The 141,447-nt window shown below is 33.7% G+C and overlaps 16 protein-coding genes, 1 long non-coding RNA gene and 3 pseudogenes across 19 annotated transcripts in view; 11 read left to right on the top strand and 9 right to left on the bottom strand.

Annotated features, from left to right (window-relative positions):
• The window catches only part of ARC3 (GTP binding protein), a 15,348-nt gene extending 4,490 nt beyond the window's left edge, over positions 1-10,858 (top strand). The window contains exons 6-16 of the mRNA XM_023694694.2: positions 883-995; positions 1,081-1,152; positions 3,959-4,069; positions 4,738-4,919; positions 6,678-6,956; positions 7,044-7,135; positions 7,267-7,649; positions 9,450-9,554; positions 9,637-9,774; positions 10,278-10,444; positions 10,535-10,858. Of these exons, the coding sequence (XP_023550462.2) occupies positions 883-995; positions 1,081-1,152; positions 3,959-4,069; positions 4,738-4,919; positions 6,678-6,956; positions 7,044-7,135; positions 7,267-7,649; positions 9,450-9,554; positions 9,637-9,774; positions 10,278-10,444; positions 10,535-10,607 (1,715 nt within the window). The 3' untranslated portion in view covers positions 10,608-10,858. The remainder of the gene's footprint in view (positions 1-882; positions 996-1,080; positions 1,153-3,958; positions 4,070-4,737; positions 4,920-6,677; positions 6,957-7,043; positions 7,136-7,266; positions 7,650-9,449; positions 9,555-9,636; positions 9,775-10,277; positions 10,445-10,534) is intronic.
• Positions 10,859-11,261: 403 nt separating this feature from the next.
• Positions 11,262-14,816, bottom strand: LOC111809289 (uncharacterized protein At4g15970). The gene is made up of 4 exons (XM_023695733.2): positions 14,213-14,816; positions 13,555-13,920; positions 11,775-12,256; positions 11,262-11,675 (listed from the first exon to the last, which is right to left on the bottom strand). The coding sequence occupies exons 1-4, from the start codon at positions 14,459-14,461 to the stop codon at positions 11,669-11,671; spliced, it is 1,104 nt and encodes a 367-aa protein (XP_023551501.2). The 5' UTR covers positions 14,462-14,816; the 3' UTR covers positions 11,262-11,668.
• A 262-nt stretch (positions 14,817-15,078) lies between these two features.
• LOC111809362 (protein NRT1/ PTR FAMILY 8.3) lies at positions 15,079-19,988 on the bottom strand. The gene is made up of 5 exons (XM_023695808.2): positions 19,830-19,988; positions 18,264-18,369; positions 17,910-18,127; positions 16,909-17,465; positions 15,079-16,206 (listed from the first exon to the last, which is right to left on the bottom strand). Exons 1-5 carry the CDS (start codon positions 19,878-19,880, stop codon positions 15,384-15,386), a joined length of 1,755 nt encoding a protein of 584 aa, XP_023551576.2. The 5' UTR covers positions 19,881-19,988; the 3' UTR covers positions 15,079-15,383.
• A 3,272-nt stretch (positions 19,989-23,260) lies between these two features.
• Positions 23,261-26,067, bottom strand: LOC111809457 (glutamate decarboxylase). Its single transcript, XM_023695922.2, has 3 exons — positions 25,037-26,067; positions 24,908-24,960; positions 23,261-23,862 (listed from the first exon to the last, which is right to left on the bottom strand). Exons 1-3 carry the CDS (start codon positions 25,998-26,000, stop codon positions 23,380-23,382), a joined length of 1,500 nt encoding a protein of 499 aa, XP_023551690.2. The 5' UTR covers positions 26,001-26,067; the 3' UTR covers positions 23,261-23,379.
• Positions 26,068-33,095: 7,028 nt separating this feature from the next.
• On the top strand, positions 33,096-35,325 carry LOC147789749 (glutamate decarboxylase 4 pseudogene; annotated as a pseudogene). Its single transcript, XR_015411518.1, has 2 exons — positions 33,096-34,669; positions 34,878-35,325. The product of XR_015411518.1 is annotated as a glutamate decarboxylase 4 pseudogene (transcript).
• On the top strand, positions 34,127-35,243 carry LOC111808730 (glutamate decarboxylase 3 pseudogene; annotated as a pseudogene).
• Positions 35,326-37,650: 2,325 nt separating the features above from the next.
• LOC111809001 (uncharacterized) lies at positions 37,651-38,838 on the top strand. Its single transcript, XM_023695290.2, has 3 exons — positions 37,651-38,037; positions 38,131-38,217; positions 38,470-38,838. Exons 1-3 carry the CDS (start codon positions 37,731-37,733, stop codon positions 38,751-38,753), a joined length of 678 nt encoding a protein of 225 aa, XP_023551058.2. The 5' UTR covers positions 37,651-37,730; the 3' UTR covers positions 38,754-38,838.
• A 2,524-nt stretch (positions 38,839-41,362) lies between these two features.
• LOC111808963 (uncharacterized) lies at positions 41,363-45,052 on the bottom strand. Its single transcript, XR_002817163.2, has 2 exons — positions 43,463-45,052; positions 41,363-43,366 (listed from the first exon to the last, which is right to left on the bottom strand). It is a non-coding gene; the product is annotated as an uncharacterized LOC111808963 (long non-coding RNA).
• A 2,359-nt stretch (positions 45,053-47,411) lies between these two features.
• LOC111809184 (transmembrane 9 superfamily member 2) lies at positions 47,412-51,285 on the top strand. Its single transcript, XM_023695566.2, has 7 exons — positions 47,412-47,628; positions 48,247-48,287; positions 48,851-49,436; positions 49,512-49,649; positions 49,739-49,895; positions 50,001-50,485; positions 50,659-51,285. The coding sequence occupies exons 1-7, from the start codon at positions 47,486-47,488 to the stop codon at positions 50,876-50,878; spliced, it is 1,770 nt and encodes a 589-aa protein (XP_023551334.1). The 5' UTR covers positions 47,412-47,485; the 3' UTR covers positions 50,879-51,285.
• A 3,592-nt stretch (positions 51,286-54,877) lies between these two features.
• On the top strand, positions 54,878-59,046 carry LOC111808035 (serine/threonine-protein kinase BRI1-like 2). Its single transcript, XM_023693808.2, has one exon. The coding sequence runs from the start codon at positions 55,548-55,550 to the stop codon at positions 58,953-58,955; it is 3,408 nt and encodes a 1,135-aa protein (XP_023549576.2). The 5' UTR covers positions 54,878-55,547; the 3' UTR covers positions 58,956-59,046.
• A 3,354-nt stretch (positions 59,047-62,400) lies between these two features.
• Positions 62,401-64,335, bottom strand: LOC111809168 (zinc finger protein SHOOT GRAVITROPISM 5). The gene is made up of 3 exons (XM_023695546.2): positions 63,947-64,335; positions 63,388-63,793; positions 62,401-63,296 (listed from the first exon to the last, which is right to left on the bottom strand). The coding sequence occupies exons 1-3, from the start codon at positions 64,113-64,115 to the stop codon at positions 62,756-62,758; spliced, it is 1,116 nt and encodes a 371-aa protein (XP_023551314.2). The 5' UTR covers positions 64,116-64,335; the 3' UTR covers positions 62,401-62,755.
• A 7,366-nt stretch (positions 64,336-71,701) lies between these two features.
• Positions 71,702-73,789, top strand: LOC111808950 (protein BASIC PENTACYSTEINE2 pseudogene; annotated as a pseudogene). Its single transcript, XR_015411445.1, has 2 exons — positions 71,702-71,841; positions 72,680-73,789. The product of XR_015411445.1 is annotated as a protein BASIC PENTACYSTEINE2 pseudogene (transcript).
• A 1,753-nt stretch (positions 73,790-75,542) lies between these two features.
• LOC111808379 (protein BASIC PENTACYSTEINE1-like) lies at positions 75,543-77,619 on the top strand. Its single transcript, XM_023694311.2, has 2 exons — positions 75,543-75,718; positions 76,547-77,619. The coding sequence occupies exon 2, from the start codon at positions 76,552-76,554 to the stop codon at positions 77,395-77,397; it is 846 nt and encodes a 281-aa protein (XP_023550079.1). The 5' UTR covers positions 75,543-75,718; positions 76,547-76,551; the 3' UTR covers positions 77,398-77,619.
• A 522-nt stretch (positions 77,620-78,141) lies between these two features.
• On the bottom strand, positions 78,142-82,146 carry LOC111808378 (65-kDa microtubule-associated protein 6). Its single transcript, XM_023694310.2, has 12 exons — positions 81,641-82,146; positions 81,097-81,294; positions 80,733-81,005; positions 80,428-80,643; positions 80,192-80,347; positions 79,959-80,118; positions 79,712-79,863; positions 79,477-79,564; positions 79,286-79,359; positions 79,131-79,205; positions 78,685-79,039; positions 78,142-78,547 (listed from the first exon to the last, which is right to left on the bottom strand). Exons 1-11 carry the CDS (start codon positions 81,713-81,715, stop codon positions 78,701-78,703), a joined length of 1,806 nt encoding a protein of 601 aa, XP_023550078.2. The 5' UTR covers positions 81,716-82,146; the 3' UTR covers positions 78,142-78,547; positions 78,685-78,700.
• Positions 82,147-89,087: 6,941 nt separating this feature from the next.
• Positions 89,088-92,275, bottom strand: LOC111809462 (DNAse I-like superfamily protein). Its single transcript, XM_023695927.2, has 8 exons — positions 92,156-92,275; positions 91,883-92,058; positions 91,700-91,798; positions 90,952-91,204; positions 90,698-90,882; positions 90,079-90,187; positions 89,640-89,791; positions 89,088-89,553 (listed from the first exon to the last, which is right to left on the bottom strand). Exons 1-8 carry the CDS (start codon positions 92,174-92,176, stop codon positions 89,265-89,267), a joined length of 1,284 nt encoding a protein of 427 aa, XP_023551695.2. The 5' UTR covers positions 92,177-92,275; the 3' UTR covers positions 89,088-89,264.
• Positions 92,276-102,793: 10,518 nt separating this feature from the next.
• Positions 102,794-106,405, top strand: LOC111808699 (purple acid phosphatase 17). Its single transcript, XM_023694842.2, has 7 exons — positions 102,794-103,157; positions 104,105-104,261; positions 104,339-104,446; positions 104,758-104,885; positions 105,677-105,805; positions 105,899-105,966; positions 106,037-106,405. Exons 1-7 carry the CDS (start codon positions 102,873-102,875, stop codon positions 106,254-106,256), a joined length of 1,095 nt encoding a protein of 364 aa, XP_023550610.2. The 5' UTR covers positions 102,794-102,872; the 3' UTR covers positions 106,257-106,405.
• A 210-nt stretch (positions 106,406-106,615) lies between these two features.
• LOC111808700 (putative xyloglucan endotransglucosylase/hydrolase protein 28) lies at positions 106,616-108,646 on the bottom strand. Its single transcript, XM_023694843.2, has 4 exons — positions 108,298-108,646; positions 108,101-108,201; positions 107,713-107,921; positions 106,616-107,466 (listed from the first exon to the last, which is right to left on the bottom strand). The coding sequence occupies exons 1-4, from the start codon at positions 108,494-108,496 to the stop codon at positions 106,974-106,976; spliced, it is 1,002 nt and encodes a 333-aa protein (XP_023550611.2). The 5' UTR covers positions 108,497-108,646; the 3' UTR covers positions 106,616-106,973.
• Positions 108,647-117,851: 9,205 nt separating this feature from the next.
• Positions 117,852-121,415, bottom strand: LOC111808802 (protein OBERON 3-like). The gene is made up of 2 exons (XM_023694988.2): positions 119,320-121,415; positions 117,852-118,532 (listed from the first exon to the last, which is right to left on the bottom strand). The coding sequence occupies exons 1-2, from the start codon at positions 121,034-121,036 to the stop codon at positions 117,946-117,948; spliced, it is 2,304 nt and encodes a 767-aa protein (XP_023550756.2). The 5' UTR covers positions 121,037-121,415; the 3' UTR covers positions 117,852-117,945.
• Positions 121,416-129,680: 8,265 nt separating this feature from the next.
• Positions 129,681-136,431, top strand: LOC111808606 (histidine kinase CRE1). The gene is made up of 12 exons (XM_023694695.2): positions 129,681-130,293; positions 130,906-131,347; positions 131,520-131,753; positions 131,875-132,044; positions 132,237-132,455; positions 132,544-132,730; positions 133,644-133,695; positions 133,794-134,023; positions 134,162-134,260; positions 134,426-135,135; positions 135,206-135,694; positions 135,837-136,431. Exons 2-12 carry the CDS (start codon positions 131,018-131,020, stop codon positions 136,060-136,062), a joined length of 2,946 nt encoding a protein of 981 aa, XP_023550463.2. The 5' UTR covers positions 129,681-130,293; positions 130,906-131,017; the 3' UTR covers positions 136,063-136,431.
• A 4,155-nt stretch (positions 136,432-140,586) lies between these two features.
• Positions 140,587-141,447, top strand: part of LOC111808793 (receptor protein kinase TMK1) — a 3,781-nt gene continuing 2,920 nt past the window's right edge. Inside the window, exon 1 of the mRNA XM_023694977.2 lies at positions 140,587-141,447. This exon is cut by the window's right edge and continues 1,942 nt beyond it. Coding sequence (XP_023550745.1) covers positions 141,070-141,447 — 378 coding nt within the window. The 5' untranslated portion in view covers positions 140,587-141,069.

Genomic DNA, 141,447 nt, shown 5'->3' with positions numbered 1-141,447 from the left:
TCCTGGCATTGTTTGCCAGGACACCACACTTTGAGACTAGTATGTGAATCTTAGTTGAAGGGATGTTAGGATTTCGTCTCCCGATCTTTCTAGGTTATTCTCTTACTGTTCCTTCTTTCATATCTTATCTACTACTCCTCTGTTGTCTTTGCTTTTTCCTCAATCTGGAAGGTTAAAATTCTAAAGAAAATTAAGGTGTTTGCATGGCTTGTTTTACATGGAAGAGCTAATACCATAGAACATGTTTTAAGACATTCTTCCTGTGTTCACATGGGAGAGCTAATACCATAGGCATTTGCGTGGCAGATTTTACAATGGTGCATTCTTCGCAGGAGGCACGAGGAGGATCTTAATAATTTGTTTTGGGATTGTTAGTTTGCTCAATTCCTTTAGAGTCGTTTGTTAAGATTGTTCGGTGTTTGTTGGGTTTGGAATAGAAAAGATAGGGTTTTGTTGGGGAGGTGCATACGAATCCTTCCTTTAAGCAGAATCAAAGTTTTATGGCAAATTAGTTTCTTTGCTATTTTGTGGAACATTTGCCTTGAGAGATAATATTTTTTTTTTAGAGAGATTGAGAGATTGAGTGAGGAAGTTTGGGAGGTGTTTAGGTTTAACGCCTCTTCGTGGACGTCAGTCTCAAGGTCTTTTTGTTATTAGGAGCTTGATCTTATACTCTTGGATTGGAGTCCTTTGTTGTAGTTTGGGTCGAACTTCATTTTTTCAGGACATTTTTTTGTATGCCCTCGTATATTCTTTCATTTCTCTCGTAGAAAGCTCGATTTCTTTCTTATATATATCCTTTTGAGAAGAGTGATCTACAAGAAATATTAATTTCAATTAGGTAAGATCTGTGACCACTTTATCCTTTCTTTTCATGCACAGATATTGACACCGATAGACTACTTGAAAAGGACTTGGTGACTCTTGATGAGGCTGTGAGATCTGCTAATAATGCTGTCTTGATGGCTATAAATTCAATATCCATTATCAAGTCTGTAAGTTCACCTTCTCTGCCATCCATTTGGTTTTTAAATTTCAACTGCTTTATTTTTACATGTTTTTTTATCTTGAATATATCAGGAAATGTTGACCAAGTTCATAGATGAGCCTCAGAATAGTGTGAAAGAGCTTGGTGTTATAGACGTCATGGAAGTAAGTTTCCTCAATTTTGTTTTGAGTTGGAAATTGGTTGCTTCTGGTGTCTCGTTTGTTACTTGGTTGTGTTCATCATTATATTTCTTAGATCAGACTATTTATGAAGATTATTGGCTAAAAAGTAAAAATAAAAGATTCTGGGAGAGGATACTTATCTTGTTCCTTTGCTTATATTTATCTCATGTACATATATAAATAAAAGATTCTTGTGTATAGGCATAAAAGATAGAATTTTTATTGTGTAATCCAACAGGAAGCAAGATGTCTAGATTGAAATGGCACTTGTCTTAGTGAAAGAGGGAGGAGCTATTCTCCTCTCCTTCGCATGGTATACCCTCTCGAGAGTGGGTATAGTATAATACCGAAATAAGATAAATTTTATTAGAAGGATTCTATCTTGTTTACAAAAACAATGAGTATTTATACATATCAGAAAACTGGTTTTTTTTTTAAAGGATGCAATATCTTTTATTGAAGAGATGAAAGGAGACTAACGCTCAAAAGATAAAAGCTCCTTTGAAAAGGAGAAAACAATAAATGAAACATAAAAAATAAGAGCAAAAAAGAAAGGGAATTATGAAGAAATGAAGGCAGCCCAATTCAAGTCAATATCTTGGAGAGAAAACCCCTAAAAATGATTGGAATGTGAACATCAAAGAGAGGCCTTCAAATGAGCCTTCTCAAAGTGATCAAACCATCAACGATGCCTTTTCAAAAACTCTTTGTTTTCTTTCGAACCATAACTCTGAGATAATTGCTTTAACAGTATTGATCCATAAGAGACGAGGCTGAGAAGGAAACTAAAATTAACTCAACTAATGATTAACCAACCAACTAGTATTTGCGAACCTCCTTGTGGAGATTGGTAACTCTTTTGCCATCACCTTGTCTTCTAAGCTTAAATCAACACAAGTGGGAAGGTTAATCAAATCCACCTTAAATCCAGGCAATTTAGTATACCCCATATCAAATGAGGACTTCCCATGATTGCACATTTAATTGTAAGTGAATTTCGTTTGTGCTCTAGAGATCCCATTGCCTTGGTTTATCTTCATAAGGCACCTAATCTGGTAGCCCAATGTGCGCTTTATCTTCCATCTCTATGTCTGGTTTGGTTTATTCTACCATTGAACCTTGTGAGGTCAATTTTTAACCAAATGTAACTGGTGGCTCAAAGCTTATGGAGAGTGGGGTGCTTCTGCATTTAAATTGGATTGAACCCCAATGTTTTTAAAAAAAAAAAAAAAACAAGAAACGATACTTTTCATTCAATAAATGAAAAGAGACTAATGCTCAAGGGATACAAGCTCCAAAAAGAAGCAAAATGTAGAACGGAATGTAGGAAAAATACTATGCCTTGTAAACAGAAAACAAATAAAAGCTAAAACATAAAACACCAACAGGAAATTATGAGAGCTGCTGGAGCAACTGAAAGCAGCCAAGAGAGCAAGGCTTCAAAAGTTATCTGAAAATGGAGCACTGGCTCAAAGCTCCAAGAAGCAAAAAGATCCATCCAACAGGCAAGCTATATAAATGCTACGTAAGGAACTGCTTAGAGAGGGAGAAAGACTTCCAACAGAGGGTCAAACTTGCAGCTCAGAAAGTTTTGATGCCTTAAATGCAATGGAAACTTTCTTCCTACCATCTGGCCTTTCACGATAAGCTTTGATGCCATCTTGATGTTTGGTCTTTCCTAATCAAACCTTCAACGGCTATTTCAAATCCAGCTAGCCACAAACTGCTAGTTTAGTCACTGAGAAGTTGATTTACGAAGGCAGTCCTGCAATAAGTGTTTTAGAGATATTTTAGCCTTTCCAGTAATCAATGGATTCTTTTGACAGACTCATTAGCGGTGTCAGTAACCGTCTTTTGGATTCAAACTTCCTCATATTCACTTATGGAACTTCCTCATATTCACTTATGGAACTTCCTCATTATCAGAGGTCTTTCAAGGAATCTAGAATCTTATGACTGGGTTTAATTTCTCTTTCAAGTGTCTGTTTCTAAATTGTTTTTATTTTTTATTTTTGTAAACTCTAATTTCAATTCCAGTTTTTTGTATAGATTTCTACAATGGACTCTTCCTCCTTTATTATCTATTTGTTTCCTTCTTTTATCTTGAACGAAAGCTTTGTTTTCATTAAAAATGATGGAATTTCTACTATCTATTGTTTATGTAAAATTAGTTAAATATTTGGTGTCCTAATTCTTATCCATATTGGTACTAGGTCTTTCTTATAAGAAGACCTAAATTGCACATATTTCACAATCAATACGTTGTTAATCCTCTCAAAATTAAGATAGTATTAGAGCAAAAGATCCTGTATTTGAACGCTAGTAATGTCATTTCCTCTCCTATTAATATTGATTTTCACTTGTGCAAATTTCCAAATTTCACCTTAATCCTAGTAATCTCACCTTCTACAAATTTCCAAGCCCAAAAGTTTAAGAGGAGTGTTAAAATATTGATGTAATTAAATTTACCCTAACCAATCAACTTAAACTTTTGGGTTCAGTGACGATTTAACAAAAAATAAGAAAATATTTCTTTTGACGGATTGATTTGGAAAATAAGAGCCCTTTTACGTCCCATATTTTTATTTTCCCAATTAATCTTTTGCTTGCAGAATCAAATCCTCTAATTTTGATGAAATTGTTTTATATCATGTGAAAGAAGTTCTCAACTGCTTTTTTTTTTTTTGTAAGTGTAGGCAAATTTAAATGTTCAATTACTATTTCCTTTCGTCTTGTGAGTTCAAAAGTTGCATTTTTTCCTTAGTAAAGTTATTGCAAAAATGTTCAGATTTTGGAGAACCTTAAAGAAGGAAAGATTGGATTTGGAGCCGGTCACAACTTTCGGACCTCAGTCTTAAAGTCAATTTATGACTGCCCTTTCCTCAGTGTGCATTTAAAGGTATGGCTGGGAAGCTTGCAAGTGAAATTGGATACTATACACTATACAAAAGGAAAAGCATGGTCATCTTAATATTACTTTTTTACTCTTTTAATTATATGTTCTGAATCTTCGTTATTTAGTAGATTGAACTTTCATGCTTATCTGTATATTATTAAATCTATTAGATGTATAGCTCAAATAATGCTGTTATTTATCCGTATAAATTGACTTCTTAAAATTAGATATTAATCATTTATAAACTCAAAGGTTGCAGTGCGTTACATGTTTCCCTAGGACTATTTTCTCTTCAATGTATGCACTATATCACTTTTACCCATCATCGTATGTATGTCACTATTTTATTGGATCCAAAGTTTCTGTTACCAAATGTCATAGACTTCAATGATGTCTTCAGTTGAAACCCAATGAATATATGAGTATGGTCAAGGGTTTTTAGGTACAAAAAGTGAGAGTATGCATACTTCATATTCTTAATACACTTAAAAGTCTCGTCTTTTCTATTTCCCAAATGAAGATTTCATAATAGGAATTCATGAATTTTTTGCTTTCATGATTTTTCAGCATTAGTATTCTTAACTTCTGAAAGCTTTTGTAAGGCATGATAAATCCTTCTCTTCATGGGTGCTATCATACCATTTCATTCATACTGTTCAATTTTTCACTAGGATTTGAAAGGTGCGGTTTTATGCATCGTGGCAAGCTCAAGTATTATTGATGACGATGATAAAAGTACCCTGTTGAAAACTTTTCGTGAAGTTACAGCATATACAGGAAAAGTTATATTATCCATAATTCAAGATCTAAATCTGGAGCCCAACATTCTCATGACAACCATCCTTATTGTTGGGTAATATATTTTTTCGTCAAGTTCTTTTCCTTTTTTTTTTTAAAAAAATTTCTTATCACTTGTCAGAATTTGTCGATGTTTTTTGTATTGGTGAAGTCATATATAATAAATGTACATTATTGGGACAGTTGGAGTTCAAGGGATTGCTTGGAGCAATTGGCCTCCCTCATAAACTTCGTATATTTTTCTTTTTGAAGGAAATGAGATGGTTTTTATCAATAAAATACAAACATACCAGACAATTATATAGAGAAGAGGGTTAGGTGTCCTCTTTTCCTTTTCCTAGCTTGGACATGTATCTGACGTAAGACTGTTATTCTTTCCTCACTTTTCCATCTTAAGATTTTCTATATGAATAAAACCCAAGCAAAAGAAGCTTGAACCAAACAGGGAGTCACTCGTGCCTAACCTAGGTATGAAGTTAAAATCTTAGGAGTCCACCCCAGCCTAGTTAAAAAGTTAAAGAAAAAAAAAAAAAAATAGAACAAAAGGAATTCTTAGAACAAGTGGTTGGATTGTTAACCTAAAATAAGAGGGGAAAGTTTACCACTTGTATTTCTCTAACGTTGAGTTCTCTAGTCTTTTTATATAAGGTTTTGTTCTCAAAGGTAAGGTAATCAATCTTTCGACTTGGAGGTTGGAAGCCTTTCCTTCCTTTTCCCATTAAACAGACACATGGTCAGGAAGTTGAAAGTTCATCTTGGTTAATCCAATTTCTAGCGAAGTCTAACAATAGAAGATTGCAGTAGGAAAAAAAAAAAAAAAAAGAAAGAAGAAGAAAAAGATGAAGTCTTGCTAGGAACAAAAAAATTAGGGGATCAATCATAGGAAAAGTTTGCCTTTCAAGGGGGTATGGCAAAATGTCTCAGGGAGAATGATTTCTACCTCACGCCAATAGGCAACAAGTTCCAAAGGAAATGTAGATCAAACCAGGAACACAGGAAGGGAATTAAACAACTTGAAAAGTTTAGTTCAATTTTAGTTATGATGATTGGTCTAGATACTGTACTGAAGGTTAGACTTGTTCTAGATAAATGTTCTTACTTGGTACATTCATGGTAGAACCATACTGAAAAGCCTTATTGCTATTAATAGCTTTCGTTTGGCCAACCTTATAAAAATTAAGCTTAAGTGCACTGATTGGTTATTGATCAAGTTTGTTTGAAGTTCATGAGATTGCTTGACACTCCCTTCAATGCACCGTGTTCTTCAGGTACCCCTACTGTCCTGAAAGATGATCTTTGATTTTAAATTGAACTCTCAATCAACTTAGTTCTGAGTGTTTGGCTTGAGAGATTCTTCATGGAAGATGTTAGATGAGCTGAAAATTTATTTGAGCTACTCTTGTTTATCCTTAGGCTTTCTTTCAGGGGTTCTCCTTCCATTTGATTTGCTTAATGTTATAGCTATAGTGATAGTACATCTTCACTGTTGCTTTAGTACATTAGGATTTAAGACATAATTAATTGACTCAACTATAACTTTGACTCCCAATTTGAGCACATACTCCAATTTTGTTTATAAACTTTTTGTAGTGTCAAATTGATTGTCGTTAATTTATTTATAGTTGAATCATTTCTCCATACTTCTTCCTGCTCCATTGTTGACATTGCCCATTCTAACGGTACCATGTTGCTAGCTCATTTATATTTTTTTATTGTTGCAAAAAGGACATCATTACAACTGAGAGGAAGGTTGAATTAAAACCTACTTATAGTTTATGGATCAAATTTTGTGTTACTTTCATATGAATTCCAGCTCAACAAAGCAGCAATCTTCCAAAAGTAGTAGCATTTTATCAAGATTGGCCCAGCGTTTCCCTTCGGTTTTCAAGCTTTTATGGAAACCTCAAGAACCATTAGAGGAAGCTGAAGAAAGTGATATGCCTGAAGATGCAAATCCTTCCAATGTAAGAGAGTCATCAGACTCTGATATGGTCATAACTCAAATTGCTTCAGGGGGCTTGGATAAAGATTTTTATCCAGATCCTGAAAATCTCCAGACAACATTCAACTACAGTGATTTATTAAGTTCAAGGTAAAATTCATTTCTTCTGAGCTGGCTCAGTTTCTACGTCTCCTCCTTTACTTGTTTGTTGGTTCCTGACAATTTTGTTACATTTAGGGGAACAAATGACAGTGATTTTGAACAACCTGAGGCTGGAATAGTAGAAACTGATGTGAATTCTTTGCCTTTCAGCAATGCAGTTAGTAGAGGTTAGCATTATGAAATTTCCTGTTTAAATCTTGCTTTATGCACAGATAGGTGGTAACACTTGGGACACGAAACATTATCTAGAGCGCTGCTTATATTACTCATAACTATCGAATTTAAATGCATTTTGTAGGAGCTTCTTTTCGCAGAGACCCCCTCCACAGATGGAATTTGGGTCCAGCACATCAGATTGCACAGCAGTGGGCTAGGGAAAGAGCTGCTGATGCTGAATTGGCTTCTGCATTTGACAGTATAAGCATATTTGACCTCCCAGTTGGGGTGAGACCTTCAGAAGAGTTGAAAGATAAATCCACTCCAAATCCAGAGATGAAATATGAGAAGAAATCTAAAGCTTCAATTACTACTTCCAGATTTTCGTCTCAGACTTCGTTAACTGATACTAGTTTAGAAGTGATTAAGGAATTTTACGATACCTCATCTGCATTTTTAAGAGGGAAATCTCCTGACCTTCCTAAGAAGCAAGGACTTCTGTCTGCTCGTGCTGCATCAATGCTGGTGATGTGTTTCTTATAGATTTTCCACTCATCATTCATATTTTGAATTAATGTGACATCTGTGACTGTGGCCACGTGTTGTTTTGTGTGCATCCTTTTTGTTTTCCTCTTTTGATGCCTAGCTTTTTTTAAAGGTCAAATCATGCTTCATTTTGCATATTTATCTTTCCTCCCATAGATTTATCTTCTGTTTCAACTGATCGTGTTTTGTAGGGGTCAATATTGACGGACAAGAGCTATGTAGGATTTAGGAAGCCAAAAGACTTGCGTGCTTAGCCAGGGTCTCACATTTGAGTTGTCTGGGTGTTCATTCATTAGTAAAGTTTACACGTTATTGGGATTAAATAAATGAAAAAAAGTTGTTTTCTCTGGAGGAGGAAGATTGATGTTACTAGATACTGTTTTGTCTGTCTGTACGCAATTTTTTCTGATCCCTTTTTCAGATGCATATAAGGTTGCTAATCTGTTGGAGAAAAAAATGGAAATTTTCCTTTGGGCTTGAGAGGGAATTCAAGTGTGGGAGTCATCTTGTTAATCGAAAGGAAGCTTCTAACCCTTAGAAAGGGCACAGTGTTGGAGCGGGAAATCTAAAAGATACAGGTTGCTCATAAAATTTCGGGATGCACTTGGAGATGCTCTCTTGAAAGACCTTAAGATGAATAGAGAAGGTTGGTTTACTTGTGACCATCAGATTCTTAAAGGGAAGCCCCTGGAACTCCGTAGTTTTGTTTAAAGCCCTTTCCATTAACTTCTTGAACTTCAAAGTGGGTTTGAGGAAGGTAAACTTCTGACATCACTCATCTAGCTTTGGTTAATCCATTTCGTTGAAAACTGTCTTCCCAAGGCTTTTCCAGATTTCTAGCTCCCAAAATTCTTCGTTGAAGTGTATGAACTACGAGAGAGGCTTGGCTTATAGCTTTTCAGTATTATTATAGACCTGTCTCAGGTAGAAAGATCGGATTACTCTGATATGCAACATTTGTGTACGCTTGGACTCCACTGGCCTTTTCTCCCCTGGTTCTCTTATGCATGATCACACAAACATGAGTGCCATTTAGAAAAAAAAAGAAAACAAAACAAGGAATACTCAAAAATATCATTTTTTTTGTTTGTTTGTTTTTGGAATCTTGCTTTAGAGGGCATAAACACGATGGACATTATCCAAAAGAAATCCCCCCTTTGCCACACTTGATCAAGAGGGCACAAACACAATGGACATTATCCAAAAGATGAATTCCCCCTCTGCTACACTTGATCTAACCGCTGCTCTCGCTGTTAGAGGGTCAAACTCTCAAGATCATGTATTCTTGCAATGTTCTTGTACTAAATATTTATAGTGGTGTCTTTTTGGATACCTCCGATGTCTAGTGGTTTGAACTCCCCCCTTCATCCTAGAATTCTCGACTTAACTTTTGCTTGGAGGTCTCGGAAGTCATTCATTTTTGGACTTCCTTTTGGTGTTCCCTTGATAAATTATTTTGTAATCATATTTCATTCTTGATTGTTGCCAATTGTTAGAATTATTTCTACCCAATTGGTTTGGATGAGTTTGAGCTCGTCACATTTTCTATATGCAATTTATTTGAGTGAAGTCCAATCAATTGACATGGTTCTACTTGCTGCAATTGATCGTTCCATGGAGCCCATAAAAGTTAAAGAATCTACTCCGAAATCCTTCCTAAAATATGTTAACCTGTTCATAAACAGTTCTCAGCTAATAGAAGTTTATTATTACCAAAATTTTCCTGTTAGAGTTTTCTGAATCTGAAAATTTGAAGTACAATGATCACTTTACATTCAGGAAGCCGAGCGAGATTCACCTAAAAAGTGGAGTCCTGTTATGGAGTTGCAGTACAGAGGCGGCGTTTACAGGGGACGATGCCAAGGAGGGCTTCCCGAAGGGAAGGTATTGTCCCTGACATAGAAGACAAGTGCAAACTTATTTTATACCAATCTTTATGACATGCAGCTTTTGACTATATGTACAGGGCCGTCTAGTACTTCAAGATGGGAGCATATATGATGGTATGTGGCGCTATGGTATGAGATCAGGTCAAGGTACAGTCTACTTCAACAATGGAGATATGTTTCAAGGATCATGGAGAGATGATGTCATGCATGGAAAGGTTTGTCCTCGCATTTTTGTTTGTTTCACTCCAAGTGACCATCTCTAAAAAGCTTTGTTGTGCACAAAATAAAAATTAATTTTATAATAATTATATGAGAAGGATACACCTTTGAAAGAAAATGATTCTCAGTTCCTAAAAGGTTAAAGAAACTCCGTTCTTAGTTGGCTCCTTGGAACATTGTTCCATTATTGATATCAAGGAATATGTCAAGTGATGTCATGCAAAGAGTCAATGACATGACGAGCTTATCAATTATCTATAATGAAATCTAAAGGTCATTACCACACGACTTGTTCAATCCTATTTTGGTTAGTGTCATTAATACAACGATGATTCTGTACCAAAATCTATTCCCCAGACCTTTTAGACTAAAACTGTTTCCTCTTTCCCAAATTTTTATCGTTTTTTTAACCTGAAATACACTTCGAATTATGTGTTGGCAGTGATTTTGCTGTACAGGAGCCTTTCATTGAACTGACACAAGTCCCATGTGTTATCAGGGCTGGTTTTATTTTCACACAGGGGATCGATGGTTTGCAAACTTCTGGAAGGGAAAGGCTTATGGAGAAGGTCGCTTCTACTCAAAGTCAGGTGATGTTCTATTTGGTCATTTCCAAGATGGTTGGCGTCATGGCGACTTTCTTTGCATTAATGTTGACGGTTCAAGGTTGGTACTCGCTATTCAGTGCATATACAATAAATTTCCTGTTCTTTCTTGTTTTTTGTTTCCCCTTAATCCTTTGTACGTACATATCAGATACATAGAAGTTTGGAGTGAAGGTTATCTTATGGGACGTGAGAATTTGGAGTCCGGTGCTGATACAGCATAAATAACAAATATTGTCTCTCTTTTTCGGTCACTGGGAAGTGTTTCACATTGGCAATCGTCCCAGAAACTGTACATCCTTTATCTTTTGAATTATTTCACTTTGTAGGTTTTGAATTCTTTGGCAGTATCATAGGAATGATGTATAATGTGTATATATTCCTTTCCACTTCGCCAAGATTTAAGGATATTATGTAGCCATGAACAAAAGAACTCCTGAAGCTGGGTTTTTATGGAAGATGAGACTTTTATTCTTGGATGGTTGTATACTTAATGAGGAACTTGCCATTAGTTGATGCCCTTTGAGCCCATTTTGGCAAGTCTTCTTGGTGCATTCCAACCGTATAGAACCTCTTTCTCCACGAGATCTTCCTAGTTTGGACTATTGATAACATCAATTGATTGGATTTGGGCTTGATCGACCTTGGACCCAACCAATCGAACTCGGACTTGGTTGGCCTTGGATCAGCTCTTTTTGGAGCTCAATTGAACGTAATGACCAAATAACATGGCCCAATTTGACCAGATTACCTTATTCGATTGAACGATCAGAATGTGTCAATTTGTGATTAACCAAAAATTTTCATTCAACTATTTTCTTGTTTTATATTTAGTCAATTAGTTTTGATTTCATTTGCAAAATCAACGAAATAAAACATTTGTTTACGGACATCAATTATATTTCATATCCAAACACATTTATTCCAGGACATTCAACATTCGAAATCATGAGCCATATATGTGATCCAAACAGACCCCTAATGTAATCGAATTAAAATTCTACCAAGGGAGAATATGCAGTCTAGTTTATCTAATTGTGGTTACAGGGTTCTGATGTAATCGAATTAAAATTCTACCAAGCGAGCTTCCTAATGATGGTTAGGCTGTGTTCTTCACGTTTTCCAGTTTGGCGATGTACAATGGAACGGCTGGACCTCGAACTATCTTTAAGAAGAAGGTCCACAGAACTCGAAATGTGCAGTGCAAAAATGATGGCTCATACTGCACCACTCTGAGTTTGGTGGGATTCAAAAATTCTTTGGAGAATCGCCGATTAAACAGTGATCAGATGCTGGAACAAGAGGAAAAAAAAAAAAAAGAATAAAGTATATATTAAAAAACGAAATTCAAGAATGGTAAATTTGTTTATGAGCTAGAAATGGAGCCATACCTGCAATTCTGTGGAACTCTCCAAGACGAATTTGATGATGCCTTAAGATATGGCGGCATAGACATGTAATGCTTCCAATCCTCGAGCATAATTCTAAGATCATGAAGCTTGTTGTTCATTCCAATACAGCAGTTTGCATGCATGGTTAGTACACGATTCAAGTCTTTGCTGGGTTCACAGAACCCACCAAAATAAGCAGTATCCAGAAAGATAATCTTTAGTCCAATTTCATAGATGAAAAAATCGTATTTGATCTTATTAAGAACATCCTGATCATGGTATCCCAGATATGTGTCTCGAGATGAGTACCAGTACTTGTAAAACTCAATTGACCGATTATTGGATTTCACATAGTTAAACCCTCCATTGGGTCTGTTATCTAAATCATCAGGGATGCCCAGGTAGTGATCACAAGCAATCTGGAAATCTGCATCCATGTCAAAGAAAGGGAACGGATCCCTGAACCACATAACATCAGCATCCTGAAGGAAGAAACACGAGTAGGGAATTAAAAGAAATACAAAAGGAATACTTTATAAAGTTATATCTTGATCTGAGTGCTCGATACAGACATGAGAGGAGCATGTGAATTGACATCCTTCAACATACATCAAAATAAGAACTGATATGTCCTTAAGGATGATAATCTAATTCTTCAATTTTCTCCATCATACATGAAACAGCTAAATAACAGATCTCAAGCGACAAGAGTTAAAGCAGGCATGTATAGATACTGTATACAGAAGCTTGACTATTGAGACAAAAGGTAAGGGAGACCTAATATGGGAGTTACTGCTGATAGTGGAGGAGGAGAACCACAACTAAGTGGGCAATGGATTGACCCTAATTCCTTATCTTAAATCAACCTAGGGAGCAGAGGTGACACTTGATTGATAAAGGAATTTTCCACTTCAAAAAATCTTCCCCAGCAGGAACCACCCAAGAATGCTCTAATAGTGAAGGAGAGAAAAGACATCCAAACCCAAAAACGATTCATCGGCATCCAGTTTGATACCTGTTCTCCATGTCAAATAGTTATGAAGCACAAACATTTGGTATATGAAATTGTGTATGCTCTCCATGTACTTTAGACTGAAACACCCTAACATATGTTGGATACCCATAATAAGATTGAAGATCCATACAGGTTGGATATACAAATCAGAGTATCACCTGGAAAGACACCTCGATACACGTGTGTAACGCGTGTTATAGAGAGAAATGATTGACACCTTCAAGTTCCTCACAAGTAATGTTCGTCTTATCACTTATTTCATTTATATTTCAAATGTAAATAACAGAATTCTCTAGAAAATCTTGCAAACAAAAAGATTTAGGACATCTTTGAAAGTGATTAAAATCACTTTTGTTGTCAGGTTTAAGATCACTCCCAAACATTCTCTTCAGGGTTCTCTTAGTATGATGTTAAGTGTACAACTTTCAAAAGAGGTGACCTACCACAGTCTCGACATATCGCTTATCAATGTTGTTCTTTACGATATACCATATATATCGATAAATTATAAAGTACAAAAAAGAAATCTACACAAGGCAAACTGTAAATTGCTTCACTAGTAATATCAAAATAAGACTGAACATAGATCGATTGTCGACCCATTATCGATTTACTAGCATGCTGTTTATCCAACCTACCCGGGCATTGGATTAAGATATATTACTTATCACAATCTTCCAGAGGAAATTTAAAAAAAATGAACCATTGATATAAATAAAAACTAAGGAAGGTTGCATCACAAAGGAAAAGGAGAGAGTATGATACCGTGAACACAAAATTGTACCCCATCTCAAGAACAGTTCGCAGAAAATCAATCCTTCTCCACATCATCTTCAAGTAGTCGGGTGACATAAAATATGCCTCTGAATGAAAATCAACTCCTTCAGTAACAAGAGAAAAACAATGGACATGGATAGCCAAGCAACGAATGAATGCCTTTCTGTCAAATGCAATAATAACCAAATGGTTCAATAGTTGGCGAGTTTGATTTCCAATTCTGAAGCTCTCGAGAAAGAGATCAATTACTGAGTTTGGAGATGCCCATGCTTCATTCAAAGTAGTTAAAATAACAGTTCTGCCTTCTGTTGCAGCATCCTTCAAGACCTTGCCCAGTTCATACTCATCAGCATCCTATAATCAGCCAAACGAGGCAAAATCAGAGGCAAGGAAGAGTATAATCAGAAGCATAAAACATCCAATCCAGAGCAGATCAATACTTCAGCATTAGAAAAACACACTACCAAAGCACATCCCTCATTATCAAGGCCAATTCATCGATGACATTCAAACTCACAATTCGGAAGAACGACGATTACGGAAACTAGATTAATCAACACAAACCAAAAGAACAAAAAGTAAGAAAATAATCAACCAAAATGGCAAAACGTGAACAGAAGACGAACAAGGAAACGAGATAACTCACAGCAGAAAGCTCGTCGTCATCAGCGAGGGAGGGGAAGAAGGGCAAAGCAGGAGGAGGAGAAGCGGAGAAAGTGGAGAAGGAGAAGAGAGGAAAGTAGCGAAAGGAGTCGAGTTCTCTGAAAATAACAAGACAAGAGAGAGAAATGGCAGTGAAGAGGAGAAGAATCTGAAGGGTACGACGGAAGGAGATGGAGGAATGGTAACTAAACATGGCGGAAACGTAAGAATCAGAAGCAGCGATCACAAACATTACAGTGGCGCATCTCCTCCAGAAAACGAACCGACACAAGAGCGCATAGGGATGAAGATTCCATCCCAATTCCCATTATAATCAAACCAGAGAGCAAGCAACAGCACCATCAACAGTTCATACGAGTACTAGAGAGAGAGAGAGAGAGATAGAGACAGAGTTGCGTGTGGGAGCCACAGCCAGAGGCACCATTAATGGAAGAAGATCCCCTGCTCTAAAACATTTGCAAATTCATTACCATAAACAAACCCACTTTCTGTAATTATATCTCTCTCCATTTGTCTTCTCTCAACTCCGTGTCACGATCGATCAGATCAAAATGAGAACGTGAGGAGCCATAGCTATCACCTTTCAAATTCTCTCACCAACAGAAAATATATTGTTTGAAACAATTTCAAAGTTTAAGGCTATCGTTTCGAACGAATTTTAAAATTCAAACGCAAAAAACGAAAATCAGGAATATTTTTTGTATAATTCTTTATAAATTTATACACCCATATCAATCATGTTCTAAAATTCATTGAGTTCAATGAATTTTCATTGGCCTTAATGATGAAGATCATGCACTATTTCATTAATATTTCCTTTCCTCGAAGTGCTGATGGGAAAATAAAGAATTTCTGGAACATAGAGCCTTAAAATAATAACAATTATGAACAAACAAACCACCAAAGATGGTTAAGATCGTTACTAATCCATGCTCTTTTAAGCACATGACACCAAATTTAAGCCAAATTGCAATATCAAAATGAATTTGAAGTTAAAAAAAGAAGAGGGAAATGGGGGCCGTTTGTAATCTATATATATATACAGCAGACCAGAATAATGACCCAAATATGGTTTCTGGAAATGGCCTTTTGTGGCTTACAGTTACAGCAGTCAGCAGCAGCAGCAGCAGCAGCAGCATGTTCTTCCTTCACCTTTAAGAAGCCTTCTTTGGGCGGTAGCGTTTGGCACAGACAATATAGAGCAACAAGTTGAAGAAGCTTAGTGCAGCCAAGAGCCAGAAGAAGAAATCCAGATGGCCCTCATTCAAGTTATCTGGTATCCACCCGGGCTGTCCATTTCTCGTTGTCAAGTAGGTTACAATGGTTAGAATGAAGGAACTGAGGTAGTTCCCCAACGCAGTGGTCAACAGAGACAATGCACTGCACAAACTCCTCATGGCATCTGGAGATTGATCATAGAAGAACTCGAGCTGTCCAATGAATGTGAATACTTCTGCTGCACCCAGCAAGAAATATTGTGGTATCTGCCATAGTATGCTCAGCGGTACAGCCTCTGGTTTATGCACCAAATCAAGTTCTCTGGCAAGTTCCAGTCGTTTGATCTCTACCAAGGCTGCAGCTGACATGCATAAAATCGATATGAACAGGCCGATTCCCATTCGCTGTATTTCTGTAAATCCCCTCCCGTTTCCTGTGACTTTTCTTGCCATTGGAACTATGAATCTATCATACACAGGCACCCAGAAAATAACACTTACAACGTCGAAGGTCGAGAGAGAGGCTGGAGGAATGCGGAAAGAACCAATAGTTGTGTCTAGCATTGTCCCTTGCTCTACGAACAATGTCGACATTTGGGCGTACACGGCAGAAAAGACGATTCCAGTAGCCCATATTGGGAACATTCGGATAAGAATCTTGAATTCTTCGACTTGAGTTACTGTGCAGAGCCTCCAGGGATTGGAAAAGTCTCCGCTTTTCAACTCAGCATCAGAGATGACAGCCGCTTTATCAAGGCATCTGCAGCACAAATAAAGTTTACGGTTAATTTCTCCACCAAAAATCGGATTGAAATGACTTTTTAAATGCGTAAAATCCTTTTTTAAGTACTTAAAAAGTCATCTCCGACAAGCAATAAGTCGTGAATTTTCTCAGTATTCAATCATGATCAGGTTTTCACATCATATGTCAAAGTAAAACATCGTTTAATTGCAATGTTTAGTACAGACAAAATGATGTTGTTCATTGCGAAGAAAGGTCTGCACAGACAGTAACATAATTAGTAAGGTTGCTAATTATCCTACCAGATATTCGTATGACCAGGACAGATTCAAAATATGCATAAAATCTACCATGAATCTGTCTAGTATATACATACCATACACATATAACTAATGCATGTAATAGCTACGCACCCGATTGTTTCAAGCAGCAAATCTACGAAACGAACTAATGGCGATTACTGCTATCAAAAATATCATTTGAAAGATCCCACTAACAAGTTGCTTGGGAACTGGAAAGAGAATGAAGATTTGGTACTCCCCTAGACATGCTAATATATAAATGTTGAAAGAATAACTGGGTTTTACTGTGTCACCTAATCCATCATTAGCAAATCAAAATTTGACATGAAAAATAAGGAGTTTGCCTTATAAAGGAATAACAATAGATATTTTGGAATGCAGCTACAAGATTATATCTCAGCTAGTGAAAGAAAGTTACTTCAGTTCATTGCTGTGTTCCAGCTTGCGACTTCCTTCAATGGCAGAAATTTTGTCTTGCACCTCATATAGAAGATTACTGTCACCAGGAATCTTTACATTTCGTTTATGAAAGGAAGCAACCAAAACCTGGCACATTCTCGTAATTGGGCTTCCTCCCGGTTTCTGAAATCTGTAGAGCTTTGTGCCAGAGAAGAAACTTACAATAGCAAGGCCCATAAATAATGCAGGGATGCCAAACCCCAGACCCCACCCAGCATTGTCTTGTATCCAAACCAGGAAACTACTTGATATAAGAGCTCCAATGTTGATAGAAAAGTAAAACCAGTTGAAAAACGAGCCCTTTTTAACCCTTTCAGCAGGATCAGTATCATCAAACTGATCTGCTCCAAAGGATGAAACACATGGTTTAATTCCACCTGTCCCAAGGGCAATCAAATAGAGCCCAAGGAAAAATACAATATACTGAGCAGCAGAAGCTGGGGGGCACATAAACCCAACACATTCAGCTGGCTTTAAAGCAGGAACCGATGCAGAGAGAGTTAATGTACACATTCCCTGTAAAGAAAAACCTGCATCTTTAGTCGCACTCTGAAAATATAATAATGAGACTGGCATGCAGGTTTGAAAAGGGTGCATCCTAAGCAACAAAGGAGTGTATTTGATCCACAAATGATATCCCTAAAGTAATTTCCACCAGTCATATTACTTCATACATTGTTTATTGCGCTATGTAAGGCAACCATCTTGTCCACCAATATTCTTAGAATTTAAGCTTAACGTTGCAGGATTTGGCAAGACAGAGAAAGAAGAGAATAAGTTCGTACTTAAAAATACTTTTTGAGGAAAATGTTAACCAGTTCATCTAAAGGGGCTTAAAGTTCCATAGGAATCTATCTACAAAGAACATCATGACAAAAATCACTATAATATGCAAATAAAACAAAACTACAGAAATGCCAGGGAAGGGAGGAAGGCATATCCACTTCAGATGAAACATACAATGAAGTAAATTGTTGAAAAAGTAGCAATTGTCCAATATCTTCCCCAGTATGCATCTGCCAATATAGCTCCAATAAGGGGTGTAAGATAACAAGTTCCTTGCCAAGTAGTGACGTTTCTAGCAGCTGATACATTTCCTTGATGTAGTTTATTTGTAAGATACGTAACAAGGTTAGTTGAAATCCCATAGTAGGCCAATCGCTCACAGCCTTCATTCCCTGTATGAATAAAGGGATTCAAATGTCAAGTAAAGAATAAAAAAGAAAAGACAGTTTAAAGTTTTGAAGTTTAAATTGTTAAGTCCAAGTTGAGTTACTAATTTATGCTAACCATACCAAAGCTAAAAAAAGATACCTAGAATGAATGGGCATGCTTTCCAGTTTCCTGTATTTTGCTTGAGAACAGGATTACCATGGAAGTCAACTGAGCCATCGCCTGTATAAAGTCCATTGCTTTCATTCTAAAAGAAGGAAATCAAAATTTAAGCATTTGTAGGTGTTGACCCCGCAGTGTCGCATAGTAATACCATGACCACCCCTAGATATATATATATATTCCTTTAAAAAGAACTTATGAAGTACAGACTTAAAAAATGAAGAATACAAGGAGATACAAAAAACTAGCCTCAAACAAAAGGAGTCAAACTAAAACAACAGCAGAATCCAGTGAAGCAAAATGATACTTAAAAGGGTAATTACAAAAAGACATAACAACTAAAGCCCAAAGAGAGACATGGAACCTACCAAGAGCCCACATATCCTTCTTGGTTCTCCCTCTCCAACACTCTAAACACTTAATTATTCCTCTTCAACCAAATACCTCATAAGACCGCCCAAACCCCGAACCCTTGTATTTTTCTTGTATGAAAAATATTAACATGACATATGTAATATGACGGGTTAAGAGAAAAATACAAATAAACATCTTTAGAATACATATGTAATTATAATGTCCATATATTATACATTTATGTATGTCAATCATGCGGTGGAATAGAAACTTGTTAGCATACTCATTCCTTCAGTCCTGGAATACGCAATTCAAAAACAGTTGATGCTTGTGCCAACATATGAGGAAGTTGACAAGTGTTGTATGTTGTTGAGTTGTACATTCCTTATCCCAAAATCTGAACATCAATATCTACTTATCCCAATCCCTTCCCTTTAACCTAACAATGGCCAATCGGCCACACAAATGGAGACAGCCCTCCTACTTAACCAAGAACATCATGTTTTAAAACAAAACATCCAGCCTGCTTCGAAGGTACCATCACAAGATAAAACTCAAAGGTCTTTTCGTTAGAGTTTCAATAAACTCAAGGAAAGGGTGTGCCTATACTAGCACAATTCGCATGTCATGTGTTCATATGGATCTCACAAATGAGTAGCCACCCAAATTATGTATGGCAAATCAATCACAGGGAAAAGAAGCCTTCATCCGAGAGGGAAGAAGAAAGAAGCAGGAGAAAAACAAATGGTCATCAGCCTTCACATACCCAATTCCAAATAAATTAAACACTTCAATATTATGAAGACTTGGCTGTATATGACGAAATAAATGGCTTCAACAATGCTCTTCGTTTAGGAAGAAGATTAATCCAAAAACTATGAACATCAATTTCAGACCCATTGAGCTAACCAGAATTAATTGTTAGACTTTTTCTTAGCAAGCATCACGAAGGACATCAAGTGCTCAAATTGTGTAATTACGTAAACGATTAATTCGCTAACAGGTTATCCATGTTCATTTCATATATCTTCAAGATCTTCGTCTTAAGAATCTAACGAACAGGGGAAAAGAAAGATGAAATCACGAATGCAAAGTATATATGGGTTCGAGATTCAAGTGATTCACACCCTTTGACCATTCCACTAGCGGAAACAGTCCTATTCCGAATATTCCGAGGCAGAGAGATCAAACCTGTAAAAGACCCTCCTCCAAGATTGCTCGGTCGTTCTCCTGAGAACCCATTGCGCTATTTCTCCGATCGGAAAATTTTCAGTTACAATAAGGATAATTTGGACACGCAAAGCGACTCGTATAAATTGCACATGGGCTACTAGTCAAACAATCATATAAGAAATGAAAAACCATGGATCATTTGATATGTCGTTAAGGTCGGGGCCCGCACGACCTACCCAATTAGAACTAAGAATCCAAGGAGTGGAGAGGAATTTTTTTCGTTAATTAAACTCAGTGTTCATTAATTAAAAAGTGTTGATAATCAATTATATTCTTCATTCTAAGTTCCTCTTAAAGGGAGTAATTTGTCTTGTATGCTCTGTTTCTCCACTACTCGGATCACGTTAAAATTCTGCTTAATCTTTGGCCAATTCAAGATAGAACTCATATACACGGCTAGACGCTGTCTCGAGGCCTCCACTTGATGGCGGGTCAAGCATCGTCTTATGAAATCCTCTATGTTCTTCATTCCTAGCCACCAATAGCATCCTTTCAGATTATAATACATCTTCGTACTTTCTGAGTGGTATATATATTACTAAGCTAACTTATTTTATAACACTTATTTACTTGTAAATAAATATATATGTTCTAATATTGAATTTGAGTCTTTAAAAATTAGGTGGATTGTATTTCTGTTTAAATATTATTGAATTTATATGATGTGTTATATTTTTTTTAATAGAATCTATGTCGAAAAAATTGATATTATCTGTTATCCATTTTTATAAATTTTCTACGAAAAATCCAATTATCTATAGACAATCTCAAATTTGTGCCGTTATAAAAATTAAAATAAAAGGCTGAACCATAGAAAAAAAAAATCATTATTATATAAGTTAAAAATGAAAAATTAAAATTAAATTAAAAAATGAAAAAGAAAATGATACTCTCTTTTCTTTTTCTTCAAATTTTAAAAAGGATTTTCATTTTAATTATTTATTTTCCTAAATTTTTGTAATTAATCTTATTCTTTTTTAAGAATATTTAGTGAATATATATATATATATAGTCAATACATATATTCTCTAATTTATTCATTAAAAATTAAAAGGTTGTCAACTTCCACGTATTAAGAAAAATACCCTTTCCAAAAAGTGTGAAATTCTTATGCCACATATTTTTTAACTTAATATATATATAAAATTTAAAAGTTACCACAAAGTAAAAGTAGAGTAAACTAGTAAGATTGAAAAATAATTGTAATTTGAAAATAATTTTGTCAAATAAATAATAAAAAAAAAAAAAAAAAAGAGAATTAATTAACACCATCAACTATTTTTGCATGCTCATAACAAATTTAAAAATAAAATACAAAAAAAATATATATATTGATAATTAATAATATAATACGATCTAATAACGTAGTATACCACTTTATCTTATCGATATAATAAATAATAGTAATAATCATAAATGTATGTTTAATGTCCTTCAACAATAATAAAATAAAAAATGATGTTAATGTCAAACAAATTTAATTTAATATTAAATAGTTTAACAGTACGATTTTACTTTCAGTGAATGTTTCAATGGTTTGACTAACGTCCACAGGTGAGAACAAATAACTATTTATTGGTAAAAAGCAAGATTAGCATTTTGGACGTAGAAAAGGAAGGATAGTAAGTGGATGACATGTTCTCCTTATTATTTAGAGAGGTCCATTAAAGTCATTTTTATTGGGTCGTGCCCGACAACTAATCTAGATGAATAAAAGCGGACTGGTTCAACAGAATTTATTCTCTAAATATATATTTTCAAATCGATAAAAAAATCGAACAAACCCTCTATGTCGCATCCAGAAAAATAAATATTTGATAATTGTTCGAATTTTTGTTTCGGTTTCTCTCCTTTTAAAAAAAATATTTAAAAAATTTAGTGTACAGATTTAGAAAGAAAAAAAGTGAACTTTATTGTTTATTTTATTCTCATTTCTGTTTTTCCAAAAACATATATAAAGTATATTCAATTAATTAATAATTTATATTTTACAAATATTAAATAAATAAATAAAAAGACATATAATATTTTATATAAATATTTTTTTTATTTAAAAATTGTTAACATATTATATTTGAGAAAAATCTAAGTTTTAAAGCATAATATTTATAATATTAATGAATGAAAATTAAACTAAAACTTAATTAGTTAAAATTATTTATTATTATTTATATAAAATTTTGATATTATTTAATATCTTATTTCTAAAGTTTCTTTTTTAAGACATGGTTGACCTTATACGTATGATATATATATTTGAATTTTGCGGCATATTGTTTTGGTTTGGAGCATAAGGTGAAATTGGAATAAAAAATTAGAAAAAAAAAAAAAAACCATTTTAATTCCGACCAACAGCTGGACTCTTTCATAATCATATTTTTTTAGTATGTTGCAAATATTTTGTGATCGAAATTTATTATTTTAATATTCGTAAATTTGACAACCTGTCCTTTCATATTCGAATAAAAGGAACGAATTAATGAATAAAGATAAAAGTTTACTAAATATATCTGGAAATGCTAAAAAAGTTAAAACCATTCGAATCTATCACAAGACACAATTCTATCACTGATCTATCATCATGTGTCACCATCACGATCATATACATGTAAGAAATGACTCTCAATGTGGGTTCATGTCACACAATCTTGATAGATCATTTCATATACATGTAAGTAATGACCTCGTCGAGTGATCTCATATCGTGTAGAGTATGACCCTGATAGACCACATCAAATACATGGAAGAAGACCCCGCCATAAATACTTAGGGCACAACTTTGTGGTTACCAACTCTAGTACATATATTGTAACAACTCAAGCCGAGCTAGTTGGTATTATCCAGTTAGGCTTCTTCTCAAAGTTTTTAAAACGTGTTTTCTAAGAGAGAGGTTTTCACACCCTTATAAAAAAATGTTTTGTTTCCCTCTCCAACCGAGGTAGGATCTGACAATCCACCTCATTTGGAACCCAACATCTTCGTTGGCACTCGTTTCTCGCTCTAATCAATGTGCGATCTCATAATCCACTCCGTTTAGGGCCCAGCATCCTCGTTAGCACTCGTTCCCCTCTCCAATCGATGTGGGATTTCGCAATACACCCCCTTTGTGGCCCAGCATCCTCGTTAGCACTCGTTCTCCTCTCCAATCAATGTGGGATGTCGCAATACACCCCCTTTGTGGCTCAACATCCTTGCTAGCTCTCGTCCCCTCTCTAGTGATGGTGCTCGATTCAATTCTAAGGAACTTCACCATTTTAAAGTACTCTTATCGGTCGTTATCGATCCTCGACAATCAATCAGTGATTAGTGCCAAAAAAAATTTATGCGCCAAAAAGTAGTACTTATGCTTGGAAAACTAATGAATAGAGCATACTAGAATTGAACGACGATGAGACTTTGACAGCATACAGTGTATATATTTCGCTATTGCTTTTTAATAGTAACGTATTACAATTTTTATGAGATAGTCACCGAACTCGTAGAATTATTTATGTTCGAAAAAAAAAAATCAGCAACAAGTGATTTTGGTAGCCTTTGTTATCATGTCGATCCAAGCATTCACAATTTCCATTTCTGTCTCCTCTGCTGTCTTCTTCACTGCGCTATCATTCGCTGCATCCTCGTCCTTCGCCAAGGCGATGGCTTTCGCAGCACTTTTGGGTGGAAGAGTATCAAGCTCCGCCAACACCTTAATGATATCAACCAAAAGCCGCTCTGCAAGGGCGCGAGAGAAATCTTCTCTAACCACAACACGAAGAACGGATACATGCTTGGCTCCCTTAGGCATTCGATAAGCCGGCACAATCCACCCGAACCGCCGCAACATCTCCGACACCTTGAACTCGTCGTGGGTACTTCGATCTTTGAGGGAAAATGCCACCACTGGCACGCCGATGTCCTTCGACACTATCGTGAATTGCCCCGTGTTTTGTAGTCCTTCCTTCAATGCCATGGCGTTGTCGCGACAGTTTTGCATCACCTTGCGGTATCCCTTGTTCATCATCATAAACGATAAGATATTATATAATAATTTGTTGAGGATGGTCGGGAGAAAATCCCACGTTAGCTAATGATTATGGACTTATAAATAAGAAATACATCTCTATTGCTACGAGTCCTTTCGGAGAAACAAAAAAGCAAAGCTACGAGAGCTTATACTCATAGTGGACAATATCATACCATTGTGAAGAGTCCTAACTCCAAACATGGTATCAGAGGCATATCCTTAACTTAGTCATGTCAATAGAATCTTCAAATGTCGAACAAAGAAGTTAGAACCTTCGAAAGTGTAGTCAAAAGTGACTAAGTGTTGAACAAAGGGTGTACTTTGTTTGAGGGCTCCACAAAAGAGTCGAGTCTCGATTAAAGGGAACAAAGAAGTTGGGACCCTCGACTTTGTTCAAGGACTCCACATTAAGAAGTTGAACCTCAATTAAGGGGAGGTTGTTCAAGGGCTCCATAGACTTCTTTAGAGGGAAATTGTAGTGTACTTTGTTCATTGGGAGGATAGCTGGGAGGGGATACACGTGGGCTAATTTAGAAAATTACCATGAGTTTATATATATATATATATAGTGCCAATCACTATTAATCCGTTAATAGTTAAGGGATCCTTCAAAATTATTAATATTTTCATAAAAAACTTTTTTCTTACAAAATTTAATCCTTTACCTCTTGATGAAAGATTCGAGAAAAAAATATAATTCAAAAAAAATCCGTTCGAAATTGTAAAAAGTAATCATGAAATTATAAAACATAATTTTATTAAATTGGAGCAATAGAATAAGGGATTTATGGATAAAAGTGGAATTTTTTCAAATAATAACTAAATCTTCAATTTTTTCATTGCATAAGGAGATGGAAGCAAAACAAAATAGTAAACAGTGTCTTTGGTTTACTAGAGACGTCACATGCGGAAACAAACAACTTTTCTTAATGATTATATTAAATAGAAATAAGAACTAAATAAATAATTAGAAAGATTGTTATAGTATCGTACCATTCTTAACATAATTTGTGCAAAAACTAAACCTTACCTCAAAACCGAGACGGATTAATTGATAATACTGAGCAATCACCTGGCTTGACCCTGAAAATGAATCGTTCATACGAAAATAATTGAATCAAGGGTATTATTAAAACCGAAAAAAGTGGAGGAATTTTACCTTTGGAGAAGTTGAGAGTGAAGGTAGACTGATCAGCTCCAAGATAATCAATATGAAAAATGAGTTGTTGAGGCAAGTCTTGTGTAGTTCTCCAAATGACCCACCCAATCCCAGCATACACAAGCCCATACTTATGCCCACTCACATTGATACTCTTCACCAAAGGAAGCCGGAAGTCCCATTCCAGCTCTGGATACAAAAACGGCGCTATGAACCCACCACTAGCCGCATCCACATGAATAGGCGTATCCCATCCACTTTCCTTATTCTTCTTCATCAACAAATCATTCAACGCCTTCACATCTTCAAATTCCCCATTATAAGTGGAACCAAAAATTGAAGCAACACAAATAGTGTTCTCATCCACCATCTCAACAGCCTCAAAAGGGTCCATAACATAATACCCTTCTCTAACTTTAACTTCCCTCAACTCCACTTCAAAATACCTACAAAATTTCTCCCAACAAACATGAAAATTAGCACCCGTCACAAGATTAGGCTTATCAAAAGCCTTCCCTTCCGCCTTCCGCTTACTCTGCCACTTCCTCTTGAAGGCAAGCCCTGCCAACATGATGGCTTCTGACGACCCCACCGTCCCAGCTCCCACCACTACATCGGAATCTCCCAATGGTGCGTTGAATAAATGGGCAATCATGTTGATACACCGATTTTGAATCTCGGTGGTAACAGGGTACTCGTCCATATTGACGTAGTTTTTATTGATCGAGTCCATGATTAGCTTGTCGCATTCGGGCTCCATCCATGTGGTGACGAAGGATGCCAAATTGAGACGTGGGTTGCCATCTAGCATGAGCTCGTCGTTGATGATCTGAGCTGCTGCCTCCTTGGACATGGAGTTTTCAGGCATTACAAATTTTGGGGTTGGGTTTTGAACATAGCGAGAAGCAAATGGTGAGGAATGTACTGACTCAGGGGATTTTGAACAAGGGTTAGACGACGCCATTGTTAAAATTAAGGGAAATTTGAAGCGTTTTTTGGTTAGATGTGTATGAATGGATTGAAGAGAAGGATGTGGAAGGTATTTATGGTAAGTTAATACGGAAATTGATTATTGAAACATACTTGAGTGCATCGTGTTCTATGTCTACTTCATTCCATAGTCCAATCACAAAATTGTTTTTTTGACCAAACTTTTTTTTTTAATTATTTTATTCTTTTGTTTTTAAATTCCCAAGCTTATCTAATTTGGTACTACTCATCTCATAATTCGACTAATTTAGATAAACTTATCCTACCCAACTCATAAAGGTTGAGTTGAGTTAATTTTTTTCGACTTTAATTGGGTTGAATTTTTAGAAATTAAAAAGTTTAAGTTGATTGGAAGCTTCATTTTTTTTTTATTGGGTTAATTATTGAACCAAGAGACATCAATCATACAATATATTTCACTGAATAAATGAAAAAAATATTGTTGAAATTATCAAAATATATTTCAATTCATGCCAAGTTGAAGAAGAATGAAGAATGAAGTTTTATGTCATACAATTTAGAGTTATTGAATTTCATTAATGTATTTTAAGACTTTTTATTTACTTTAGGTTACAATTACATAATGGTTAGTTATGGCCATTAAATACAATGTATGTTATATTTGTAAGTAGACTAGTAAAATATAGTAAAAGAAGTATTTGTGCTCTTCTTTAGTCAATGACTAAGTTTCTTTGCAATTCTATATAGTTTAGGTTGCATGTAAAATCATTCAAGCTCGACATGATCAATCTTGCTTGTGGAGTGATTCGAATCTCAATCAAGTGTTCTTGCTTAAGATATTTGATCAACAAGAATCATTCAAGCTAGACATGATCGATCTTACTTGTGGAGTGATTCAAATCTCAAACAATGTTCTTACCTTGAGATACTCGATCAACAAGGTAATCCGAATCTTACTCTCCTTAGAGTAATTGCAACATATCACTTACTCTACCTTGCTTTTAAAATTATTACAAATATAAAGAATATTTGACGTTTGTAACGGATGCTAGTGGTGTATTGTAACCTGTAAATATTTTATATTTGAGTTTTATAATATTTTAATTATTAGTGTAATATATATTTGAATTTTTTTAAATAATTAAAAAAAAAAACAATTGCAACTGCCTAACCCAATCGAAAAATAGAGGTAATTTATACCTAGTTTCTACTTTAGAGAAGGGTAATTTATTAATTTACATTTACGTCACCAACTCACATATCTTCGATGGTAATATTTTTTTTCTAATAAAAAATATATATATTTATTTTTTTAATAATTTTTTATAATTAAAACTTCCTAATTAATTTATTCATATTAATTAACAAAAAAAAATGCTATTTTAGTAAATATAAGATATATGATCCTTTTTGGATTGGTGACAGTAAACAACTTTAATTAGGTTTTGATTCGGATTTGAAACAGCTTCTAGAATCCATTTAATTATTATAAATATAATATTTTCCATTTCTAATTTGAAAGAGTAAAAAAAAAGTACCATAAATATATTTCTTTTGAACCAAAATATACATTTGATATTATTCCCCTTGAAAAAAAATTATTTTGATAATAACTACTAAATATTGGTTTAAAATATATATTTAAATTATTTTCTATAATCAACTGCTTAAAATCGTCCATCAAATTATTCTCCTACTTTTTAATATATTCTTGAAAATGATAGATGAAGTTTATCTAAAAAAACATAAGTAAATAAATAATAAAAATATATAGTAGATTTTTTTCCTCAAAAAATGTTTATGTTCGACAAATTATTTTATTAAGTTGAAATTAAACCTCTACCCGTTCCTTAATTTTTTTTTTAATTATAAATAAATTAATCAAAATTAAATATAAAAACTAAATAATCAATTACTCGGCTCTAAACGTCAATACCAAACGCCCTCAATTTATAATTCACCTTTTTGGGGAATTTTTATACAAAAATCACATGTTTAAACCCTTAATTTCCCATCGAAATATTCAAAACAAAAAGATTATTTATGGGTGTTTAGTCGAATTAAGCTAAATTATTCAAATAATTTAATGTTAGGATTGCACAACAATACATACACTCGATCGAGATGAATACAAAGAAGAGAGAAAATGCAAGGAGAATATTGGCTGAAGGTTTTATATTGACGACTACAAAGATGTACGAGAGAATACTAGAGAATATAGAAAGTATCGTTTCAAAAGTGAGGGTATATATATGGTTCACCTTACTATATATAGTTTTACCAGATATGATCACCAATTATATATAACTATCTACCATATATATAGCTTTTTACTATACATAGCTATTTACGAGAATTTACTTTATATGTCATTTATCATATATATATATATATATATATATATATATATATATATATATATATATATATATATATATAGTTTTACTATGTATAACGACTAAACTATAAATAAGCAGCAAGCTCCATAACCTAACAATTCTTCCACTTGGAAACTGATCTAGTGAACCAAGAATTTCATTCTCAGGCGACCATGAGCATCTTCCGTGCACCATACCCATTGAGGCTTTGCACAACCTTGTCAACATGTTTGCTGGATTCTTTGCACCTCTATCTTCTCAAAACACATCACCATCTTCCACTAACCTGCAAGTGAAATGGTATCGCCTTCCGTGTCTTATCTTTAAATGATAGACCGGGTTCTTCACTAACTGTATGACACTCTAACTATCTCTATAAAGAATCTTTTTATGTTGTTTCTTGCCCAATTCTTCCAAATAGTTAGTCATCCATATCCTCTCCTTTCCAACTTCAGCTATTGCCACGTACTTAGCCTCAGTACAACGCATTTTTTGAAGCCTAGACATTCTATCATCCATGGCTTGCTCCCACTTGGTTGTATCTCCAACTGTAGGGCCTCATCAAAGGGCTCTGGTTTCTTTCATCAGCAATAGATAGTGTAATGAAGATACATACTATCTGGTACTCTGATAGTATTGGATGATCTTCTCAACACCGGTTCAGGTGTCACTTGCTCTACCGCTGGTTCCTCTGCAACAATCTCAGGAGTTTCTTAAGTATCTGTTACAACATCACTAGGTGAGTTTCCCTGCAACTCAAGCTCAACTCCCACTTGCTTCGTTGTCTTGGAACCTTGCTCCACATTTGTATGGATCATTTTCAACCGCACTTTCTTCAATTCTCTGGCAGTCCTTGTGAAGCTAACTCGTTTCTGCTTGCTCATAACGCAGTTCTCACAACGACCCACATCAACAGATTTCAGACCTTCTAAAACTCCTTTAGCAGCCAGCTTCTTCATTCCTTTCACGCTCATATGTCCAAGTCTATTGTGCCATAGACTTGAATTTGAAGCACTCTCAGCAAGAGTAGCCATGTTCATACACCCTGCAGTGGTGTATAAAGTTTCAAATTTTATGCCACGTGCTACCACCATAGCACCCTTCATAATCTTCTACGAACTCTTCCCTAACTCTACTGCATAACCTGTGCTGTCCAACTGACCAATAAAGACCAGGTTCTTCCTGAGACTAGGAATATATCTGACATCATTTGATGTCCACTGATTTCCTACCGGAGTTTTTATGCAGACATCTTCTTTTCCTTTAATCTCCAAATCTTTGTTGTCGGCAAGATACAACTTCTCGAAATTTTCAGACTTAAAATTCCGGAACAACTCTTTATTTGGAGACGAATGAAAAGATGCACCTGAATCCAAAATCCAGGATTCAATCAAACTGTCCACGCTAAGGATTAGAGCATCCCCAATCTAGGATTCAATTGATGATGTTGAACGCCACGTTTCTAGATAGCATCAACCGAATCAACCCTAACGCTTTTCGATCCTTGAGCTTCCACTAATCTATGGTCATGGTATCCGGCTTCACCCCCAACAGGGGTTCGAAAGATCTTTCTAGTACATATAATCTTCAATCTGCATCTTCCAGAAACCGAACTCGGATCCATCGAACTTCTCAATTCCAATCTTTAAGATTTCCATCTTCACAGATCGTGGTAAATTTCGTCAAGACTCTGATATCAGTTGTTAGGATCGCACAACAACGCACACACTCGATCTAGATGAACATAAAGAACAGGATAGAAAAAATGAAAGGAAAATATTGACTAAAGATTTTGTATTGATGACTATAGATATGTACAGTAACCGAGAATATAGAAAGTACCTTTTTTTTTTTTTCAAAGCTCTGCGTCCTAAGGGGATATATATATGGTTCAGGTTACTATATATAGTTTTCCCAGATATAACCATCTACTATATATAACTATCCATCATATATAGTTTTACCCGGATATAGCTTTTTACTCTAATGGCTATTTATTTTATATGTCATCTACGATATATATAATTTTATGTATAACAGTTCATCAAACTATAAATAAGCACCAGACTCTATAACCTAACCTTTATAACTAATTTGATTTCATTCACAAATAAGAATATGCTTAAATTTTAGGGTTTTTTTATTTATTTAGCAATCAAAAATGTAAAATAAACTCGTGAATGATTAGCCATGACCCAAGGAACCATCATCCTAAACTAAATTACATAACCTCAACTACATGTTTAAGCTAAAGCTAAGGCTTGGCAAAATAATGAAATTAGGTTGGTGCCCGATGTTGTTTCTTTTTTTAACTTTTTCTTTCGGTCTTCCTCTCAAGGTTTTAAAACGCATCTGCTAATAGGGAGAGGTTTTCACACAATACGTCATTCCCCTCTCCAACCGATGTGGGATCTCACAATCCACCCTCGTTCAGGGCTCAACGTCCTTATTGGCACATTGCTCAGTGTCCACCCCTTTCGGGACCCAGCATCCTTTTTGGCACACTGTTCGGTGTTCACCTTCCTTTGGAGCTTAGCGCCCTCGTTGACACACCAAGCTAGACAAGAAGAAGTCCGAAAGGGAAAGCTCAAAAACGATAATATATATTAATGGTGGGTATCAAATACAAAGGAAAACTAAGTTTGATTTGAAAAAAAAAAAAAAAAAAAAACATTTCTTAGGTCAAAATTTGAATTCATAAGCATTTGAGTTCATTCTGATTCTGATGCGGTTAACCACTTGGTCTGTTCCACGCTTAGGGATTAAAAGATTCATTTGAAATGTTTACTGAATTTGGGCATTGTTCTTCCTTTTATCGTAGCCATTTTTCTTTTGGTTTATACCCATCTCGGAACGACTACAAAAGTCGTATATGACCATTGAACCCAAAAGCTTAAACGGACTAAAACTTTAAATTTAATTATATTAATATTTCAACACTCCTGTATAGAGTTTCTTTGATACCATGTTAAATCAACCATCTAACTTAAAAATTTAAGCTAATGAATTATGATTGAGTTCGAAGGTAACTACAAATGTATCTCATTTCAAGAATGAATTTATATAAATATCAACTTCATCAATAATTCAACTACTGGATCGAGCAACGACCGATGGCAATATGGTAATGAGTCTTATCAAACAATCTAAGAAGCTCGAGTTATGAGTAGTTGCATAGTCGATTGCTGCTACAAATCAGAGCTTATGTAGAAAATATTTTTCATAAAACTTTTGAAAAAATATATATGCATATATTAATTATATATTTAGAAGGGACATGGTATTAACGAACAAATATATCGACTATATTATCAGCAAATAAGTACACGTATCGAGTCTATATAAATCTATAATGAGTGGAATACATATCTCATATTTTGAATTATATCATACTTTTAGTGTATGCATAATTAAATTATATCGATAAAAAAATGATTTGTTTATTTAGTTAGATTTAACTAATATTTTAAATATCTTAAAGTTTTATTAGTTATAAAAGTTGATGACATCCCTCAAAATCATACTTCATAGTAATAAATAAATTAAATAAAGTATAAAGATTTAAACATTTAATATAAAAAAAAAATAGATATCAATTATTTAATTTGAATTTGGATCACGTTGATATTTTTCATTATTTAAATGATGATATTAGTTGAAAAAGTAAAGAAAAAGATGCGGGCAGGCGGGCAGAGCATAAAGGAATCTCAAATTAGGACGCGGCGAATCTAATTCGGTTAATTATTTTAGAAAAAAATAATTTTGAATTGTTATTATTCAGATCTTCCCTTTAACTTTAACTTTAACTTTACTTGTGGTAAGGAATATTTACCTATTTAAATTTAAATTATAAAATTTTGGATATGAATTTCATAAACTTACCTTCAATTTTTATGTTTTTTTTAAAACCCTATCCATTGTCTCTCAACTATTTATGCAAAACAAAATTATATATATATATATATATATATATATATATGTATATATATATAAGGCAGTGGCAACAGCTATGCTCACAGCTATGAACCATGGACGCACATGAAGAGGGAGAAATATAAAAAGAATAAACCAAATAAAAAATAAGCGTATCAACTTTTACGGTAACTTTTAAATTTTATACTAAAAAAGCTAAAACAAAAAGACTTGTTTTGAGTTTTTTGAAAAGACTTCGTACTAATGGAGATATATTTTTGGCTTATAAATTTATGATCATTCTCTAAATTATTTTATATGGGGCTCCTCCCAGCCATCTCCTACACATCCTACACATTTGTTAGTTAGAATAGGATGAGATTAATGTTTTGTTTTAAAAATTATATATATATATGAAAAGTGAGAATTGATGGGTCTGAATAAAACTTGGACCAGAAAAGCTTTGAAGTCTTTTTTTTTTTTTTTTTTTTTTTTTTTTTTAATTAGGATCCGAAGGAGCATGCTCCAAGAAAACTGGAAGTCTTCCAGCTGTAGGTCAATCTGGGGGACTTTTTGAAGTCAGAATTTTCAATTTGTTATAATCTCAAACTTAGCTTATTTTAGTAATCTATTTTCATTTTATTTGATAAAAAAAAAATAATAAAATGGTGTGATATGAGGAAATTAAAACCAATACATATTTTTATAATTAAATCTTCTCCATCGGAAGAATGCCAGAACTCGATGCTCCACAGTTTTTGTACTATAAATACCGTCCTCTGTTTTCATCTTCTCCATCGATTTCAAACCAAAACCCCAAGTTTTGTGTTTGAAATCGATACTCAAAATGGTGATGTCCAAAACATTCTCTGAATCTGATGTTTCCATACATTCCACATTCGCCTCCCGCTATGTCCGGGACTCTGCTCCTCGGTTCACCATCCCCCAAAGCTCCATGTCCAAGGAGGCCGCCTTTCAGATCATCAACGACGAGCTCATGCTGGATGGCAACCCACGTCTCAATTTGGCATCCTTCGTCACCACGTGGATGGAGCCCGAATGCGACAAGCTCATCATGGACTCCATCAATAAAAACTACGTCAACATGGACGAGTACCCTGTTACCACCGAGATTCAAAATCGGTGTATCAACATGATCGCCCATTTATTCAACGCACCATTGGGAGATTCCGATGTAGCGGTGGGAGCTGGGACAGTGGGGTCGTCAGAGGCCATCATGTTGGCAGGGCTTGCCTTCAAGAGGAAGTGGCAGAGCAAGCGGAAGGGTGAAGGGAGCCTTATGACAAGCCTAACAAGATTTGCCGGAAGAACTGATTTTCCACATCGATTACCTTGGAGCTGATCAGCCCACCTTCACTCTCAATTTCTCCAAGGGTAACATCGATTACCTTGGAGCTGATCAGCCCACCTTAACACTCTTCGACTCCACCCTTTTGGCCTCCAAATCATCCTTCACAGGCCCACTCTTCGCCACACTCTATACATGCAACCTCACCTTCTCTAACACAATTGGTTTCCCCTAGCCTATTTCATTTTCTTCCTGAGATCCTTCATCGTTCACAAAAACCCTAACCTCAGGATCCTCATCAGCATTTTCATTGGAAATATATGGAATCTCAACAACTCCATCGACCTTCTGCAGACATTTACCTTTAGAATTCGCGGGCCGCACTGGTCTCTTCAACAACCAAGTCGCCATTGGTTTTCTCGCCAAAATCGACTCTTTCGCCCACAGTGGCAACTCTTCTGGCTTCAACACTATCTCCGTCCCTTGCTCTGGGAGGAGGTGGTGGCTCCCTCTCTGTCCATTGGAACTTCACCACCTACTATGGCGCCGACAACTTCTCCACCGGCTCCGCCTACTGCTTCGTCGTCGGCCTCCACTCCTGGCAATGGTGGTGCTGTGAACAGAATCGTTGTCTCTAGATCTATCATTCATTTATTCCTGATGATCTCTTTATTTGTCAGTTAAAATATACTCTAGATATTCTTACTCGTGTTCATTTGCTCGATAGCAAACTAGTCCACAAGGCGCTCCTCTCTACCCCTCTCTTTGTTTCTTCGTCTAAAATACACCCCAGAGTTCTCATTCTCAGTTTCTGCCATGTTCTTCCTCTCTTGCTCTGCTTGCCACCATGTCCATCCTTCCTTCTTCATAGCCACCATCGAACCCTCCCTCTTTGTCTCTTTCCATTTTCTCATAATAGAGTCATCACCCTAATTCTGAAGTCTTTACCTTACATCTCAATTCATTATCGTTTCTCAACATCTGACTGCTGATGGTTCTCTTCTACTCTCTATCGACCTCTCTTTGAATCTTTCGGATCCAAGTTTCACGTTCGTTCAAATCTATATTTAGCCTTCAATTAAGGTTTACATTCCTATCACATTTGATCTTTTATTATAGATAAATATCTTAGTATCCCTTTATTTCTCTTACTTTTATTGTTCTTTCCATTTTCTTTATAATTTATGTGATGATTATAAATAGAGAATTCCATACTAAGGAATAGTTTTAGCAAATATTTTTGGAGATATGAAGCGATAATACTATTGTAATGGGTATATATAATTCATAGGGATACCGCAATGTGATGCAAAATTGTCACGACAATGCAATGGTGTTGAAGGAAGGGTTGGAGAACACAGGGAGATTCAGCATAGCATCGAAGGACATGGGAGTCCCCGTGGTGGCGTTCAGTCTCAAAGACAGAAGTCGCCACGACGAATTCGAGGTGTCAAAAATGTTACGACGGTTCGGGTGGATGGTGCCGGTGTATCCAATGCCAGAGGGGGCCAAGCATGTGTCAGTTCTTCGTGTGGTGATTAGAGAAGATTTCTCTCGCACCCTTGCGGGGCGTCTTGTGCAGGACATCGTAAAGGTTCTGGGAGAGCTCGATAGTCTTCACCAAATAAAAACGGTTGGGTTTAGTTATTTGAATTAGATTTGATTGAGTTATTTGAATTAGATTTGATTTAGTCCTACGATATTTTAATCCATGCATTCTGTAACCCTATATGAGAGCCAATTTCATTCTTCAATAGAACCGTGAGATTTCTCCCCCATTCTTTTGGTATTTCCAGTTTTCTGTCCATTTTGAACGTGCGTGCATTGCACGTTTGATGGGATTATAACTTAAATTTTTACTCTTCCACATATTATATATTGTCCTCTTTCACCTTTCGAGCGCTTTCAGACTTACTCTCAAGGTTTTTAAAACGTGTCTGCTATGTAAAGGTTTCCCTCTTCAATTGAAGTGCGATCTCACAATCCACCCCTTTAGGGCTCGGTGTCTGGCTCTGATACCATTTGTAACAATCCAACCTCACCGCTAGAAGATATTGTTCTCTTTGAGCTTTCCCTTTCGAGCTTTCTCTCAGATTTTTAAAACATGTCTGCTTGAGTTGAATTTGTAACTTAAAAGTTCCCCTCTCAAACCAGGTAGAATCTCATAAAATTGTTTAATCTAACCTAAAATTTCAAATTGGTTGGAATATTGATTCGAATAACCCGAATAAGTTTACAATTCAATTCAACCATCTTCTCATTGAATTGAGTTATCAAGTTGTTTATATTTTCTTCTAAATTATTTTAAAAAATCATACTTATCTATAATATATGTTATATTAATAAATGAAATTCATAAAACTTAACTACCAAATATATAAACGTACCAAACTACTGTGAAAAAAATGAGATTAAAACATTTTTAAAATCAGTAGAAATCAAATACAAATTAAAAAAAATAAACAATTTAAGTTTTAATAAAAATTTTAAATGATACATTATTGAACATAATTTACCTATTAAAATGTTATATCTTCAACTAAAAATAATTTAGTTAGTAAATTACTCTCTTTTGTAATTTGTAAATCACTCATTAACTAAATTGAACTTAAATAAAAGTTAAAAGACAATATCATAACTATTTTTTTAAAAAATTATGATTATTAATGCAAAATAACAGTGAGGTAATGAATTATAATTGCAAAAAATGTACGTTCTTAATAATTGATTTACTTAATCTAATATATTATTAACTATTTAATTTTGTTAAATCTAAAGTTTTTAGTAATCATCAAGTTAAATCAAACAAATTTTCAATAATTATTATCCTCGAGTATGTTTTTATTTGTCCTTTTTTTTTAAATAATAACTATTCATCTCGTGAATATTGAGAATGTGACCAAAATTACACGTTTGTTACATCAAAATAACAATATCATATTATTGTAGAATATTTTAAAATTGTTATCATTATCCAGCATTTATCGTCCCAATATTTTTTAACAGAAAAAAAAAAAATATATATATATATATATATATATATAATTTTTTTTTTTTTATAAAAAGAATATTAGCGTAAATGATGCAAATTATTTATTTATTTATTGGTTAAGAAATGATTATTCCAGCTGTACATGGGTCTGGGATTTCAAAAAGCTTGTGATTGGAGTCCTTTTTCTAAAAAAATATGTTATTATTATTATTTTAATATTTAATTTTGGAGGTTGTGGGCCAGGCCAGAAAGCCCATTATGGGATTAGGCAGTCTCCCCACCGTGTGATTGATCCATGAAGGGCACAAAACACCACAAATCCCATGCCTCCTCTGCCGTCTGATTCTGCATCATTCATTCATTCAATCAATCAATCAATCAATTAATGTTCTCCCGAAATACAATGCTCTTTTTTGTCCTCAAATCAAACACAAATTATTCTCCACCGTTCAAACTCCCCCCATCATCATCATCATCATCACCAACAAAAACAAAATATAAATTAAATATATAATATTTTATTGGGTCCCACAAACAACCATCCATATGCAAAATCTTCTTCCTCCATTCCCACCCCTCGTGGACCCCACACACACATGTCACACCACACCACACCATGGGCCCCACTCAAAACACACACAACACACACACACAACAACGTTACAATACATAATACCCATTTGATGACATAACAAACAACAAAATTCAAACTTTGGTGCTTCCTCATTTATAGCATTCTAAGTATGTTCATTAATTAAACCTATGTTTTCTTTTTCTTTTTTTAATTTTGTATTATTGGGTCGGGTAAGTTTTGTCTTTGAATGTGTAAGATCTCATATTAGTAGATGCGTTTTAAAACTGTGACATCGATGACAATATGTAATGGATCAAAGCAAACGGGGGTATTCGAGGAAAAAGAAAAAGGTGAAATTTGAACGAGGCTTTAAATTACTTTACATGCAACAAACCAAACATAAAATCATCACATTTGCAATTATTTAGTCTCCCACAAATTTTGGTTTCAAATTTAAAGAACCATCCTCACTTTTTTTTTTTTTTTTTCTTCTTTCTTGCCGTTGACCGACCACTTCTTTTGAATAATTTATAAAGACCCATTTTTTAAAAACCCAAATCAGTTTTAGTAATTACAAAATGAGTGGTGGTAGTGAACTTCACTCTCTATCTCTCTTCAATTCCTCGCCCTTGGGTTTTGCAGTTATGGATGCCACCGCCGCCGCCGCCGCCGCCCTGGACTCATCTTTCATGCCGGCGATTTCCACCGGATATTTGGAAGATGCGTTGGTTGACTACAATTCCAAACGACGGCGTTTGGGTCATCATCTTGTTGAATTCGAATTCCCACAGAGGTACTGGAGTTCATTTTGCACATGGGGTGGAGATGCCCTTGCGAGTTTCGATTGGAACAACAACCAAATTGATGATATGAATAATTTTACAGGTGGGTTTTTCTTTTTTTTAAACAATTCAATTTATAATTAAACAATTGAATTGGAACTGAATTGGGGTTTTGGTGTTCATTGGTTGAAAGCAGAGGAAGGAATAAGCACTTCGCCCAAAAACAGAGTCCTCAAAACGCCGCCGGAAATGGAACCATTTTCCACTCCAAATTCCTCCGCAGGTCTTTACCTTTTCCTTTCGAACTTTCTAAAACACGTCTAATAGAGACAGATTTACAGACCCTTAATTAGTTTTCCTCAAAAAACGATGAGATTTACAGACCCTTAATTAGTTTTCCTCCAAAAACGATGTGGGATCTCACAATTTACCATTTCCGGACCTAGAGTCCTTGCCAACACTCTGGGATCTTACAAGAATTTGAAAGTTATTGGGTGTTTTGAGTTAATTTGGGGGTATTGTTGAAATTGAGCAGGGAGTGGAAGTGAAAGGAAGAAGAGGAAGAAGAGGAAGGTGGTGTATCCATTTGCATTAGTGAAGCCAGGAGGAGTAGAAGGGGATATAACCTTAAACGACATAAACAAGAAGATGTTAATGCCTCCGACACGGGCGGTCCGACACCCGGTAGGGGATTTTGCGTGCCGGCCGTACGTAACGGCGGAGGGACGGGGTCTATCCGGCAAAGCGGTGGTGGCGTTGACGAAAATCCATACTCAAGGAAGGAGAGGGAGCATCACCATTATCAGAACAAAGGGTTAACAATGGATTGAATATCATTACTTTTGGTTGAATTGTACAGAGACAAAGAAGAGAGAGTTTCGTTAATGAAGAGACTTTTTGCTCATTCCCAAACCCATAAAGAAAAAGTGTCTTTTTTAGGAATTTATATTTTTACGCCTTAGTTCTGTTTGATGATAAGGTAACAAGTTAAAGTTGACAATATCTACTAGTATTGTTACAAATGGTATCAGAGTCAGACTCACGAATCAATTTTACAACATGAAACTCATAACCCACTCCCCATTATATTATTGCACAATAAAAACACTGATTATCAAATTAAATTCTGTTTTATATAAATATATGTGTAAAATAATTGGATTGGTGTTCTTGAAACGTGAAAACCCATTTATTTGAAAAGCTTGGGGACAATATCCAACACATGGGCCCTTCCCCTCTGCTCCACTCTATGAAGTTGCTGCAAATTCCTTTGCTTTGACTTGACCTAACCTAATGGCATCGAGTTCGAGATACATAAAATTATGATATCTTGTAAGAATAACAACTACCAACGTTAAAACTTAATATAAGATGAAATTTATGTACACAATATAGTATTGAAAAAGAATGTTCGTATTCAACCATAAATATATGAATTTCATAATAATTCATACACGATTTCGAGATATAAACTTGTTCTATATCAATGATCTCAATTTTGATTTATTTATTTATTTATTTTGATACTTTCTAACAAAATTTCAAATTTTCAAAATTCATAAAACATATTTTTCTTTTTGAAATTTGGATATGAATAATTTAAATGGTGAAAGAAAGAAACAAACACAATTTTCAAAAACTAAATAGTTAGGAAAGAAATAAGATAAAGCTTTTAATCTTAATCTTGTCTTTTTATTGAATATAATAAATATTTGGATTAAAGTGACAAATCTTTAAATTTTTAATATTTAAAAAATGTAAATTAATGGACTAAAAAAAATATAATCTAAATCAACCAATATAATTTGGATGGAATAATTTGAATTCCAAATATTTCTATAAGCCTCATGATTGTTATATATTTGAAAACCGGATTCTGTTGTGTCACATGCCAACCATTAATTTCTTTTTTTTCATTAATTTAATTCAGCAGCCAAAAAAAAATTATTTACAAAAATAAAGGAAATCCTAGATATGCGTGAGAGAATGTCGGCTTCTTTTGCTTTATTTATTTTTTATTTTTTTAAGGTTGAAAATTTTAATCGTAAAAAAAAAAAAAAAAAAAAAAAAGTTATGAATGACGTCATATAGGTATCTATGACGTTGGATAACACTATGAGAATGGACGACATTAGCGGATATGATGGGCCAAGGCCTTGTTAGCTTGGGCCCAACCCAACAATGAGTGCGTTTAGCCTTGACTTACAAATATGGGCTTTAATGGCCCAAAAATCAACTCATTAAGGTTTGATGGGTGATTCCATGTATAAACTTAGGACTACCTTCAAGCTTTTTTATTGGGATTTATGTTAATTATTCGATTGCAATTTCATAGTACAAAATTTTCAAAATTATTAGTTTTATTTTGAAGAATATATTATGACAAACTGTTTAAGTAATAATTTAAAGGATTTTTGTAATTTATGTTTAGAGCTCATAATTAATTATTTGATTTTTATAATAACTGCCATTCAATGAAAAATCTAAAGTTATTGACGTAATCTTAGACAGTATATTTAAGAAATAGCTTAAGGGTCTATTGTATATGCATAAAAGGATGTGATATAATTTACTAGGTAATTATTACCTGTGGAGATACGTGAATAGGTATCCTATATAATTAATTTGTATAAGATTGTACCATGAAATATTTAATTAATATTTATAAATTCATTAATCGAGAAAATTAATGTTTCACTAATTATATGCGACTCAGTGTGTCATGAACTCTTACATGTGAGAGTTTTTTTTTTTTTTTTCTTCGAAATTTGCTGATTAAGTCTACCATTTGAAGGAGTTGACCAAATAAGGAGCTAAAACATAATTTCACGAGATAGAATTCGCTCACTTTTATATAGAGGTAAGTAGATGAGTAGTTACTTGAAGTGTTAATTTCGAGACTTGAACAATGAGATCTTTTACTCTTGCTAGTTCGAGAATGACTTAGTTTATGATTGGATCATAAACCAACCTTGACTTTGTGGATGAAATTTTAAATAAATATTAAAAAAAATTGAAGGGACAAATAAAATAAATATATAATTGTTTAGAACAAAATAATATATATTGTTAAAAGCAAGAGGGGAATCTCTTGGACTTTGTTGACCGAAGTGATGGAGTTAATTGCAAATGAAGTTTGAATGGTTCAAACATCATCGAACATACGAGTGAGTTTAAGTTGACTGACCATTTTAAATTAAATTTGATTTCATTTTTACTTTGAAATTTATTCTAAAAATAACACTTTTAAATTTTATAATTGTCAAAATATATATATCTATATATATATGCACTCCCCAGAATTTCGACCCATCGAAGTTATCTGGAGTGACTCAACCGACAATGCAATGCATGAAAGTAGAAGAAAGCAAGGTACAAAAAAAATTAAGTATAAAATTTCCTCGCGAGTTTCAAACCGTTCAAGTAAGAAAAGGAAAACAAAGTATATAATGGAGAAAAGGGATTAGGGTACATGATGTAATGAATGTCAACTACACAAAAATAAACTAGACAGACGCTCCGAGTCGACATTTCCTCTGTGACTTTCAAACTCCCGAACACCCCATCATCACAAAGTATAAATTCACGGACGTGAAAAAAAAGAGGGAAACGGAGTGAGTATAAAAATATACTCAGTAAGCAATCTACTTGTAGACTTTTAATCGCCTCCAAATTTAGGAGAGAATAACCAACTATGCTCTAGACCCTAGAGACTCAGTACTCTCAATACACAATTCAGGGTGGAAGGACTCAACCTTTGAAGCGGTATGCAGCGTTTGAGGATGAGGTGCTCCTTCGTAACTACATGTACCCCTCGTACAACCCAACAAGAATTAGTCACTGCATGGTCAACATCCTTCTATAGGACGGACTCATCATGCAGGCAACCTTAACTCGCCCGCGTGATCAACATCTTACCATAAGACGGATCCCCATGCAGAGTAGTCGATCTACCACTGAGTAACACTTCTCTAACAGGTGTAGTCGATCTACCACTGAGTAACACTTCCCTAACAGGTGTAGTTGATCTACCACTGAGTAACACTTTCCTAACAGGTGTCTCACCAAGCTCAATAGTACCACACCAGAGTAGGAAGGGAAGAGTAACACCTCCCTAACTGGCGTCTCACCTAGCTCAACAGTACCACACTAGAGTAGGAAGGGAAGTGGAGTATACCCGAACGCTATACCAACTACTGTCGACTAAGAGGTCATCTCTCTACCCCCTCGGGGTCCTAACGTGGTTCTCTATGTCTCAAGGGTAGTTTAGACTATTGAGTTAGGGTCTAGCTTCGAAATTCACTCATTCAAGACTTCCAAGTCCATAACAGTCTAGGGTTAAACGGTCTCTCCCTCTATGCATCCCTCACGACACCACTGACCATAACATCAGGAGGGTCCCCTATCTAACCCTTCTCAATCCCTGCAAGAGTACAACCTAGGCATGACACAACACTACAATTTATCATTCATATCATATGTTCACACAATCATTCAACATGAGTTTATGTATGGTTAACAATGCATACAGTCATACAAACTCAACGGGGCGATAACATCCATCAACACCCAGAGTGCAGATACACAATTTCCCCTGTCCGCCAACATATTATGAACAAATAAAAACAGTAATAAGATAGCTCAGCAAGCATACAAACATCAGGTTTGAAATCTCATTAGGGCAGCAAGTCCAACAGATATATATTAAATTTCGTAAGTACAGAAGATTATCAAATCTAGCCACCTAGGAGTAATTTGCTCTACCATGCATGCAAAACCAAGTGCACCCTACAAGTATTACTTCCTAATTCCGTGTGGTTACTTACAAGTGTCGCGTGCCTTCCTAAGCTTGATTTACAGTCATACGAAGTTCGAAAATTATGAATTTTCTATGCAATGACCTAGTTCACAGTAAAGTAGGATTAGCACTAGAATCGGGACGAAAAATGGGTGAAAACAGGGCACTCACGCGCCTGCACACGCTTGCAGGGGAACTCCCACGCGCCGGCACACTCCCCTACGCGCGGGCTTCATGCGCAGGGCGTAGGCGCGATCGCAGACAACGCGCGAGCTAGACTTACCCATAGAATTTTTTAGGCATGACACGTATCGTACAAGGGCTGGCGGTTGGTTTCAAGTTGGACCACAGGTCGTTGGTTTGCTTCACAGAGCACGGTTTGGGTTCTATATCAACCTATTTATTTTGGATTTTCCTATTTTCCAATTCGTAACTCGAATTAAATCGATTCCTTCACGAGAATTCAAGATCTAAAGTCCACCTATCCAAATATATTTTTATTGCATTTTTTTATATTCACAACGCTTAATAAATGAAGTCGAAAATCGAGAAAAATTCAATTTCTTACCGAAGTTGGACGATTCTCGATTTTGTTTTCCGACGCGATTCCTTCGAAAACTTCAAGACTCCTCACCTAAGGTATTACAACTAGATTATTATTAAGATCTAAGTCATCTAAAACTCCCGAATCTATGGTGAAATCTCGAAACAAAAGAAGCCGCGGACTTACCTCGCGTTCTTGCCGGAAACGAACGATCCAACGTTCAGACCACCCCTCTTGATACTCTGAGTAGCTCTAGTAGGAGATCTAAGATTGAGAGTTCTCCAGTTCGGGTTTGGGTGTTTCTCCCTCTTTCTTCTTCTTCTTAAAAACCTTAACTCCTCCTTTCTCTTTCTCTCTTTTTTTGTCTTCTCTTTTTCTTTTCTTGCAAGTTCGTTTGGACCCCAAGGTGGTGTGTGGGGGGCAAAATTACCTTTTTGCCCCCAGTTGACTTTGACCCAAATTTCTATTAACTTACCATTTGAAAAAAAAAAATTTGTTAAGTTCCTTATACATTTCGAACATTTCTTTCTTGTGCACCGATTTGAAAATCACACTCTAAGACCTCTTGTACAATCTAGAAATTCACAATAATTAAAAAGGTGTTAGTTAGAGTGCAAATTGTACCTGTTGAGCTGGGGACGTTACAATATATGCGGGGATGAAAATGAATATAAGAGGTGATATATAAAAATTAAATAAAGATTGGAGGAGAGAGGTTAGTAAGAAAGCAAGTTGTGAGTCAAACATGTATTAGTCTCCAATTCCATCACGTTTACTCCCTTTGATTTCCCTCTTATTTTCTCGGGAATTCTTCACATTTTCCCGGAATCTTTTTTTATTTTTATTTTAAGGATTTGGATTAAAAGGGAAAAAATAACTAAATTTGTAATAATGTGAAGGCCACATGTAGATAAGTTCAAATAATTTTCTTAATTTTTTTTTTTCTAGTTTACAACAAAAGAAGTAAATAATGTGAATTGAAAAATTATGAAATTAGGATGAATTTAAGAAGCAGAGAAGCGCCAAGAACAACAACAACAACAACCTCGTCTCCTTTCTCAATTCTCGTCAATCCGCTTCAAAATCCAACGCAGAGACGAAGATTTTTTTGTGGCACTTCCTTTTAAAAATTTTAATTTCGAGGAAAAACGCGGGAAGAGGAGGAGAATTGCGGCGGCGGTGGTGGTGGAGGTGGTGGAGGTGGTGGAGGAGCTTTCGGATTGGCGGCGGAGCAGATGCAGAACAAGAAGAGCTTTTTAAGAACACGGCGGAGAACTGCGCCACGTTTCGGGATCAAGCGAGGAGTAGTGACAGCGACGGCGGTGGCGGTGGCCATTTGGAGGGTGTTTTTTTTTTTTTTTTTTTTTGTAAAATGAACGGCTTGTTTACTGCAGTTGAGAAGACAGGGGAAGGTATGAGGAAGGTGGGTGGGTTCAATGTGCGGTTTAACTAGTTAGGTATATATAGAACCGACGTTGGACCTCAAAACGGTGTCGTTCAGGGAGAAACCATTAACCAAGCGCGTTACTGACGCGTTTCGGGAGCACTTTTTTTTTTGTTGCAAGGACTTGTTCTGCAATCTCAACACTGGCCGCCACTCGACCGGGTCTATTTTCTGTCTTTCCTTTTCCCCATTTTACCCCTACACCCTACACCCTACACCCTACACACTACAGCCTACACGCCTTTTCCTTATTATCACACCATCCTTTATATTTAATGTTAATTTTTATAATATGCCTCAAGAAATTTAGTATAAATAAAGGAGTGGTGCCATTTTAGTCTCTTAAATTATTTTTTTTTTAATTATTATTTTACTTTCCACGTGTGTGTGTGAGACAATCTTAGTTATAGTCGTCTACGTTCAAAAATCGATCACAAAATCAAGACAGGATAATCACATTTGACCTTGACATACCTCTGTTAAATAACACAACTCTTTACAATGGTATGATATTATCCACTTTGAGCATAACTCTCATGACTTTGCTTTAGGATTCTCAAAAGGTCCCCTGTAGATGAAGATGGAGAGAGTATTATTTATTTATAAATTTATGATCATTCCCTAAAATGATGTGAGACTTTCATCCTACAACAACCTCAACAGTAAATTTTTAGTTTATAAAAATGGAATAACTTATAAATTTGTCTAATCTCGTGTCCTTTCTAAATTTGTCTGATCTCAGTTACTAATTTCATCTGTTTTTTTTTTTAATAAAAAAAACTTAAAGAAAATAATTTATCATCCACGCAAGAAAACTGTAAGCAGGTACCAGTTTATTTAAAAAATAAAAAAATAAAAATAAATAGAGAAAAAGCCAAAAGTGGGTTCTGCTATAAGGATCTTCAAAGTACCTTTTTATAATGATATTGACAAATAATAGTATGTCGTAATTGTCATTTTTTAAATCAATTAATAGATTTTGAGATTTAAAATTTGGGCTCTATTATATATAGCTATATGATTTTCAAATATGGATAATCTTTTTTATTTTTAATATTTATATTTGTTACTATGATTTGTACCTTATTAAAAAAAACCTCTTGAATTCTTAATGAAGTTTCAAAAATAAAAATTGCTTTTTAAAAACTTTTAAAAAATTTTAAAATTTAATATGAGTAAGATAACAAAATGTGTATGGACTTAATTTTAAAAATAAAAAATAAAATAATTATCAAGGAGTATTAATTATTTAAATTTTGTATTTATTATTCCCATACCACTTACATGTAACGAAAAAAAAAGAATTAATTACCTATTTGTTGCCCGGGTTTAATTAGAAAACGCCATAACATAATTAATTACTTTAATATTTTTAAATTAAATTCTATTTTCATATTTTCTAAACCTAAATTTCAACATTTTAAACTTATTTTCTTAAATTTTCAAATATGGATCCATTTAAAATGTCTGATAACAAAATGCTTGTAAAAAAAAAAAAACGGTTGATATTGCATGAAAATATTATAGAAATTTTTTATAAATAAATAATATTTATATTTGGTTATACCCAAAAAAAAAAAAAAAAAAAAAATACAACGTTAATTAATTTATTTTTATTAAGTCATCTGTTGCTGATGATTTTTTTTGTTAAATAATATTAGTAAAATAATTTTAATTTATTTTCATTCCTTATTAAATATATTAGGAATAATATAAGTTTATTAAACAATAATCTTAAATTTAATAAAATTATATAAACTTTTACTATAAATATTAGTACAATAATCAAATTGAAATTAAATATCATTTATTAAATAAGACAAAATGAACATTTATACTATATAATAAATATTATAAAGCCAGGCACAAAACTCAATAACATGCCAACTCAAAATAAGAATATTGCATCACTTAATAAAAAAAATGGCAGATTCACAAAAATATATTTTTATTAATAAATATATGATTATTATTTGTTATAAAAGGATGCCTAATTTTAATTAATTATAGTTTAGTATTATATATATAAAGAAGTATATTTTAATAAAAAGAAAATAAAGTAAGAAAAATAGAAGAAAATATGATAGGTTATTAACAAATATTGGGAAAATGTTTTAAAATTATGTTATGTTATAATGAATGATCTAATCCCAATTAATCCCAAAAAAACAATTATTTCATTATAAATAAATCAATAAATAAATAGTTATAATTATTTAAAAAATAAAAATTTATACTTAATTAAAGTGATCTTGATCCTAATTAATTAACTAAATATCAGATATTGGTAGTTAATTGATTAATATTTTCAGTAAATATTATTGATTTATTAAATTAAAGAAATAGTTATATTAATTCTGTTAAATTAACTTGGCATTAATTAATTAATTAACTATACTCAAAATAGAATTATGTATAAATTAATTTGAATTGAACCACTTATTAAAAAAAGATAAAAAAAAAAAAAAAGGAAAATAATAAATCCAAAAAATGTGGGTTTTTTTTGGAGCGCAATGGATGGCAAAGAAAAAAAAAGGAAAGAAAATAATATGGAAGATCCAATTGGGAACGTGAGCGACAAAAGTGACCTTAAAGGAGTGCCACGTGGGCGTTATACGTTGCAGTGGTCCCCACCACATAGAATCTCTTCAAACCGAAACTCAAACAAGACGGTGAAATCAAACCCCTTCCTATCTATTTATCCCAATTTGTTTATTCTCTTGCGCCTTCTCTTCCCCCTCTCCCATTTCCCTCCGTATCGGAGCATGAAGATTTCTCTGCTCTTCACCCTTTTCTGGATCGCCATCTCTCCCACCCTGGTGGCCTCTGATGCCTCCGATCACCGCTACAGCGAAGGCGACCCTGTTCCTCTTTACGCCAACAAGGTTGGCCCATTTCACAATCCCAGGTATTATTTATTCCGTCACGCTCTTCTTCCATTTTCGATCTCTAATTCAATCTGACCCTATCTAATTTCTCTAATCTATCTTCTATTCTTGTTGTGGATTTTGGTTGTTTCTCTCCATTTCGTTTCTTGTTTCACTATCCCATGCATTCGTTCACGTGCTTTGATTTGATTTTGATTGCACTAGGGCCTGTCCTGTCTCTCTATTTCGATTTCTTTTTGTTGAATTCAAATGATTTTCTTTAATGTCACACCTGAAATTGTTGAGGTTATACGAATTTGGATTTGGGAAATTGAAATACGCCCAATTGCGGTCGAGGATTCAGTTTCGGTGTTGTGAGTCTTACGAGTCTCCACACTGATTAGATTAGATTAGATTGTTTATTATGGTTGTTTTATTCTGATTAGATTATTTGTGTTTGAGACGTTTATTTTATTCTGATTAGATTATTTGTGTTTGAGATGTTTATTTTATTCTGATTAGATTATTTGTGTTTGAGATGTTTATTTTATTCTGATTAGATTATTTGTGTTTGAGATGTTTATTTTATTCTGATTAGATTATTTGTGTTTGAGATGTTCATTTTGCTGATCTTCTTTTGGTTTTCTGTGTCATTCCAGTGAAACCTACCGGTACTTTGATCTGCCCTTCTGCTCACCAGGTTTTCTCCTTTCCTTGCGTGATATTACATGCTCGAATCTTGATCCAATGCTAACGTGTGGTTATCTTGTAATTTACTACAACCTGTTTGTGTGGGGAAGCCTTTGTTTTAGATACTATATATATATATATATATATATATATATATATATGTTCTCTAAGTCGCTATAATGCGGTGGTGCCCAAAAACTGTGTGTTTTCCACCATCTACCGAATGTTGGAACAGTTGGATGATTTTCCAGTTGCTTTTTCTTAATGTTTTTTTTTTTTTGTACCCTCTCTATCATATCATTTTCCAGGAAAATAACAAAGAAAACTTGCTTCGTAGATATCTTTTTAAGCATTTGGTTTGCCCATTTCCAAAGATCTATTAGATAATTTGATTAAAAAAACCTTTAGTCATTGCAAGTGAATAGCTTATTCTATCTGTCTCACCCCAAGTGGTATATGTATACCTACATATATTGGGCCGATGGACTCGAGAAGTAATCGCTACATGCTTGAATGCAGTACTTGTAAATAATTGTTCAGTTTCTGTTCATAAATGGCATGTAACAATGGCAGGTGATGTAAAAGAGAAAAAGGAAGCTCTTGGTGAGGTGTTGAATGGAGATCGTCTTGTTAGCGCTCCCTACAAGCTTGATTATAAAAGAGAGAAAGATATAGAAGTTGCTTGTAAAAGCAAGTTAACAAAGGACCAAGTTGCTCAATTTCGAGCTGCAGTGAAGAAAGATTATTACTTTCAGATGTATTATGATGACTTGCCCATCTGGGGTTTCATTGGAAAGGTTGATAGGGAAGGCAGGGATGATCCAAGTGAATATAAATATTTCCTATTCAAGCACATCCAATTTGATATTTCCTACAATAGAGACCGTGTGATCGAAATTAGCGCTCGAATGGATCCTCATTCTGTAGTCGATCTGACCGAGGACAAGGACGTTGATGTAGAGTTCATGTATACTGTGAAGTGGAGGGAAACAGATACTCCCTTCGAGAAGAGGATGGATAAGTACTCGCAATCCTCTTCGTTACCGCATCACTTGGAAATTCACTGGTTTTCGATTATTAATTCATGTGTAACAGTTCTTCTTTTGACCGGTTTTCTTGCCACTATTCTGATGCGTGTCTTGAAGAACGACTTTATGAAGTAAGATTTACAAGTTCATCTATTGAGTAAATATTTTTAACCTTCTGGAATTTGCTAAATTTTCTGTAACTTCAGGTATGCACAAGACGAGGAGGCAGCTGATGATCAAGAAGAAACTGGTTGGAAATACATCCACGGTGACATCTTTCGATTCCCAAAACACAAATCGTTATTTGCTGCAGCCCTTGGCTCTGGCACTCAGTTGTTTACCCTGTAAGAAGCTTATCCTCTCATTTGTGTAAAATTCATGTTACACTTACAAGCTGAGGCTCATATCTTCTCCTATTATTTTCATTTTTCAGCACAGTTTTTATCTTTATGTTGGCACTAGTTGGAGTGTTTTATCCATACAACCGAGGAGCATTGTTCACGGCCCTGGTGGTCATATACGCTCTCACATCGGGGATTGCAGGATATACATCAGCCTCATTCTATTGCCAACTTGAAGGATCAAACTGGGTATGTGGAGATGATTCTATTTTCACAAAATATAAATTACTTACCAGCATAAAACCAAAATTGGTTAGAATGATCTGATGTTTTGTTTTCCCTTCTGTTTGAAAGGTGAGGAATCTGTTGCTTACGGGCTGCCTCTTCTGTGGGCCTCTGTTCTTCACATTCTGCTTTCTTAACACTGTGGCTATTGTTTACAAAGCAACCGCTGCACTTCCCTTTGGCACAATTGTGGTGATAGTCCTCATATGGACATTGGTAACATCACCATTGCTTGTTTTGGGTGGTATAGCAGGAAAAAATAGCAGGATCGAATTTCAGGCTCCATGTCGCACCACGAAGTATCCTCGAGAGATTCCACAGCTACCTTGGTATAGGAGCACTGTTCCTCAGATGGCAATGGCAGGGTTTCTCCCCTTCAGTGCTATATACATTGAGCTTTACTACATATTTGCTAGTGTATGGGGTCACAAGATATACACAATTTACAGTATTCTGTTTATTGTCTTCATCATCCTTCTGATAGTTACTGCTTTCATTACTGTGGCTTTGACCTACTTTCAACTGACCGCTGAAGATCATGAATGGTGGTGGAGGTACACAAATTTTCTTTCATCTCTTCCAATGTTATTTCTAGCACTCATTCATTGATACACACCTTTTCCTCTCATTTACACATACATTTCTTCCGTTTCCTATCATATACATGAAGATCTTAATGATTCACCTACTCCTTTGCCAATTGTATGTATTGTTGATGTGGTCTCAGATCTTTCCTTTGCGGTGGCTCAACTGGTCTGTTCATCTATGGTTACTGCCTGTACTACTATTATGCACGCTCAGATATGTCAGGTTTCATGCAAACTTCGTTCTTTTTCGGGTACATGGCTTGCATCTGCTATGGATTCTTTCTGATGCTCGGAACGGTAGGCTTCCGTGCAGCCCTGTTTTTTGTTCGTCACATCTACCGGTCGATCAAATGCGAGTAGCATCAGACAGATTTGGTCTCCTTTTCTTTCATTTTTTTGCTGGGGAGGGAGGAAGAGAACAAGTTGGTTCACTTTCATCCCTGTGTTTCGTAGTTAAAGTCTCTCCTCTTATGTTGGGTAGGAGTTAGGTACAGGTTACTGAATGTTACCTCCATTCCATTCCATTCTATTCTGGGTTCTTTTTCAGATTCCAAAATTTTGACAGATTTTGGTTGCTACTGAATGCTAATCAATCTTTGTTCTGTTATTTTTTCCATTTTCTGGACGAAAAGATATCAGCTCTGCTGATATTGATATTATTTATTCATGTAGAGAAGAAGCACCATATGTGCTGATTATACAAACCTATTTGTTATTCTTTATTGTAATAAAACAAGTGCCACAGCCCCACAGGCCCCATTGTTGCACCCGATTCTATGCTTAAATTCTTTCTTAATTTCACAAATTTCTAATAAATTCTTCATATTTTAATTTATGTATATATTAGAAAATTTAATGAACTTATCCATAAGTATAAATTTTAAAATATATCATTCATCCCGAACTAAAATTTAAAAATTTATTAGATACTTTTTTAGATACCAACTTTTAAATTTTAAATAATATAAAAATGTACGTAGAAATGAATAAAAGATTTAAAATAGCATTGTGATTATGAATATTAGTGAACAATATTTAATTTGAGAAAATTGTTTAGATATTATTTATTTTAATTAATGTTTGGTTAAGAAAGAAAAATAAATGGTTTGGGGATAAGTGTAATTTAAAATTGGAGTGGGGTATGGGTGGTGGAGAAAGTCATGATGAAAAAGCATGCAATTTTCTTTTCACCTTTTTAATTATTTAAATCCAATATAAAAGGATTTACATTAATTTAAATAATATTGTTTAGTAGAAACTTAGGTTATTAATTTGTCGCCTTCAAAGGATTCTTTACCAACTATTTCCTTAATTTCATATCTTATTCTAAAATCTTCTTTCAATATTATTACCAATATACCCCAATAATTAGATTCAACCCAAACCTATTTTAAAATTATATTATTCTTCAAAGAATTATTTTTATTTTCCAAGATTGAAATTTATTTCAAATAATTTTTTTTTTCTGGTATAAAATTATTTCAAAAAAAAAAAAAATTCTTTATTAAAACATTAAATATCTGACTAGAATTTGAGCTTTGAGCTTTAAACATTCAAACATTCAAGTATAAGAAAATTCGGAACTCCTAAAACACAAAAAACCAAGATTCGGAAAGCACACATCGCCTAAGTACGAGCCATTTAAACTTTCTTCAAGTAATATTTGGAGAGATCATTAGAACATACTAACATGCTAGCATATCTTACTTTAGATGGTTAGAATATGCATAATCATGACTCGATATGAGTAATTTGGATGAAAATGATATATATGTTATTATAAGAATTACGAAACGACCCTTCGATGAGAGTGTGAAATACATGTCTATTTTAATACTTTTTGTTGTATTAGAAATGAGGATGAATGTTATCTCCCCGTTGAGCTTAAAAGTTTAGATAATTGATAAGGATATCTCTAATAAGCATGCATAAATTTACTACCTAAGTCAATATATTTTTAGTAGATTGGGACGAAAGTTGAAATGATGTAATTATTAACCGAACCACTAACTTTTATAGTCAAATTTATAGACGCACTCCAAAGAATCACTTTCATCATTTGGAAAGTCCCCCTTCCTTTATTTCATTTATTATTATTATTATTTTTTTAATTTTAGATAATAAAAAAAAGAAAAAAAAAAAAAAAAAAAAAAACAAAATGGGGGGTGTTTGGATATAGGGATCATCACCAATCATTTATTTGGATTGTGTGGAAAAATCACATCAGAATTGGGCCTTAGCGTGCCACTCACGACAACCATTTTTCTCGCATTAAAAGACTCAATTTTGCAACTACATCACCACCGTCTGATCTATCATATTCGTTAACCTCTCCCACGTGTTCCCAATCTAACGGCCTGATGGTTTCTTTGGAAAAAACCTTGGAGTCCCCAAAACAATTACAAGACATATCTTATCCAAATCCATTATTTTCCCTTTTTACGTAAAAGTTATATTTTATTTTATTTTATTTTATATTTTGGTTATGAAGAAAAAAATAAAAATAAAAATAAAAATGATGATTAAAAGGAGCACCATCTTCATCTTCATCTTCATCTTGAGCTTAGACACTGAAGATGTTATGTCAAATAATTACCCATTTCTACCACTCTCTGTGTTGGATGGTCAAAGCCCCAATCACCATTATCATCACCTCTTCATCTTTGCTCATTCATGTCTATGATGATATTAGATGGATTCATATGAAGCCTTTTTTAAACTCCTTCAACCTTTTAACTTATTTTATTTTACATCCAATACGTATTTTTCTAATATTTTAATTTCTCGTTATTTGGAGGATATGCTCTCACATATAGTAGGTTTGTATTTTTCTAAAAACTTGTTGCTACTAAGTCACTCTCGAACTAATGAGAGGGTGAACCCCATTGTTCAATTTTTTAGATCAGTCCCTACACAGTGTTTTAAGCTTCCTATTTAGTGAAATTTCCAAAATAATAGACATCTTAAATCAATTTTCATTTATACAAATCAAAGGAAGTTTCTCAAACAAAACTTCATAACTCACTCATGAGTGGCATATGATTGTCCAATGAATATTAATCTTCTCAATATCATATCGGTAAAGAGAGATTAAATATTTTGTGGAACATTCTTATATAAACTCATTGTCTAGAATATCCTCATCACAAGCCTCCACATGAATAATTTGGATCAAATAATTTGTAATAATTATAGACCGAGTCATATCAATGAAATATTAATCTTCTTAATATCATTTTTGTAAAGAGAGATTAACTATTTCATGGTTCAGTCTTGTATAAATTCATTGTATAAGATATTTTCATCACATGCATCAACATGAACTATTTGAATCAAATCATTTGTAATAATTATAAAGTGAGTCACATCAATAGTGTTACTTAACACATCCAACCTTATCTATTTGTTATAAACCTTTTATGTTATTACTTCAACATGATCTTCTCTCGTATATCCTCACAATAACACTATAACCTTAAACTTTTTATACAAAAGATAATATTGTATTGCAAATAAAATGATCTAAATCATGGTTAAGTATTAAAAAATAAATCATTAATTATGAGTTTTAGGGCGTAAATCTCAACAAATTTATATTTCATGATTTGAAGCTTTTCCACTAGATCCCAACTAAATATTTTAAACATGGATCTCCTTGATCAACTTGATCAACATCTCTGTAGGCTATTCACGCTTATTCCCTCCCCGCCTTTTAGATAAATATTTCATTGAATTATAGAAAAAAAATGATAACATGCCTGTACTAACAACTTAGTCTTGTTTTTCTTAGCCAGATCGTTAGAAAAATTCTAAAAATTTTTACTTTACAGATATATTACAATTTTTTAAAGAATAAAAGTATTTTTTAAATAAAAGGGGCTTAATTTCTTTTTTTTTTTTTTCGAGTTTGAAGTGGATTGTTGTTGAAGGGAAAAGAATGAAAAAAATAGAAGGAAGGCAAGTGAGCAATTGAAAGCATGATTAACACCCCATACCATTGCCACTGCCTGCATTCATGTTGTTCCTTTGTGGGGCCTTTCATTTGTTTATTCTATCATCCTTTTCTCATTTCTTTTCTTTTCTTTTCTTTTTACACTAATTGAACTGTGTATCATTGATTCCCCCAAAATTTCAGCATTTGGGCCCACTCTGCACCACCACCACCACCTTCTTTAAACCCCTTTCTTTCTCTCAACAGATTAAAAAAAACAGAAGTAAGTAGAGGCTTAGGGACATAGGCCTTTGTGGGCTCAATGCGAGTATCATATCACTCCAAGGACTTCCCTACAGATGCACCAAACTTTAAACTCCGATACCCTAATATACAAACTAGTTTGGTAGCAGTCCAAGCCTGCTTTAGCTCTTTACGTATCGCCGTCAGATTCACGATTCTAAGACACGTCTGTTAGGGAGAGATTTCCACACTCTTATACATGTTTAATACATGTTTAAGTTTGACTTGGCATGATAGGATAGAGATCCTATTCCCTTTCTTTAACATTTTTCAGACATTCCCTTCTCACGCCTCACTGACACAAGCTGACCTCTTGGATCATCCACTCGTCTCTGTGTCTCTTTTATGGCATAAACTGAGTCTTTTGAGCTTTATAGAAGGCGCCGATCCTAAGATTTAAGAATCAAGATAGACCCTTTGTCTGTGGGGTCCTGTTTCTTTTGACCAAAACCATATAGATACGGTTTCATTTGTACTACAGAAGCCGTATAACAACAACAATTCACTCACCAACTTCCTTGCTTCCTTCCTTCCTTCTCAGTTCTTCTCTTCTTTTTCATATTCCATTTCCACTTTTCCCTCTTCATTTTGCAAAAAAACTCACACATAAATCACTAAAGCGAACAGCTTCCTTCTTTTTTCTAAAGCTTCCCCTTTCCTTCTCATCATGCTCTCCACAAACCTTCACTACTTTCCTTAACTTTCCCCTCTTCTTCTTTCCTCCTTTCTGCAACACTGTTTCTCATCTCTGTTTTGTGTTTTCCACTGAAGAAAACAACCATTTTACTTCATTCAATGGAAAGAACTGTCTTTCACCTTTCACTTCTTCCTCTTGCTTTGCCACTGATCTTTATCTTCTTTGATTTGGCTTCATCAGCAGAGCAACAGGTCGTGACTTCAATAAAAACTGATGCTGCAGCTCTTCTTAAGTTCAGGGCTTTGATTGACAAGGACCCAAATGGCGTATTGACCAATTGGAAGCTTGAAAACGATCCATGTTCTTGGTATGGAGTTTCATGCCAATCTGGACGAGCGGTTGCTCTTGATCTGAGCGGCTGTAATCTTGCAGGGAATGTTTATTTTGATCCTCTGTCTTCTATGGATATGTTGTTGTCTTTGAACTTGTCTACAAATTCTTTCACTATAAACTCAACCACTTTGCTTCAACTTCCTTATAATTTGCAGCAACTTGAGCTCTCTCTTGCCAAAGTTGTAGGTCGTGTGCCTGATAGTCTTTTCTCAAGCTGTCCAAATCTTGTGTTTGTGGATCTTTCATTCAACAACTTGACTGCCTCTCTGCCTGAAAATCTTCTGCTCAATGCTAATAAGCTTCAAGATCTTGATCTCTCTTACAACAATCTAACAGGGTCCATCTCAGGATTGAGAATTCATGAGAATTCTTGCAATTCTTTGTTGCGAGTTGAACTTTCAGCTAATCAAATCGTTGGTTCGATTCCGAGTTCGATTTCGAACTGCACGAATCTGCAAACACTTGGTTTGTCATACAATTCTCTCAGTGGGGAAATCCCAGGATCTATAGGGAAACTCAGTAGTTTACAAAGGGTGGATCTATCTCATAACCAGCTCACTGGTTGGCTCCCTTTTGATTGGAGAAATGCCTGCAATTCACTTCAAGAACTAAAGCTTTGTTACAACAACATTTCTGGTGTAATTCCTGCTTCCTTCTCTGCTTGTTCTTCCCTTCAGATTCTGGATCTTTCAAACAACAACATATCTGGTCCTTTACCAGATGCCATCTTCAAGAATCTTGTCTCTTTACAGAGCTTGTTATTGAGTAATAACATAATCTCTGGATCATTGCCTTCATCCATATCTCACTGCAAGAAACTTCAGCTTGTGGACTTAAGTTCCAATAGAATTTCTGGTTTAATCCCACCAGATATATGCCCAGGAGCTGAATCACTCCAGGAACTGAAAATGCCAGACAATCTCATCATAGGAGGAATCCCACCAGAACTCTCGTTGTGTTCACAGTTAAAGACAATTGATTTTAGTCTAAACTATCTGAATGGCTCCATACCTGCAGAACTTGGAAGGCTTCAGAATCTTGAACAGTTGATAGCATGGTTCAATAGCTTAGAAGGGAAAATCCCACCAGAATTAGGGAAGTGTAGAAGCTTGAAGGATCTTATACTGAATAATAATCGTTTAAGTGGCGAAATCCCCACTGAATTGTTCAGTTGTAGCAATCTTGAATGGGTTTCACTCACTAGTAATGAACTCAATGGTGAAGTCCCAAAAGAGTTTGGTCTTTTGTCAAGGCTGGCTGTGCTGCAACTCGGGAACAATAGCTTAAGTGGTCAGATACCAGGAGAGTTGGCAAACTGCAGCACTTTAGTTTGGATGGATTTAAACAGCAATAAGCTTACAGGGGAAATCCCTCCTAGACTTGGAAGGCAGCTTGGAGCCAAGTCATTGAATGGGATTCTTTCTGGAAACACTTTAGTATTCGTCCGAAATGTTGGGAATTCGTGTAAAGGAGTTGGGGGTTTGTTGGAGTTTGCTGGAATTAGACCTGAAAGACTACAGCAGGAACCAACACTAAAGACCTGTGATTTCACTAGACTGTACTCTGGTCCGGTTCTAAGTCTGTTTACAAAGTACCAAACTTTGGAGTACTTGGATCTTTCTTACAATGAGCTTCGTGGGAGAATACCAGAAGAGTTTGGAGATATGGTTGCCTTGCAGGTTCTTGAATTATCACACAACCAACTTTCTGGAGAGATTCCGACCTCGTTCGGCCGCTTAAAGAACTTGGGTGTGTTTGATGCATCACATAACAGACTGCAGGGTCATATTCCAGATTCATTCTCAAACTTATCATTCTTAGTTCAAATTGATCTATCTTACAATGAACTAACGGGGAGAATTCCATCAAGGGGGCAGCTCAGTACACTGCCTGCAAGTCAGTATGCAAACAATCCAGGACTTTGTGGAGTTCCCTTGCCTGAATGCCAGAGTGAGGACCAGCCACTGACAAGTCCTAATGTTGAGCCTGGAAAAGGAAGAACAAAGGCAGAAGTAGGGTCATGGGTTAACAGTATTGTTTTAGGTGTTCTTATTTCCATTGCCAGTGTCTGCATTTTGATTGTATGGGCTATTGCCATGAGGACAAGACGAAAAGAAGCAGAGGAAGTGAAGATGCTCAATAGTTTACAAGCAATACATGCTCCTACTACATGGAAAATTGACAAAGAGAAAGAGCCATTGAGTATCAATGTGGCAACTTTCCAAAGACAACTAAGGAAACTCAAATTCTCCCAACTGATTGAAGCTACTAATGGCTTCTCAGCCGAAAGTCTCATCGGGAGTGGCGGGTTCGGTGAAGTGTTTAAGGCAACGCTAAAGGATGGATCGAGTGTTGCAATCAAGAAACTGATACGTCTTAGTTGCCAGGGAGACCGTGAATTCATGGCGGAAATGGAAACTTTAGGAAAGATCAAACATGGAAACTTAGTACCTCTTTTGGGTTACTGTAAAATAGGGGAGGAGAGGCTTCTAGTGTATGAGTTCATGGAGTTTGGTAGCCTAGAAGAGATGCTTCACGGAAGAGTAAAGATGCAGGACAGAAGAATTCTAACATGGGATGAAAGGAAAAAGATTGCTAGAGGTGCTGCGAAAGGACTTTGTTTCCTACATCACAACTGCATTCCACACATAATACATAGAGACATGAAGTCAAGCAATGTACTCCTGGACCATGATTTAGAAGCAAGAGTTTCAGATTTTGGAATGGCTAGGCTGATAAGTGCTCTTGACACTCATCTGAGTGTAAGCACACTTGCAGGCACTCCTGGTTATGTCCCTCCTGAGTACTACCAGAGCTTCAGGTGCACGGCAAAAGGCGATGTCTATTCATTCGGTGTCGTCCTGTTAGAACTCTTGACAGGGAAACGACCAACGGATAAGGAGGATTTCGGGGACACCAACTTAGTGGGATGGGTGAAAATGAAAGTAAATGATGGAAAACAAATGGAAGTGATTGATCCAGAATTGCTGTCGGTAACCAAAGCAAGCGATGAATCAGAAGCAGAAGAGGTTAAAGAAATGGTTAGATATTTGGAGATAACTCTTCGGTGTGTAGAAGAGTTTCCTTCCAAAAGGCCTAACATGTTGCAGGTGGTGGCCATGCTGCGAGAATTGATGCCTGGATCAACCAATGGAAGCAGCAACAGTGCTTGAATCAGGTTTTTTGTTTACTAAATCTGAGCTTTGTAACATTTGTTCTTCAGCTGTGAAGAGTTACTTGTATTCAATTCTTCTTTTGTTACAACCATTATCTCCATTACTGATCGAAACAAAAACAAAAAAGCAAGTTATAATACAGTTTCAAATAAAAGATGGGACAAAAACCTTCAGAAATTGAGCTAGGCATTTCATCAAACAGAAGGTGATCAATAACATTGTAGCAGCCTTAGTAAGAAGTTTAAACCAAACCAAACCAAACCAAAAACCCAAATATGGGAAGATCATATTAAACAGAAAATTCAGCAATCTTCAAAGGAAAAACAGTTGGATTGAGAGAAGCCATTAGTAGCTTTTAATAAGTTTCTACACACTCATTCACTCTTGGGTTTGTGTTATGATTATAATCCAAAAACAGAAAATAGAAATCTAGAGAAAAACAGAACAAACTCAGCCATGTGAATGGTGGGCTCTTAGAGACCGTACACGGTCAACATAAAGCCTCTCTTTATAGATTGGAGATTGGGCTCTCAAAATCCACAATGAACTCCCATCTGCATTTTGAAAGGATAGATATTGAAATGTTTGTAAGAAATTGGGAGGGAATCTTTAAAATTGTAAGTTCATCCCACAGACTATCCTCAAATACAAACACCAATTCTTCCGATATGCTTTATCTTCACACTGCAATCCAGACCAATCAAATTCAAATTACAGGGATTGGATTAGATTTCAAATTAAATTGGGTTAATTTTTCTGAACCCAAATTGACTTGGTTCGATTTCAAATTCATAGCACAGAGATCTCGAGTTGACCCGAATCAAAGAAAAAACTTATAAAGAAAAGAAAAAGTGGTTGGATGGGGAGTGGGATAGGAATCTTTGGGTGTGTATGGCGAGGCCACTAAGGACACTCAAGGAGCCCTCCAAGGACAGTGCGTGCGTTACCACTGTGCCATTCAAAAGCCTTTTTTACCTCTTTCATTGCCTGCAACCTACCAAGCTACAATTTTTTTTTTTTTTTAATTACTCCAATCATACAAAATAAATAAATAATGTTATATTTTCATTTTAATAAATGAATGTGTATGGTTATCTCATTTATTAACATTATAATTTTTTTTTTTTTTTTTGAAATTGGGTTTAACTTAATAATATTTATGACCGTTAAATTGTTGCGATATGTTTTTTTTTTAATTATAATATAATACTCCATTTACTTTTCAAAGTACAAATATTATAATATTGATTTTTTGTACTAAAATTAAATAAATAAATTATTCATATTTATGTTTAACTATTAATTTTTTTTAGTGTAGTGTATTTTATTTGACAATAAACCAAAAAGAAAGGGAAATTATAATTCTTCTTTTTTTTTTTTGCTCAAATAAATTTTAGTATTTAAATTTTTATTATGGCATTTCTTAATATATTATTATTATAGTCTCACCAACCTCAAAATTAATATGCATTTCTTTGTACAAACATCATCCCTTATTTTTAACACGCGTCTACGTGGCATTTTCATTTTTAATTTGAAATATAAAAAAAAATCATAATGATTAAGAATATGTTTGCTGATTTCAAATCTAAGGAAAATAAATTTTAACCATTTTAGAATTATTTTCAAACATATTATTAATGAATAGGACATTCGTGTGTGCAGACAACTATATTCATATATATTACAATATAAGGTAACTTCTCGAGGTTCGTAGTTATTAATTTATTTATGTATTTAAAAAATAATAAAAGTTTTAAAGTAGTACTATGTGTCATGGTCATACTTGTTCAATGTGTATTACTTATGGTCGCATGCTCGATGCATGCTAAGCCCCTTATGTTGTATCACTTTATTGCTTTCCTTTACCGTTTTCATGATAATATAGTTTCTTATTGTATTTTTCTAAGTGTGATTTTTCGTTAGAATTATGTCTATGCTTGGTAAACTTGAAATGTCTCTGACTAGTCGTCAATGTTTCTTAATCGGAGTTATATGTTATCTAAGTCATTGTATTGTCTTATTTGCTTAGTAGCATGTAACATTGTTTTCTTCAATTCTCTCCCTCTTGCTTTCGAACTCTCTTTCTAAAATCTCTCTCTGCCTCAGTTTCTAAAATCTCTTCTTAACTCCAGAGATTTGGGTAATTTGAAGTTAGCTGATTTACTCTCTGTAGCATAATTACTTACAAGCATCTCGTAAGAATAAGATTGTGACATTGTGGAAGGAGGAAGGGATAAGAAAATTCTAGAGGACTATGATGTAAAGGGTAAGTTTAATTTTACTTCGGGGTTGAAAATGTAAAAAAAAAAAAAAAAAAAAAAAAAAAAAAAAAAAAAAAAAAAAGTAAAAAGAAGACATATGGTCCCAAAAAAGTAAATTCAAAAGAGAGACTGAAAAACCCAAACCCTTTTCTTCTCTCTCCTTTTTTTTTCTTCTTCTTCTTCTTCTTTGCTTTGTTGTTTCCTTATATTCCTTTACTTTTGGTTGCAGTTAAAATCACGAAGAAGCTTAAAAAAAACAATAATTACAAACCTACTTTATTTTAATTACGAACCATTACACTTTCAGAAGCGAAAAATAAGCAATGTGACTACGTCTTTAAGGGAATGTTGAGGTCATTAGATACAAAATCTGGATTTCGAATCCTAAGTGTCACAGTCATAGTTGCACAAGGCGTCTTGTTTGTGGCCACATGTCAAATGCCTCACCATGCTTGTCCAGGACGTGTTGCCCGTGACCGCATGCCTATTCCAAACCCCTTTTACATGTTTTCATATTAGATAGACTTTTACTCTATCATGTTATGTCAATACGAAGGTGTATAATCGTTCACCAAAATAATGTTTACATCCACTAGGGCTAAAATGACCCAAAATATACTACAGGGGAATGTTATTAGTTGTCAAATCTTCAAATCTGGGTTATATGTTGTCAAAGTCGGTGTTGTCGTCTACTCGCTTTTAGCTTATAACATTATTTTCTTTAAATTATTTTCAACCTATTTCCTCGTTCACGAATATTCCTCTCAAACATGACTCGAAGCTCGAGCATACACCAACATTGTCAGCGAAGTTTGAATTTCACTAGGTTAGAACAAGTGTCGCACAATCGTTGTCCCGCTATTGCAGAAATGTGATTGTGACACTAAATATCGAACTTGCACGTCAAATACCCGCTCAAGGACTTAAAGAATAGCGTATACGAGTATTATTGTCTTTAATACGAATGTTACCAAAAGGGAAAAGATGTATGTTTGTTTTGTTAGATTAATTTGAAGAGTGAGTAAGCCATGAGGAAAAGCAACTGTGGCACTGAAAAACATGGTGGGTTTTTTAATACCCATTTACGTTTTACAAAGGAACACAAATGCTATGAAAACGACCCAACACATTTCTCTGTCTTTTTTTTTTATTATTATTATAATTCTTTCTCTACAAAATTAAAATAACCTTTTCCTTTAATACATTACCAATGGTCCCAAAAACAAGCATACTATATATCAATACACATATTCAAACCCCTCATTCATTTCCTCCATTTATGATATATGGGTCCATCATTCCTTTACCAATTTTGTTTTAACATCCCGTTTCAATCTAACAAAAACGACCCTTTCTTAGTAATCATCAGATATAAGTTCTCATGGCTTTCATTTCTCGAGACACTGCAATAATCATCGCATATATAATAATAAACCAAACCCACCCTCCAATGTAATTGTTCAACTTAGTTCATATTTTACGAGACGAGATGATTATGAAAATTGATGACTCTGAATCTCTTTTTAATGAATTTCATTCTCCGTCACCTTCTGTCGTAGCAGACGACATGTAGCTGATGGCGAGCGAGGTCTCTTCGGCTGCTGCGACAGAGCTCATGTGAAAATGTAACCGACAAGTTTCACAAGTGATTTCCATAATGGTGGAGCTCATTTTCCGGGTGGCTTCTTCCTTCAAGATCCTTGCTTTTTCCAATTCCGCTTGAGCTTGCTGCCTTATCATTTTGGCATTGGTAAACTCAACCTCGGCGATTTCGATTTGTCGCTTCGCGTCTCGTCTTGCTTCGTCTGCGTATGCTTTCTCCTCGATTGCGAGCTCGAGCTGACGCTTGTCATTCGGCTCCTTGTTGGACCCAATTGAGAGATTCAAAAAGGCGGAGCTTGGAGAAGAGAGATGGAGGTTGAGATCATGGTCTTTGTTTGATGATAAAATTGGAAACCCTCGTAGTGGATTAGCGGTTTGTAGTAATGGGAGTGATAATGGCATGAGCTGCCACTGATCGGACCTCATCTGGCGGATATTGCAAGCGTCTTGGTGTTCTATAAAGCTCTCCACTCTAAAGTGAATTAGGGTTGAGATTGAAAGTGAAAAAAGAGTTGAAATTTGAATGATTAATGCATTAAAAAAGTGGAAAATTTAGAGAGGACCTGGAAAAGACACGGCCACAATCACAGGAATGGCCACGGGTGCCGCAGGTTTTGAGGTGAGCTTTGAAATCGGAATGAACAGCATAAGCTTTAGAGCATTTGTCACAAACCCAGTGCTTTTGGTTGCTGTGTTTTCTGCGGAAGTGTTTTTTGATGCCAACGAGGTCACCAAGGGCATGGCAAGGGTCGTGGTGGAGACATGTCGGCTCGGGGCAAACAAAGACCTTTTTTTTGATGGCATCCACCGTGTGTGGCTTCTTGAGTAGCTTCCAAGGTACTTTGTGGCGGCGGCGGTGCATTTGGAGATTCTGATCCCTTTGGAAGCCTTGGTTGCATATCTCACAAACGTAGCGATCGGATTCGAGAAGGGTTTTGGGGGATAAGGAAACGACTTCAGCATCCGGATCTAATAAGAAAATGAATGAAACGAGTTGAGCATCCGGATCTAATAAGAAAATGAATTCAAGATGCGATTTTTATTTGGTGGGGTTTGGTTAAAATAGAAGATTGAAATTGGGTTTGGATTTGATTTTGAATTTGAATTTGTTTAGTGTTTTACCTGGAGTGCCGGCGGGTCTTCTTTTTCTTTTGGTGGTGAGGCCATGGTCGGAATTGGGAGGAGGAGGAGGAGGAAGAGGAGGGGCAGCAGAAGAATAAGGTGTGGATGCTGCTGAGGCTGCTGCTGCTGCTGCTGCAGAAGAAGAAGAAGAAGAAGAAGGTTTCAACATGGGGGGAGGTGTTGATGATGATGATGATGAAGAAGAAGAATGAATTGAAATATGTGAAGGTGTGTGTGTGTGTGTGTAAAAGGCTTTTGTGTTTTGTGTATGATAAAGGGTGAGATGAAGAGGGGAAAAAAGATGATAACAGGAGATAATTGGGAGGATGGGGCTGCCTCATCACCCAGTGACATGTCTCGGGCCCCTTTTCTTTTTTTCTCTTTCTTTTATTTTTTTTTTCATAACAAAAATACATAAAGCCTCTTTCTTTCTACTTTTTGTAATATATATATATATATAGTTTGGTTTGTATGGGTTTACACAAATTGGGTCGGTTTAAATTGAGAAAATCTTTTAGATTAATTTGAAATTTTGAACTGGTTGGATGAGTGACTCGAGCAACTCGAGTTCCAACCTAACCTTATATTTGGTTGGGTTGAATTGGGTTGAATTGTTGAGTTTATTTTAATTATTTTTTTAAAATCATACTTTTATATATATATATAGTACATGTTATATTAATAATTAAAATCTCATACCACTTGGATATCGTATATTAATAAGTCATAAGACATAATGTCAATTTATGAATCAACTCGAATTTTTCAATTTTCTAAAAGTTCAACCAAACTCAAATCGATAATATATATATATATATATATATATATATATATATATATATATATATATATATATATATATATATATTTATTGTATTTTAGTTTGAAGACATCATATGAACTTATTTTGGGTTGTTAAGGATATTTAATAATAAATTATAGTTTATCATCTATATATCATATTTGATATTTTATTACAAGACAAATATCTCCATTTATTGTTATTTTCACTCATTATGTTTTTCACGTCCATGTAATTTATTTAATTATAAATAAAATAACTTTCACACCATTTAGGTGTGTGGATTAATCAAACATTATTACGGGTTGATGTTTAAATTTTTTAAAAATAATTTTAAATTCTTATCAAATGCATAATTGTGGTATGGAGATGAATTAGGTGACCAAATAATATTAAGGGTTAAAAATAGTTTTTTCTTTTCTTTTTAATGTATAGAAATAATTTTAGAAGTTTGAAAAGTTTACAAATCTAAATAAAATAAAGGAATAATTAGAATATTCTTAATTTAGCTATTTTAACTTTTATACTTTTCTTTTTTATAACTTTTATCTTTTTAAAAGTTTCTTTTCTTTAGTACTTACCACTTTTCTAAATATTTTATTTTGTTAACCTTTTGTATCGAGATAGGATCCGAATTCAAGTGTCTTTTACAATATTTAACAAGAAAAAAGATCGCTACTTTTATTTCAAGAACAATAGCGCAACATTGTTAGAGACTCGATAAATGAAAAAAAAATGCCTAACTAAAGTCATGATTATAATTATTTATTATAGTATCAACGAAAGATTACAACTCATTTTCATAACAATAATGCGCTCGTAGCAACTCCGAGAGAATTCAAGAACTAGTTTCAACTCAAAGTGGATGATGGCTAAAGGATGTCATCAAGTAAGATCGCTACTTTTGCTAATTGCATTAAACCATCGATCTTTCTGACACATTTTGCTTCGAGCATCATCTCGAACAAACACCCGCTCTTAATCAAATTAAAAATACAAAACAAATAAGAGTTTGACTTAGAATATATACACATAAAAAAAAAAAACTAAACTTTAATTTTGTTGAGCTGGAAAGAAGTGGAAAATAATTTAAAGAAAAAAAAGGGTTAGGACATAATCATGGTTCCCAAGTGTGTTGGATTCCAAATCTAATAAACAACTTTAATTATAACAAAAACACACTTACACTTTTCACTTTTGTCTTAATCAAAACTTCATTAATTAAACCCCAAATTAATTGTTTAATTGAACCTACCCTACCCCTAACTTTACAATATATCTCTTATATTCTAATTTTATTTTCCTCTATTATTTTCCTCCTTCCTTTTAAAAACTAAAAAAGGAAAAAGTTCTTTTTCCCTCTATTATAAGCGTCCATGTTGTTCAAAAAACAAACAATTCTTTTTAATGGCTTTACAACAAAGGGGGAATATAATAATTTTTTGACCCAATTAGTTTGTAAACGACGCACATCCATTGCTAGCAGATATTGTCCTTTCTTGGCTTTCACTCAAGGCTTTAAAATGCGTCTGCTAGGAGAAAATTTCTACGCCCTTATAAACGGTGGTTTGTTATCCTCCCAATCAACGTTGAACATCACATAATTATAGGTGAAGATGGAGATTTGAACATCTAACCTTTTGGTAGAGTTGTGATCTTAACTAGTTGAGTTAATAGTTGAGACAGACCAAAAAATATATATATATATATATATATTTAATTTGGAGCTAAAAACGCAAGGCGAAATCCCACATTGATTGAAAAGAGGAACGAGTGTCAAGAAGGACGTTAGTTGGGAAGAGGAATAAAACATTCTTGGCAAAGGTGTGAAACCCTATCATTAGACGTTGAGGGGAAACCCAAGAGGGAAAGTCCAAGGAGGACAATATATGCTAGCGTTTGACTGTTACAAATGGTATGAGAGTCATACACCGGGCAGTGTTGCAACGAGGACTTTGGGCCGTGAAGGAGGTGGACACTGGGTGGTGTGCTAGAGAGGACTTTGGGCGTCGAAGGGAGTGGATTGTGAGATCCCACATCGATTGGAGAGGAACGAGGGTAAGCGACGACATTGGAGTGTATTGTAAGATCCCACGTCAGTTGAAGAGGAGAACAAGAATATGAAAAACTCTACCTAGTAGATACAGTTTAAAGATGAGGATATTTGATAACGGTGTATTTGAAGTGTTAAACCCAATCTTATTGGGGCATTAATTATAATGGGATAAGCAAATGAAAGAAAGTGCAGCAGAAATTAGGTGAAATGACATAAATGAATGAAAAAGAAAGAAAAAAGAGGGAGTTTTGATTGGAAAAAGAAAGGTAAGGGAGAGTTTTGTCTGAACGCCGTTGTTGGTATCCGAAGAAATGCATCTTTGGCGGTGTCCTTCAACAACACAGTCGCACTGAAAATCAATCATATTAAACCCTCTCATTTAATGATCGCACACAAACAAGAACAACCAAAGAAAACAACACTTTTCAAAACCAAACATTTACCTCTCTCTCTCTCTCTCTCTCTCTCATTTGTTGTTTGTCTGTTTGTTTGTTTGTTTCAGATTGCTTGTTTTCTGTAGCTGTGAGGAATTTTCATCCTTGTTTTCCTTGAAATTTTGGGTCTCTGTCTGCTGTACTGTCTCAAAAAATGAATTATGAGACACAAAGAAAGAGAGGCTGACATAACATTTTTTTTTTTTTTTTTTTTTTTTGTTGGGTAAGCTCAGCTCTGATAACCCAACGTGCCCTCCTGCCCCCTCCTAATTAAAATCCTGTCAAAAATCTTTGCTTTAACCCACCTAGATTTGTAAATGGTATATAACGATTAGGGTTTAGGGTTTGGGGTTTAATGACTTACCGGTCTACTAAACCAAGTTTATTTATAAAGTGATCTTATTACTTCCTTTTTGCTTCAAATAGTGAAAACTATCTACTATCAACATCTTACTTATTGCTTTTAAGAGTATAGACTATCCACCTAGAACAATATAGGTTCTTTTAACATATTTTTGTCTTCATTCACATGCTTTGTGGGAAAGTTCGTGAAAGGTCACCCAATATAGAATTGTTCTAATCAAAACACGTTTAGTTTTGAACTTTTCTATGATTGAGTCCGTGAGATCTTAAATTGGTTGGAGAGGTACATTCTTAAAAGGGTGTGAAAACTTTTGTATGAAAGTCACATATTGCTCGTTTAGGGAATGATCATGGATTTATAATCAAGAATTATTATCTCCATTGGAATGAGACCTTTTGGGGAAGCGGAAAGCAAAGCTACGAGAGCTTATGCTCAAAGTAGACAATATCATACCATTGTGGAGAGTCGTGTTCATCTAACAAAAACATCTCCGTAATAGACGCGTTTTAAAGTATGCCAATGAGAACTCTGGACTCCCTAGGAGGTAGATTGTGAGATCCTACATCGGTGCTTGCCAACGAGGACTCTGGACTCCCAAGGGGGTGGATGGATTGTGAGATCCCTTGAAAGTCCAAAAAGGACAATATGTGTTAGCAGTATGGATAGTAACTTTTAATTGTTTTAACCCTTCCCTAGTCATTTTATCCTCATGATCGTTCTCATTTGGATATGGTATCGGTTCATTCGTGGACCACTCATTTACTCAAATGTCACAACTTGCATATGTCAACTTAAGCATGACTCAATAGCTTATACACATTATCAACTACGATATTAAAAATTCAAATCTAAAGACGTATATATAACCGAGCAAATTTTAGGGTGGTAGAGGTACAATCTCTTTCCAAGTTAAAAGATACATCAAAACCAAGAAACACATGACATAAACATACAAACACACAACAAAACGAAAGTAACATAACACATCCAATTCTTGGGTCAATTTTGATCGATTTTATTCGTTGAAGAGATAGATTTTTGTCCTCTGACAAATTACGTAACGTTTTGCTTTTCGTTTGTATATATTTGGGTATTGTATTTTATGCGTATGGAATTATTGGTGGTGGTTCTGTTCATGCATTGAAAAGCTCACCCAAATTCTACGTACATACTAAAGAAATAAAAGGTCAAAATCAGAGACAATAAGAAACAACACAAGCAGAGTGAACCTCATTCATTTGCACACCACAACATTCATACACATATGTATCTATGATTTAACACAACTCACTGCTCCCATTTAATGCCCACAACCTCACCATGTGATACCACAATGTTTTCTCTTTACTATTTACCTTAAAATGTGTACTATTTTGAAGTTGGAAATTGGAAAGATTCTTGTCTTTCTCTTTTGTTGAGTCTCTGAGATTCTTTTCATGACTGATGTTGTGTTGAAAAGATATCTCTATGATCCAATTGATTGTGTAAAGCACGTAATAGCAATGGAGTTAGAGAAAGTATATTAAAAAAGGTATTTCTTTTCTATTCTATTAATATTATATTAGTATTAGTTAGTGATCTTGGTTGGGTGAGTCATTTCTTCCGTGATAAACTGTTGGCACCATTTTATCCCTATGGATGGAGGAAGAAGCGATGAGTTTTGGATTTTAATTCGAAACATCTTGGGTTAAATTCTCTTCGACTACACAATGGTTCTCTCTCTAAATTTTTAAAACCGTAAACATGTTGAGTTTATAAATTCTAACCGAAAATGTAGAAAAGATGCTTAATTTAAATTTGAGATCTCCAAGAAAATAGGCTCAAAATCTATGGAAAACCATGCATCAAACGTTGTCATAGTTAACTTACTTCGATGGCAGTGAATTAGCTCTAAACTCGTTCTAGAGTTATTTGACTCCTTAAGGATAGGTAAAGTTACGCATAAATCTCATGAAATACACATAATTACTCCTATTTAGATGTATTTAAAAGTGCCCTTAAATCAAGCTAATTCTGAAGAATACACTCTAAAGCGGTCTAATTAGTGTTGAATCGGTCAATATAGAGGTTGAACCGGTAATTATGGTTGAATCGGTCAATATAGAGGTTGAACCGATCAAAGTCGGGGTATGTAAGCGAACTGGGCGAGAATCGGTCATGATCGGGTCGAACCGACTCAAACCAAGCGTTACCGGACGAATCAGGCGCGAACCGATCAAATAACAGTGGGCTGGCGCGAATGGGCTTGGGGCATGCGGTCTGGGTTTGGGGCGTGCAGATTTGGGCTGACACGTCAACTGAGCCAACGGGTCAGGTCGGACGGCAGTTGCTGGAGCGCATGCTTGGGTTTGGGTCGGATCGAATGTGGGCTAGGTCTCCTTCTTCGTTGTAGTTGCTAGTCGTTCCTCTTCCTAGTGACTCACACAAAGACCGGCGGTAATGACTAAGTTGATTGGCATCGCAATGGTGGCAACGAACGACAGGGGGTTGACAATGGTTTGTGGCGGAGTTGTATTAGCGGAGAGGGTGAGAAAGAGAGAGAGGGAGAGAGAAAACGAACGCAGGTGGCTTTGGACAACAACAGCGGCGGTGAGAGTGGCCTGACGTTTGTCTTCAGTGGTGCGGGCTGTGCGGGCGACCCGAAAACGAGGAAGAGGGACAAGATAGATCATTTTCCTTGGATTGGTACAATTGATCGGTTGTAAAGCCTCAAGTTTCCAGTAAACTTCTCATCAAATTTCTTGAACTTTGCTCGATCTCCGGTCATGTGGTTGTTCACTTCGTTGTCTAGGTACCATGGTCTCCACTTGGTCTTCTCCATCTATGGAGGGGTTTGCCATAACCTTTTCTTCATTGAGCATTAACACGTTGGCGTTTTCTCGGCCAACATCAATGTGGGCTCTTCATCATCCGTGAACATACGGTTTGTCTCCTCATCGCTCCTTGTTGCAACACTCTGCCGCATAATGCCAGTATTTTATACTAGAGTAACCCTTGATCATACTCTTGTCCTTTCGAGGGTTGACATTTTCATGGGTTTGTAAGGTATTGTCAAGGCCTCCTCTGCCACCACGTTCGCGGTCACGTCCACGACCTCCTTTTTCTTTGTTATGGCTGCCACGTCCGCTCCAACCTGAAAAAGAAGAGTCATTTGCATTCTTCTTTTTCGTCCCCTCATGAACTTTAAGATGACCAACAATCTCCTCAACCGTCATGTTCTTAAGGTCGCCGAACTGCTCGATGGAGGTAACAATCTACATGGATCTTGGGGGAACTGCTCGAAGGAACTTCTTTACGATGGAGATCTCCTCTACCACGTCGCCAAATGAACGGATGCCGCTAACGATCGTCGTCAACTTCATGGCAAAGTCGTCTATTCACTCACCATCTTTCATGCGGATAGCCTCGAACTCACTCTTCAAGGTCTACACCTTTGCTTCCTTGACACGTTCCACACCCACATGTATTGTTTATAGCATCTCCCACGCTGTTTTTGCTGAGTCCTCTACCAATAAGACAAGAACGTCCTCCAGGATTGCTTGGTAGATGGCGGCAAGAGTCATCCTATCCTTACGCTCCTTAATGTCACCATGCTTGATGGTGTCCCACACGCCCTGTGTCTATAAGTTAACATGCATCTTTATCGATCATGGATCATGCTGCATAGTTACTCTTGATTAGTAATAGGTACTAAAGCGTTACACTCCCCCTCCATTCCGCTCCTTCGCTCCTTATCGTTGCTACATCTCTTCCGACAACTGTGTGTGGTGACGACATTTGTTTCGACATCCTAGCTCTGATACCAAACGTTGTAAATTGGGCACGATCGAAATATGTCGAAACAAATAGAACAACAACAACATGAGAGATGAGAGAACTTTTGAATAGAGTAAATTAGTATTTTTTGTTTTTGTTATATAAATACCCTCCATCTCATAAGTATTTACCGTAGAGATTGCAAAATAAATACAGTAATAATAAAAAAAAAAAAAAAGAAAAAAAAAGAAAAAGAAAGGGTAAATAAGTTAAGATACAAAGGATTTGTTTAGTAAATTTTTGATGGCAGAGTTGACTGCCTCTGGGTATAAATAAAGAAGTAAATAAATAAATAATCCCTTTCTTTTTTTCACTCACTTTTCTCATCTTTTCCTTTTCCTTTTCCTTTTCCTTTTCGTCTCTCTCCTTCTCAGTTTCTCTCTCATCCGTCAAAACCCTAAAGTGTGGTTTACACCCATCCCAGTAAGTTTTCTCTCCCTGTCTTTGTCTCCTCTCTCATTCCTCCCTCTCTTTCTCTCTCCCTCTCTCCCTCTCTCCCTCTCTCTCTGGGGTCCTTTGTGTGGTCTTTGCCCATCACTGACATTCTCATATAAATATTGCTATTTTCCCCATTTGTTCTTTATTCTTCTTCTTCTTCTATATCCTCTTTTATTTTTTTATTCTTTTTCACTTCCGATGAACTCTGATTTAGGACGCCTTATTCCATTGTGTTTTCTAATCCCTGATTTTGGTTTGTGTAATCCTATGATCGCAATTTTGGATCTCTAATTTCGCTTCTTTCTAGGGTTTATGGCGGAAATCTTTATGTTTGCCCTTGATTTGTTTTTTCTTTTTGCCATGTATGTATTGAAGAGGGACTTTAATTAGATAGAAACGCCCCCCAATCTTTAGTTTGTTGGTGGGGTACTGGAATTTCCTATTTCGGACCTTTGAATCGAAAGTGTGGTGTTAAATCCACCCATTTTGGCTATCGAGATCTTGTTGGAATTAATATATAATGCTCACTGTTGTGTTTGATGATTACTTCCGTGTTTTTTAGGTGCTTTGCAGGGCTGCTGACCAGTTTTTTAATTCCTGGGAATATCGAAGTTATGCTATTTTTATGATATCCACTTACTCCCCCTCATTTTCTATTTTCTTTTTATTTCTTGGGTGATTCAAGTTGATGCCCCTGTTTTTTTTTTTTTTTTTTTTTTAAGGTTTCTCTTGGTCTCATATGCTATGGCTGATATGTTTTGGACATGGGAGTTTCTCGAGTCTAAAGTGTAATTAATCTCTGCTTATTGTGTTGCCTCTGTAGTTCCAATGGATGGTGATGCGTTGAACATGCGTAATTGGGGTTACTATGAACCATCCTTGAAACCGCCTCTCGGTCTGCAGCTCATATCCACAATTGCTGAGCGAGGTGTGAAGCATTTTCTTCCTGGACGCGACCCTTCTGCTATTGTTAACATTAATGGAGCATTTCATTCACGGGAGTCTGTTGTTTCTGAAGCATCAGTACCAACAAACTGGGCGAGGGATGGTTGGATGAATCATCAAAGTGACAAGTTTTTCAATATGTTACCTCCCAATACAAGTTATTCTCTGCTTGCACAAACTTCAGCCCCGCAACCTTTGCCAATTTTACAGCCACACGACACATCAAGGGATGAAATGCTCCTTAGGATTGAAGAACCATCTGTGAAGAAGGGAGGTAAACAATCGAAGAAACGACAGAATGGAGGTGCTCCCAAAACCCCAAATCCAAAGAAGCCTCGAAAACCCAAGAATAATGATCCTTCAGTTCAGCAGGTGAAGGCACCAAAAAAGAAGCTGGACCTTGTTATAAATGGGTTTAATATGGACATATCAAGTATCCCAATTCCTGTATGCTCTTGCACTGGAACTCCTCACCAGTGTTATAGATGGGGATATGGTGGCTGGCAATCAGCTTGTTGTACCACAAGCTTATCTGTTCATCCTTTGCCCATGAGTGAGAAGCGGCGAGGTGCAAGAATTGCTGGTCGAAAAATGAGTCAAGGTGCTTTTAAGAAGGTCTTGGAGAAACTAGCAGCTGAAGGCTATAACTTCTCTAACCCAATTGATTTAAGAAGCCATTGGGCAAGGCATGGGACCAACAAGTTTGTCACTATCAGGTAGATTAGCAAGGTATGATGGTAGAGTGCTGAGTCTGTTTTACATGTATATATATCTGTGGCCTTTTGCAGCAATCTTGGAGTGTCTTTAGCTGGTAAGTTTTGCTCTTGATAGTTTATGGCTTCATGAACTTTGGAAATTTCCATCCTCTTCAATCCTGATTCGCTTTGTAGTAGTAGTTCGTGATTTATTGGATTGTTTTTTTAATGTTTTTTTTTTTCTTTCAATCGTTGTCTTGGATCAGTTATCTAATTATCATTTAACCTTTTCATTCCCGAGTACTTCAAATTTGAATAACAACAATGTATTAATTTGAGTCTCTTTTTTGTTCATGAATTAGATTATTTAGAATTTGGCAGGTTTATATTGTTGTAATGCATACATATTAGAAGTTGAAACATGAATGCTGGATCTGATGCCTGGTCGTCATGACATTGTATAACTCTTTTCTGGAATTTGTTCTAGTTTGTTATGAAATCCTGCAATATTTTATCATCAGGGCTATCTTAATCTCAAATTGAGTCCTTTATTGTTCATGCATTGGGTAGATGTGAGATTTTTTGGAAACTGCCTGAACATTGTTGTAAAATGTAGAGTTGATTGATTACTGGAGGATTAGAGGAGAGTTCACAAAGTAAATGGTTACTTGTTTTGTGGAAAAATTAAAGGGTTATGCACAGTGGTTAGAATACTCTGTTATGTGCATATGGTTTCTGGTAGGTATTCTGAATCTCTCTCAAATCAACCATGGTGAGTTTGTAAAGGAGCAAGACGTCCTGGTATGCTAAAATAGTTTGGAAGGACAGTGCTGGAATGACTTTCAAGTGAAAACATCTTGAAAACAGAGCATGATTCTACAAACTAAAGTTGCTGTAGAACTTTTGTTAATTATCAGAGAAGCTTTAGTTAGTAGGATCATGCTCCAGGTTTGTGTTTGAACATGAATGCTAGTTCTTACTATTTATATGTTATGATATCAATTCTTTTATGTATGGATGATAAGATCCCATTGATCTAGAGCCAATTCCATAAACTTATTGGAGGGTCTCATTCCATAAACTTATTGGAGGGTCTCATTGGCGTGCATTGAAACATATTAGTAGCTAGAGGAAAAGAAAGCAAAAGTGATTCTTGTAGTAGCAGGGAGCAAAATGGGAGTAGCCTAAACTGTGAAAAGGGGGTTGTCCGTTCTTGAGAAATGATAGAGCACGCCAACAGAAATAAAAGGTGTTTCTAAATGAAAGGTGTATGAAGAAGATGGGATGTATGAATTATGATTGCATCACTATGACACCAACATTACAAAATGAAAGGTCAAAATCAATGTTTAGACCCTAAATTGTTCTAATTCAAACAATCTAATCACATAATAACAAAAGGTGGATATTTAAAGCTATACCATTAATATCAAAGCATTACTTCATTAGATATGTCATACTTTGTGAATAATTACTTCATAATATTGACTCTAAAATTATTTCAATTATAGACTAGAATATAAATTTAGTTTGAACTTTTAATTGGTATATGAGTAGAATATAAATTTAGTTTAAACTCTTATATACCTTCATGAACATTTAAAATAATAATTTTTAAATTTAGTTCAAGAACTTGGATATTTTTAAAATTTACTCTTCTATTCAATCAAAGATTTAAATTTACTATTATAATTTATTGTGCAAAGAAAAAATTATGGAGAAAGTAAATAATATATATATATATATATAGATAGATAGGCTTAAAAGTGAAAGAGAAAAAGAAGAGGAGGGGCATGAAATGAGAATAAAAATAATAAAAATAATAAATATGGGGTTGTCTCATGTGCAAAATTTCCTCTACTTCCAAACATGACAACATGGTAGATAGCCCTTTGTTTTTGTTTTTGTCTTTTTTTTTTTTTTTTTTTTTTTTTTAATATTATTAATAATAATATTATTTAAATTATTAATTTTGTTAATAAATAAGAAATAAAAAAATATATAAACTTTGCTTTGCTTATCCTTTCCCTCTCTCTTCTTATTTTAAAGCGATAACTACTTCTTTGATAGATACCCATTTTTAGCTCTCTCTCTTTCTCTCTCTTTCCTCTCTCCTCTCTCTTCTCTCCTCTCTCTCCTCTCTCCTCTCTCCTCTCTCCTCTCTGTCTCTGTCTCTCTCTCCAGAAGGGCAAAACCCTAAAGAACCGTTTACACCCACCCAAGTAAGCTCTCTCTCTCTCTCTCTCTCTCCCTCCCCTCCTTTCTCTTTCTCTCTCCCCTCCTATTTCTCTCTCTCTCTCTCTCTCTCGAGTTTGAATATAAGGGTCCTTCTTGTACTATTACGCCTGTTATCTGCAAACCAATATAAATATGCATTTGCTTCTTCTTTTGTTTTTGTGAATACCAGATTTCTATTCTATTATTTTCTTCAGATCTGTGCTTTTTCGGATTTGCCTGCTTTCGAAACCCTAATTTCTTCCGATTTCTGCATCATGGATGTCTGAGATCTCATGTTTTCTTTACTTCCACGGTTTTTTTTTTTTTTTTTTTTTTTTTTTTTTTTTTTTTACTGTTCTGGATCTCTGTTTAGGGCTTCTATTTTGCTTCCCATGTTGTCAATGAGAACCAAGTCTTTATTTTCTTTATTTGGTTGTAATCTTCGAATATTCGAGTTCAGGACCTTGGAAATGAGATCCGAACCCTAACTTTCTTGATTGAATTTTTTTTTTCTCTCGTTGTCTCTGTTGAATTGAATGATAGATCTGGAATCCTATTTAATCACCAAATATCTAGAAACAAGATCGATCTACAAAATTAGTGTTCTAGATCTTTCCATACCAATTTTTCATCGTTCCCTTTCTCTTTACTTGTCCTGTTACTTCTCCTTTTCCTTTCCCATCCAGTTTTGGGTCTTTTTTTCTTTGTTTTGTTTGTCTTCATTTCAAAGCCATTATTATGATGTGGTTCAACAATCGCCATCCATATACGGTTATTGGGAAGGTTCAAAACCTGAGGACTTTTCTCTTATTGATGTTATGTTTGATATGTAGTTCTCATGGATGATGATGCATTGAACATGCGCAATTGGGGATATTATGAGCCGTCCTTCAAAGGGCATCTTGGCCTGCAGCTCATGTCCACTATGTCTGAGCGGGATATAAAACACTACTTACCAGGCCGTGATCCTTCTGTTATGGTTAATGCTAATGGATCGTTTCATCCTCGGGATTGCGTCGTTTCTGAAGCTCCGGTACATATGAACTATGTGAGGGACAATTGGGGAGGTAACCCCAGAGATAGGTTTCTTAATATGTTACCTGCCAATCACAATTACCCTGTTATTCCAGAGACTTCAGGAGCTCACTCCTTGCAGATCTTGCAACCACCCTCTTCTTCTAGAGATGAAATGGCAGGAAGTAGAGTTGAAGAGCCTCCAGTGAAGAAGGAAGGTGGGAAAGCAAAGAAAAGACAGAGTAATGAGGCTGGCCCCAAAACCCCCAAAGCTAAAAAACCGAGGAAACCAAAAGATACTAGCACTGCTGCTGTGCAGCGTGTGAAACCACCAAAGAAGAACATTGATCTTGTTATAAATGGGATTGATATGGACATTTCAGGTATTCCAATCCCTGTCTGCTCCTGCACTGGAGCTCCTCATCAATGTTACAGATGGGGATGTGGTGGTTGGCAGTCTGCTTGTTGCACTACCAATATATCAACTTATCCTTTGCCCATGAGTGACAAAAGACGTGGTGCGAGGATAGCTGGGAGAAAAATGAGTCAGGGTGCGTTTAAGAAGGTACTCGAGAAACTAGCAGCTGATGGCTATAATTTTGCAAACCCAATCGATTTGAGGACTCACTGGGCAAGACATGGTACCAATAAGTTCGTCACAATCAGGTAGAGAGACTAATTCTGTTGGTAAGTAAATGGTTACGTCGTCTGCTTGAATTGTGTATACTTCTGCAGAGCTCTGCTGGTAGTTTGTAGTTCATGAGTTTTATTAACATTTCATAATTGTTTACAATATTTGGACACTGAAGTTCTTTTATTTATTTTCCCTTAGCTTATGTGATACGTGCAAGCAAACCAAAAAATTTATCTAGATGAACTTCCATTTATTTGAGATTCCTTTTTAAAGTATTCATGTTCTTTGTTCCATGTTGAAAATTAGTATCAGATCTTCCTAGATATTATTGGAGTTTGTGACACTTTCCCCTCCTTGTTGACGATTAGTGAACGAGGGGTAAGGAAGAACACAGAAACAACATCTTTAAGTTATCAATGTTCTGAAAACTCTCAAATCACAATTGGGTGATTTCATTTTAGATCTTTTGGAATTGCTTTATCAGAAACCAAGAAATTGTTGAACAAGCTTTAAGTTATTTGGAGTGAAGTTGTTGGTTTGCTTTTTCTTGATTTGGATATTGGCTGTTACATATCCTCCCGTAGAAGCAAAGTTGAAGTGTCCTCCTAGACCTGTGTCTTTCTCCCTGACCAAGCAAGCTCGCATTATCACGAGCTTTGTTAGATAATGTAGTTTCCCATTGATTATCTGCGATTGCACCTGTCTGGGGCGATCAGTAGAAATGGAAAAGAGCATGTCAAGTCCTGACTCATGTTCGAGGGAGGGGGATCGACCAGAGCATGGCTAAAACACACCTGAATTATTATGCATCTCCAAAAGATAAATAATCTTAAAACAAATGGTTGTTTTTGTTTGAGGAAGATAAATATATACAGAACTCATGAAACACTAACAAAATCCACAGAACATTGTGGTCGCAATCCCTATTATATCAATCTTTCTATTTCTTCAACATACAAGACATTAGATGCATGGTTTTGAGCTTCTTATCTGTTATTGTCCCTACCTATTTTATAACATACAGGGGGCTGGCTACTTACTAAAACACCGTCTTTTAAGCCTTCTTCTAGACCTGTTAGTCGCACTCCTTCCTTCGAGTCGTTCTATCAGTTTATAATTTGTTTCATATTCACAAGGTTGCTGATTCATCTATACGAATATCCAGTTTGTGACCGTTGCATCCTTCCTGCAGAGATGATATACGAGCTCCTGGTTAAAAGCTAAATTCACTCACAAATAGAGCGAAATTGGAAATGAAAAGAAATGTTTTATCCTCTTCTTGAAACGTTAAAACAAAAGAAATGAGCAGTGAGCATAACATACCATGATGCATTGAGATTTAACTCTGGGGAGGGGAACCTGTGTCAGATCCTTCATAAATGGAAGCATATGACATTGTATCATCCCTGGACATTGCCACAAAGTTCAATGGTGCAGTAGACAACCTCCTCATTTCTTTGAAGTATCCATTTTGGCGACCCGAATATGATCTAGGAGTCAAGAGCTCTGGGGTCGCTCCACCAACAGAGTTTCGACGAGGTGTGGGTGTCATTGATCCATTCCCATTCGCTCGATATCCATTCGTCTTCCTAAAGCTGTTGCTCCTCCGAGGACTGGGTTTAGATCCGTACATAGCTTCCTTCTCAGTGAGAAGCATATCTTGGAGTTTCTTTTGATCCTGAGAATGAAACACTTTCTTTTCAGGAAATGACAGTAAAGAGAGAACTAACCTGATAGTTCAAAATAAGAACATAAATAAAAGTACCCACCCTGTGTCTCCTCTTCTCCTCTTCTCTCTGCTGTCTACTTAATTTATAGTCTTCAAGTATAGCCACCAATCTCGCCTGAAAGAAGATGAACCAATGAGCTTTCCAATGCAAATTATGCAGCAGATGCCAAAAGAAACAGATGGTTTAATTCTTACCCCATCATAGAGAAACATTGTCTTCCTTTCATCTTCCCAGGCCAACGTTCTGTTTATCAGATTATCAACAATAGCTGAAGACAAACACCACTTGATTGTTAAAATTGATCAACCCAACTAAGTTTAAGGACAGAATGTTCCACTAATTGTTCATCCTGATATGAAGATAAATTACTTCCTGGGTAAAATACCTGGGATTTTGCTAACACTCAATCTCGCTCGCTCTGCTCGTTTCAGATTAACATGTGAACCTCTCCCTGCATTGTAACGATTCTCGTCCTGCGACTCGAATGACAAGATGTTAGTGCAACAGAGCAAGCATAAATAATCACGTTCGAAGATAAGCAAATCAAGTAGAAGAGTTCGTAAAGTAATCGACATCTTTCTGATGTTGCAGGCAAAACCAAACCAAAATACTCAGCTTACTTGATTATACTCTTCAAGCCATTTTTCTTCCTCACATGCTGATAGCCAACGGTCTACTCTATCCATTATTTCTTTTCTGCTGGTGGCTTCTTCCTTCACGTTGACGATTTGCACTTCAATGTTTGCAAGGAGCTCAGAAGGATCTAGTAGTCCTGTAACACAAAAGGCATGTACATTAACCAAGTTTCTATCTCGCCTGACGACATGATCGAGAAATCGATTGATGAACAATGTAGGATTTCATTACCTGAATCTATCAAAGCATTTGATTTCTCTGGAGCTGTGCTAGGATCTGCTTCAATGTGAGCCATTCTACAAATCTCCTCTAACTCAGACCTCCTCTTCAGGACGAGTTGTTTCATTCGACCCGCTTTTAGTTGAGTTAACCTCTCAACTTCTGCTGATGCCTAGAGACATCAAAATATGAGAATTTTCATTTCGAAGTCAGCCATGAAAATCATATTTGAGAATACTTCAAACCTGTTCAATTGTCTCTGTGGAGAGAAGACCCGGTTCGGTGACTTCTGTTTCGGATACACGCATGATGGAAGTAATCCGCGAAAATTTACGCTTTTCATCATGTGATGAATCCATCAAATTCCAAAGCTCAAATAATGATGTCAAAATGTCCTTCAACTGCAGGGTTGAAGCAAGTTATAAACTTAGTTGGAAAAACATGACAAGAAATCTCGAGCGACGACGTGCACGAGTTTTACCTTTTGGATTCGAGTTTTCCTTTCTGTTTTCAATGTAAGAATGGTGTGTTCTAAGCCTTCCAATGTTCTATTGCTGATATTTGTAGCTTGTTCGACGCTCGTTCTTTCTAAGCTCGGATGCACCTCGCTAACGGTCTGGCCGAAATCCAAACCAAGGACACTACAGAGAGAATGGACCTCACTAACATGTTCCAAAACCTTATGAAGTCGATCAGACTGCAAAGAATTTCATGACAAATGCAAACAATTCAAAACTATGACAGTACCCTCAATCGTATTATATCTTCAAGTTTCTATATCCAAACCTTCTCCTTCTGTAAGGTGCAAAGATGTGTTTGATACTCATTAAGCTTTCTCAAAGACAGGTCTGTTTCTTCCAAGCTTAAAGTACTGATGTTCATGTGATCATTAAGATGGTTGCTATACCCCGAGATCTCGACGCTGAACTTCTCGATTTGGGCTTTTATATCAGCAAATTGTTTCAAACGCTCTTCTTTCTTCTTCATCAATTCTTCTACTAAGGGAGTGACAGAAGCAAGCTTTTCTTTCAATGTTTTGGACCTCTTCTCAATTTGACTCTGCCACCAAAATGGTCATCAACAAACTAAGAACAATCACGAGGACTCAAACTTAAATGGGCTCCAAGCTATGAGGAACAAAGATCTTTACCGGAGAAGATAGTTCACCGAGAGCAGCCATCAATGTTGCAACCTCAGCCTCCTTCAATGCAACGGATTGATGGAGCCGCGCCTTGGCATTTGCAGCTTCCTCCACCTTTCGCCGGTACACTTCTAAGCATTCCATCTCCAATTCTAGGAGCATGCGGTCTTTGTCAGCTTCACTCTCGCCAATGTCGTTCCATATTTGCTGCACTCATAAGAATTGAGGTGAATTACAAACATAAATACATCGAACTACTACCTCCCAACCAGCTCAAGAACTGAAACAGAGAAATTTAGGACAAAGCAAAACAAGAGAAACAGAGAGGGAGAAGACCCCAAAAAGAAATTTTTTTCAAAAAGTACAAAATCAGTCTCTCATGTCTCTAAAAGATTGATCATCGCTAGCAGCAGGTAGCTCATAGCGCCGCCAAAGAACCCATCATGAGCCCTTCACTGAGAATCTCACAAACCCATCATTGTGAAGCAGATTAGAAACAAAAGAATGAAAAGTGGGAGAGAAAAGAAGGCAGTAAAAAGAAAAAGAGACCAACCTGAAGTTCCCTGAGCAAAGCATTACAACTAGAGCTCGTGCGAAGACTGGTAAAAGGGCTACCAACAGCCAACATCTTTCTTTTCTTTTCTCTTCTACAGATTTCGATTCCACCGCTCAAGAAATTCCCCAAACAGAAATCCCTCAAACACTTGTTAACTCAAGTGGGTGTTGATAGTTGAATGAACTCAAAAACAGAGGACGAAAACAGGACACATTCTTGAAACAACCTCTGTTCCATCAGATCTGAGTACCCAAAAGGCATTTCTCCGCCAACAAAGAGCCCATCTTCATATCTCTATCAAATTTGCTTGGCTTTTCAACAACCCTTCTTCTTTCCAGCTAGAAATTGAACAAAGAATGGTAAAGAAAATCTCAAAGCAAACACCCAAAAGGAAGAGCACAGAAAAACAGAGAAAAACGACAGACAGAGAAATGGGTAAAGTATCAGGGGAAAGAAATCATTGCCATCATTATTAGGAAAAAAAAAAAGATTATATATATATATAAGTAAAGGAAAAACTACAGCAGAAATAAAAAAGAGAGCTTTTAAAAATAATAAAAAGAAGAAGAAGAAGAACCGAAGCTAAGCAAAGCAGTGGATAAATAGAAAAAGGATAAATAAAGATGCAACCTTTTGGAATTTGGAGGTTGTGCTAAAATGCACCGACGTGCAGTTAACGGTAACAGATTTGGTGGTGCATTTTAGCCAAATTTGTAATTTCTAAATTTCTAGGGTTTGGTTTTTGGGTGAGTCACAGTGCACTTGAAAATTAAAAAAATAAACATAATATTTTATTAAAAGAAAAAGAAATTTTATTTTTTAGTATTTTTATTATATTAAATAACTGAGAAAATCAACCACCGCTTTTCAACCTAGCGCGTGTGTTGTACTGTCAAATAATAAGAGCGAATGCATTTCAAATATTAAACTGGCGCGTGGATGTGTTGAGAGTAGGCCCTTTAGTAGAACAGTTCTTTTTTTTTTTTTTCTTTTTTTTTTTGAGATAATAAATAAAACAGTTCATAGTCAGTCATCTTGCTGTTTTGATTTAATTTTCTTTTTTGTATTGTTTTAGATATCAAGTAAATAATTATTATAGAAATTAAAAAATTAAAAGGGTTGTGAAAGAATGATAATTTACGAGAAAAATTATTAATTTTGTGTCGCCTAAGTAACGAAAAATTAGTAATTGATTATAAAAAAAGAACGTCATTATCTCAACCAAAGTGAAAGCTTAACCTTCATTAATAAGACAATTAATTTCCAAATAAGACCTTAAAAACATCACATCATTCATATCTCAAGTTAATCTTTGATTTGAATTTTCAATTTATATGGTTAAATTTCTTTTAATAAGAGATGGAGATTGAACCTTCGATCTCAATTATTGTAGAGATAACTCTAATTATATAATTAATTAAGTTAATTACATGGTATCTAGATTTCTACCTAATTGGCGTAATTATTATATATTTTTTTAATTTCAATTTATGAGATAAAATAATAACACAATGAGAGAATAAAACTAAACTAACCATCGCTACCATGACGAAGGTTGAAAGTAAATATATCAAATGAACGTTTTTTTTCCTAATTTAAAAATTGGGAGGAATTTAAATTAATTTAATTAGATGCAACTTTTTAGGTTAATAATGGAGTAAACTCAAATTAAAGGTGTATTGTTTTTTAATTCTTGCAATATTTTACCTCATTTTGAAGATAATTTCCAAAAGGGTAGGTTTATAAATTTGGAAGGTCATCAGAGTTCTATATTGATTATTTAAGGAAAAAAAATGATAGATATATAAGTAAGAAATACTATACTTCCATATATTCTTGTGTGTGTCTGGATAAATAAAAAATTCTAAACTTTGATGGATTTTAGCATTCGAGTTTTGGATTCTAGAACATAATTGAATGATATTGAAACAGTGAGATCCGAGTGTAGAAACCTCTCAAAAATATGATGAAAAAATGAGGCGAAGAAAACGAAAATGATTGAATTCAAATACAACTCTAAGTGAGTTGGCATGGAAAGAAATAAATATAAGTTGGCATTCAAGGGAAACATTAATGATTCTCAACCTTTTGCACAAAAAAGAGCTTAAAAAGACAATATTTTTTAAAATCAGCAATTAAATAAAACCCTTTCTCTCTCTCACCAAATTCTCAAATTCCTAAGTTTGTTGATGGCTTAAATGAGAGACAAACTTATAATGTTGCACATGGAATGGAATTGATATTTAAAAAAAAAAAAAAAAAGCCTAAAGTTTTCATTTAATTTCCCTAACACAAACGTATTTAGGTATGTCAAAAGTTGGAGAGGGCCTTAGAAATTAACATTAATTAAGGAAACACATAAATGGGAGAATATATATATATATATATATATATATTTAATTGTTTTCATAAAATCCAAAAAAAAAAAAAAAAAAAAAAAAAAAACATTTGATCAATTATATATGGAAGAATTTATACTTTTTTTCCTTTTAGGAGGAAACGGTTACTTACTATCATAATTGTTTACAAAGTCAAAGGATTAAATGTTTTAGTGAAAAAATAATTACCTTCTTACCTTATTTTTTAATATATTTCTCAAAAATTAATTAAAATAAATTCATTTATATTCTTAATGTTTGTCCACTTGAATCCATTAAATTTATAAATCTGTAACTCATATAGAAAATAAACATATGTATGACTCTATTTACTATAAGTAATTTTACTATATATATTCATTTACATTTGGCCTAATACCCAACTTCTAAAACTGAAATGATTCTATCCATGACCCGCATCACTCAATTCAGCAACTCGATTTCGACACCCATGCGCTTGCACATGACTAACTCGTCTACCCGACCTGTTTAATTATCCCAACCCGACCACAACCTGCACCCCCTCTTTAGCTTTGGCTTCGGCTCAACTCGACATAACTTAGCGCAATATGACGGCTTTCCTTGGTGCATTCAGCTTGATTTGACAATTTTGACCATGTTTTTTCTATTTGGACCATTTCCTACCATTTTAGACAATTCCAATTTTTTTTTTTTTTTTCTTTCTTTTTGAGCTAAGGGTTTGGATTAATTGATGTCATTAGGTGAATGAAGTCCTTTAAGTTGTGCTAACCCAATATCGTGAAGGTATGTATGTTAGCCATAAAAGATATGTAAGCATACATATGCATGTCTCATAGGAATCCCTGACCAGTTGAATTTAAGAACTCTCATAAACATCTGGATATGCAAACCCGTAGTTTACTAATGCAAAAAAGACTCAAACCAATTTGATCTCATTCCAAATGATTGCAACTCTCGATAATTTGACCTAGATGTTGTTGAAGAATAAGACTTTTATATCTAAATATATCCAAAAACTTTAAAATGACAAGGAATCACTCACAAAAGAAGTAAGATTCGGATTACATTATTGATCAAATATTTAAGTCAATAACACTTGTTTGAGATTCAAATCATTCCACAAGCAAAATCGATTATGTCTAGTTTGAATTATTATAAATATGAAACCTAATCTAAGTAGAGTTGCAAAGAAATTTAATCATTGGTTAAAATAAAGCACAAATGCACTTTTTATTACAATTTTTACCTTCCATGAGTCATTTCAAGAGTTGTAACTTTCGTAATTATGACCATAATTAGTCACTGTGTAAATGTAATCTAAAGTAAATAAAACTGGCTTACTCGTGGCCAAATCAGAGCACCTGCAGTAGTTAACCCTACTTTTCTCTCTCCTCTTCATTTTCTTCTTTCTTTGTTTCCCTTTTTTACTAACCATAGGTAATGGATTAGGGACGAGGCTAAAATGACCAAAATGTCCTTGTGGGTTGACTTTCACCATTTTTTCTCAAATTTTGACTATTTTTTTAAATAATTATAGGGTCTCAAAATTTTCTCTAACATTTTTAGCTTCTAAGTCATCTTAAAGTTTGACCTCTAAAATCTCAATCCCTAAAATTTAAAATTAAAAGAAAAAATCAATAAATGAATCATCCCCAAAACTCAAAGTGTTACATTATTAAGGATGAAATGAGAAAAACCAGGTTGAATTTGATGGAGTATGACAAGGGTTTTCATATCATGTTGGTGTGTTGGTCCCCTTTCTCTAAGCCTTTCCCTCCACAACTTGGCTCTCCATCGCCATATACAGATGTGACATTTCATCTATCTAAACACCTATCTCTCCCTCTCTAAAATTCCATTTTATATCAAACCTCCACATTTTCAAAACTATAATATTTAGAAAATGCATCACACACATTAAATACTATCTTATTGATTGAGTTATGCTCGTGTTAATTGAACTTTTAAAACATTATTCATATGTTATTATACAAATAATATCGTACAATTCAGTTTTTTTGAACGCCTCTCCTAAGATGAATTTAGAGGACTTTAAGGTCACATTATTGCATTAATCATATGATTTTATGGGGTATTCAAAACCAACCTACTAATTGCTTTTAGACTATCCATACCTATAATAAACTCATCAAACTCGAAAAGTACTTTCGAGAATTAGAAAAAGATAAGTGGATAGATACGAAAACTAATTAAATTATTAGGGTTGGTTGGTTATAAATCATATCATTAATTGGCCCACACATTTTGAAGATTACACAAAAATTGGCTTGGTTTATAGACATAATAATACATTCCTCTAAGTTTGGTCACATTCCGTTTGACCCTTATCCTTACTATACCCACCATATCAAACAAAATTAAATGCCCATAATTAAGCTTAATATTATTAAAAAAAAAAACAAACAAAAACTACATATTTATTTTAAATATCATTAAAAGGTATGGTAATGTTTATATATATTATTAACAAATAAAAAGAATATATTACTCTCATAGAAGCTCAAATGCAATCCATTAGAGTGTATTTTCTCTCAATTATATCCTTCACCAATCATCACCAATCATGAGAATAAGATAACTAAGAAAAACTTAAAAGAACTAACATTTCTTTTTGGTGACTAAATCATAGAAATTTCATGGTTAAACATGGGTTTCTTGTAGCAATTTTATGTTGGGCAACTAAATTATTTTAAATTATTTTCTTTTTTAGAAAAAAAGATTCCAAAATAAATTATATACTTTATTAATTATACAAAAATGATTTACCTATGGTATAAAAGGAAAAAAAGTTATTATATTTGGTCATGAAAACCAATTTTATAGCTCATTATAATAAATTAGCTTATGATCGTTGAGTGTGTCTTTGTAACACTCGAACAAAGGAGGATCATATGAATGAACCAACATCTGAATAATAGCCATCTTAGAGATGGAATAGCTTTAAAAGAATTGAAAGCTTTACTTATATCAATAAAGTATACCTTCTTTTTTGTTGACTTAATTACAAGAACTTTATAGTTAAGTGTGTTTTTTAAGAAGTAGGTAGGTAAGAACCAAACATGGTGAAAAAGCTGGTGTTAGGCCTATAGTAATAGTGGGCCCCGTGTTGGTCGAAGTTTGAAAACAAATGTGAAAGAGGGTTTAGAGAGGTTGTAGTCAAAAGAAGTACCAAATTTAATTTTGAGAGTCAAAGAATTGGGAAATTGTGGTCATCAAGCAGCCCAATTCTAAACGCAAGGGGATTAGTCGGTGATGCATGTTATTTTTGTAAAAATAATATTTCATTTAATAATAAACACACGTGGCATTTGTCACAACCTATATTAGAATGTTGATTAAATTATAAAGTGATTAAAAAAAGAATGTCCAAAAAATATAACACGAGCGGTAAATTGGGATTCTATAATTGCAACAACAATAATGTTTGTTACATTAATTTTCTTGGATTCTATCCACTCCACCTACCCAATAATTTTATGCCACGTTAATCATTTCTGTCCCATATTTTTATATCCATAAAATATATTATATTCCTCATTTTACAACTAATATCTGTGCGTTTGTTTTCTAAATCTTACCATAAAATAGCCACGTTACTCATTTTGCTTAATAATTAATTACACCCGTCAATATTAATAGAAATGTATATTTACTATCATTGAGTTATGTGTGACGCCTGATGAATCAAGACCATGTTCATATAAAATTGATTGTGTAAAGACCCATGTTCAGAATTTGAATTCGAATTCGACACTTGATAGCCTCGGCATTCCCCTGCATCCTACGACAAGGTCACATTACCAACTTCTCACTTCGTAAGACTGAAGACTATCCCCATAAACTAACACGAGTATTTTCAGCTTGCTTTCTCTTCACTCACATGCATCTCAAAAAAATTCTTAAGAGTCACCTAACATAAAATTGGTTCAAGTAAAACACGTTTAACCATGAAGTTTCATTGAGGCACTGAAAAAGAATGTGCACTTGTTTGTATAGGTAATAACTTTCGTTTTCTTTAAGCTTTTCTTAGTCATTCTATTTTCAGAATTTCTCTCATTCGGTTATGGTCTCAATTCATTAATGTACTTCTCTATTATTCGGGTGTCACAAACCGTAAGAGAATATTTGCTAAGAAATGCTTAGAAGAATGGATACTTATTATCTATACCAACAACATGTACTTTTCTTTTCAATAACTCAATCATAGTAACTTCAAAATTAAACATGTTTTGCTCGAACAAATTTTATGTTAGTTGACCTCTTAAAAACATTAGTTTATAGGAACAGTTTTAACTCTTTAAAAAAATTTAAAACAAATAGATAACATGATCGTATCATAAGAGATACACAAAAATATGAGAATTATACAAAAATATGAGAATTATAAGATATCTAATCTAAATTCTAAATTCTAAATCACATACTATAACATTATATAATCATAAATTTACACAAAAATTTGGATGGTCAAAGTTTATTTATTTATTTATGTATTTTTTGGGTTATATATATATATATATAGTGGAGGCATTGGAGGGTGGAAAGTGGTGTTGGATGGAAACTTTTGGCGGGACCCATTGTTTGGAAACTTTGGATACAGCTTGCATTCCGCCGACGATAGAGCGAAATGAAATTAAACAAACTTTTGTGATAGCGATAAAGATCAGATTCAATGGTGTCAGAAAGGAGGGGCACTGATTGCGTACACCCCATGTACACTTTGTACCATGGAAGATGTGAGATCATGATTTGTGTTGGGCCACCTGATCCTCATCAGATGGTGCTCCATTCCCCACACATTTTTGTCAGTTTTCTTAGGCCCAATTATTAATTCATGGGCCTTATATCACTCAATTCAAAGCCCCACTCCCCCTGTTCAAATTTATCAAAATTACAAAATTATTATTGTACTTCAACCCTTCATTTAGGTTTCTATTTCTATTAAACTTTTTCTCAAATTTTGAGTGAGATCGGGTTAAAGATGAGAGAGTAACATGTACAGAATGAGAATTATTTATGCTCGGTTCATCGTTGAGCTGTAACAAAATTTGTAGAGTGCTTCGATTTACAAGTCCATCTTGAATAGGGACAAGGTAGAGAGAGCTTGAAAAAGGAATAAGAGAAAACCACCCAACTAACAAAAGAATATACAACATTTTCAGCTGCAACAAGCATCTAAATCTAAACTTATATTTAGATATATGTTACACATAATGTGGATTCAATTAAAAAAATTAATGTCATTTAAGGTGGTTTTTAAAGGTCGATTTATTCTTACATATGAAATCGGCCGTCGAAAACATCTCCTCCTCATCCTCCTCTTCGTCAACGACAAATGGAGCATCAGAATTATTCAGCTGCTCAAATCGATTCGACAAAAAGAAACCCCGCAAAGTTTTCAAATTTGTTATGGTTTCTACTTCTGCAGTAAAAATGGCCATAACAGGTCTATGATCGGATAGATTTGATTCCCCTCGATTGTATGATACTTGTTTTAGTCCCTTTCCGTTCCATATAATTCGGTCGCACCTGAATTTTGAAACAAATTTTGCGTTTTAGATTCGTTTTTGTAGAGGATATGATGCAAAAAAGAAGGTTAAAAAATGATATTATACCAGGCAGGGGCTCTCCTTTTTTCAGCTTTGAGACCATGTAAGCCTCCATAATAAACCTCTGAATTTGGATAGTATTTGTAAGTTGGCCCAAATTTGATGTTCCCTTCTTCCCATCCTTCCAATACTTGCCCATCCATCATCTCCATCTTTAGCTTCATTTCCAAATTTAAGAAACAAAAAAACTTTAATTAAATATATAAACTTTTTCGATTTTGTTTTCTATTTCGACCAATTACACGACTCTTCTCCAACTACACTATGTGCCCAATAGAATCCGTGACTTATTTGCATCTTTAGCAATCCTCTACTCAAACCACACGGTTCGACATGACTCGTACATAATTCTACATAATGAAAATATTGTCTCATATTTATATACTCATAACTTCTCGAAGGCTAAAAACTCGTGTTTGACATTTAAGTACATGAACTTACTTACTTGATCGTTTTGTAATAAAGTGTCCCAATCCTTTCTTTCAACCAATAATCTCGTAGTTTCTTCAGGTAGAGAAATTCTATAATTCAAGTCCCCAAACAATACCACTCGGCTGCATTCAACGAAACATAACATTAATCAATTATAGCCGATCGATTTTATCATATTAGCTAACATATCTAAAAAAAAAAAAAAAAAAAAAAATACTTAAATCAATTTTTATGAGTTAGAACACTTATTATTTATATTAAATTACCATTTTCATGGTCATTAACAGATAATATATTTATTTGTAGAAAATACAAAGGAATAAGGACAATTTGAGGTTAAGCAAGCAATAATGGAGCTGACCATATATTTATTTATTTATTTATGGATTTAATTTATATTAAACTAGCTTCCCAGATTTCTATTAATTAATATAATCTATTAAGATTAAAACCAATTCATATGGTTTTATATTATATATATATAAGATTAAAACCAATTCATATGGTTTTATATTATATATATATATATATATATATATATATATATATATATATATATATATTATTGTCGGCTGAGTTGGTGTTTTTTTAATATTAATTTTGTCGAAAAGTTGATGGCAAATGGAGCTTACTCATGTTGGAGTATTTTGTTGGGCAAATCAAGAGAAGGGCCCTTTGGAAATGAAGTGCGACATAATATGTCACAAACATTATCGTTTCTGTTCTTTTCATCTCCTTCTTTGCCTCCGGATGCCAAATGAGTGCACACAAAACAGAAGCTTGTTTCATGCAATCGAAACCTTACCGATACTGAGCCCTGAAACCAATTGGTATTAGAGTTTAAATCTTAATGGGTATCTACAAGAACACTAGTGATGGGTATTACCTTGTTGCCGAGGCAGCTCATGATGCCGCACCCAATGCATGACACGCTTGGACTTCGAATGAATGGATGGAGATCGCTTCGAACCCAAACGGATATCATTATCCCAACCATTTGCTTGCTTATAATACACTTGAATGTTTGGTTCACTTTCTTCTTTAAAGCTTCTCTTATCATTGAATTCCATTGTGAGCATATTTCCCTATTCTCTGATCCAAACACATTCGAGGCTTTCAATGGCACTATTTCTTGGAATCTGCATGCATGTCATTAACAAACCCTAATCAACATTTACGGTTCTATAATCTAATTCAACTATACCCAAACTCACTGTTAGTAGATATTGTCTTTTTTGGATTTTGAAGTTTCGTTCGGGATCTCACATACCCAAATTCAAAATCATGAAAGAGATAATGTAACAGCTCAAACCCACTACTATCAGATATTGTCCTCTTTGAGCTTTCCCTCTCGGGTTTTTCCCAAGATTTTTAAAACATGTTTGCTAGGGAGAGGTTTTCACACGTTTAGAAAGAATGTTTCATTCTCCTCCCCAACCGATGTGGGATCTCACATACCCAAATTCAAAATCAAGAGATAATGTAACAGCTCAAACCCACTGTTAGCAAATATTGTCTTTCTTTGCTAGGGAGAGGTTTTCACGCCCTTATAAAGAATGTTTCGTTCTCCTCCCCAATCGACATGGAATATCACAGATAAACAAAAACAATCCGAAAGTAAAAAGTGAAGTTACCCAAAAACGTAGATGTCACAAGAAATGTCCACCCAATCCTCCATGTCCAAATCCTCATTTGGTGCAACTCCTCCAACATTCCATGTACCAACAAAAACCCTAACAAAAACAACAAAGGAAAGAGATATAAGTTTGAAGTTGAAATGGGGAAGAAATATAAGGCATATATGAAGCAAATATTACTTGTAATTTTGGATGGGAGGCTTATAGAAGGCATTAGGGAGTGAAGAAGATTGAGCAAAGAGTGGAATTTGAAGCAAAGATGGAGAAGTGTTGTTGGATGGAATATCAGCCACAAAGCTATTGCTACCCAATCTCTTCTTCAAAATCTTATTAGCAACCAATCTTGGCCACATGACCTAAGAATCAAAAACAAATGGAAACAACAAAATCCTTACCAAAAAAACTCATGCAAATGCAAATGAGAGAAAGAAAGAGAGATAGAAGGGTTATTACTTGTCCATGCTTCCCAGCCATGGAGTGATGAGAGAGGAAATTGAAGAGGTAGAGAGAGAGAAGAAGAATGTGAAGAAGAAGAAGAAGGATGAAGAAAAAAATAAGAATTGGGAAAGGTCGCTGTTTGCAAGTTGTTGGTGATGATATTGCTTATTCTTTTACTTATTCTTTTACTTATTCAATCCCACAGGCAACCAACACATAGGTGTAGCTTGGGGTAGGCTTGCGTTTGTTTATTTATTCTTAATTGAATTTAGTAAGTACAAGTTGAAGATGGGTTCCTCCTCCTATACTTTTCAATATTCAAACCACCTTTTTATTGCCTCACTTATAGGGAACATTCTTATCTTTACTAACTCATCCTTCCTTGTTAGAGTTGGAGGATGCGTTTTTAGAATGTTTCTATAACGTTTTTAGATCACTACTTCACTAATATAAAACATTTGACCTTAGATTATATACCGTATCCAAAGTCCTTTAACGTCTATAGAGTCATTTGAGGCATAAGTTCAACGAGGAACTAGCTACCATGTACATTATATTATCTTTTTACATCGAAACATTCTTTTACATATACTAACCTAAAGTCTAGTAAAAATAAATGTAACTACCCTATGTAGGTTCTATTGTAACAGCTTGATATTGTTCTCTTTGGGTTTTCTTTTTTTGGACTTTCCCTCAACATTGTTAAAACGTGTCGGGAGAGGTTTCCAAACCCTTATAAAGGATGCTTCGATCTCCTCCCCAACTGTGTGGGATCTCACAAAGGAATCAGAACACACTTTATAACGGTATGAAAACCTCTCCCTAGCAGACGAGTTTTAAAAACCTTGAGAGGAAGTCCGAAAGGGAAAACCCAAAGAGGACAATATCTGCTAGCGGTGAGCTTGGGATATTACATCCATGGTCTTTGATGCGATGTCTCCGTCAACTGTACAGAGGTACCTTGCCTTTATGTAAAATATAAAAATAGCAGATGACTTGAGTATTTGAGTATTTTAAAGCTAAATAATGTAACTACATGCAACATAAATGAAACTCATCATTTAAAATCGTATTCTCTTAAGCAACTTTATTGAAAAACGGTATTTAAAGTATATATTTCGAAAATTTGTGTTTGAATGGCAAGGTTACTATGCTTAAGTTCAAGATGCAAATTTAAAATAATAAGTATGTGGAATATTTTATTGTATTAGACATAAGTTAAAAATAAAATATTTTTTCATGATTGAAATATAACTAAATAAAAAAACCATAATTATTTATTGCATTTTATTATTTTAAATTGTTTTAACTTAATGAGGCAAAAAATGACCCATTATTAAAAAAATACATTGAGTAGTTTTCTTTTCTAAAATGCCTGTCAAAAATAAAATATGTTTTTTTGACTAAGTTTAAATTGAATACTATAAATAAATATATACCTCGACAATGACTAATTTATATTGTTCCATCCATTTTGAAATTTGTCTTTTATTACCTACATTTTTCGTAACCCTAATTTTCTTCATTTTTGTTTTACTCAAATATATTTATGTTATTTTTAATATAACTCAGTTCAAAATGCATATTATACTTTTGTTTTTATGGAAGTCGGTAATTTAAAAATCAATTATTTTCTTTACTAAAGCTAATTTAAAAATGAATAATATTTTTATATTCTCTATCTTATCTTAATATATTTATATTGTTTAAAATAAAATTTTTAGCTTAAAATAAAAAATAATTATATGTATTTTTGAACAATTATTTTATTTTTAAAAATTAATTATAAATATTAACACTAGTTTTCGAAAATGAATATTTAATGAAAATTAAAGCTGAAATTTATGGACCAAATAAAAATTTATAAATTTAAAACTCAAAAATAAAAATATAATATTTTTAAATTATGGACCAATTCAAAAACAAGAATACTTTTAAAAAATTATTATTTATATTTGCCATAATTAAGTGTTATTAATAGAACATGAATGTACTATCTTTTCAATATTTATATTTGCCTAGTCATTCTATCCTCTAATCGCTCTTATTTGTATGTAGTTTTAAATACATTGTGTCATATTAAATATTAAATTTTAATCATCGATCGTTTTTTTTTTTAATGGTTGTTATTTTTAAAAAATATATACTTTGAAAGCTCTTCTTCTCCACCATCCAAACAATTTCACTACCATAAAATAATTATTATTAAATCAATGATAGTTTATATATATTGAAAGTCATCAATTAATTTGGAATATATTAATGAACAGACCAAGTTGATTGATAAAAAAGAAAAAAAGATATTTAATAAATTAATTTGTAATTCTGTCATGTAATGGAACATGAAGTTATGGTGACCTAGGAACAGTATCCAACCTAACATTATATATTATGTAGTCTCAAATCTTGATATACAAAAATAAATGTCCATTTTTTATTTACAATATTTATAATAATTCCAATAAACTAAATGACAGAAAATTAACAATAATAAATCCCACTTGTGCATTTTAATAAAATTTGTGATAAAGACAAAAAAGCCCCCAAATCACCAATGGGATGTAGCATTTGGATTTTCTTAAATCATGAGTGCAAATGGGGAAATATGACATATTTTTCTCCACTCTATTATTATTATTTTTAATTAAAAAATCATTTTCATTTCAATTTTTTTTATATGAAATATTGTCTTGAATTTTTTGGCATGTAGCTAACAATTAAAAAAAAAAATATCACGATGATGATTTGAGTACAATATTTTTTATTTAATTATTTTATATTAAAAACAATTTCGTTTAGAACACTCTAGATTGAACATGAAGAAAACAAAAAAGTATTAGTACTAATTAAGTGGGATTTGGAGAAAGTAAATATAAAAAAAAGTGCATAATTGTAGTTTAATTAAGAAAATAATTTTGTTTTTTTTATTGCCTTCAAATTGGTTGGTTGGTTATCTCAAAAGAAAGAGACATTAAATTATTTGTGCCAACTTTTTCTTCGCCCAAACATTAAAAAAGGGGAATATTGCGTCATATAATTCGCATATTAATTCCTTTTAAAAAATAATAAACTAAAATCGGAAAACATATCTCACAATTAGGATAATTTTCTTTAATGGTTATTTTGGAAGTAATAATTATAAATATTTATATTTCTCCCTATATGCTTCATTTTTTAGAATATAAATAAATATTTAATCTTTATATATATATTTATATATATATATATATAAAGAGTATTTATAAAACTTAATTACCAAACTAACCCTCTTTCTAAAAATATTATTTATTACCGATTCATTTGGATAAGTTTGATATATTTTTATATGTATTTACATAACACTCACTAATTAATTATAATAATAATTATTTAATATGTATTTTAGAATTATAGTTAAAATATGTATTCTCGTTTATAATATATGTGTACCACTTTTGTTTTTCTACTCCGATAAATAAAATTTAGACATAAATGATTTCCAAATTATAATTAATTTTTAAATAATTTTAAAATACCGAAAGTACTGGAAGAAAAGGTGAGTGCATAATATATGGTTGTTTTGAAATAAGGATGGACGGTTCATATAAGATAGTGATTGGAAGATTTTAATTTGAAATTAAATCAAACAGACCCTCTCTTTATAATTTCTAATTTTTTAAGTTAAAAAATAAATGCATACTACTATCCAATCTTGACTTTAATGGTCATTCTAACATTTACCATCATTTGTGCGGACCATTTTATGTAGGTACCATGTGACTTGAGTATTTTAAAAAATATTCAACAAGTCAACCCATTATTTGGGTTAGTAATGCAATCACACACATATAATGATGGGACCTATGTTTTAAAATCGTAACATTGTCTTAAACTCTTTTCATTTTCGGGCAGGATTGGATGTGTGATACTTCTCCAGATCCATGAATCGGGATCCTAATGCATATAGATACAAATGGTCCAATGGGAGCAAGAATTTCCAGGAATATTTTCATTTCTCACGGTCCATGTACGCGCATATGGACCCACCAAACGATCTCATATACTACCCCTGGACCTGGCTTAGTTGGGCACAGCATGTTAACACGTCGCCGGATGCCACAGAAAAAGAAAGACCCTCATGATATCATGGTGAATATAAATATTGAAGGTACACGTTTGTACTAATATAACATAACGGGGAAGCATCCTAAGGCACATGACATACATACATGCATGAGACCCCCATAATTTACATCCATAACATAACATTAACGTCATTCTGTTTTTCCTTTCATCCATGACATAGTACATATATGCATCATGTATACATGATATTCATCACATAACTTTACATGCCAAGACATAACATGACATACATAGTATTGAAGTTCATTCACAACTTGGCGTAATGAATATTGCATACATAGTAGCATCTTATGTCATTACATAGAACACTTAAACATAGCATAAATAATATGATGCATGCAGGGGCCACGGGGCATGCACCATCATACACCATTCAAAAATTTTAACTCCGAACAGTAAAGGTCAATTACTTATTTGGTGTTGGCCGAAGTCTCTAACTATTCTGTAGCTGCTTTGGAACTATCCTTCAAATGTTTAACTTTACCTATACCAACCCATATCACATTCTTTAGGACATACCATACATATACTTTAACTAATCGAATTGATTACTTTTAATTTTATCCCAAAAATAATTACTGAGTAACAAGGAGTCTTGTCGATCTCAGATAACCTCATATTCGATTCTAATTTCGATTTCTTCCTCCGACATCACTCACAGTTTTCCTTTGCTACCAATGGTTACAACAATGCTTTTTCATCTCAATGTTCCTCATCGCTGTGTCGAGTTTGTGTCATCGATTGTAAGTATTCTCTCTTGTTGTTCTCGATCTTTCTCTCCCTCGACTATCTATGAACTCTGTAGAATGGGAGCGAGGAAGTGTGGCATGACTGAGGGTGTGAGAATGGCACTTAAAGAAGGATTGTAAGGCAGTTACTTCCTACAAAAATGACGCTTCGCCAAAAATCGCAAGATTTCGGACAAGGTTCAATTTTTTTCTCCTTCAAACTAACTGTTGTTATAGGTATAATATAATGTATTATAAACCATATAATTTTGAAAACAATTCAATCTTACTCTTAAAGCTTATCAAATTCTATCGATTTTTATCAAAACAAACTCTATAAAGATAAATGTTGCAATTTTTCAAGTTTAAATTGGATTAACGTACAATTAATCATTAAATAATATGATCAAACTCTTTTGTGTGTGTGTGTATATATATATATATATATATTGACGATTTCTAAATGAAAATTGATTTAGGCCATTGAAGGGCTTGAAAATTTTGGAAATCTACATTTGGGGTTTCAGGCCCATATTGTCTCATTCAATTTGGGCCACAAAGTATATGACGGCCTTAAGGCCCAATAGAAGAAAAAAAAGGAGCTACGGCCAAATTAAAAATTCAGTTTTGAAAAACATAGCAAAATTTGATTTACACATTTACCCTCACAATTTTACTTTATTTTCATATCTGCCCTCATATATAATTATAATTTATACACCTGCATTTCCTTCACCATATTTATGAATGACGTATTTTAAGTATGTTTGAATCCTTTAAATTCCAATCAATCTCTTTCCTTCCAATTTCTTAGATCTCATTTAAGTTCTTATCCATTAATTTTTTTTAATTAAATCTTTTTCACCCATTTATATTATTCTCACTTACAATAATTTATTATTTTTAAATACGATATTCTTTTTATAATTTAAACTAATTTAGTTTCAGTCAGATAGTCAGATTGTTGTTCTTCGTTGTCCTAATGGTTGCTTTTTGGACACTTAACATTCATATTGCATTTTACCTACCATTGGCCATATATGTATTTATTAATTCCGTCAATTATATCCATACTGAATATATATAATCGACCCATAGTACATTAGAGGATAGTATGAAGCTTATCTTATTTTTTTTATAAGCCAAGTATTTTATGTCCTTACAATGCTTGCAATTATTCCCATATACGTAGCAATGGCCATGGATTTTATTTATTTTGAGCCATCTGTTTTCTATCCTTGCTATACTTCCCATTATTTCTATATAACTCCAAATATCATCAATACTATCTTTGTTTGCAAGTTGACTTATTTTAACATTCAAAATCAACCCTTTCATTTTTTTTCCTCCTCGAGTATGAAAAGAAAACATCGACCTTAGCCTTGACTAGGGCCTCTAGAGACTATTTGGACGACATGTCTTTTCCACCTTGACATCTAAATATGGTTTGTTGACTTATTTTAACATTCAAGATAACTTTTAAAATGGTTAAATTGTCATTTTAAATATGGTTTGTTGCACGCCACATAACTATTTAACTAAATTTTAAAAAACGTAATTAACGGTAACATATAGATATACATATATATATATATATATATATAGACAAGTAATCACATCCGACCAATAGTATCTTCATGAAATCCATATCCACCAACCAATTAAAAAAAATCCAAAAACGAAGTATTTTAAATTCAATAAACAATGCGATATAATTTCACATGTCATGTCCTATTTTAAAACTGTAGGCAAGCTATGCACTCTGCTTTTTTTTTTTTTAAGTACTTTTCAAAATTTTACTAACACTCCAATAATTTGTTAATAAAATAATAGTATGCTTTAAATTTTAATTTAATTTTAGTATTATATTTTAATTTTTAAATTTGTTTATCCATTAATATTAATAATTATTCTCAAATAAATATTTTTAATAAAATTATTAAAAAAAATAATTGTAAATAATTAATATGATCATCAAACTGAATAATCAATAGGTAATAATAATCTGTGAAATAATAAGAATGAAAAAAAAAAAAAAAAAAAAGAATAAATGTCAAATAAAAGAAAATAGAAAAAAGAAAAAGCAATCACAAAATTTAAATAAAATTTTTGAATTAAACCGTTTCCAAAAAGTAGTTAACTTTTGTGAAACAACGGCTGATTAAAATTATATTTTAAATAGCATTTTAAACGTGTGGACACGTCACTTGATTGAATAAAGAACCACAACTTATATTCAAATTTCACATCGCGTCCACTATAAAATTGTATTTCTTTTTTTAAGTGACAACTACCAAATTTATATGCCTAAATAAATTAATAAAATAATAATTTAAGAGACATGAGGTTTTTTTTTTAAAATATATTTTAACCAAAAAAAAATGGATCTAGTTGGAAATTTTAAATATTTTTTAAATTAAAAATTAGGAATTATTTGCTGTAGTTTAACATTTTTTTTAAAGTACGATTCAACTATCTCTTGTCATAATAATTTAAGCTTTAACCTCATTAGTAAAAGGAAATTTTTAGATTTATTCTTTTTTTTTTTTTTTAAATGGAAGAATAATGAAAGGAGGCTATTTATGTGATAGCGAGAAAGGAGAATAAAACAAAAAACAAAATGGAAATTTGTATTCATTATCGATAAAAATGGATTTTTTTTTTTTTTGTCGATAATTTAAATAACAAAAGATAATAATTATATGATAATTTGGCCTCATATTATTTTGTTTTCACAGACATATCTAATATATAATTGCTATGTTTAATTACAAAATTTTTATAATCGAGTTACTCACAATGAAGGTTTATCTTGTTAGTTATTTATTTTTAAAGTTTTTTTTTTTAATAATAATTAGTAAAGGAAAATAAAACTTAAAAAAAGATAGTGATAAATGAAAGAAGAATAAAATAAAAGCAAGAAAATGGAATCAAATAATGAAAATGCGATGGGGATAGGCATGATGATGATAATAATAATGGTGTGGGGGCGATGAAAGCCGCTGCTGATTGGGTACACTCCCCTTCTCCATACTATCCTCCACACGTGCCTGTCACCTCCATCAATTGCTTTCCTTTTCCTTCTTTCCCTCTTTCTTTCTCGACATTTAAACGTTAAAACCATGTCAATTATGTATATGATATGATATGATTATATTAAAATATGTTATAATTATATCAATTTATATATTGATATGATACGATTATATTAAGATTATGCCCTAGCGATAGATTCCTACATTTAAATAAGTTTATGGTGATCGATTAAATTTTACCACAAGAGATAATGACTAAGAATAAAGAAAGAAGCGGTGATTAATGGAAAAGTTTTAGAAATCTTTGATTATATTTTGATATCTGAACGGGTGATTAATTAACAAGTTATATGTCTAGTGTTTTTATTATGGAACCCAAACTTTTGAATATTAAGTGATTTTGAGTACTTGATGATATTTTATTAAATTTTTAGTTGTTGTTCATTCGCTTAAGTAAAAAATGGTGGGTCGTTACATTGGTTATAAGGCAAAAATTTAGAATAAGTAGTATTAGGCACAACATTCATAATTATTAGATTGTGATATACTTTTAATATGAGTTTTGGGTTGGGTAGACTTGTGATACCTTTTATATCCAATTCAATGTTCGTTCTGGTTGTACGTTTCTTCTAGTCAAAAATCTCTATTAAATAATAAATCCAACCATGAAATATTTGGATTGAGTTGATTAGGGGTTGGTTAGATCATTTATTTATATTAGATAAAGTGAGATGTTAATACATTAAAAAAATGTATTTAATTATTTTTAAATATTGAATTAATTTATATTATCAGAAATTATATTTTCCAAAAAAATTATATATTTATATATAATTTGTCAAATAAATATACTTGTATCTAATCCTATCGCAACTAAAATATACTTTTAGAAATCAATAATGTGTTTGAGTTGGTTTGTGAGTCCCTCTATCCGTTGGAGAGGGAAATAAAGCCTTCTTTATAAAAGTGTGAAAACTTCTCATTAGCTGATGCGTTTTAAAACCATGAGGCTAACGGTGATATGTAACAGGTCAAAACGGACAATATCTGCTAGTGGTGAGCTTGAACTGTTACAAATAATATCAAAGTTAATCACTGGTCGGTGCGAGGCAATGGTCAGAGTAGTTTAGATCTGGTCGAAGTAGAACTAAACTCTCCCCATAGTAGACACCAGACCGTGCGAGGCAATGGTTGGTGTAAGTTAGATCTGGTCGGAGTAGGGTTAGACCCTCTCCATAGCAAATGCGTTTTATAATTGTGAGGCTTAGGTTATTACAATGGTATCAGAGTTAATCACCAGACGATATGTCAGCAAAAACACTGGACGCCAAAGGAGTAGATTGTGAGATCCTATATTTGGAGAGGAGAGTGAATCACCCCATATAGTGACTCACAGTGGATAATATTACTAGTGGTGAGCTTGGGCCATTACTTTCAAGTTGGGTCAATCGGGTTTTGCAAATCCATACAATATATTAGGATTATTACAGAGATGTTCTTCACTTTTTAACGTTTAAAATCCTATTTGGCACAACCGTAAAAGCTCAAACACTAATGTTATAAGTGTTAGAACAATAATAGTGCAGGTGCTACGATTGTCCACTTAACTAAAATATTTAATATGAATTCATTGGATCCATTCATTAAAATATATTTTTTATATATATATATTTATCAATAGAAAATTTTCAAAATAAAATAAAATAAAATAAAATCCAAATGAACCCTACCTCACATGACAATTATTGGGTATAAAATAAATAACTGAATATTTTTTGTTGTCATCCTATGAACACTCATCACTTCTTCCAATTACTATATTATTTATTTTGATTAATGCTGTGTGTGACAAAAATAACCCATCTCCCAATCAATTATATGTTCCTTAAATTACAATTCCAGTCCCTATATTTCATCATTTTTTGCATTTTTCCCCATCTATATAATTTACTTTATTTCATTTCCTATCTTATATTTTATCAATTCATTAATCACATTAAGAATATTTCACTATGTAATAAGGAAAACTTAGTATAATACAAAAAAAAAAAAATAATAATAATAATAATAACATAATTTCAATTTCAGTTAATTATGCATTATATAATTCAATGAAAAACCTTATTAATTACTCACTAAATAAATAAAATATTATTTATCGTTGATGGATCATTAGTCTATTCATATACTTATTGTATTATTGAATTTATGTTATATTGGTCTTTAAATGTGAGATCTCACGTCAGAGAGAAACAAGTGTCAATGAGGACGTTGGATCTCAAAAGATGGTAAACTGTGAGATACTATATCGATTAGACAAGGGAACGAAACATTTTTTTTTTTTTTTTTTTTGTAAGAGTGTGAAAACCTGTTCTTAGCAGACGATTTTAAAAACATTGAGGGAAAGCCCCAAAGATAAAACCCAAAAAAGACAATAACATTATTTAATATCGTGGAATACCTAATATATGTCTCTAGGTGGACTGTCCACTTATATGTATAGATTCAAATAATTTTAAGAATGGTAACCTATTAATAACCATGAAAAAATTGATTTATTTTTGTAAACTTAATTAAGAAGTAAAATTGGATGAACTTAAATATTTAAAAATTGAAACAGGATAAGACACTATTTTTCTTTGTTTTGTTTTATTTTATTTTAAGGTTGAGGTTGAAATCGACATTTGAAAATAAAATAATTTAAAAATCGAAACATAAGAGATTTAAAAGTATAATAATAAAATTTAAAATGAGAAATAATAATTGAGAGGAGATTTAATTAATAACGTGGTGGAAACGGCTTGTTGGCAAAGAGTAAAAGGCGTTTTTGTTGCGCCTATATAAATGCAAAAAGCCTCACCTTTTTGCATCGTCATTCCCTTCTCACTTTCAACACATCGTCGGTTGCTTTTGGTCCCTCAGAAGATTTTCGCCATGGACGCCGCCGCTTCCAACCGCCGCGTAGGCCTTCTTCTGTGGGTCGTTATTGCCTTCAGCGGCGTCGTTTTCACTGCTGCTGAGCTTCAGCGATTTTCCCATCCCCCCAAAGACGACGGCTCTCTCACCCTTCTGGTCGTCGGAGACTGGGGACGAAAGGGCGAATACAACCAATCTCAAGTTGCAGCTCAGGTCCCCCTCTCTCTTTCCTACACAGTTTTTTTTTTTTTTTTTTTTTTTTTTTTTTTCATTTATTATGATATATATATTCAGTTAAGAAATTTGAATTTCACAAATCTATTTGTAAATAAAATTTGAATTTGCTTAGAAATTAAAATGAGAAAGCTGTTGCGTTTAAGGCAAGAAATTTTGTGGACTGAAACAAAAGATTTTCAATTGGATAAAAGTTTAGGGAAAATATTGTTACTATATTAAAGAGAATGCGTAGGCCTTCCTTGCAAGTCGAAATAAGGAAATAAAGTTTTTTTTAAAATTATTTTTTTATAAAAAAAAAATATAAATTAATCACGGTTAGATGAATGGTAATGCCTCATGTCAACCGAGAGTTTTTTTTTATTATAAATACATGAACATTTCTTAAATTAGTCTTGACGCATGATTTTCATTATCCAACAATCACATCGGAAAAAATTTCTCAAAACAAAAAAAAAAAAAAAAAAACAAAACAGATAAAACTTATCGTAACAAAATTATTATTTTCAATTTTTATAAATTTAAATTGAAGGTTTTATCTAAGGAGGGAATAACCTGAAGGTATAATCGAAAGATTCTGAGCATTATTCCCAACGAGAAAAAGATATTCTTGGAATATAATTTTCACAGGTGGGCCATTATAAATAATTATCTATCAACCAATTTATTTTTTTTATTTTTTTTAAAGAGAGAACCTAAAAAAAAGAAATTAAAATAAAACATTTAATGCTTTTTTTTTTCTTTTATTACTTTTTTTTTACTAGCCATTGTTATTGTTATTATTATTATTACTACATTGGGTCATGTCTAGCTAAGGACGAACATTGTGGGTCGAGTAAGCGTTCCATTTCTCTACCCTTAATCTCTTTTCCCTAAAGTAAAATGGTTTCAAATTTTTCTAACATTATTTATAATTTTTGTGATAGATGGGAATCATAGGAGCAAAATTGGAGGTTGATTTTGTAATTTCAACGGGCGATAATTTTTACGATAGGGGACTGAAGGGTACCGACGATCCTGCATTTGAAGAGTCATTTTCCAAAATATACACAGCACCAAGCTTGCAAAAGGAGTGGTATAGTGGTAAATATAAAGCCCTTTTATCCAAACTATTATTATTATCATTATTATTATTATCAATATTATTATTTTGGTTGCAGTTTTGGGTAACCATGACTATAGAGGAAATGTTGAGGCCCAACTGAGCCCACATTTGAGAAAATTGGATAACAGATGGATTTGCTTGAGATCTTTCATAGTTGATACAGGTAAACTTTATGCATATAATTTATTAAATATTCTTTTAATTACCCACTTTTTTAGGATAAATATAAACATTTTGTAGAGGAATTAATTTGACCCACCTAAATTACCTAATCAATTTGAATTTTTTTTTTGTTGGGTTGAATTTTTTTTGGTCGAGTCAACTCGACCCACCTATCCTATTAATCAATCAACCTGGATTCGACATTAAAATTAAATATAAGAGGTAAAATAGAATAAGGTGTAAGTAGTAAAATAAAATTAGAGGGTAATAAATATTGGAAGAATTAATAAGTGATATATTTTTTATTGGCAGAAATTGTGGAGTTGTTTTTTGTGGACACAACTCCTTTTGTGGACAAGTATTTTAATGATCCCGGAGAAGAGGTCTACGATTGGAAGGCTATTTTACCAAGACAAAATTACCTTTCTAACCTTCTCAAGGTAAGCACAACTTCCTTTTTTTTCTTTTTCTTTATAAATACCTCTATTAATTATTTCTTTTTAATTTTAAAAATAAAAAATTGAAGTATTTTATTAATTTAGGAACTATAAAAATAATTAAAAGTGCTTGTGTATATCTGCTTTGGAGCTTTTAAATGTAAGGTGACAGTACACCTTACAATTATTCAAAATTATTGTTAACAATGAATTGACCCTTTCATAAACTTGAAAATGAAGACTCTGTTACATAATTTAATCAAATTAATCAAGTAAATAATTTAAGCTATGTTTCCATTTGACTTTAGATTTTTAGTTTTTGATATTATTAAATTAAAATTTTATTATAAATACTACTTATTGAGTGTTTTAAAAATTTAAGTAAAGGGTTTAAAGGGGTTGGATCGGGTTAGATTTAAAAAAAAAAATGGACTAATTTGAAATTTTGGATTTGTTGGATTGGTAGCCCGAACAATTTGAATAAAGTTTACAGCCCAACCCATGTACACTCTTTAAATTATGGATGTAATCGGGTCGGATTGCCTTTTCTAATTGTTCTTTTTTTTAATTTAATTATTTAAAAATTCTTAATTAGGTTACGTTAATTATTAAAATTTCATAAAATTCAAATATCAAATATTTACACGTCAGAGTACATCACTAATCTCAGTTATTAACTTAGTATGATAGTGTTGAGTTGACTTTGACCCAAAAAAATATCAACCCGCAAACAGAACTGAATTTCAACGGGGTCTAACATTTTTTTGTTTATGTTTTTTTGGGAAATGAAATAGGAAGTGGATTCAGCTCTAAAGGATTCAAATGCAAAATGGAAGATAGTTGTGGGACATCACACATTAAAAAGTGCTGGACAACATGGTGACACTCAGGAGCTACTTTACCAGCTTCTTCCCATTCTTGAGGTCTCTTCCCAAATTCTCTCTCTTCATTTAAATTTTATTCAACCAAATATACTTCATCTCTAAAGTTCTAAACCAACCTTGAATATTATGCAGGAAAACAAAGTGGATTTCTACATGAATGGACATGACCATTGCTTGCAACACATAAGCAGCATGAACAGGTACATATATTGGCCTTTTGATACTCATAGTGAGGCATAATGGGTATTAATTTGATGTTGTTTGGTGCAGCCCACTTCAATATTTTACTAGTGGGGGAGGATCAAAGGCATGGAGAGGAGACATAAACTGGATGGATCCAAAGGAGTTGAAGTTTTATTACGATGGGCAGGGCTTCTTGTCCTTACAAATCACTCCTTCCCAAGCTAACTTTACATTCTTTGATGTCTTTGGCAATGTCTTGCACCAATGGGCCTCCACCAAGCCACTTCTTCATCACTCTGCCATTTGAACTCCTCAACTCTCAATCTATGTGTATATCAATACATCTGTGCTTTCTAAGCCTCTCAACACCTTAGGCTTTCCTCTGTATTATCATTCATATCATATCATTTACTATCGATATTTGAATCAAATGTTTTTATGCTTGGGTTGGATTGAGTTTATTGTTCGATAAAGTTTGTATGGGTTGAAAAAGTTTTCAATTCGAACAATTAAATTAAGTTAAAAGAATGTTACAACCGGACCCAATTCAGCCACGAACACTTCCAATAACATATATTGCTTCTAATTTGAAGATTGATTCTGAAACTTGAGGGATGAAACAGACTGCCATCTGCTCCCACTTTGGATTCCAATGGAAACATAGAATTTAAAAGCAAAAAACCAAAAGAAAGCCTCACCTTCTTCCCTGCAAACAAATTTCCATAATGTTTTCTTTTCCGACATTTCCACATAAAATCCTTCATTCAACGACAATGGCAGCCAACGAACAACACCTCAATTCTAATGCCTTTTCTTTTTTTTTTTTTTTTTTGTTCTTTTTGGTCTTTTATTCAAATTTATGAGGGTGTTGTAACAAAACAATATTGTAAAATCCCAACCAGCAACCCATCAATGTAATGAAACGTGTGAACTGAAAAACAAGAACTATACAGATGCATCTTCTTCTCTTCTATCGCCCTCTCATCGTCGTCATCGTCGTCTATACACAAGAGAATGCTGCTGCTCAAGCAGAAGCGGATTCTGTGTGGGTGAAGTGGCGGATTTTGGCGTGATGGCGTCGTGTTCCTTTACCGAACGTGACAGGGTCAAAGACTCGGAGTCGTTTGGCCTCTTCGGGGTTGATCACACACTCTGGTGGAGGGGACTTGTAGCGGATGCGGTCGTAGCAATAGGAGTATGTCAAGTGCTTCTTCCTGAGGCTCTCCATTTTAGCTCTTTGAGATGGTGTGATCATACCAGAAGGGATTGGTTTGGATGAGTGGTCACAGGTTGAGGACTGCTCGGTTGGATCCACAGCGCAGCCATGGAGAATGAAGTGGGAGAATTGGGCGATGTATGGCGCGTATTTGTAGTTAACTTTGTATTTCCCTCCATTGGTAGCCCAACTAGATCCATCCCATATTGTTGCATACAAACTCATTGGTTTAGAAGGGAACTCACCTCCCATTCTTGCTCTTCTTTTCACCTCTCTAATTGGAACATTATCCACATAAAATCTACATCAAAATTAAACGAAAGAATCACAACCAGAATCAAAACCCCATCACACATGAACTACTTTCCCAACAACATTGTTATACTACATCAATCACATGTTCTTTTTTGGTTTCTTTTCTCTTCCTTTCACGGGAAAAACCAAACAGCCCTTTGTCCTGTTGGAATGGGGAAAGGTGGTTTTTACAAAACAATGGACTGCGTTTCATCGATGAACATTAATGGGATTTGAAGAAGGAAGAACTTACACGATGAGAGATTGAGTCCAGAGAATGGCGTATTCATGGAAATCTTCAGATGGGTCAAACCAGAGCCCATATCTTTCTTCTCTGCCTATGTTTGTGCTTCCATTCCCGTAAATATTGGTCTGAATCCTCCAATCTTTGCCTCTTATATTCCCCAAGAACTCAAAATCTATCTCGTCGTGGTTCTTCGCAAACGTGTCTCCATTTGACATCTGAAAACAATCACAAACCTCACTCAATCCAAGTTGAATGAACAAATTCATGAACTAAATGAAACCACCATCATTTCTCAGCAAGAACTTGAAATTCTTCCCATAAAAAAAAACCCACCAGTTACTGATTACATTAACCTCTAAAATAGGCAAGATAAACAGAGAAGGAAGAAACTCACATAAAAGGCCACCACAACACCAGCAGTGTAATCAGAAGGCAACTTAATGGAAGCACTGAAAAACCCATGAAGATAAAGGTCCTGAGACACAAACCCAGAACCTGAAAAAGCAAACAGAGAGAAGAATCAAAACGAAACAGAATATTCAAACCCCAAATCCATGGAAACCCCATTAAAGAAAAGCTTCCCCTCCTCACCCGTCCTTTCATCAAGATGAAGATGAACGGATTTCCCATCCTTGAGAACGATGAGATTATCATCGCCGAAAAGAGGGTTATAGCCTTCTTCAAAGTCCAGAATCGGGAAATTCCTTCCAGACCCAGAAACAAGAACAGAGAAAAAACAGAGAAAAGAAGCAAACAGAAGGTGTATTGGAAGGAAACCCATGGCTGTCATCGTTTTGCTTTTGGGTATCTGAAATTCAGGGGAAGAGAGAGAGAAGAGAGAGAGAAAGAAGCAAAAAAGTTGTTAATGCGAAGCGAAACAAAGGAAATGAAAAGCCATATCAGAGGGAGTAGAGAGCAGAAGCTGCTGTTGAGCTGTTCTTATACAATTTTGTTACCTCAAACTGCTATCTCCCTAAATCTAATTCCCATCATATTGTTTTATTTATTTATTTATTTATTTTAAAATTTCTACAAATTTGTCCATACAAATTAGGTTCACTCAATTTAATCTAATATCTATAACTAATTAAATAAATAAATAAAGAGTTTTATAAAGAGTTTTATTTAGCTTTCAATTAGTTAATTAATTTTGAATCTCTAGGCTATATAGTGTATCCCTAGACTCGTCTTCCAAAATTAATTGATTAATTAATGACATGAAAAATACAAATTTATCGAATTTCATTGTCATCGTAATCCCAAAATTTAATTTTATTATTTTCACACAATTTTTTTTTGGAGGAATATTATGTCCAACCTCCAATAAAAGTTATAAATTTAATTTGTGATTTTTAATTACGAATTTATAGATACAAAATTAGAAGACATAAAATTGGATAAAGATTTTGAAAGCTTAGAAATTGGATAAAGTAGGAAAGATTGTGATAATTACAATTATAAAATAAAATGAGAAAATAGGCACTAAAATACAAATCATGTATCGTTACGTATATAATATACAATTAATTTTTCTGTTTTAAAAAATCTTTCTGATTATGAAAAGTGGTACGGCTTTTTTATTTTTCTGTTTAAATAATTTATTTTAAAAACAAATAAATAAAGGAATTAAAAAAAAAAAAAAAAAAAAAAAAAAAAGAGAATCAACTAGTCGCGTCCATCATCAGGCAACCGCCCCACATCCACGGTATCCAAATCCCGATTCAATTTATTTCCCATTTTTCTCTATTTTTATTTTATTTGTTCAAAGTGCCAAATTTTAATTCAAATTTATCAATTTCTTAAATAAAAATATTTTTAATTATATATTTTTTAACTAAAAAATGTATTTATTTAATTTTTTTTGTATTTGATTGGTTAATATGTGGAAATTTTGATGAGATTAAAGAATGGAAGATATGAACTTTTGCTCCCTAATATTTTTGTTTTGTTTTTAGAATTAAAATGGGATGAAATTAAAAGAGGGGGTATTTTCGTAAATATGAGTAAGGGAAGGGGAGTAGGTGGCATGTATTGATTGGTGGAAAAAAAAAAAAAAAAAGCAAAAGCATCACGTGGGACCATCCTAAATTCGGCGCCTTCCCTGTTTCAAACTGTACTCGCGCCTCCTACGTGGACCGAGCCTACCAATTTATTATTTTCTTTCATACGTGAGAATTATGATTCTCTTAAATTCCTTTTTCTCCTTTTTTTTTTTTTTTTGAAACACATACAAAAAATAATAATAATTACTTTAAATTTTTTATATTTTTTAAAATATCAAAATCATGATCAACACTAAAGTGGTAAGTTTGGAAACTTTTGGAATTAAAATAGTATTTTTTTTTTTTTGTTATAAAAAAAATGTAAGAATTTAAAATGAAATAGAGATTTAAACAAGAAAAAAAAAATATTTATTCTCTATTATATATATATCTATATATATATATATATATATATATATATATATATATATATATATATATATAACGTTAAGAGGATGCTACTGTTAAAGTGTGCAAACTTAACAGTTATTTGCATTAAAATGACGAATATATTCAAACGTTGTGCTGGGAGAAACTATTCCGCAAGAGAATATGCTACCAAATAGACTTGCTAAAGGTGTAGTAAAAAAATAAATGATCTCAACAATCAACTCTACCAATATCAATAACTAATACAATCACATGTATGTGGTTTATCTCGTACACCAAGCCAAAACTATGAAGGAGTATGAGAATGAGGGACATCATCACCAAACTAAAGAAGGTTAGAACAAGGTACTACATGACACCTAGGACGCAAGGACTCTTATGCACTAGTGACCTAAAAAACTCCAAAACGACAAAAGAACCCATGTCAAACGATCCTCTCTATCAAACTCACCTACCACCAAATGTACCTACTTGAGAGATATATCTGCTTCTTGAAGCTAAAAGGTCAAGTCCATCGAATGAAACTATTCTCATAAAAAATAATTCTCCTCCTATAGAATAAATTTCCCATCCAACCTAAAGGTTAACACCAAATAAAATAGGGACAATCATTTTCAATACTAAAAATAAAATGTATTTTTGTATCTAGTTACGAGAGTGAACGGAATCAAATAAGTTCATGTCAACTAATTATGGGACTAGTCAAATCTAATCCTATCTTCCTTGTACGTCAATTTTTTTCATTTATTTTTGTAGGTCACTTCCTCTTTAAATTACAAATTTATGATGAAAAAAAATATTTTAAGGAAGAATAAAAATATTTGATTTCTAATTGATGTTTATTCCATTTTAAATTTATGTCAAATATTTGAATGTCTAGACAATATAAAGAGTAAATAAATAAAATTCTAACAAAAAATATATATTTAACTTAAATATAACAAGCATCAACATATGTGGGGAAAAAGGAAATAAAATAAAATAATAATTAGAAAATTCTATCCACTATAGAACAAGTTGATGATGCCACTGGGCCCTACCAAGAATCTAAAGGCCACCGAATTTCAGAAAAATATATATAAATAAAAACAAAATAGAAATACACTTCCCGAAGAAAAAAACAGAAAGGAAAGAAAATTTTGTGGCCGTCAATCATGGCCTTAACGACCGTTAGTTTGGAAAAACCTATTTCGGTGTGGCTAACGTCCGTTGAGAAAGCAGTTACCGTTTTTTCAACCCCCTTCTCACGTGGGCTCCACCATTCACGCGTACGAAAGTTTAAAATACAATTTTAATCTGATTTTAATTTCATTCCTGTCAATTATTCAATTTTATTAGTTTATTTTTTACTTTTTTTTTTTAATAATAATATCTATTAGCATTTTATTTTTTAATTTTGGTAAAATTTTATCTAAAAGAAATATAAATTAAATTGAAATAAAATAATCAAAATGTGATGACTTTAGTCACAATGAATAAAAAATTTGTATAATTTAATTAAAAAATTGAAAATAAGAGAAAAACGGTTTTTTTAGTCTTCCTAGGGAATCGTGCATGTGCATGAGAAAGTTTTAAGGTCACAAGCGGATGTTCCACCGTGGGCCCACCATGATTCTCAGCGCATGTTATCTTCGCTCAACTTCTTCACACTACCGTGCGCCTATTGCTTTGCTGCTGGTCATTGGGAGTTCAGACCCACACCCACGGGTGGCTCTAAATTATTTTAATTAAATAATAACTGACCATCAAATTAAAAGATTAGTTTATTTGGGGAATTTTTTTTTTTAATTTTTAAAAACGTAATACTAATTAAGATTTTTTTTTTCTTTTAATATAAAGATGTTTTTGAAGTTTAAAATAAATTAGAGTATTAACCAAATTTTTGAGAACTCAAAAATATTTTGAAATCATTTCGAAAGTTTGGACATTTTTAAAATAAAATATTAATTATTTTTATCCCAAGTTGAATAAGGGTATTTATATATATTTGTCTAAAGAATATTATTGAAACTTTTGAAAGTTTAGAAATATTTTTTTTAGATAAAATGTAAGATTCAAAAGGCATGTTTATTAATTTAATCTAAAAAGTGATTTATTTAATAAAATTATGAAAATTTTATATTTAATAAGTTGTAGAAAAAATTACTCACATATTTAAAATATTAATATTAAATAGATATAAGTTTAGTTTTTATTTATTAAGACTCTTAAATTTTGATTTTGATTTTGTATGTGATGTACTCCTGAATTAAAAAAAAAAATTAAATAAATCATAAATTTATTAGATAGAGAATTAAAGTTTTATTTATTAAACCAATAATTTAATGCTAAAAATTAGTTTACAAATTGAAATACATTTACTATTGAGGCTTATGGAACTTGTGCAGAGTACAATTACCATTAAAAAAAACCTTGAAATTATGGAGCAATCATTTCTCACTTTTTATTTATTATTCTACGTTATTTTCTAAATATATAATTAGTTTATTTAGGATTTAAAACCTTATTATTATTATTATTATTTTGTTAAATGTATTTAAGGATGTTCTCATGTAAAGTAGTTTCACTAGTCATAATAGAGCATTTGACTATATGTTTGAAATCCGTTTTACTTTTACTTTTGAAAATTAAGCCTATACACTTCCATATATTCTTTCTTCATTTTACTTTATTTGTTTTAAAAATTGTAAGCAATATTTTGAATTTTTTTTAAAACTAGTTTTTTTTTTTTAAATTTCTTTTGAAATTTAATTAAGAACTATATATATATATATATATAAATCGAAAAGACCGAAATTTGTAAAGTGAAAAAAATAAAATTATTGTGTAAGTATAGACTAGGCGGTTACATGTATATTTTATTGTTTGTTTCTAAGATGTTGCTTTTTTTTATAAATAAATAAATAAAGAAAGAAAAATCTCCATTCTTAAATTAATTTGTAAAAGCTTAATAAAATTGTTCAATTTTCCATCATAAAAATGGTGTTGCTAAGTCAAAGGAAGCAGATATGATATGACACAACATTATTTTCCACAAATCATATTAAATGGAGTTTTGATACAAGTCAAGTGGGAATAATTAGGGGAGTTGAATCACCTACAACACCAAGCATTTGATGCTTCAAAAATATTTTCAAATTTTTAAAAACTAATATAAACAATATACTCCAAACCCTATAATATCTAAACTTTCAAAAATTTTATCGATCCCTTTTAATTTTTAAGAAAACTCTAAAAAATAGTGAAATTAAGGTAATGATTTCGAAATAGTTAGTATATACAAAAGTCAAGAACGAATTTACTACCGCGTATGCTTCACTGATGATTACTAGTAATTTAGACTCTAAAATTGAACTACGCATACTTAACAATTCACTATCTAGCCATCCAAGGGGTAAATTCAATTTGTATGTTTAAATTTGTTTGTTTTTATAAATAAATAGATAAAAATAACTTCTGTATTTTTATTGGGTATTAAGGGAGAAGAAAGGAGAAACAGCCTTCTTTTTATAATATAAAATTTTCAACAAATACTCTGACACTCATTTATTTTTATTTTTTTCCTTTTTAATGTTAGGTATGTTTCCTGATGTCCTTAAAAAAAAAAAAAAAAAGGTCGATTTATTAAATTAAAGACATAGGACCCACAGAAAACAATATACCACGTGGCCGTATATTAATGGGTAGGCGGCGAAATATTCGGTTAATGACGTGGATTGACATTCTCCGGCCAACATGGGCCCACAACCCCCGTGGTCGGCGGCGGACATGCGGTGACAGTTGGCGGATTTGGCGTTATCGTGAAGTACGCGGCCAATTTCCATCGCCTCTCTCGACGGGCACTACAAGATTTTTCAGCCTTTTGTTTTCTCAACTAAAATTACAATTTTGTCCTTCTGTTAAAAATCCGAACCAATTTATTTTTATTTTTAATTTTTAATTTTTTGGTTGGAACAGAAAAAAAAATAATAATAATAATAAACCTTAGGGTTTGGAAAAAGGCCCACTTTATCCATAATTCATTTCCGACAAAATCCAAAGAGCAACAGAATGAAGATATCATAGGCTGATGGATATTATAATTTATATACAAAATATTCATTTTTTTTATTAAAAAAAAAAACATTTTAGGTAAAAAGAAAAGATATAGTTAGTTGTATTTCAAATAATGTATATGATTGACATGAAAACTCACCTAAAAGTTTTCCTTTTCTAATAATTCAACACCCTTTTCATGTTTGTTTTCGAAAAATTAAAATTAAAAATGAAAAAAAAATCAAATAATTATTAAATGGAGCGAACACATCTATAGCATATAAATTCTCGGTTTGTTGATTTGAGCTGAAATAATAGGTAATTGATAGGCTATAATATGTGATAATTAAGCAATACATATACATATGATGAATGACTTCTTTTAAAATATCATTTTGTTGCATATGAACTTGATGTATTCATTTTGTTGGTATTTTCTCCAATCTTTTTCATGCCTTCCAAAAACAATTCCAACCCCCAAATAATTTCTGCTTTTTTTTTTTTTTTAAAAAAATAATATTATAATAAGAAATATATTTATAAAGAGTCCACCTCAAAACACCTCAAAAACAACAGTAAGAAAATGATTTCCAATGACTAATAGGATCAATATTGACCTTTCCGATCCTTCTTGTTGGATGTTGGCATGAGTTTTTGAAATCATAGCTTCGAGTACAAAATTAGGTGGTCCATACATATAAATTACAAACCAACATTGAAATCTTACATTTCCATATATCTCGTGGAACATGGTCACATAAACTATCTCTACAGACAATATTAGAGAATGACGAAGATATTTTGAAAGGGAAAGTAAACGAGAAAACAATAATAGAGTAAAAAAAAAAAAAAAAAAAAAAAAGAAAGAAAGAAAGAAAGAAGAAGAAGAGTGAGTGATTCATTGATTTCATTAGGTGTTGGTGCTGATTATGCCTAACATTTTGATGTCAACTTGAAAAGCTTGGAAAACAGCTGTTCTTCACTTTTTTGGTGTTTAATTAATTAGCATCCAAAATTATATATAATATTTCATCTATTCTTTCTATAAAAATTTATATTATTGCTTGGTTTGCTTACAATCTAAGCTTCCCCAACTTAACCTTTGTATTATTTATGTTATACAATCTAATTCAATTATTAATCCTATCTTTGTTTTATAAAAATAAATTATATTATATTTATTTTAATCGATCGCATCATTCAATGTCATTTTCGATTTCTATTAACCACATAATCTAATTACAATTATATCATCTTTATTATCGGTTTTTTAATGCTATAATATCTAACTTTTTTCGTTTTCTTTGTGTAAGATGGGATTTCATTTTCTATTAAATGAATAAGAACGATAACTAGATTAAGACGTTGAAATTATCGATTCATTTTTTTATTATTTATAAATTTTTTTTTTTTTTTTTTTTTTTTTTTTTTTTGAAGTTGGACTCTCGTATGGTTAATGGTGTGAAACTGTTAGCTGATATGACGGTATTCTCTAATAATTTCTCAATCAATAGATATCAATGCCATTGTAAAGGGTATAGAATTATCTCGGGCGAGAATGAAGTTTGACACCCTATGAGATATGAAATACTTCTAGACTTTTGGTATCAATTGGATGTAATGGAGCCACTTAGGAACTTTAGGATCACTTGAATGTTTTTAATAAGGTTGTGCGTTGTTATTAGTTGAATGTAAGTTAATACGTCTAAGTTTAATATATAAAAAGAGAAACGCTTTCAGAACTTGTGTCATAATTTTGATGCGAAAGAAAACACGTGCATTACCAAATTTTAGTCATTTTGTTAATTTTTTTTTTTTTTTTTTGTAGTTTAAATTACTCTAGTTGTGGCCATTTAAGAAGAATTCTCATGATCGAATACGATATTCATTTGTTGTTGTTTTTTTTTTTTTTTTTTTTTTTTTTTTTTTTTTTTTTTTTTTTGTAATTGACGATTTATCGATTTGTTGAGTTATGAACGAAAATTTTGATTTTCGGACTTTGGAGATTTTTCAGGATTTTATATTACAACTTTGAAATTTTGGATTTTATTTGATTGTTGAGAAAATTGGTGTAAGAATTAGACAACTAAAAGAAGAAGAAGAAGAAAAAAAAAAAAAAAAAAAAAGAGAGATTTCTTGTATGAAAAAAAGTGAGAGTATGGGTTCTAAAAATTCATAAATATTTTTTTGAAACAACTTATAAATTTAAGGGGTATGTCCATGAAACAGTCGAAGTCCATCGTTAGTAGATATTATCCAATTTGGCTCGTTCGTCGTCAACCTCACAATTTTAAAATGTGTCTACTTGGAAGAGGTTTCTACACCTAATGAGGAATGCTTCATTTCCCTCCCCAATTGACGTGGGATCTCACAATTCATCCCCCTTAAGACCCTAGCATCCTCTCTAGCACATTGCTTGGTGTCTAGCTCTGATACTATTTGTAACAGTCTAAGCCCACTAGCAAATATTGTCCTCTTTAGGCTTTCTCTTCCCGGCTTCCTCTCAAGGTTTTAAAACACATTCTACTAGGGAGAGGTTTCACAAAATATTTCGTTCCCCTCTCCAATCGAATAAGGATCTCAAAATGTTTATGAGTTTGTCAAAGTGCCATGCAACCATCTTAGGTAGGGTAAACTTTCGGAGAATAATCATTTACATCTGTAAAACCAAGGGTCCGTAAGTCATTAATCACGCTCTAGCCACACAACAATGATTTGATCCACGACTTAGGTTCTCGTCTCTTTAGAACCCAATAGTCCTACAAGGATCTCACAACTAGACTACTAATTGTCCCCTCAAACTTACCATAATTTTGAATCATGACATAAGGATATAATAGTTTCAATTTCAATGAAAAATACTACGAATTACATATTTGTACCGACTCTTATTTTACTTAATATTATAATAAGTGCAACTCGTCTCGAACATATTTGTCCAAAATATTTATCACTAAATTTGAGACTACCACAACTAGTTTAGATATTCTCATTCAAATTTTTAGTTTTTAAAATTAAAATATTAAAGAACCCAAATAGAGTGAATGGGAAGAAGTTGAAGAAACTTAGGCTTATATTATTAAAGAGAGAGGTCATAAATAGCTTGACAAACTCAAAAGTAACGACCCTTGTGTATTCCTCAAAATCAGCAAATTTTCAATGGATTAAACAGGACATGGAGTAGGGGTAGTTGAGTAATTTTTTAACATACTTGGTTCGGGAATAATTATTTTTTGTTACTTTGGTCATATCTGTAACAAGCCTAATAATAGATAGGTTACTTTGGTCATATCTGTAACAAGCCTAATAGATAGGAGAGGTTTCCAAACTCGCATAAGAAATGTTTTGTTCCTCTGCGACCGTCGTAAGATCTCACAATCTAACCCTTTGAGGCCTAACATCCTCGCTAGCACACCACCCGATGTCTACACTTCTTCGGGACTCCGCATCCTCACTAGCACACCGCTCGATGTGTGACTCTGATACTATTTCTAATAATCCAAACCCACCACTAGCAGCTATTGTCGAACTTATCAAGATTTTTATAAAGAGTTTGTTAGGAAGAGGTTTCCACACCTCATAAATAATATTTCATTCTCCTCTCAACTAATATGGAATCTCTCGAGCGGGTTGGAATCAGGGTTCGAGCTTCCGAATCGCAGCTCTTTGGATCTTAAATAATAAACAAACATAACCCATTGCAGAAATATAATTGTTAAGACAGTCCACAAAAAATGAAGTTAGAAATAGCACAATACCCACTCACCCACCTTCACACTACTTGCTTTTTGGTCACTTCCATCCTCTCCAACAACCCTGCGATCTCCTTCTGCATTCTCTTCTTCATGTTGTAATAATCTATTTGAGAGTTCTCCAATACCTTCACCTCCTCCGCCTTCTTCCTCCGCCTATCTTCCACCTCTTTCAAGCACAGCTTCCCGATCTTCTCCGCATAGTCTTCGTCCAGTTTCTCCGACTTCGCATTGATTATTTGTCTCAGTCGTTCAGCCTCCCTCCGTGCCTCATCCGCCTTGTTCTGAAACATTCCCGCCTCCGCATTCTTAATTCTTACAATGCTTTCCAAGCTTTCAAGTCCCTCTTTCTTCGTCAACGTCCCAAATTGGAACTGATCGTCTATATTCAAGTCGCTGGCGATGGAGACTTTGAGATCGTTGCGTCGAAGATCACTAGAAATCAAGTCACGATGTGGCCTAGATGGGGTATTTTTCTGCATCACGTATGATGAAGGTAGGGAGCCGGTTTGAGGAAGAGACGTCCCATCTTTCGACAGGCTGCTTGTATTGGTTGTTCCCAATTTCTCGGAGAATACCCCAGACGTTGAAATCTCCGATGTGCCATCTAACCAAGTCCAACCAACCATTATGTTAAAAAAACTGATGACAAAGGACCATGAAAATTGAGCAAGAAAAGGATGTTCATATCAGGTATAGAAAAACAAATGAACAAGAAACACCATCCCAACCCCACCGCTAGTAGATATTGTCCTCTTTAGACTTTCCCTTTTGGGCTCCTCCTCAAGGTTTTGTTTTTAAAACGCATCTGGTAGAAAGGTTTCCACACCCTTATAGAGGATGTTTAGTTCTCCTCCCCAACCAACGTGGGATCTCACAATTCACCTCCCTTCACGGCCCAGCGTCCTCGCTGGCACTCGTTCCCTTCTCCAATCGATGTGGGTCCCCCCAATCCACCCCCTTGTCCTTGCTGGCACACCGCCTCATGTCCACCCCCCTTCGGGGCTTAGCCTCCTCGCTAGCACATCGCCTGATGTCTGGCTCTCATACCATTTGTAACGGCCTAAGCCCACCGCTAGCAAATTATCCTATTTAGACTTTCCCTTTTGGACTTCATCTCAAAGTTTTTAAAATGCATCTGCTAGGGAGAGGTTTTCACGCCCTTACAAAGGGTGTTTCGTTCTCCTCCCAAACTAATGGGATCGTAGATGATTCACATAAATATGAAAGGACTTCATGTTTTATGCAAGCAGTCAATAAACAACTTCTAAAGATGAATATTAAGGAGAACAAAGTAGACTAATATCTATGGTTTCTCAGAAACACATGTTAGATAATCATATTTAGGCAACAGATTAAGAAGGAAAAGGAAGATGAAGAGTTTCCAAACTTACAATTGAAGTAATCAAGAATGATATTGCAGGCCTCCCAAGGAGCAAGTGCTTTCCTTTCAAGCTTGGCAAGAATCTGAGCTGCTTTAATATACAAATCCTTGCCTTTGTAGTCATCACTTCCAATGAAGATCCTCTTCACACACTCAAGCTCCTTCATCAAGGTTTCTACACCCCAATTCTTAGCACAGTACACAAAAACATCCTTCACAAATCCAAACATCTCTGAAGCATGATTACAAGCAATGCAATGGAACTGCATCTCGGTCGTCCCCGATGGACCTTTCAGGCTCGGACCAGGCCTGATGAGATTCTTCTCAATCCCACAAGCAGCATGGCACCAATGGGAGCAGACATCACAGCCAACCCAACTACAAGTATTGTTTGCACAATCGAAGTTCAAACAGATGGGACACATACATGAGCTGCAAAATCCTTTGTTGGCTGAGCAGATTTTGCAGTCACAATCATCAACCGGGATTACACTCTTGCAGTTCCTGCATTTCAGAAACAAGAAAATGTCCACAAGCTCTGCAATGGAGCACCTGCTTTTCCCAGAGATGAAACTCACAAGCCCCATCTTCACTGCAACTAGAATCTCAAGCTGTGCTTTGTGACACTTTGAGAGAGCTTCCTTATTGAGATCGGATCGCCGCTCTAGACGCTTTTGGAGAGATGATAACTCGTCTCTCTTATCAGGCATAGCAATTACATCTTTCAAGTAATCTTTGACTGATGCAAGTGTTTCATCAGGAAGCTCCTGAACTATTTGAGACATGACTGAGATAGACTCCGACACGACTTCACGAAGAATTCTCTCCGGCCTAGAACTACCCTCTACCCTCTCCAAATTTTCGGATCTCCTTCCAATTGAATTCCCTGACTTCACCTCCATTCTCGGTCGTGCCAGAAGCTCAGACGGAAAAAACGAGTGATCATTGGAGGTATTACATGCCTCCTTATTGGAAGGGCGATTCCCCTGCGACAAAGAATTAAGCCCACCTCCATGATTTGACAAGGCAACTCCATCCCCTAGTGGTTTGAACCTGCTATGAACAGACCCATTAGTTCCCTCTCCACAGTTCCAAATATGGTCGTCTCTCCCAACAGAATACTCGAAATTCTCAGTCGAATTTCGGGTCAAAGAGCAACTGGGGTTGTGAGAAAACTGGTGGGAGTAGGAATAGGAAAGCGAAGCAGCGGTGAAATCGTTAGAACAAGTAGTTTGGGTGTTGTTCATTGAAGGGGCCAAAGATTGGAGGCTCCTACAGGGCTTGGACGGAACAGGGGGAGGATCTTCATTTTGCAAGGCATTCGAAGCAGTAAGAGAGAGTGAAACTTCAGGCAAAGCTAAAGAAAGATTAAGAGTTTCAAGTTTGGGCTTCTTTCCCCGATTGTCCCCCCTATCAATCTCCTCCTCAACCTCCCGCTTAGACTGATTTCCCCTATTCGAGTTCAAATTCAAGAAATCCCTCTCAACCCATTTATCATCATCGTTACAATTCTCAGAAAACAAAACTTCTTTACCTTTGTAATTACCTTTGTCGAAGGAAGCCGCAAAACCAGGAGAACCCAGTTTCGAATTCTCACAAAGGTAGCTAAGAGTGAGTTCTTGAGAGCCCGAATGCCCGATTCCGGCAAATTTCGAGTCCTCCCGAGAACCAATACCCTTGGTCCGAGAGTTCTCGCCATCGGAGGCGAGATCCTTGCCGTCGAACATGCCTCGGCGGAGAAAGCAAAATCGGGTGGTCGGAGTGAAAAGGAAATCTGGGGGTCGAATCAGGGGGATGATGGACTTGTTGCTATTCCTCTTTCCCTTCGTCAACGAGTGTACAGTCCTTCGAACGGCAAGAACGACGTGCAACAGCGAAAATTTCAAGCATTTTCATACGAAGACGAAGACTGCTTCTGCTCTTGGTGTTGAGGAGGATTACGGAAATAGCCCTTGACTTGTTCAGAATTACACAGATTTCCCTTTTATCTCTTTTTCGTGGATTCTGATGATGAAGCTCCCAATTGCTCTTCCACCCCACCACCACTTTCGCCGCCATTTTCTTTCAAACAAATACAAAACCCTAAGCTTAAAATTCCAGAAATTTTCTTTTACTTTCTAAACTCTTCAGGTAAATAATAATATTTTGTAGTCTAATTATAAATTTATAATATATACAAATGATAAGTTCTTCAATTTTTAAACCTTATTAGAGCCATGAAGTATTTTTATTAATAATAATATTTTATTTTCTTATTGATAATAATTAAAATAATGTCAAGAATTTACCTACTTAATGGGGGGTTTCACGTACTAATTATTCTTAACAAACCAGATTGTTTTGGTAAACCGTTACCTTAAAATCATGTGAAAAACCAGATAATGAAGTTGAACCAATAATTAATTATTTATACCAATTGATTCCTGTCGGCTAGACTATTTATATTGTTATAAAGAAAAATAAATAAATCAATATCAATTTTTAAAATATTTGACTTGATTTGATATTGATTTATTTCTTTTTCTTACACCCAGTTTATTTGAATCAGCTCTATAACCTATGATTAGTAAATAAATAAAATCGGATTAAGGAACATTAATTTTTCTGTTATACATTGTAATAATATTTTTAGGCAAAAATATGAAAAATCATTAAATTGGATAAGGATAATGTTGGAGTGAACGACAAGTCGAAGCTTCCAAAAGAGGCCAAGTCAGCTCCATTTCCATTCACACACCCTCTACTCAATAATAATTATTATTTTTAATATATATATATATAAAAGAATGGTTCCAGTAAATTATTTATAAATAAACAAACAAAAAAACTGTCCTTTTTTTAAACAAATAAAATAAAATATAATTTAGATTTTTTATTTTTTAAATGTCTATTTTCATCTGTGAAATTTTAGAAAGGGACCCTTATGTCTCTTCATTTTAATTTATTATCCCATTTTATCAAAATTATCGGATGATATTTTATTTATTAAATAAATTTGTATTAAAAAAATTTATTGGGTATAAATTTGTATTAGATGAAAGTGGTCACTTTTAAAAAATACGTAGACTAAAAATGAATATTCTAAAAGTATAGAAATCAAAATCAACGAAAGTAGGATATATTAATAATATTATAATTTTAATAAAATTATTGAACAAAACAAAAATTAAATGAAACATTTTGTTTATAGTAATGGTTTAAAGTGTTCCTCTTTTTAACATTAAATAATTTAGTTAAAAGTTAACCCAATAAATAAAATACTAATTATGTAATTTTCATCGTTATTGTTTGAATTTATATTCAAATTTAAAAATAAAAATTAGTTTTTTTTTTTTTTTTGTAATTTTCATAATTTAGTTTGAATTTAAAAGAAAAAATTACTAAAAATTAGATGGTAAAAAAAGTATAGAGAAGTAGTGTCAAATAAAAAATTAACGACTCCATTCCATAACTATTTAATTTAATTTTTTAATTTTAAAAATTAAATATAATTAAAAAATTAAATTTATAAATACGGCTTCCACGTATAAATTTTTCATTTTGTTATTAGTGTTTATGTTTAATATAAAAAAAAACAAAAAGTTGAGTACTATTTATTAATTATTTGATTTTTTTTATTTATTTTTAAAATTAAGGTTATAAATACTTATAAATTTTTCGTTTTTTCGTTTTAATATTTAATTTCTACTCATATTTTTTAAAATTAAGTCAAACTTTGAAAAACAATAAATAATTGTTATTAAAATAACTCAATTGTTTTGTTTTTCCATATTGTTGGTCATACTTTTGAAAATGAAATAGTTAAATTGGACAATTGTGTAACACTAAGATGGCATTGTCTTATAAAATCTATTATAACATTTTTGACTTTCAATCAAAGCATTCAAAATTTTAATATTTCTCAAATATAAGACTTAATCATATTAAAAGAGAAACCGTTCTATTGTCAACTTCTCGTACATTAATATGATTAAATATTCTTTATTTTATATACTTGTTGAGGTGTTACTATAATAACCCATTTGTTTATATAAAAAATATATATATTCATTTGTAATTGCTAAATTTTTCATAACAAAAACATATATAAATGTTTTTAGTATCAGGGGTGATATTTGTCTATAATATATAAGTTTTAGTAAAAAGTTAAAAGTTTGAATTTTTAATTTAATATTACAATCTACCTTTTCTATACTTTAATAAAATGGTCGTTACTTAAGAATAAAACACAAATTGATTGAATAACTTGTCGAGAGTTGAAACACAATGTTAGAAAGTGAAGTCGGTTCAATTTTTCTAACGACTTAGTCTCAGTACAATCAATTCAAAGATCCTGATGAAAAAATTTGTGTAAAAAAACGCTTTGCTTTAGATAGTCCGCAAGAAAAAGAAAATTATATATAGAATAAATAAAAAAAAAGAAAAAGAAAAGAATTGTAGTTGTTTACTTTTGAAGCTAAATTATTTGAAGGATGGATGGTATTATTTAATGGCATGAGTTGGCATTTGACTTTACTTTGGGAAATTCAATTGTAAAATATCCAAGCCTAGATGCCACCTTCCATTAATTGAAGGACTAGATACTCTGCTTCATTTTCATAATTGACCATCCAATTCTTCTTATTTCCAAAACTGCCCCAATGAAACACACAATACAAAACTTGATCTCAACAAAGTCTTCCCCCACTTTATTCTTATTCCATATATGTACTCTACCACTATACATTAACTTATTCATTACTCAAATATTTTGTTTATTATAAACTCTCCCTTTCCAATGTTTTGCATCACATTTTTTTAATTTATTAGCAGATTAAAAGTATATAGTAAAAAATGAGTATGTTACATCCGAATAAAAGCCATTCATCTCTATTAACAAGTTGCATATTTTCTTTTGATGACCGGAACATAAAAACTTTACGATTAAACGTGATTTATTTAGAGCACCGTGACCGAATTAATCATTTTAATAAATAATTTTGAACTTTATGGAATTTAGCACATAAACTATAATGGGTGAACTTTATGTGTGTATGTATATTATGGTTTGATTAATTAGATTAATGCCTTAGCTCCATTATTGATTTTTCTTTTTATATTGAAGAATGTAAAGGAAAAAGAAACCAATCACCAATTGCCATTTGTAACATTAAAACGACACGTTTCGGTGGCCGAAAGTCCATGCCAAGTCAGAATTCTAGTGGCCACTAAAGTCAACACGGTTTTGAATTTTTTTTTTCTTTTTTTCTTTTTGGGAACAAATTGGGGAGTTTTTATAACTTTTGTTATTATTATTGTTATTGTTATTTAAATCACGTCATGCAAAAAAAGGTTTTAAAATCATATTTGTCAAACTATTTAATTTATTCAGTTTAAAACTAAAAATTAAATTTCAATTATACCAAATCGATCGAATTGAAATTGGAAAACGACCAATCTCCGAGGCATAATGTTTTTAATAATAATAAGAAAAACAACATCAACCACTAAAAATAATAAGTATACTAAATATTTGTTTTGAAGTTAGGCGCTTGTGTATCCAACATTTCTCTTCATCCCCTTGTTTGTAAGAGTGGAGACTAACCTCATAGACCAACACGCGTTCTTTTAGCATGTTTTATCTTCGCTCACGTTCATTTAAGAAAATTCTTAGATGACACTCATTATAAAATTGTTCAGAGTAAAACAAGTTTAAAAAAAAAAAAAGTGTATCTTGATAGTATAAATAGTAATTTTTAATTTGTTAAATTTTTATTAGTTATCATATTCTCAAAGTTTACTCTCATTCGACGATGGTAATAACTTTGGATTTTTTTTAATAAAAAAAGTGAGATTAGACGTTAAAAAAAATAGTATTTGCAATAAAGTTAAATAAAATTGAAACAAATTTCATATATTCTTCCACTAAGGAAAAGTATCTAAACATAGTCTTTGAAAATTTATATTCTAAAAAATAAAAAAATATCTTTGTATATTATTTATAATAAAAAAAAAACTTTAAAAATACCCTAAATCATGGAAATTCAAAATAAAAGTATATTTGAAATGGACAAAAAATAGAAAAAGAAAAAACGAAAGGACACGTGTAATAAAGTGGTGCAAGAGAAGGGCAATATCGTCAATATATTTAAATTGGGCGCAGTCCCGTGGTTCATGATTCGTGAGTCGTGAGCTTATGCCGACACGACATGTCCCCATTAGCCATTTCCAATAAATATTCTGTCCTCAAAGACTTCTGCTAGGGGTTAATTTTATTTAATTTCATGTTTTTTTTAATAAAATTCCATTCAACTCCATTCTTAATATTTAATTAATTAATCTCAATTCTCAACTCCCTGAACTATCCAACTCGAAACATTTAAAAAAAAAAAAATCACTTAAACGTCTCTCATTTCTTTAGGATATAGTCTCAAATAAATATATATTTTCTCCATCATATTATATTGGGCCTTGAATGGGCTCAATGAAAAATAGAGAATATTTTAAGTGGGCCTTGATGGGCCTATTTCCAAATAATTAGAACTCGTTTTAGAAAAATTTCGAAGAGATCGCCTAATACAAAATTGCTTCAACTAAAACGCGTTTAATTATAGAGTTTCAATGATTGAGTCGCTGAAAAGAAAGTTGCATCATATTAGTATAAATAATGACTTTCAATTTTTTAAAGTATTTCTTAGTCATCATATCTTCAAAGTCATTTTCATTCGAATATAGTCTCAGTTCATTCATTTACCCCTCATTTACTTAAATATATATATTGTATGTATGTTCATTAAGAATTAACCCTCTCATTACGGAAAAGGAAAGTAGTGACATCAAAACAGGCCTCTTTTATATTTATAATGGAAAGTTAAGGATACCATGTGTCATTAATGGTGCTTTATCCTTAGATTAAAGGAATCCACCCATTACAAAATTAGCAATAATCACACTTAAAAAGCATATATCTCGCATTAATGTCACAAAACTTCATTAAACCTTCCAAATTTATTTTTAAAATATTTAAATATTGATAGATAATTAAATATCTTGATGTAAGTCGTATAATTATTTGATATCGATAAAGAGAAAAATGATATGCTCCCCAATATGAACGAAAATATCTTCGGCCCCTTTTGTGCTTTACCTTTATATCTATAAAGGGGCTGGGATTTTTTTTTAAAAAAAAAATAATGATATCATAGTTGTCCACTATTTGTAGCAAAGTATTATATTTGATCAACATTGACACCTAATGAAACTCAATTATAGTTTAAATTGGTTGAGGGAAGGTGGCCCAACGTGGATAAGGTTCTTTTTTTATATTAAAAAAAAAAAGCATTGGATTTGGAAGGATGGATTATCACTCATATTTTGAAGATTAAAAATTAAAAAACATGTGGGGTTGCTTCCCCATTCATGGGTTTGACCCTCTTTCAAGATTTCATTCAGATTGTGTTTCAAATTTTCAAATCATTTCCATTTCAAACCCTTCATAACTTAAATAACTTAAATCATATTCGTTCCAAAATCAAAATTAAAATTAAAAGTTTAAAAGGAATTGTTAATCACCAATTTCACTGCCTAATGTATATAATATAACGAAGTAGGTATCGTTGGAATACTTGAATGTGATTCTATATCATAAGAAGAGGTGTTGAGCTTATATGATGCCTGGTCACTTTTTTATTGAGCTTACTTTAAGAAAAGATGCTCCAATCAATGTAGTATTTTATCCAACAATCGAGCTCCACTTGGAATTATGCATTTCCTTCATATTTCACATTATTGAGCGAAGCCATCATCGACATGTAGAAGAGTCTTTTTTTTTTTTTTCCTTATCCAATGCAAGATTGCGGGTCGTGAGCTCATCATTCCTAATATGAGCCAAGGTATAAGAGAGGTCTACATGTATAAGCAAATGTTTGACTTCCTTAGCCACCATTTTCTCAACATCTAATGAGTTGACTTGAATTGACGTATGCTCAACTTACACCAAACCACTAGTGGTAGCCAATGCGAGTATCATAATGTGGGAACAACACAAGAGTCAATGTAGATCCCATATCGATTGGAGACGGGAACCAAGCATATTTGATAAGAGTGTGGAAACCTTTCCTTAGCAGACGCATTTTAAATGTCGAAGTGTACTCGAGGTGACGGAAACGTTCATATTACCACTACTAGAAAGCACATGATTGGGGGAGAGAGAGAGAAAGTAGGAATTGATATTGGAAGAATATTGGAAGAAATTAAAAGAAGCACATGGCCGACACCCTGTACAATAAAAACTTCACACTTTGAATGCCACTCATCAATTTCTTCCATCTTTTTCAGTAAACGACAAACCAAACATCCCTACATACAATATTGCTCAACACACTTCCCACACTATTCTCTCCACCTAACTTCCCTTCACTCTTATATTCTCTCTCTCTTTTCCCACTTCCATCGAATTAGCGACATTCGAAATAGACGTATCTTTATCGACTAAGAACTACAAGATCACCCTTTTTATTCTAGGGTGATAGAGGGATCGTACCATTCGTGCTTTTATTCATAGTTATTATTCTCGCTCGTTAATACATGGAGCCCAATAAACAAAAGGTGAGATAGAACAGAAAGTGAGGCAGCAATGTACAAGAATCTCGAAAGCGTATGAATCAAATATTGTCAATATAGACTTCCAACTCGTTAATACGATCAACATAATACCTAATCAGTCAAACTCCATCAAATCGAGTTAAATTATGAAAATCTACCGTTCTAAACAACCACCGTATGGTTGGGTTTGTTTATGTGTATGTTTATTAAGGAAAATGAATATCAATATTTGATGGACCCATACAATCTTCTGCTAAGATATATTCCTCTTTTTGAAATAAGGCCAAACTCTTTCTCTACCATTTATGCAATGACTTTACAAAGATTTGCCCCCTAAATCACCTCTACCCATTTTACCCTTATTAGCTTCCCTTTATAATGTGATTAAAGCCAAAGATGTAGCACAAATAAAGTTAAATATCCTCGAGAATAAATATTCCATAAACATTTTAGGAATAGATTTCCCTTCTATTTTGATTGAGGAATTTCAAATTTTTCTATTTATATGAACGTTCTTAGATTTAATTATGTTATGATCAATTGTTTAATATATAGATACCGTGTTTGTATTAATGTGGAAATGTGAATATATATGTATTTGTCATAAAGTATTTGTTTATTATAATGTTAAAATGTCATTTTAGTCGATTTTTTTTTTATCCTTTTTTATTATTATTACTTTTTCTTTTTACACAAAAAGGAAGATTTCTTTCCCATTAATGAAAAATCAATCCTTGACTTTACCTCAACTTTAATCAACAACAAATTAAAGAAAAAAAAAAAAAAAGTGCCGACTCTAACCTCTAAGCGATTCAGTGGTCTGCATTCTACACGTGGCCTATTGATGATTTTTGGACGGCCTTGATTTGAAGGCTCAAAATGTGGGACCCAAAGAGAAGATGACAAATATTCCAATTTATTTATTTATTTTTCTTTTTTTTCAAAACAATGTCTAGATTTTGATTAATTCTTTAAAATTAATATATATTGTTCTAGACGACATAGGTGATGTTTTTAATCTATTCACGATAAATAAGGTATTAAATTCGTTAGGTAAAAGATTTTAATGATATAAATTCATGGTAATGTTAATAAAATTCAAAGTGGAAACCTACCAAAAGCATCTAATTGTTTTTGTAAAAAAAAATCTAACATACCTAAAAGTTTCAATAATACATAAAAAGCTAAAAAAAAAATATATGTTTAAATTTTTGAAAAGTTCCATTAATACTTTTAAACTTTTCTACCAGATTTAAAAAAAAAAAACACTCCTAATATCAAATTTAAAAAAACATTTATAAATTTTTAAAAATAGTATTAACATTCTTAATCTTTATAAAAAAATATTAAAATATTTTTATCCTCCGTCTACCACAAAAATTATGTGCACATCAGATTATTTCATTTTTGAAAATTAATGAGTATTTTGAAAATGTGAGGATGCTATTGATTCTATTATTAACTTTTTTTTTTTTTTGAAAATATTTTAATTATTTTAATTTTTTTTAAAAAAATTAAGGTTATTAATGAAATTGAGTAATTTTTAAATACTTTTAAAGACATTTTCAAGTTAGAAGGGTATTTTAAATATATTTTAAAACAAATTTATAGTTTAAAGATATATTTTTGAAGTGATATTTTTATGATAAATCTAATCTTAAAAATAAGTTATTTAAAGAATAATAAAAAAAAAAAAAAAAAAAAAAAAAAAAGAGTTAAGAAATTGAGAGGGGGTTAGAGGTAAATTCAAGGGGAATGAGATCCGAGCTAGCAAATGTGGGCATGTCATTATCACACAGATTTGCGATGGAGATTTTCTTCCCCTTCCCACCATTTTGATTCTCTCTACCTCCCACACAGTGAAGAGAGTGAGAGAGCCAATAAAACTAAAAACCCCATACAAAAACTTGTGAATTTTGAGTTTTCTGGTTCTGGGTTCTTTCATTCAGGTTGAAGCTGTTTCCACTCTTCTCTGTTTTGTTAATGGAGGAGGAGCCTACTTGTATGTACTCACTATAAAAAGCGAGCTCACAGCAGATGAGAGAGAGAGAGAGAGAGAGAGAGAGAGGAAGAATAATAATAATATTTTATAAAAAAAGGTACACAAAGCCAGAGAGGAATAGAGGCAGACATAGTGGGTTTCTGCCATAGTGAAAGAGTATTGGGAAGGAGAGCGATTTGGGAGACACCAAAGTTGTCCCAGAAATCGTTTGATTTCAATTTTTTTGAGCTCCAAAGAACAATCAAGAAAGGTAAATAACAGTCGGGGGGAGAAATTGAAGAAATCCCATGTGAAATTTTGCGGTAAAAGCCACTCCGGATCGATCTGTGGAGGACCTTCTTCCTCCTCCATCATCTCTGCAAATCATTGGTTGCATTTTCCATCTTTTGTGATACCCAGGTGAGCAAAACTGCAAAAGCATTGTTTCTTTTGATAACCCACTTTCCCCTTTTCCTTTTCTTTTTGTTTTCTTTCTGCTCTCTGTCTCTGTCTGTGTGTATGTGTGTGTTTCTTCTTGTGTTCTTCGCTGCGCGTGTGTGGTTTGTCTTGGGAGCAGCGGAGTGTTCAGCTATGAATTTGATTGTTTAATGGAAGTGAAATGGGTAACAACTGAACTTCACGCCTGGAGGAAGGAGGAGTAGATGGACATGATTAGCTTACACTGTTCTGCATTTTTTTATTGTTTGTTTCCTTTTTTGTTACGCAAAGACGTCATTGACCAGAAAGTATATGAAGAGGAATTCTTTGGAATGTGGGCTTTTCTCTCTCCCTTGCCTCTTATTTTCATTTTTGACCTCAATTAGAACACCCATCTTTTCAGACTCAGGCTTGTCTCTAGGAATTGAACGGCTCTCTTTATTGATTCTGACTCAACTCATCGTCTTTCCTCCCTAATCTAGGAATGGGTTTAAAAAGGAAATGGGGTTTTTCGGGTTTTGCTTTCTGAGCTTCAAATCTAACAGGTGACAATCTGCCTCTTGTCAACCTTTTGCTTTTTCTGTTTAATTGCAGGAGAAACTGTGGGAGGAGTTTTCAGAAAGAAAGTGAGCGAGCTCAAGAATGTTGCTGGTTCTTCAGGTTGGCCTAGTTTTGGTAGAGGAATGAAGAAGAAAAGGAAGTGAAAATGCAGGTGAGCGATAACTCTGTAGGTTTGAAGTGGAATGAGCAAATGGGAACAACAAAGAAGGGTTACACGTTTGTTCAAGCTAACAGGGCTTGGCTTAGAAAGTATCTTCTGTTCTGGATTATGGGGATGGCGTTTATCAGCATGTTAATCTATAATGGCATGGATGCTGATATCAAGGTGAGGAGGAATGAAGTGTTGGGGAGTATGTGTGAGCAGAGGGCAAGGATGTTGCAGGATCAATTCAATGTTAGTGTTAACCATGTTCATGCCTTGGCTGTCCTTGTTTCCACCTTTCATTACTTCAAAAACCCTTCTGCTATTGATCAGGTTTGTACTTCGCCTCTGTACATTGGTTTGTTCTTCTTATAGTTCTGAGAAATCTCAACCCTGCAAGATAAACTTGTTCAATTCTGTGCATTTTCTTGAGCAAACTGGTATTTCAATGTCTTTTTCCCCTCATGACATTGTCGTTTAACAAGCCCGAAACTCAACAATGCAGGAAACTTTTGCAGAATACACAGCCAGAACTGCTTTTGAACGGCCTCTACTCAGTGGGGTGGCGTATGCACAAAGAGTGATTCATTCGGAGAGGGATATCTTCGAAAAGCAACACGGGTGGATGATAAGAACAATGGAAAAGGAACCTTCGCCCATTCGAGATGAATATGCACCAGTAATATTTTCTCAAGAAACAGTCTCGTATATTGAATCGTTGGATATGATGTCAGGAGAGGTAGAGCAAATGTTGCTATTCTAGCTTATATATTGGATAAAAATGGCATGTCTGTATATATCGTTTTGCCTTCCTCATTTGGTAGATTGCTTCTCTCTGATTCGACGCTGATTCGATGCAGGAGGACCGGGAAAATATTTTGAGGGCTAGAGCAACAGGAAAGGCTGTCTTAACAATACCCTTCAGGCTGCTGGGTTCCCATCATCTTGGAGTTGTTTTGACATTTCCTGTTTACAAATCCAAATTGCCATCCATACCGACTGAAGAAGAACGGATAGAAGCAACAGCAGGGTCAGTCTGGATATGAAGTAGTTTAATAAGAAATGTGAATTCATCTGTGCTTTGTTTGTTCATCATTAAATATAGAACAGTGGCTCTCAGCGACATGTACCTTAATTTTTTCAAATCTTTGAGCTTTAGCATCATATTAGGGGTGAAATTATATGTGCCAGATATGTTGAATTGTTTCTTATCTTAAAGCAGCTACGTTGGCGGAGTCTTTGATGTTGAGTCACTCGTGGAGAACTTGCTTGGGCAGCTTGCAGGGAATCAGGCCATTTTGGTAAATGTATATGATGTCACGAACTCTTCTGATCTTCTCGTGATGTATGGTCATCAATATCAAGATGGTGACTTGTCGCTTTCGCACGAGAGCAGCCTTGATTTCGGAGATCCATTCAGGAAGCATTTGATGATTTGTAGGTAAAAGATTCTACCATATTAGGTACATCTCTAATGTGGAGTGTTTGCTTCAGTGACTTATGGCTTTCCTCATGTGGTTATGGTGCAGATATCAGCAGAGGGCTCCCACATCCTGGACTGCCCTAACTACTGCATTCTTATTCTTCGTGATCGGTTTGTTAGTTGGATATATTTTGTATGGTGCAGCAACTCACATTGTGAAGGTTGAAGATGATTTTCATGAAATGCAAGTACTGAAAGTTCGAGCGGAGGCTGCGGATGTAGCAAAATCCCAGGTACCATCAATCAGGTCATATAGGAACTAAAAAATTAGAGACTCGAATAGAAAAGGAAACGGATGGAATTAGGGAGGAGAGAAAAGGATAGTTGGGATGAAAGTTCTAAATGAATCTTATGTTCGAGTTATGTATGTTGTAGCAAAATATGGCTTCAAAGCAGAGTGCATAATAAGAGGTTAAATGAATATGATAGCTAAACCTCTACATTACCCAAAAACATAAACGGTTGAGTATTGTTGTTGGGGAGTCCCACATCGGCTAATTAAGAGGATTATCATGGGTTTATAAGTAAGGAATATATCTCCGTTGGTATGAGATCTTTTGGGGAAACCAAAAACAAAACCATGAGAACTTAGAAATTGCTAGCCTCGAGGGTTTAGTCAAAAGTGACTCATGTGTCGAACAAAGAGTGTACTTTGTTCGAGGGCTCCAGAGAAAGGAGTCGAGCCTCGATTAAGGGGAGGCTGTTCGAGGGCTACGTAGACCTCAGGGGAGGCTCTATGATGTACTTTGTTCGAGGGGAGGATTGTTGAGTATTGTTGTTGGGGAGTACCACATCGGCTAATTAAGAGGATGATCATGAGTTTATAAGTAAAGAATATCTCTATTGGTATGAGGCTTTTTGGGGAAACCAAAAACAAAACCATGAGAGCGCGTATACTCAAAGTGGACAATATCATACCATTGTGGAGAGTCGTGATTCCTATCATAAACACGGAAATATCTTGATTATGACCTTGGTTATATCTTTGGGAGATCACTGCATTTTGACTTAGTTGTCGCAAGTATAAGTGGTGAATTCAATTTTCTTGAATTCTGCATTGAATTTTGTGTATGTTTTTAAACATCCTGACACATATATATGATGCTGCTTCTCTTGATTAAAATCTCTCTTTTATTTTGGTTTCAGTTTCTTGCAACTGTTTCTCATGAAATTAGGACACCAATGAATGGCATCCTCGGTGCGTATATTCCTGTCTCGCTTTGCTTTGACCGAATCAGCTCGTTTTACATGTACAAAGGATACTCAAATCTATTATCTTTGATGCATCAATTTCAGGAATGCTTGCTCTGCTTCTGGATACAGATTTAAGCTCCACACAGAAGGATTATGCTCAAACTGCCCAGGCTTGTGGAAAGGCACTGATAGCATTAATAAATGAGGTTCTCGACCGGGCAAAAATTGAAGCTGGAAAGTTAGAACTGGAAGCAGTTCCATTCGACATTCGATCAATACTTGATGACGTGCTATCTTTATTTTCCGAGAAGTCCAGACAAAAGGGTCTGGAGGTAGGGCTGTATGGACATCATTTATTTTCAAATAAACACGTTTGCTGCCTATTTGTTACATGTCATGTTAATTGATAACTTCATTGCTTTTTGCCATGGTGATTTCAACCATAATTGAACATCTATATGGAAATGAAGCTGGCAGTTTTTGTTTCTGATAAAGTTCCAGAAATTGTAATTGGAGATCCTGGAAGATTCAGACAAATTATAACAAATCTTGTGGGTAACTCTGTTAAGGTGAGTGCGATTTTTCGATTGTATTTCCATATTCGAATCCAATATAAACGCTTAATCTTTTAGTATATCTTCTGCTAACGAGTTCGGATTATTTGCGTTTTCTTTTGACTATTATTGTCTAACTGGTTGGAAACAGCATAAAAAAGCTTCATTTTTTTTTTCCAGTTTACTGAAAGGGGACATATATTTGTTAAAGTACACCTAGCTGAGAATTCAAAAGTCTCCATGGACTCGGAATATGTCAACGGAATATCTGACAGTGGCTTATTCGTATTGGATGGTCGTGAATTTCAAACTTTGAGTGGACGCGAGGCAGCCGATGATCAGAACAGTTGGGATAACTTCAAACATCTAATCGCTGACGACAACTTCCAGTCGAATGCCGCTCCAAACAACACAGCAGTTACCAACAAGGGTTGTGATCATGTTACTTTGATGGTAAGTGTGGAGGATACTGGAATTGGGATCCTTTTACATGCCCAAAATCGAGTTTTCACACCCTTCATGCAAGCAGATAGCTCGACCTCCCGAAATTATGGAGGGACTGGTATTGGTTTGAGTATCAGCAAATGTTTAGTTGAGTTAATGGGTGGTCAGATCAACTTCATAAGCCGGCCTCAGATTGGAAGCACGTTTTCCTTCACTGCTGTATTTGGAAAATGTAAGAAAAACTCAATGAATGATATGAAAAAGCCCAACTCTGAAGAACTTCCCCCCAGTTTTAGAGGAATGAAAGCAATAGTAGTTGATAGCAAACATGTTAGAGCTTCTGTAACTAGATATCATTTGAAGAGACTTGGTATCATAGTTGAAGTCACCAATAGCATCAACATGGCAGCTTCTTTATTCAGAGAAAATGGATCCACACTACCAGGGTAAGCCCTTCTCTTTTGTTCTTTTGATTTTAAATTGATTTCGAATGATTAAAAGCATGTTTCGTTGCAGAAACACAATCCTTCCAGATATGATCTTAGTTGAAAAGGACATACTAAATTCTGATGAGGAATGTGGGATCATTCATCAACTGAACTGGAAACCGAACGGTAGTTCGGTAAAGTTTCCAAAGCTGATCCTTCTCGCTACCAATATTGCCACTGCTGAACTAGACAAGGCAAGAGCAGCAGGTTTTGCAGATACCGTGATCATGAAGCCGTTGAGGGCGACTATGGTGGCTGCCTGTCTTCAACAAGTACTCGGGGTTAAGAATCAGAAACGGCCGAATGGTTCTGCTTTCCTCCAGAGCCTTCTCTGTGGCAAGAGAATCTTAATTGTTGATGACAACCGAGTAAACCGTCGGGTCGCTGCAGGCGCTCTGAAGAAATTTGGTGCAGATGTTGAGTGTGCAGATAGCGGGAAATCTGCCCTGAAGTTGCTTCAGCTACCGCATAATTTTGATGCTTGCTTCATGGATATTCAAATGCCTGAAATGGATGGGTATGTTCTAACAACTCTCCATTTCTCCTTTGGTGTCTTAGCTTAAAAAACACACGAAACAGATCTCTTGAACAAGCTTTTCTGATCTGAATACCAAGAATTTCTGGAGTAAACTTTGAGTATAGTGTTGTCGAAACTGCAGGTTTGAGGCGACTCGTCGTATCAGGACGATGGAGGTCGAGGCAAACAAAGGAGGATTGACTGCAACAGAAGGCAAACGGCCTATACCAATATTAGCAATGACTGCAGACGTGATTCATGCTACGTACGAAGAATGCCTGAAATGCGGTATGAATGGCTACGTCTCGAAACCGTTTGAAGAAGAAAATCTATACAAGGAAGTTGCCAGATTTTTCAAAAAACCATAGTCCATCAAAAGCTTCATGAATGAGAAGAGATCATCAGCTGAAGAGCTCCTTTTGGTGGGTTGGAAAGTACCAGCAAGTTTTGACACCATTGCTGGTGCTAACTGTCCTGTTGCTGGTGACCGAGGAACCGAGTTCAACGAGGGCGTCGGGAATTCTCGACTGCCACTGAGACTCGGGTTTGAGCTGCTACCATTTCTAACCAACTAAATATTTTATTTTGACTAGAATGTGAGTACCTACCTGTATACTACATCAGAAATATCCATCCCCAAATGGATGTATAAATATGGTTGCAAGGGGAAGGAGCTAAATTGTAAATGCTCATATTTTTAAGACCTCTTCTAAACATTTTTATAGTTGGTTGGCTAAGGCTCTTCATTTTGGCTGCTTAATATTTACATCAACCTCATTCATAAGTTCATTGTGTATAAAAGATCTTACGTCTGGTACGCTTATGAAAAAAACTTTATGTGAGATGTTACGTCGATTGGAGAGGCGAACAAGTGCCAGCGAGGACGTTGGCCCAAAAGGGAGGTAGATTGTGAGATCCTATATTAGTTGCAGAGAGAAACGAAACATTTTGTATAAAGGTATGGAAACCTATCCCTAGTAGACACCTTTTTAAAAACCTAGAGGGGAAGCTCGAAAGGAAAGTCCAAAAAATACGATATCTCGAAAGGAAAAGTTTAAAAAAGATTATATCTACGATGGACTTAGGCTGTTAAACGTTAAATCCAATTGAGGTCCATAGAACACAATGATAATAGCTTGTTTATAACTGTTATTTCTTTATCCATATATTCATTAAATTGTTGATGAACATGTTGATAATATAAATTAATTATTTGTCACTCCTTTGAATATCTTTGTTCATAAATTAATGTTTTCTTACTTACCAATAGATCTAATTTTATATAGATAGATCAAAACTAAATAGATGTATGAAATTAAGAGTTCACATAGGACAAAATGTTACATTTTTTTAGTTGTATAAATGGATTAAAACTTATTCATAATCAAATGATATAAATAGTAAATTAGAGTCGACTTAGAATCATTAAAAATTAAGACATTGACTATCAAACAATCATATATCTTTTTATATATTAACGATCATTTAATTACTATCTACTATCATTCTTTTCTTTTCATTGAATCGGGTTGTATCGATGCTATTTAAATTTTAAATTGGATTAATAAAAACTACACTGTTGTCAAGACCGTCATGGAGGTCTTTTGATTAGCTTCTCTTCCCACAAGGTTTTAACAAGAATTTTAATTCGTGAAATGAATTTGATTTTATTGATTTGTAGTATAAGTGTTACTATTTGTAAAATTTATAATTTGATTCTTTCTTTCAAGTATACAAAATATACTGATCTTTTTGGATAATCGGTTCTTACACTTTTTTATCTTTTTAGATGTTCGGCCTTTTGGACTTTTTTTTGGATTGGCATCTTACTTGTTTATCAGCTTGGATCGACCTTTGGTTTGTTGATATGCTTAGACCGATGATTATCCTGATTTGGACCTAATTTTTAATGAACTTGGACTAAATTATTGGGGTTCAACTGACACGTGGAATTCTGATATTGGTGTGAATATGGCGGCTAATAAATGTATACTTTAATGTTGCCTTGCATTGCACATAATCTTAGTGAGCTACAATTATTAAAGGGCTAAATGCGGCGCCAAATGAATATTTTTTTTTCCTTATCTAATTTATTTATTTTTGTAATTTATTATACATTTGAATTATTTTCTTACAAATTACTCTTGGTCGTTAAAGGCAGTTGTATGTGAACTTTATTCCATAGAAAATAATTTGGAAATATGTAATTTTTTTTCTAAATATCATTTATGTGATATGTATGGTAAGAGATCTCGACCTATAATTTTTTAGGGAAAGAAGAAATATTTTAATAACTCGGCTGAAGTTGATATTTAATTACATGATTGATAAAATATACCACTAACATATTTTTTTTATTAATTTAATATGTGGAAGGTAAATATTAGAGATTCTTTGACATTTATTTTGTAAATATTGGGACAAGAACGGGAACAAATAATTATAATGAGAAAAAGTTTATTTCTATTTCTCATTTAATCGAGATTACTCCACTCCGTTCAGGATGATGTCCTAACACCAAAGGTTAAATAGACATCTCTCATAAAAAATTATAATATGTAATACTTTAGGTAAGATTATATATTTAAATTAGTTTAGCTACGCATCAACTATCATACCTATACCTAATATAAAATACTATGATAATTGTATTATTATTTAATTGAGATATTCGTGCAAAATATATATATATATATATATATATATATATATATATATATATATATATATATATATATATATCCATACATAAATTTTTGGTCTGTTTTTTCTTGGAAAAAAGAGGTTTAAATTTCTTTTTTATTTTAATTTAGGAGGGGTTTTAACTTTTAATTTGAAACGCTCAAAGCCATTAACTGCATGGGAACCGTTCGAACCGTTAAATCATAAAAGTTTTTTTTTTTTTTTTTTTTTTTTTTTTTTTTTTTAATTAATACATAAGCACAGTCACGTTTTTCAGCAACACCACATTTATTTGCAATAATATTTTCCGGTTGAAATTTTAATTTCATGAAAAAAAAAAAAAAACACATTCCACTGTTATATTTATTATAGCGCACAAGTCAATAACTTTATATATATATAGTTTTAGTGGTCTTTTTCGGTGATATTTTTTTCTTAGCTATGTTCATTGAGTTTGAAGATTGAAGATGAAATTGAGTTAATTAAAAACTAGGAGATAAATAAGGCTATCTAGAAAAATAATAATATTACCAAATAAATTTTTTTATTTGCGTATTTATTTATTTATTGAGAAGATCATCTTGTTATTAATTTTTTAATTGAAACTATCAAAAAAATATGCAATATCAGAATATTTATTTCAATAATGATCTTCTTCGTAGCGAAATAAAAATAAAAATAAAAATACTGAATTTGTAAAGTTTTTGACAGCTGTTACATGAGTTAGGTCATGATTAATTAAAATATTGATTTGAAATATGAAGTAAACTAGAAGACACCGCACATGATTTTATAAATATTAAGTTTTGACCCACTCATTGGATTCATTTTTTCTTTTTGTTTATTTTCCGTCTTGATTGCATATGATCATACCACATTTTAATATTTGATTTCTATTATGACCAAATCTTTTCATTCGGTTACCTAATTTCGTCTAACTTGTATTTTGATATTACTTTCACTTGGATAAGTACATAATTAATATATATATATTAATATAGTTGTGCGATAAACACGTTCTAGTTCGAATGTTACTGTTTAAATTGTTTATTATGTCATTTTTACCTCCTATTTAACCATCGACATTAGTTGTTTGAGATTATTGACAATTTTAATAGATCAAGTTAATCGAGTATGGAGGTTGCTCACTTTGTCTCAAGATGACGGGCTTCTCATTTCTTAATTCAAGTTGTTGTTAGGTTAGCACGTGCCATCGACTCCTGTTCTTTTCGATTTGAATCGAGGTTCTATTTTTTCTCTTTATAACTTTTCTATCTTAATTATTAATTTATTTGTGGTACTTACCTGTTAGACATGATCCAAATAATATATTTAAAATATTTTTGAAAGATAGAAAATGGAATGGCCAAGTAATTGATATAAAGAAATCTAAATTCTATATTTAAAAAATAAAAAAACGATTTAGTTTAAGAAAAATAAATAATATAAGAGATGCCTCAACTATTGAAAAACGTTGGTATTTTTAATATTCATATTTTCGAAATTATTTGGTGAAGGTGAAGACTGAATTTCTAACTCCTCGATTAAAAATATTATTAGTTTACAAATAATTTTGTATTTTTTTAAATGACTGCTAGAATTTAATTGAAATTAAAAAGTAAATTTTACATATATATATATATATATATATATATATATATATATATATATATATATATAAAGACAAAGTCATTTAAAAACTTATGGATGGATTTGTTTGTGAAAGGATTATGGACAGAATTTTGAAACCACTCAAAAACAAATTTAATGGGATAATTATGTATTCGAAAATTTTCTTTACAAAGAAAAAAAAAAAGAAAAGAAAATAGTTAAAAATATTAGCTTAAAAAGAAGAATTCAAACATAGAAATCCACAATTCGAGGTGGTGCGTGGATGGAATCTGACCATCCAATAATTAAAAAAATAATAATTAGAAGGTAGGATGTAATCTGAAAATATTTATTTTTTAATAAGAAATTGTGGAAACAGAAAGGAATTTGTTTATTTAAAAAAAAGAAAAAAGAAAGGGAAATTGTTTTTAAGTTGCAGCTGTGAAGTGGTTGAAGATGGATGAGTGGAAGAAGCGCAGAGTCGAGTTTCTTGGTTCTTGGCCTACAATTACTCCTTCCGCACCATTTTTTCTCCTTTACTGGTCAAATTTTCTGAGCTGGACCACACGCGTCATTTCCCTTTTCCTCCATTTTCTCACTTCCCAAACACCTCTCTCTCTCCTCTTCTTTATTCATTTCTTTAACGCCTTTCCTTTTCTCTTTCATTCCTTTTCTTCTCTCTCTCTCTCTTCTTTTCCTTTTGGGTTTTGATATTGTTTTCTTCCCAAACCCCCTTCATCTCCGCCGCATTCTCCTCCAACCTCCCCTCTGCTTTCTCGCTCTCTTTCTCTCTCTCTCTCTCCCTCTCTCTCTCTGTGTCTGAGAAGAGAAAAAAGGGACAAATATTGGGAAAGCGTTAGTGTTCGTAAAGCATGGAGAAAAGGGTTTTAAACCAATCCACACTTTACGCATTGTTTTATCCATTCTGACTTTTAAAACCCTACAATTCTGGGTTCCTGTTCTTTCCTTCTTTCTTTCTTTCTTTCTTTCTTTCTTTCTTTTTCGTTTACGACGGACTCAGAACTTTTGTTTTTACCTCTTTACCTCTTTTTCTTTGTTGGTTTTCTGAGAAAGATTGAACAATGAGGGAACCCCATTTGGGGTTTGGGGTTTTCCTTTTGGTTTTTGTCTTGTTTCTGCTGTTTTTGGATTTCTCTGTTTACGCTCAGCCGGCTGGTGCGGGTGGTGATGATGGGTCAGTGATGAATCTTTTGAAGACTAGTATTGGAGCCACGGATTCTCTTGGATGGACTGGTTCGAATTACTGTGAATGGAAGCACGTTAAATGTGATTCTCAGAACCGAGTGGTTAAAATTCAAATTGGGAACCAAAATCTCAAGGGATCACTTCCCTCGGATCTCTTTAGCCTCTCGGCGTTAGTGCAATTAGAGGTACAGAGCAATCAGCTGACTGGGCCGTTTCCTAATCTCGCTGATTCACTCCAGATACTTCTAGCGCAT

The sequence above is a fragment of the Cucurbita pepo genome, chromosome 13, assembly GCF_057944985.1.
Source record: "Cucurbita pepo subsp. pepo isolate OVF chromosome 13, ASM5794498v1, whole genome shotgun sequence".
In the NCBI taxonomy this organism is placed as follows: domain Eukaryota; kingdom Viridiplantae; phylum Streptophyta; class Magnoliopsida; order Cucurbitales; family Cucurbitaceae; genus Cucurbita; species Cucurbita pepo.
The sequence above is the reverse complement of the archived record's forward strand: the minus strand, read 5'-3'. Positions and strand labels throughout refer to the sequence as shown.

Coding starts and splice junctions, on each gene's coding strand:
- LOC111808378 (XM_023694310.2), bottom strand. CDS start 81,715: ATGTTGGCTGTTGGTAGCCCTTTTACCAGTCTTCGCACGAGCTCTAGT. Junction 81,295..81,640: donor CTTTGCTCAGGGAACTTCAG/GTTGGTCTCTTT, acceptor TTATGAGTGCAG/CAAATATGGAACGACATTGG. Junction 79,864..79,958: donor AAATGCTTTGATAGATTCAG/GTAATGAAATCC, acceptor TTTGTGTTACAG/GACTACTAGATCCTTCTGAG.
- LOC111808035 (XM_023693808.2), top strand. CDS start 55,548: ATGGAAAGAACTGTCTTTCACCTTTCACTTCTTCCTCTTGCTTTGCCA.
- LOC111809168 (XM_023695546.2), bottom strand. CDS start 64,115: ATGTTGAAACCTTCTTCTTCTTCTTCTTCTTCTGCAGCAGCAGCAGCA. Junction 63,794..63,946: donor AAGACCCGCCGGCACTCCAG/GTAAAACACTAA, acceptor TTTTCTTATTAG/ATCCGGATGCTGAAGTCGTT. Junction 63,297..63,387: donor TGTGGCCGTGTCTTTTCCAG/GTCCTCTCTAAA, acceptor AATTCACTTTAG/AGTGGAGAGCTTTATAGAAC.
- LOC111808699 (XM_023694842.2), top strand. CDS start 102,873: ATGCAAAAAGCCTCACCTTTTTGCATCGTCATTCCCTTCTCACTTTCA. Junction 104,886..105,676: donor ACCTTTCTAACCTTCTCAAG/GTAAGCACAACT, acceptor GAAATGAAATAG/GAAGTGGATTCAGCTCTAAA. Junction 105,806..105,898: donor AGCTTCTTCCCATTCTTGAG/GTCTCTTCCCAA, acceptor AATATTATGCAG/GAAAACAAAGTGGATTTCTA.
- LOC111808379 (XM_023694311.2), top strand. CDS start 76,552: ATGGATGATGATGCATTGAACATGCGCAATTGGGGATATTATGAGCCG.
- LOC111808700 (XM_023694843.2), bottom strand. CDS start 108,496: ATGACAGCCATGGGTTTCCTTCCAATACACCTTCTGTTTGCTTCTTTT. Junction 107,922..108,100: donor GTGTTGTGGTGGCCTTTTAT/GTGAGTTTCTTC, acceptor GATTGTTTTCAG/ATGTCAAATGGAGACACGTT. Junction 107,467..107,712: donor TGGACTCAATCTCTCATCGT/GTAAGTTCTTCC, acceptor ATTTTGATGTAG/ATTTTATGTGGATAATGTTC.
- LOC111808606 (XM_023694695.2), top strand. CDS start 131,018: ATGCAGGTGAGCGATAACTCTGTAGGTTTGAAGTGGAATGAGCAAATG. Junction 135,136..135,205: donor AATGGATCCACACTACCAGG/GTAAGCCCTTCT, acceptor GTTTCGTTGCAG/AAACACAATCCTTCCAGATA. Junction 135,695..135,836: donor CAAATGCCTGAAATGGATGG/GTATGTTCTAAC, acceptor TCGAAACTGCAG/GTTTGAGGCGACTCGTCGTA.
- LOC111809184 (XM_023695566.2), top strand. CDS start 47,486: ATGAAGATTTCTCTGCTCTTCACCCTTTTCTGGATCGCCATCTCTCCC. Junction 48,288..48,850: donor TCTGCCCTTCTGCTCACCAG/GTTTTCTCCTTT, acceptor TAACAATGGCAG/GTGATGTAAAAGAGAAAAAG. Junction 49,650..49,738: donor GGCACTCAGTTGTTTACCCT/GTAAGAAGCTTA, acceptor TTCATTTTTCAG/CACAGTTTTTATCTTTATGT.
- LOC111808802 (XM_023694988.2), bottom strand. CDS start 121,036: ATGTTCGACGGCAAGGATCTCGCCTCCGATGGCGAGAACTCTCGGACC. Junction 118,533..119,319: donor CATTCTTGATTACTTCAATT/GTAAGTTTGGAA, acceptor GGACTTGGTTAG/ATGGCACATCGGAGATTTCA.
- LOC111809001 (XM_023695290.2), top strand. CDS start 37,731: ATGAGTGGTGGTAGTGAACTTCACTCTCTATCTCTCTTCAATTCCTCG. Junction 38,038..38,130: donor TGATATGAATAATTTTACAG/GTGGGTTTTTCT, acceptor GGTTGAAAGCAG/AGGAAGGAATAAGCACTTCG. Junction 38,218..38,469: donor CACTCCAAATTCCTCCGCAG/GTCTTTACCTTT, acceptor GAAATTGAGCAG/GGAGTGGAAGTGAAAGGAAG.
- LOC111809457 (XM_023695922.2), bottom strand. CDS start 26,000: ATGGCGTCGTCTAACCCTTGTTCAAAATCCCCTGAGTCAGTACATTCC. Junction 24,961..25,036: donor CACTCTCAACTTCTCCAAAG/GTAAAATTCCTC, acceptor ATTCATTTTCAG/GGTCAAGCCAGGTGATTGCT. Junction 23,863..24,907: donor TAATCCGTCTCGGTTTTGAG/GTAAGGTTTAGT, acceptor ATGATGAACAAG/GGATACCGCAAGGTGATGCA.
- LOC111809289 (XM_023695733.2), bottom strand. CDS start 14,461: ATGTTTGTGATCGCTGCTTCTGATTCTTACGTTTCCGCCATGTTTAGT. Junction 13,921..14,212: donor ATGACGACGAGCTTTCTGCT/GTGAGTTATCTC, acceptor GGCTGATTATAG/GATGCTGATGAGTATGAACT. Junction 12,257..13,554: donor GGTACAATTTTGTGTTCACG/GTATCATACTCT, acceptor TTCTTCCTTCAG/GATGCTGATGTTATGTGGTT.
- LOC111809362 (XM_023695808.2), bottom strand. CDS start 19,880: ATGGGTTCTCAGGAGAACGACCGAGCAATCTTGGAGGAGGGTCTTTTA. Junction 18,128..18,263: donor AGCATGCCCATTCATTCTAG/GTATCTTTTTTT, acceptor TTATTCATACAG/GGAATGAAGGCTGTGAGCGA. Junction 16,207..16,908: donor GAACACAGCAATGAACTGAA/GTAACTTTCTTT, acceptor TTTGTGCTGCAG/ATGCCTTGATAAAGCGGCTG.
- LOC111809462 (XM_023695927.2), bottom strand. CDS start 92,176: ATGGCTGGGAAGCATGGACAA. Junction 89,792..90,078: donor CTTTATTACAAAACGATCAA/GTAAGTAAGTTC, acceptor TTGGAAATGAAG/CTAAAGATGGAGATGATGGA. Junction 89,554..89,639: donor AAAAGGAGAGCCCCTGCCTG/GTATAATATCAT, acceptor TTCAAAATTCAG/GTGCGACCGAATTATATGGA.